The following is a 144179-nucleotide window of genomic DNA, read 5'->3' as shown; positions in this document are numbered from 1 at the left end:
CGTGCGTGTGTGTGCATGTGTCGGGGGGGGAGAGAGAGAGAGAGAAGACATAGGTGTGTACTGTGAATAGCCCACTTTATTGATTCATTCAACAAATACTTATTGGGCATCTCTCAGTATTCACTGGTAAAGGCACTAAATCATCCCAAACCATCATTTTCTGTTACTTCTAACCCTGTACAACCTTTCCCAGAAGACTATGCTCACAATTTGTCTTTGTTTTTAACTTCTATCCTGATGATAAATTTGTAGCCTATATACCATTGTAGGACAAATCCCATAATTTTTCTTTTATCTACTTTACAACTTACAAAGATGCTTTTAGAGCATTTTGATAGTTCTCTCATATTTCCAGCAACCACTGTTGGAAATTCCCTGTCTGGAAATGCCAGGGTGGGGGTGGGTAGGACAAATTGTACTGCCCTAAGCAACATTTAAAGCTCAAGGGTTGTTGCTGGCATCTATGTAGTGTACCCTGGTGGTGGTTGGGGGATTGGGCATGCAGGGGCACTGAGAGAATTTACGAGATTATGATCTCTGTGAATGAACAATGAAATATTCTGGAGTTAGGGTCAGATAGTCCTACTAAAAGAAATTCACAAGAGGTGTCCCATCACTTTGGTCAAGCCAAGTCCACCCCAGCAGGTAGGGCTGGGAAAAGTGACATTGCAGTTTCTCCTGCAATGGCAAACTAGTTCTCCCAGCTACACTCTGTGAGTAGATAATAGGGTTAGTAGGGAGAATAGATTCCCCAACGATGCCGATAAAGATGCCCGGCCAGCGGCAGCATTGATAAGTATCAGAGACATTCAGCTGCTTGGGTCACTTGGGGACCTCAAGCGACATGGTTCTTCATTTGTTCTTGGGTGATGGCCTCTAGCATGCATCAGAATCCTCTGGAGGGCGTGCCAAAACACAGATTGCCCAGCCTCAGATCCAGATTCCTGATTCAGTGAAATCAGGAGCTGAGAGCTTGCATTCCTAACAAATTCCCAGGTGATGCTGGTGCTACTGGCCCTAGGACCCCAATTTGAGAATTGCTGGCATATATTTTCCCTGTCCTCCTCTTATATGTTTCTTTGGTAGTTTCAAAGGGTTAATTTCCTTGTGAGTTGGGAATATAACCAGAAGGATATGACTTTGGTTGGGGGAAGTTTTTGTTTTTTTTAACTATAATTATTTGAAACACAAGAAAATTATAATGAACACCACTGTGCCAACTCCTGTATTTAACAGATGCCAGCAGTGTACCATATCCATAACAATAGCTATTGCTTATCTAGGTGATTTACATGGCCTAACTTATTTACTTCTGACAACTGTGTGAGAGAGGTACTCTTATTGTCCCTATATTACAGAGGAAGAGACTGAGGCCCAGAGAGGTTTAAAGCCACTTGCCCAACGGTCCACAGCTAGCAAGTAAGACCCTAAATTTGAACTCAGGGAGCCTGGCTTCAAGGAATCTGTGCCCTTCACCACCACAGTTAGCTGCCTCCAGAGATTTTAGATCTCTTTCTCTTTCCTTCCTTCCTTCCTTCCTTCCTTCCTTCCTTTCTTTCTTTCTTTCTTTCTTTCTTTCTTTCTTTCTCCTTCCTTCCTTCCTCTCTCTCTCTCTCTTTCTTTCCCATTCCTCTCTCTTCCTTCCTTCCTTCCTTCCTTCCTTCCTTCTTTCTTTCTTTCTTTCTTTCTTTCTTTCTTTCTTTCTTTCTTTCTTTCTTTCTTTCTTTCTTTCCCATTCCTCCCTCCCTCCTCCCTCCTCCCTCCCTTCCTTCCTTTTTTTTTTAACGGTAAAGCATTACAGATTCCATCTAAGTCCTGGCTGTACCCTGTCCCTGATCTCATTTCCACTTATGCAGGTATTAACTCTCCTGGAGTTGGCTGACCTCTGAGGGGAAAGTTTTCTGGGTCTCACTTGGGTCCTTTAAACATGGAACTGCCGTACCATTTCCTATGAGTTTGGTTATTTTTCCCTCTGGCCATGGAGAAAATGGCCAAACTTTTGTTCCAAGGTCGATGCCTTCAACAGCTCCCTTCTCACCCACAGAGACATTCTCAGGTGTCCTAGAGAATGCACAGTCCCCTTCCCCAAGTCTCTGTTTCATTGCCTCTGGTGGTCTCTCCAAGTTCAAATCGCTGCCAGCCATTCCTCCCCACTGGCTGATTCCATTTAACCATCCCAGTCCCAGAGTGCTGACCCCATTGCCTCATCCTTGTATATGGCCTCTGCATTGGTCTCTTCCACTGAGTGCCTCACTCATTCATTTATTTACTCACTGACTAACAAATGTTTATTGAGCACCTACTGAGTGTCAGGTACTTTTCTAGGCACTGGATGCAGCAGTGAGTGAAGAAGACAGACAAAAATCCCTGCCTTTCTGAGTGCTTACATTCCTACATCCCCTAGTACTCTCTCCCTTGCTATTTTCCACAGTTTTCCAAACTCTGTGCTCTGCAATCTAACTACCAGCCTGTTAAACTCCTCCTTTTATCCCTGGTTCTCTTATCCTGGCCTTTACTTCTCCAGAAAGACATTGATTGAGGGTGTAAATTCCTCTTTAGCACGAGGGCAGGCATGAGCCTCAGACATTATATAAACTTGAGGGTTTCAAATTCGATATCTGTTTAATAGAACAACCTTGTCTTGAAACAAAATTGTAGGTGGAAGTCTAAGCTATTAAAGCAGATAAGAGAAGAACTGTTTTGGTACAAGTGAGGCAGGAGAGCTGGGAACCCCTTACCCTTGCCTGCCCATCATTTTCTGTGGCGGTTCCCAAGGCTCTGGCACAGTACCCTGGGGTGCCGCAGAACACAGTTAAGAACCACGTCTGCACAAGTTGCATGCTCACCAAGATGCACTTTGGGTTGGGCTCTGCCTATCGAAATGCCAAAGGATGGGGGAAAACTGGGGATTGCTGCTCACTCCTCCCTGACCCAGGTCGCAGTTTCCCAAGGTCGCTTGCTGAGTCGGCATTTAGGTGTTCATTTTTTCCTCCTGGTGACTGACTTCCCGAGCTGCTCATTGTGTTCTTTTGTTGTTGTTGTTGTACTTGTCAGGACTTATTTTCTTTGAAGAAAAAGGGCTCAACCCACATATTATGAGAAATTGGCTGTGACATGTACTTCTATTCCTTCTCCAATGAAGTTTCCCTTTACATTTTCTCAAAGTGTCATTAAACTCTAATAGGCTTCCCCCAGCAGCTCCCCCACTCCTGGGCCTGACTTAACCAAGCATTTTCTGAAAACAAGGTGACTCTTATTTAAGGATTCTGAATGTATTCCAGTTCTTGGCAGTCTTAAGCACACAGCTGAATGTGTGCTAAGTCTAGCATGGATAATTACACCAGCTGTGACCTTTTAGAAACATGTATTTGGACTAAAGAGGTGTTTAGGCACTTCTGATTGACTTAGGTTTTACTTGGTTTATGTTTGGTAAACTTCGAATATTTGCTTCCATGTAAGCTGGTTAAACTCTGAAAGATGAGTGCCACGTGTGGCCTCCTGTGTGGAAGGGCCTCTCTGTGATGTCTGTGACACAGCAGACCGTGTGTGCTTATGCACATGCCTGCACACACACAAGTGTGCACATGTGATTAGAGGCAGGTGGGTTGGCAGGTGACATTTAGAAGTAATGTAGCATGACACTGCCATGCGTGGGGCATGAAGTCAGAAAGGGCACTGGCTGTCGGGAGACAGACACAAGCTATTACTGCCTTAAAGACAGTTTCCTTGCAGCTGCCAGAGACGCAGGAGAGAGCACTCGGAAACGAGCTGCTCTCCCATGTGTGCTCACCAGCCTAGCGTGATCTCGGACAAGCCTCTTAAACTCTCTGAGCCTCAGTGTTTCCATTTTCAAAATGGAAATGGTGTGACCCCCTCCCCCACCCTTGCTGTTGAAGAATTAGGGACTCTGCATATAACTGCTGGTGGCAACAGCTGGAATGCAGTAACGGTAGAGTACATCCACATTTGAGTTTCTTGCCGTCTGCTAATCCTGCTCACAGACTCTGATTTGGGCACTCCTCTTCTGCTGCATCTCCCCACTCTTGATCGCTTGGTGTAGCAGAAGCGGCCAGAACCCTGCACACATCCCCTTGCCCTTTCCATCTCAGTGGAAGCCCTTCTGACCTCCAGCTGCCAGAACCTGCATTTCTTCTCGTGGTCACCAGAACCTACTCCGCCAGACTGGCAGCCTTGAGGAATTAACATCCTCCCCACCCCTCGTGCCAGGGACAGTCCTTCCCCAATGACTGATGAGAATTGCTGTGTACACCCCAGCTGCCTCGGCCCTCAGGTGGGTTGATGCTGAGGTGCATGTTTTACGATGAATGCCAGAGTTTCCCAATGGAATAGCTTCGGTTGCCCGCACTGGTCGCTGGCTTGAAAACATTCCCTTTATTGCTTCTTGAGTATTTTCACAACATGGAAGCTGGCATTTGGACAATCCAAGAGATAAAGGTGGAAGCAGCAAGGTCTTTTATGACGTGAATCTTTCCTATGGCCACTGTGGCAAATGGCCAAAAATTTGGTGGCTTAAAGCAACACAGATTTATTCCCTTACAGTTCTGTAGATTGGGAGCGCAAAATCAGTTTCACTGGGCTAAAAGCAAGGTTTCCTCCAGAGGCTTGAGGGGCAACTCTATTCCCTTGACTTTTCCAGTTTCTAGAGGTCGTCCTCATTCCTTGGCTCCTGGCCTTATCAAATCTGCTTCTTCCTCGTCAGTAGTCAAATCTTCTCTATCCTCCTCTTATAAGGACCTCACAACTACTTAGGGCCCATCTGGATAACCCAGTATAATCTTCCCATCTCTAGATCCTTAATCACATCTGTAAAGTCCCCTTTATCATTTAAGGTGACATTCACAGGTTCTAGGGATTAGGGCGTGGACATTATTCAGGTGACCACAACCTGCCTTTCCTCCACATTAATTAAAAATGAGTTACTAGGTACAACACACATTCAAAGGAGAAGACTTAGGCCCTCAGTTTGAAGGAAGGACTGTAGACATGTTTTAAAACCTCCAAATAGAGAAACCCTAACTAAGACATCTTGGTACCAGCATACATACACCTCAGTTTCTGATGCTTTCTCTTTCCCAAGTTCAGTTGCTAAGAGACTGAGGTCTTGCACTGGCCATCCTGCTCTTTCTCTGGGTTCAGTGGGTTCCACCCCAACCCTGGGACACTCAGTGCATCTGATTCTCAGCTGCCCTTCCTGTGACAGGTGCTCATAAGGACACCAAAGTAAAAATAACACATGTAATCTTAAACTCCAACTGGCTGTTGCCTCTTTTGCTTTGCAGGGGGTCATAATTCATATGGCTGAAATATAAATTTCTATACAGAGACTAGAGGCAGCAGGAGGAAAAAAGGGCTGGAATTTTATATTATCTGCCACAGTTTACTCCTTTGCTTTAATCAATCAGTATTTATTGAGAGCATACTATGTGCCAGGTGCTGGGACAGCTGGGGCAGAGCAATGAACTTGTGGTCACAGGGCCTGCCCTCCAGGGGCTTCCAGTACTGGTGGCCTCAGACAATGATAAAATGACCCCTCAGATGCATTGTGACCACAAGTGCCCCCTCCTCCTCTCCCCTTCCTTCTTTTTCTTCTTCTTCTTAAAGCATTGGAACTTTCAAAAGTGGCTAGAAAAGGGGCCACTAGAATACCTTTCTCTGTTAGCACTGTCAGGCCAACCCTATTTCCACAAGGCCCTCACAGCCCCAACTCCTGAATAGCAGAGAGATTGAGAAGTTTATGGTAGATGAAGCATAAGGTGACCATGCAACAGGGTCCATTTGGGAAGTTGCATTTAGAGCCACTACGGGAAATGACCTCCTGTCGTCTCAGAACTGACAGAATTCTGGGGCGCCAAGAGAACCATGCAGCTGAGTGCCTCTGAGCCATCGACTTCAGCTTTGTCAGATACCTCAGATTAAGGAGGAAGCCAGTCTGCCCCTGCAGATTTGGCTATCAGCCTTGATGAGGATCCTCAAGTCAGCAACCCCTGGTAGCAAGAGTCACCCCAGACAAACCTTTGTGGCATCCACCATCAGCCTGTGCTTGCCTCTGCTCAGCCTTGATCCTGGCTGAAGTGTTTTATGCTTGCTTGCTTTTTTTTTTTTGGTAACATCTTTATTGAGATATAATCCACATACCATACAATTTACCCATTTTAAGTGTGCAATTCAATGTTTTCTTGTATATTTATAGAATTGTGCAACCATCCCCACAATTTTAGAACATTTTCATCACCCCCTAAAGGAACCTCTTACTCTTAGCTATTACCCTCTAATACTCTCATCCCCCACTCCAGTGCTAGGGAATAACTCATCTACACTCTGCCTCTATAGATTTGCCTATTTGGACATTTTGTGTAAATGGAATCATACAATGTGTGGCCTTTTGTGTTGGCTTCTTTCACTGAGTATAATGTTCTCAAGGTTCATCCATGTTCTAGCATGTGTCAGTACTTCATTTCTTTTTATGGATGAATAATACTCCATTTTATGGATATACCAGGTTTTATCTATCCATTCATTGGCTGATGGACATTTGGGTTGTTTCTACCTTTTGGTTATTATGAATAATGCTGCTATGAATATTCAAGTTTTTGTGTGGACACATGTCTTCATTTCTCTTGGGTGTATACCTAGGAGTGGAATTGCTGGGTCATATGGTAACTCTATGTTACCTTTCTGAGGAACTGGTAGACTGTTTTCCAAAGTGGCTGCACCATTTTACAATCCCATCAAAAAAGTAGGAAAGTTCCAGTTTCTCTGCATCCTTGTCAGCACTTGTTGTTGTCTGTCTTTTTGGTTATAGCCATCTCAGTGGATGTAGATTGGCATCTCGCTGTGACCTTCTTGGAATTTAGCATCTTTTTTTTTTTTTTTTTTTTTTTTTGCGGTACGCGGGCCTCTCACTGTTGTGGCCTCTCCCGTTGCGGAGCACAGGCTCCGGACGCGCAGGCTCAGCGGCCATGGCTCACGGGCTTAGCCGCTCCACAGCATGTGGGATCTTCCCAGACCGGGGCACGAACCCGTGTCCCCTGCATCGGCAGGCGGACTCTCAACCACTGTGCCACCAGGGAAGCCCGGAATTTAGCATCTTTTGAAGTTTGACTTTCCATGGGGCCAGTGCCCATCTCGTTTGGCACCATCTCTCCATATCTTGCCTGGTGCCTAGGTCATGGTAAATTCTCATGCACCGTGTGGGTTAGATGCAAGAGGGTGTTTTTCCATATTTGATGTTCCCAGTCATGCTCCATTTCATCTCCTGCCTCTCAGATAAGACTTTTCACTTTCTATCTTTGATCTCCTTTTACCAACTAAATGTCCACCCTAACCTTTGGCTTTACATTTCTGCCCAGGGATGGCCATTCCTTACTTGACATCCAAGTGAGCTCAGGGTTGCGTAGGAGAGAATCTACTTCAAATGTCCAGAATGCACCACAAATGCCCAATAAAGTAGCTCATGTTAGTCCCTCCAGCCCAGTACCTGACCCACAAGTGTTACCAAGAAATGCTTCCTTCCTTCGTCTCCTAGCCTTGTATATTAGTTTCCTATTGCTGCTGTCACCAATGACCGCAAACTTGGTGGCTTAGAACAACACGCTCTATTACCTTCGTGTTATGTAGGTCAGAAGCCCCGTACAGGTCTCACAGGGCTAAAATCAAGGTGTCGGCAGGGCAGCATTCCTTTTGGAGGCTTCAGGGGAGAGAGTCCACTTCCTTGCTTTTTCCACCTTCTGGAAGACACCCCCATTCCTTGACTCATAACCCCTTCCTCCATCTTCAAAGCCATCTTCTCACATCTCTCAGACCCTGCTTCAGTAGTCGTATCCCCCCTGACTCTCTCTCCTGCCTTCCTCTCCACTTTTAAGGACCCCCTGTGATTACGTTGGGCCCACCTGGTCAATCCAGGATACTGTCCTTATTTTAAGGTCAGCTAGCTGATTAGCAATTTTAATTCCATCTGCAACCTTAATTCTGTTTTGCCATGAAACATAACATGGTTCTGAGGATTTGGATGTGGACATCTTTGGGAGTCATTATTCTTTCTCTCCTTCCCCTCACTCTTTCCCCTTCCTGCCTTCCATTCTCTCTCCCTGTCCTCCTGCCTGCTCCCACCACATTTTAATAGGGCAAGAAATCGAGCAGACTGTCACTTTACCAAGTGTGCTGGCAGGTCAGTGGCAGTTCTGGGGTCATTACTGAAATGCCAAAGGCAGTAAAAGCTGTCTGTCAAAACCGGCCTTGTAACTTGTAGGTCTTTCAGAGTATATTTTTAAATGGAACTTTAACTTCACAAGGTTCATTGTTTCAAGGATATTATGAATTTGCAAATTTTAGAATGCAATTCTTTCATCCTTTAATTAGAACCATTCAAAAGGCAAGTTATTTGGGCATTGTACACAAAGAGGATAAATTGCTTCGTGGCCCAGTTGCATCTTGGTGCTGGGAAGAAAACTGGGAGGGAGGGGCTCATGGCAGAATCCTTCCATCCCGTGACCTTCACTCCAGCCTGTGAGAGAAGGCTGATGGGGTGATGCTTAGGGAAAGGGCAACAGGGCCATAATTAGCTTAAACCTTGAGAAAGATAAACTTGGAGGGTGAATGGGGGAAGGAAAAGAAAGTAATGGAGTCACAAAGCAATCTAGACTTTCTTTTTAAATTTTTCTACGATTGTGTTTGCAAGAAAACAGATGAAAACCATCTTATTCATTCAACAAATCTTCACTTGAGATGTGCAGTTTGCAAAGAGAAATATTATGCAATGTAAGAAGATTATAAGGCAAAGAAACAAAAGGCAATACCCTTGCTTTCATTGAGCTAATACTGACATAGTCACACCCCATGCACCACATGCTGGGAAGGACACACTGATGTTGTCTGTGGTGGATGGTTCTCATTTCCTGGGCGTCTCCCACCCAACTCCTCTCCAGATTGTGTAGTATTGGTGGTAATTATTATCCTGCTTCCTACTGTGGAAGCTACAGCAGGGTGAATCTCTGGAAGCAGAGGATGGACATATGCCCAAGTCTTGGCCAGTCAGGATTGAATGGGGTCAGATAAATGGATAGAATCCCTTGATGGCAGCTGCAGGAGAAGCTAGTAGCATGGTGGTAGAATCTTGTCAGGCACGTTTGCCAAAAGTTGCTGCCTCCTGGACCTCTGAGACTGACTTGGTTCATGCCCATTTTCCAAGTTGGGTCCTTCATCTTCCCATCCACCCAAATTGGGTTCATCCATTGTGAACCCCAGTTTCCTCCTCTAAATTACTTCTCTGCTTAACATATCAAAACTAGTTTCTGTTGCTTGCCACTCAGAACCCTGGTAGATAACACTCTTTAATAGCTAGGAGAAAATAAGCTTAGTGGCTACCAATTGTAGACACACAGGAAGTCTGGGCATTAGGGCTTAGGGACCAACATTTCCCTATGCCAGGAAGGATCTTCCATTGGATCTTTGCATGTCTTGCCCCTCTTGGACATTCAAGTCATTGTTAAATGCTGCCATCTCAGAGATGACTTCCACAACAAGCCTGTCCAAGTCAGCCACCCTGTCCCTCTCTATCAAGGAATTTGCCGCCGTGGCTATACATTGGGGGCTTTAAAAATACTGTTTTCTAGGTCCGACCTACGATGGATTCTGACTTAATTGGTCTGGAGATCATCCTGGGCATCTGGATTAAAAAAAAAAATCAGCCCAGGTGATTCTAATATGCAGCTGAAGTAAAGAATCTCTGATCTATCACACTACCCTATTTTAATACCCTCTAATACCTACATTTTCTATTTTTCTGATTTGAATTCTGGCTCTTTTCCTGCACCCAAATGTCAGCTTAGTGAGAACAAGAGTTTCTTCTTGTTCACATGCTTTTACTAAATAATAGAACAAACAATGAGTGAATGAATGAACGGTGCAAACATTTCTTTCCTTTTCCCAGCTGGTTGCCTTTCAGGATGCTCAGATTTGCTCTGGATCGTGCCTGAGCAACCTGTCTCCATCTTCCCTCCCACCTGATTTTCTTCTCTCTCTCAGCCTGGGATCTGTCCCTGCTATTGCCCATGGACTTGGAGTCTTGGACACTGACATTTGAAATTTCATCTTGGGAGGGCTTTAGATTTCTCACGTGAGGTTGGGCAGGGGAGAGGCTTGGCTTTTCAGATTCTTCAGTGGAGAACTGACAAAACAACATCTCTGTAGATGGAGAGGAGCTAAGAATAGTTGTTTCTTCTGGTCTGAGTATTGGGGTTAATTGGGTGGGCTCGAGCTGAACTACCTGGATTTAAATTCTGGCTCAAGCTGTGTGCCCTTGGGCAAGTTGCCTCACCTTTCTGTGCCTCATTTTTTTCATGGGTAAAGTGGGGGCAATAATAATGAAACTTTTCTTGCAAGGCTGTTTGTATGAAATGAGTTTACTGTTTTTATAGCCCAATTTAAGGGTTGTGGGCTGTGCTAAAAGAGCCACCAGCCCTGAAGTTAAGAAGGAATGTGGGGTAGAGAGGGACAGGCAACATGGTTGTCTGCAGTAACCGTAACAGAACTAGGAGTTAGGCATGGTGCTGAGTGTTTCACAGGGATCCTCTTATTAAATTATCACAACCAGATAAGCCAGGCACTATGATTACCTCCAATTTTGTAGACATATGAGGTGGAATCCAAACCCTAGCAAGTCTGCCTGACTCCAGAGCCCCAGGTGAGATATTGCTGCTAGAGCCTGAACCAAAAGGTATTTATCGCGGTAAATGCATTTCCTGGACTTGGACTGAGCTGGAGGAAGGATGTGAGAAGCTGGGATGAAAGAGTGGGCAGATTTCTTGGAGAAGGCATTGTGAGTGAGAACTTCAGGGAAGCGGAGAGCTAGAGAGAATATCGCAGACACTGATGCGGGGGCCTTCATAGGCAGAGGGGGTGTGAACCAGAAGAGGAAGCTATTGCAGGCACAGCTCTTTACCTGGTGGGGGTGCCCTGCAGGCAGAGTTTATGCAAGACCTCTCCTTCCAGTCTCCATCTTTCCTCCTGGTTTATTCTCTCCATTAGTAATCTCCCTTCCTTTCTCCTCTACTACTTCGCCAGTCTGATGACAGAACAGTTAATGGATTAATCCATTCATTCAATAAATAGTAAAGGTATTGAGAGCCTGCTTTGGGCCAGGCAGTTGTTGGAGGTAAAACAGTGAGCACCCCTTCATCTCAGTCCTCACCAACGCCTCACCTCCTACCAGCTGCAGATGCCTCGGTCACAGAGAGCTCCCTGCAGACCCCTGCCAGTCTCTGTGTGCTCACCTGGCTGAGCCTCTCGGTCTACATCAGAAACCCAGCGGGGGGGGGCCAGGAAAATGCACGAAGAGAAAAATCACAAGCTGTATGTAGACCCAGGCTGGTTTCCCTCTTAAAGCCCCCCTCAGACCCATTAGTAGATGATGCAGTGACCACAGGGAGCCCATGTCTCTAAGTGCTGTCCAATTTCCTCAGACATGTGCTTGGCTGCCCAGGATTAGGTAGGTGGAAATACAGATCAGAAAATGATAGTTTCGCCTGCCTGAAGGAAGCTTCCCACAGTGTGGTTCTCCCAAGAGAAAGCCCTTGCTTTGTGTCCTGAGTGCTTCAGGGCAGGCTCTTTCTGGAAACTACATGCTTTCCTTCATTTTCGCTGTCAGTCCCTGAGTGACCACCGACTTGCATGGATTTTTGCAGTAACCTCCCCAAAAGACCCCTCCCCACATCCCATCAGCCAGAATGTTTCCAAAGTGGGAATACAGTTATGGAATCTTCGTCTCCACTCTGGCAAATGCTTCCCAAGGCTCTTAGAAGGAGTTAAGTCAGCACGTTTCACCTGTAGGGCCTCAGGGTTGGCCTGTGCCTCCCAGTCTGGCCTGATTTACACCTCCCTTTGCTACTAGGAAGTGCTTCCTTCTCCATCCTACAGCCCCTCATTAACTCCTCAGCTCTGCAGTCACATCTCAGCTCAGTTTCCAAAGCTCCCTTTCAATAGGCTCACCTCTAATTCACCCCAGCTGTGATTTCACCTTATTGGTGTGGTTCTTTCATTACCTCTGTCTCCCCGGTGAGCCCACTGAGGACAGGGAGCTCTAGTGTCATTTTTCCTCCTTCCTAGCCAAAACTTTTAGACTTCTAGCTACTTGCCAATATTTATTCATCCCTCCTACTCTGAATTCTCTCAGAGCAGCAATATGCCCAGCTGAAAGACCATATTTCTCAGCTTCTCTTGCAGATAAATGGGGCCAGTTCTGGATATAAAGTATTGTGTAGAAACATGGGAAGGCTGTATGATGGTATACTGCTTCACTGAGAGAAGGCAGTTTTGACCTTTGCATGCTTGCTATGTGGACATGATGGCTGGAGCTTGAGCAGCCATCATTAGACCATGAGGTAAAGCTATAGATTGATGGAGCATCAAGACAGAAGGAGGCTGATGATGGATCATAAATAGACCTGTGGTGGTGATCACTCTAGTATATACAGATGTTGAATTATAATGCCGTACACATGAAACTTATATAATAAAAAATAATACAGAACTAAAATCAAAGAAGGTTGTGTCCCTGATAACCAATTCTGGACTGCCTGACTTCAGAGTTCTTTTTTTGTTTCCTTGAAGAATTATTTTTGTTGATTCTTTCCCTTATGAAATTTATTCAAATTACAACCATTTGAAGTGGGAAGATCACAACTAGAGAACAAGTCATCCTGTAAGAAATCCATTTATAAAACTCTTCATAAAAGCTTTTTTCTCTTTTATATTATGTATTTTCCTTTTTAAAGGAGCATACAATACAAAGTTAACTTATTAATACTTTGCCTATTCCCAATTTTGGGAGAAATACTTATTCAAAATCCTGTAGCCCATAGGAAAAGAAATTCTCAGAACCTGACAACTGCCACCTGACTTTCTCTTTAAAGCTTCTTCCTTCAAGTATCTCCTCTCCTATACATTAGTTGTCACGTACACCCTTAGTTCTGACTTTCTTTTCCCAGAAAGGCAAAGCTTTAGCTACTACAACTTTATGAACAGATCTACAGAAATGAAACAAAAAATGAAAACGGAAATGAAAACAAGAACCACAACAAAACATGAAAACAAAATACCCTCTCAAACAAACATATGGACACCAAGGGGAGAAAATGGCAGGGGGTGGGGTGGTGGTGGGATGAATTGGGAGATTGGGATTGACATGTATACACTGATGTGTATAAAATAGATAACTAATAAGAATGTGCTGTATAAAAAACATAAATAAAATAAAATACCCTGTCAAAAATCACAGACCAGCTAGAAACTATTCTGGTGTTTACAGATTAATTGCTATTTTTGTAGAAAATTGTTAGATGATGAAAATGCGAGTAGAATACATACCAGTGCAAATAAATCCATCTCTCTCCAGAGTCTGTGCAGGTGAACTCACACCTGACATTGTTGGACGGCTCACAGGTTGCTGTTTGCATGGTTTATGTTCACAAGGTCGTTCTCTCATAATTCCCAACTAGTAACTTTTAGTCATTTCATGTGCGAGTTGTAATAGTGGCAACTCAGTGATACAGGAAATGTTTACTTACTTATACTTAAAGTAACACAAATACTAAACTAACTCACTTTGTGTGCTGGTGATATGATAAAAATAAAATGACAAATGCAAGAAGAAAACAGAATGAACATCTAATTAATGGACATTTGTTAAGCCCATTTACTAAAGAACTCTTATGCATGAAGGGACTTTTAAGATGTGTTAGGGGTCTGTTCACTTTCAAATCCATAAATATGGCATCACATTACCAAAACATTTACTAAGAAAGTGAAAACAGAACATACAACAGCCAGGTGAAGTCTTTCATTAGACTTTGGAAAAAGCCTGCTTTGTGCAGCTTAAAAAGAGAATCAAACAAAGCTGGAAGCAGAGGCTGCCAACCAGATGAAATCAATATGGGAGATGGAGAAAAGTTGGATATAAATGTTTCCTACAAAGGAAGAAAAACCCACAGTGCATATCCAGGAGGCACTTAGCCTAAAGCTCCTGTTCTCTCTTGCACCCCAATACTTCACCTGGGAAGACCACATCAATGCTATGTATCAAGTCCAGTGTGTGTGAGAGGAGGAGGACAGGAATGGAGGCTGATGAAGAAAAAGGAAGATAATCTGCGCGTTTGGCTTTCTTCCCAAACATCTGCTCACACGTACCGGCACAAACAATGTAAAGCGCTGGTGCCATTATTTCAACCCCACCGCAACTTTGCCTACAGTGAAAATCGAACTGGGGCAAACCACCGGGGCTGTCTTCTTTCTTTTTCCCCACAAAGGATATTTTCAACCTAATTAAACACATATAATAGAGTGCCCACTATGTGTGTAGCATTGTTTAGACACAGTATTTGAATATAACTGTTTCTCTTGCGTTTCCTTCCTCCCTCCCTCCCTCCCCTCCCTCCCTCCCACCCCCCCTCCCCTCCCTCCCTTCCCCTCCCCTCCCCTCCCTCCCTTCCCCTCCCCTCCCCTCCCCTTCCTCCCTCCCTCCCTTCTTTCCTCTTTCTTATAAATTTATTTTATTTATTTAGTTTTGGCAGTGTTGGGTCTTCGTTACTGCACGTGGGCTTTCTCTAGTTGCAGCGCGTGGGAGCTACTCTTCATTGTGGTGCGCAGGCTTCTCATTGTAGTGGCTTCTCTTGTTGCGGAGCATGGGCTCTAGGCACATGGGCTTCAGTAGTTGTGGCTCACGGGCTCTAGAGCACAGGCTCAGTAGTTTTGGTGCACGGGCTTAGTTGCTCCATGGCATGGGGGATCTTCCCAGACCAGGGCTCGAACCCGTGTCCCCTGCCTTGGCAGGTGGATTCTTAACCACTGGGCCACCAGGGAAGCCCCATTTTCTTTCTTTCTTTCTTTCTTTCTTCCTTCCTTCCTTTCTTTCTTTCTTTCTTTCTTTCTTTCTTTCTTTCTTTCTTTCTTTCTTTCTTTCTTTCTTTCTTTCTTTCTTTCTTTCTCTCTTTCTCTCTCTCTCTCTCCTTCTTCCTCCCTTCCTCCCTTTCTCTCTTTCTCTCTCTCTTTCTTTCTTTCTTTCGTCTCTCTCTCTCTCTCTCTTTCTTTCTTTCATCCTCTCCTTCATACCCACAGCCCTTAGCATCTAGGGGATGGTCTTGAGGTACTAGGGAGCCCAAGCACACATGTTCTCAATGAGCAGTGGTATGGCCATCTCCACCTCCCAACGGAAAAGTCATTCTTGGATGTTACCTGCAGGATTTGTAACTGGCACAAAGCTTCCAAGTTGAATTGCCTTCCTAAAGTGTTAATCAGGAGACACCCTGGCATGACTTTGCTTCATTTTTTATGTGCTGACTTCCCTTGGCCCAACCTACTTGATAGACAAAAGGGAAAGGGCTCTGGCTGGGGCTATTGCAACATTCAACCCAGTCACAGATTCTCTTCCTACCAGCCTCTCATCTGCCCCCATCCTGAGAAGTGTCCCCAGAGTGAAACACAACATAATCCTTTCCCCAGGCCAGGTGCCTGAGACGTTCAAGGATGGAGGAGTCCATACCAGCTATTCCTTGGGACTTCTACATCATCTGACCTGGTTCTCTTTTCTCACAGGCCACTCCGGTCAGTGAGCTTCAGGCTGCCCTTCCAGGGAATGGAGCTAGATGAGACAAGGCCTCTTGCAGAGGCTAAAACTTAGGTCACACAGGGTTAGGTACTCTGACTGCTAGGGGTTCTCTCATCCTTACTGTGGCCTCCGCTTAACTACTTGAATTAGCAAAACTATTCAAAGTAAACAAATAAATTAAAATGGTAATGGGTGCCACAAGAATACTTAAATAGCAGCTGAAAGAAAGAAAGAAAAAGAAAGAAAGAAAGAAAGAAGGAAGGAAGGAAAGGAGAAAGGGAGAAAGAGAGAAAGAGAATGGGAAAGAAAAATTTAAACAATCCACAAAAAATTCCTAAGTAAGCATTTGCTACAAATGTACTGTAAACCTAGAGATACTTTGGGAGCAGGGAGTAGGGTGGTTTATGGAGACACAAAAATCCTCAGCAGGTTAGAGTGACAGATACATTTCTTCTGTATTTGCACAGATATTTGAGAATAGTTTTCTTCATACTAAGGTCTTTGGAGATTCTCCTGACCTCCTAATGTGACCATATGCTGCTTAAACTGAATAATGCGGTAACATGAGAGTAGATTCCCCCTCATTTGCAGATGCTATATTTGTGAATCTGCCTACTTGCTGAAATTTGTTTGTAATTCCCATATCAATACTGTGGCACTTTCTGGTTATTTGCATACACGAGCAAAGTGGTGGAAAATGTAAAGTGTCCTACACTTGTTTCCAGCTGAGGTCGAAGAGGGGACTTTCTGTCTTTTTGTTTCAGCTTTCATACTGCAAACGGTATTGTCCTTTTGCAGTCTATTTAGTGCCCTGTTTTTCACATTTCTGTGCTTTTTCTTGGTGATTTCGCTATTTCAAATGGCCCACAAGTGCAGACATAGTGTCTAGTTTTCCTAAGTGTGAGAAGGCTGTGATGTGCCTTATGTAGAAAATATAAGCTTCCTTCAGGTATGAGTTATAGTGAAGTTGGCCATGCACCGAATGTTAATGAATCAACAATATATATTAAACAAGGTGTCTTTAAATATAACCACACATAAAACAAGTTTGTAAAGTAATTGGTTGACTAAAATTTATGACCAGAGGCTTGCAGGAACCTAACTCTATATTTCCTCTAGGAGCAGTGGCTCAGTATTTACTTATACAGTATTTGTGGTGATTTTGTAAAACGTAAGTACTGTGGATAATGAGAATAGACTTTATTCCTAAGAAGAGTTAAATAAATTCATTTCAGAGTTTTGCTTCAAATTTGTGTTTCCTGCAGTTCCATTCCATATGAGCAGACCACAAAGACATACTTCTATCCAGAGAAAGCAGTGCTGGAATTGCCATTAGGGTGATTTGTGCAATTCTACAGCTCAACTATAGACAAAACAAGCCAGCCCAGGGCCAAGGGAAGGTACATGTGTGAGACATGGAATTGCTCATTTCTCACTTGCTGGGTTATCTATGAGATCTTGGAACCTGGGACAAAGTAAGACTTTCCCAAGGGAGCCTGCAAATGTGCACATGGACAGTTTTTCCTTTTTAAAGAAAACATTCATTAAATGTCAACTTTGTTCTCAAGTTTGTAGTTTACTTCATGATAATGTGTTGGTAGAAGAAGGGACAACACTGCATTAGAGATGTTCTGCTTCCCTGATTTAAAAGTATGTCAGTTTATGAGGAGGATTCACATTAAGCATAATCAAGTGCACACCAAGTCTTCCACTATTCAGAGCATTTCCAGATAATAAGCCCCGAGTCGCAGGAACATGGATGCTCTTTGTTCTCCAGGAACCATCCAAAGGATCTAAATGGGAGCAGAGCTGGAGCAGAGAACAAAGACTTCATTTGGAGATGGCAAATACATCCCATCTTGTGGACCAACTGTTTTTGATTGGTAGTGATTCCAGGGAAAAGTGTGTTGAGAAGGAATCTGAGGCCAAATGCAGGCTCAGTGGTACATGATGACATGATTGACTAGTGATGTCTGCTGTGCATGAGGAGAGGTGTAGCATATGTGCCGTGTATTTGCCATCCATAAGTTAAAGCAACAGAGCTTCAGCAGAAGAATCCCTCTCCCACTAGCTCATAATAGGATTGTGTCAGATTTGGTTTCTCTCAATGCTGTGCTTAGCGATGTTGTCTGATATAGAGTAGAAGCTCAATAAACAGATGCTAAATGTAGGTATGTACTTATATACCAGTGAGTGTGTAAGGGAGGGGAGGGAGGGAAGGCAAGTTTTTCAGGCCTTTGAAGTAGAGTAGAGGCAGCAGTTTGAAGCCATGAAGTCTTCTATTTTAACGTGAAATCCTGCCCCATAGGTGGCAGCCTCCTTTGCCTTCACTTAAGGCCGTTTAAAGATGCAAAATGTTGCAGCAGCACTGACACCACCCTTGAAGAACAGGCTGAGCTGCTGGAGGCCACAGAAACTCAGCAGGACCCAAGCTTGGGAATAGATTTTCTGATTTTTTTTGAGTACTTAAAACTACAGCTACCCATGGAGCATTATGTAGAAAGAGTCACCACATAAAGCCTTCTGTGATTGATTAGTGTCCCTTTCAGGGTCTTGTTTATCAACATAACTGGTTGTTTACTAGGGTACATTAAGCATGTCCAACCCTCTCGAGGCGCCCTGCAGGGCAGAGGGTCACACCTGCAGCTTCTCCTCATGATCTGCGCAGGAGCCACACAGAAGGAGCACATGTCTGAACATCACAGGAACAGGCTCCAGAGGGGTGTCTGTGGAACACAGTGGACTCCAAGGGCCAGTTGCAGGAGGGAGGCCCTTCTCTCCTTGCTTTTCAAATGGAATACAAGCAGTGGTTCCCAGTATGGTACACAAGGGGATCCATAGAATTTTGTTTCAAATTACTTAAAAAATTTTTCGTACTTTTAATGTTGTGTGTATGTTTTAAAATGTCCATGGTACATTACCCTAGAGGTAGAGTGAATATATATATGCAGTTGACCCTTGAACAACACGGGTTTTCACTGTGCATCTCCACTTATACACGGATTTTTTTTCAGTAAATATTACAGTACTACATGATGATCCCAGTTGGTTGAAGCTGCAGATGTGGAGCCATGGATATGGAGGGCAGACTATGGTGTGTGTATATATATATATATATATATATATATATATATATATATACACACACACACATACTCAAACAACCTTTGAACATTATCCATAAAAGAAACATAAGAGGACTCTGAAAGGTGGAGGGGGAAAGTAGACCAGCTAGGAATCTTCAGACCTAAGACATGGCGATGGAGTTCCTTGGGTTTTCTTTTTGTCTCATATATCCTGGACTGGGTTCAGGAGAAGCCAGCAAAGCTGGAAAATTAATAGGTGCAGACCAAAAAAAAAAAAAAAAAAAATCCCTAAGAAAGGCCTACTCTCTCTCTAACCAAAAGGCCAGGAAAGGGGCAGTGTAGCAAGACAGGCCATCCAAACACCATGAAAAAAATCTGTGACCCCTGCCTTACCCCATTAGCAAAGGCCAAGTGGAGAGTCTAAATGTCCACCCTCACCAAGGATGGAGCAGTAAGGAGGTGAGGTGCCTTTCCCTCACCAGCCATGGTGGTACCAGGGGAAGCTTAATGGTGAGCCTGGAGTCCCACCCTCCAGCATTAATGAGGCACCCATCACCCCTAAATGGAGGCTGAGTGTGGAACTTAGACTTCCATCCCCACCTGGCAGTAATGAGGCAGTGTAGAATCAGAGGAGGCCTGCTAGAAAATAATACTTAAATAAGAACCAGTCTCACAATATAATAGAAAAGTGTCCAGCATACAAGTGAAAAATCACCCATTATACCAAGAACTGGAAAATCTCAATGTCAGATGCCAACACCTAGGTAACACAGATGTTGGAATCACCTGACAAGGATTTTAAAGCAGCCAACGTGAAAATGCTTCAGTGGGCAATTTTGAACATGCTTGAAATAAGTGAAAAAAATACAAAGTCTCAGCAAAGAAATAAAATGCTTCAGAAAAGTTTTTAAAAAAGAGAAGTTTTAAAGGAGAACCAAATGGACATTCCAGATCTGAAATATACAATAACTGAACTTAAACCAAAAAGCAAAAACCAAAAACCTCAATGGAGAGGCTCAATAGCAGAATGGAAGTAAGGTTTCTACTAAGAAATCTATACAAAGGGATACACTCAAAAACACTACAGATAAATCAAAGTGAAATTCTAAAAAAATGTTCAGGTAACCCAGATGAAGGCAGGAAAAAGGAAACAGAAATGAAAAACAGAGAGAACACACAGAAAACAAAAATAAAATGTCAGACTTAAACCTTAATGTGTCAGTAAATACATTGGCTGGAATGGTCTAAATGCACCAATTAAAATGCAGAGATTGATAGTGAATTAAAAAAAAACATGATACAACTGCATGAACAAGAGCTTACTGCAACTGTAACATTATAGGTCGGAAAAGTAAAGAGTAAAAGTAAAAGGATGGAAGAACGATATATCAGTAATCAAAAGCAATCAGAGCAGGAGTGGCTATGTTAACATCAGATAAAAGAGACTTCAGAATAAAGAAAATGATCAGGGACAAAGAGAGGCCTTACATGATGATAAAAAGGTTGTCCACCAAGTCCTGAATGTGTATGAAACTAACAATGGAGCTGCAAAACATGCAAAAAAAAAAAATTGATAGAACTGAAAGGCGAAATAGACAAATCCACAATTGTAGGTGAAGACTTGAAGGTCCCTCTCTTCGACAACTTATAGAACAGTTAGAAAATCAGCAAGGATATAGAAGAACTCAGCACCATCAATCAACAGGATCTAATCGACATAGAACACTCTGCCTAACAGCAGCAGAGTACACATGCGTTTCAAGTACCCAGGGGGCATTCACCAAGACAGACCATATCCTGGGCCATAAAACAAACCTCAAGAAATTTAAAAGGATTAACATCACACAGAGGATATCCTCTGACCACTTGGAATCAAACTAGAAATCAATTACAGAAAGATAATGGGAAAATCTCCAAACATGTGGAAACTAAACAATGTAGTTCTAAATAATCCATGAGTCAAAGAGGAAGTCTCAATGGAAATAAAAAAGTGTGTTGAACTGAATGAAAATAAGTAAATAAAGCAGGATAAAAATTTCATGTAAAATTATATTGTAAAATATAGAGAAACGACTAAGAAAGTCATCCCCACAAGTAAACAGTATTTGCTTCTCCAAATAAAACTAATAAACAAATCCCAAAACCAAACACAAAAGATAAAACACTGGCAGGGGGTGACAGAAAATGCTCAATGTCCTAAATCCCAGGTCACATTCCTCTTTCCTGGGCCCACAGAATACCCTGCCTCCCAGCTCTCTTTCCTGGGGGTATCAGTCCTGTTTGCAGCAGGAAACAAAAGATACATTCAAATTAGCATCATCCAAGGAAGTTTAATTAAAGAGCTATTTATAAAGGTGTGGGTGGAGTTTAGGGAAACGGCAAGGGATGTTACAGTGCCTGGTGACAAAGGATAATAGAACTGTTACTAATCTGAGGCTGGAAGGGCCAAATGCAAGCAGGTTCTACAGCTTGGAGACAATGAGGGGTGTAGAGAGAACCACCTAGAGAGAACTGAGGCCTTTTATCAAGTCACTCAGGGGAAGAAGCTGGAAAAGTAAACCTCCCCCTCCTTCTCCCTCCTGGGACCTCCTGCCTTTTGGCCAAACTCAACTGGAAGCCAGAGGCAAGAGGGTCCCTGTGATCTGTAATCCATAGAGATTAGCCTTCCAGGGCAGATAGCAAGGTGGAGAAAGGTAGACCAAGGATTTTGGGGGAGGGGATGTGGCTGGAGGCAAATGGGAAGCTATCAGGGTGGCAAAGGGACCCAGAGATTGGGGGACAATGGCAGCATTACAGGATGGACTACTTGGAGGAGAGTTGCCAAAAGGAGCCACCCAACCCCCAGCTGACTAGAATGCAGGTGAGAAATAAAACTTTATTATATTAAGCCAGTGAGATTTGGGGGTGTTTATTAATGCACCTAATGTTAATTACCCTGACCAATATGCCCAATAAAAGTCTGGATCTCACATTCTGTGTCGAGTCACATATTAAACACACAGTATAGCATTCAGGAATAATTAAAAAGTGATTCCAGTATTTACTTGTGCCTCTTGAAAAACACCAATGGGGATACAATTCATAATTTTAGTAACTCCTCTTAAAATGTATTTTATCACCAATACAGTCCTCTTTTGCCCAGATATTGTTATCTATCAACCCTTGAACTCCCCCACATACCCACCCATCGCAACTCCCAGCCTGTGCAGGATTTGTTCTTATTTATCCCACTTCCCTCCCATCCCTTTATCATGTAGCTCATTTAGCTTCTCTCTGTTGACCCTATTGCTCCTTTAGTCTCTCTCTTACCACAGAAGATCCCTGAGTCTGGTTATCTAATACGGAGGGATGTGTAGGACGTAATAAAATTAAGGTAGGCAAATAGGAGAAAACCAAGGATACAGTTAAACACAGGCCATGTGCTTGTGGCAGGCTGGCTGCCCTTGGAATTGGTCTGTGAGACAGAGTTGACATGTGGTGTGTTTATTAGGGAGCACACTTTGGATCAACACCTGTGGAAGGCAGAGGGAGGAAGTGGATGCACAGAGGGAAAGCTGCGCTGTGACACAGGGACTCCGGAGCCCATACAGCCCGTCAGATTTGTCCTGCTTTGGGCCAAAATGGCTTGGCCTTTATCCCCCTGCCTCCGTCTGACATTGATATGTGACTTTGGGTGAGGCAGTTCCTGAGAGGGCTGACAGCTCAAGGCTGCTTGCTGACAGCTCCCCCGGCAGCTGGAACAGTAAATTCTGCCTTGCAGGGAGACCTGGGCATCTGGTCTCCTGTCCATCACCATGCAGAGGGTCTGTGAGAGGTGGGCTGCAGCCCTGGCTCGGAGCTGTCTGCAGTTTCTGTGGTCATCACCACTGTGTAGAGATTGCTGTCATTCCTTCCGTGCTCTTCGTTCCTTCCATGTAATGCCTTGAGGGCTTTACACCAGGCTACATGTGCCACTTTCCAGAAGAACCACATCAAAATTCTCTTCTTCCAAGAGGCCTTGATGTCTGACCCTCAGCCTCTCCCATCCTCATGACCCAACACTGCTGGGCCTGCTGCATGAGAGCTGCAGCCCCAGAAGGGTCTCCCTGGGCTCTCTGACTTGCAGGGTTATAGAGTGTGTGTTGCTGGTCTTGATGTAACTCACTGATTTCTCATTACTATTAAAGAATGGGGTAATGAGTGTCATCATTGCAAGGACTTATTTACAACTCTGTCCTTCCCGTTTGTTAGCCCCAGATGGCTAAGGGATATCCACTGTCGCTCTGGGGCTGTGGATAACTTGCTGGCCCTCTGAGCTGATTCTTTTTCCTGATTGTGTATACACAATCAGGAAATTAGGGCCTGGAGAGCAAGGGCTTTTTAATTTCTCTTTTCCCAGTGAGCCTGATTTTTCAATTCTTTTGATGGCTCAGACCTGCCTTTTGTAAGCTTGGGAGTAGAGCCCAGGGGAATAAAGGCTATGGGGCCCTAGGGCATGAATCTGCTTGGGTTTGAAACCCAGCTCAGACATGAACTGCCTGTATGAACTTGGGCAAGTTTCTTAATCCCGGTACACTTCAGTTTCCTCACCTGTAAAATATGGATAATGGTACCTGCCAAGTACAGTCGTTGTGAGGAGAAAATCTCATATCATATGCTTAGCACTGTACCTGACACCTGAGCAGTGTCTGTTGTGTGGTTGTCATTATTGCTAGTTCCATTTTTTCCTATGAGAAAAGTGAAGCTTAGGTTGCAATGAATGATTCTGATTGGCTGATGGCAGCTTCTCCATACGTATTCCTTCACCAACTTTCTTTTGGCACCTTCCCTCCACCCCACCCCTAGTTGTGATATCATAGTAAAACCTTTCAACCATTCTACTGAATAATTCCAACACCAAGTGCAATGCCCAACGAGTTCACTGAGTCCTTGGCTCAGTTTGGTGTCCTCACTTCGTGGTGATGCAAACATTCTTTGGCTCTGGCCCTTCTGAGTTCCCCAAGTAACTGATCTTTGGGGAAAACAACCCAGACTCAGGCAAAATGAGTTCAAGGGAGTAGTTTCTAGAAAGTTGCCAATATTTAATGAACGCCCCTCTCCATATCTTCAGCTTTATTTCTTATCACCAAGTTCCTTGAACACTATGCTCCAACTATTGCTTTTCCCTGGACATTCCATGCTCAGAACCTCTGAGCATATGTGGAGGCTGTTTTCTTATGTCTGTAAGTCTCTTTTCTCCATTCCCTTGTCTTCACCTGGCTGATTTCTACAGTCTACCGTACATTCTAGGTTTTCCCTTGATTAACATCCTCCTGAAGATTGCCAGGTCTTCAGATTTCTATGGAAAATAGTCATATCTCATTGCTCCATTCTGTCTCCTTATCCTTGGTCCTGCTGCTTTTTCAGAAATTTTGTTTAACTGCCAACATCACAACTTAGACAGGAGTTATCCAGGACTCATGGGTATGAAGAGGAAAGGGAGTACTGATTATCTGGGACTGAAGGTTTTACAATAGAGACCTCTGTGCTCTGTGGTTTTGTGTATCAACTCTATATGTATTGAACATGAATTCTGTCCATCCACACATCCATCCATTCAACAATAAAATGTTAATTGAGTAATACATCCCCCTGAATCAGGGGAAAGGTGAATCCCTGCCTTTTATGAGCTCACAGACCAATATAGGAGAAGCAGTATATGTACAAAGATTAAAAAGTGAATCAAAATTCAGTCAGTATCATATGATCAAGGTCTTATGGAAAAACAAAACCACTTTTTGATGGAGGTACTAGCGAAATGAATCTTTGGTAGATAATATGATACCTTAGCTTGACCTGGAAGGAAAGATAGGATTTCAACAGGTAGGAGTGGAGATAAATATTTCCAGGAAAAGGAAGGAGCAGGGGCAATGACACCAGTGTACTGTTGAAACATTTCATGCATCCACATGTAGCTTGAAGGAAGTAGTGGGAAGTGAGACTAGATAGCTGGTTATCACAATGAAGGGAAAAGCTAGGTAAGAAGTGTAGACTACATTTGGTAGGAGATACGGCATTATTGAAAGGTCTGATGTCAGAGTGACATCAGCAGGGCTGTGCTATAGGCAGGTTTATTAGGCGATGTTGTGCAGAATTTACTTCAGGGAGAGACCAAAAGTAGATTAGAGACTCTGAGGTGGAGAATGAGATGTCTGGCTGCACCAACCTGTTGGCAGTGGGCTATGTAGGAGAGAAGGCTGTAAGGGTGTTCAAGAAGCCAGATGCATAAAGCTTGGACATCAGGATTGAAGGAGGTCAGGATTGAAGGAGGTTTCAAATGCAGTAAAGAGGGAGGTGATGAGACCCTGACAGAACAGCCAGTTTTGGAGGAAGATGTTGAATGTCACTTTCAAGAAAGGAATTAGAGGTGTCAGCAAGACCATCTAGATGGAGGAGTCTAGCTGCAGTGGGAATTGTGTGGTTAGAGCACAGAGGCATTGGATTAACTGCATTAGGAGCTTGTAGGGAAGAACAGCAGAGAGACAGAAAGCTGATGGTTCTGTTCTTCAGTGTGTAGACTTCTTTATCTTGTGAGGGACCTATTAGCCAACTAATAGCTTTCCTGGCCTGAAGACAAAGTGAAACCAACTGCCTAGATAGAGTGATTGGGACTTCCAGAAACATCCAGTGTGGAATAGTTTCCCTCCACCGTGAGGCTAGAACATGGACACAAGGTATTTGCTTTACTAATCACAGGTTCTTTTGGTCACCCCATTAGTGTATCCAGATGACAGCATCTTTCCTGTCCCTCTCCCCTGAGATGGATGGTGAAGAACCAGAGTGTTATTTAAAATCCCGTCTCTTTCTGGAGTCCCAGAGGGAAACAAACACACCAGAGTTGTGTGACAACCCTGAAGGTAGGAATGCCAGATGAAAGTGAGACCAAGTCTTGAGGTGCATGGGAGTCATAGATCACTCCATTTTCTCTGGAGACTGGCTGAGACCATTGTCCCTGAGTCCTTGAGAGTTTACAGTTTTGTATTAATTCATCAAAAGGAAACACTTGAATTTATTTTATGATGGGCATTGTAAATTACTCTAAGGAAACTTTTTAGTCAGCAGGAATTTATGACAATGATAAATTTGGGCAATGTCTTTTTAAGTGTCTCTATGAATGAACACTTTCAAAATTTCCCCAGGTTCTAGTCAAAGATAGAGGCTATTGGTGATTACTTTTGTACTTTCCACGTCTCAAGTGAATTCTTTTATTACGATTCCCAAGAATAATACTTATGATTTACCCTGATGACATATTAACAGCTAGTCATACCAAATACATTTTTCTTTCTTATGCACCAAAAGTATTTTCTTGCCATCAACCTTTGGGGTACAGTGAATTTCAAAAAGTTGTCTGGTGTTTTTCTTTAACATTGAACGTTTCTTAGCTTTGTAAGTGATCAAAATAGTTAGAGGGTCTGGAGAGAAAAAGGAACAGAAATGAACGTAGAATAGTGTCTCACCGACAAGACATAAGAGAAGATGAAAGTCATCTTGTGGCTTTCATTTACTAAATGATTGAATTGGATCAATATTATGGTGAGTCCCATTAATGGGTAAGAAGTACCACCCCTCCCCAAATTGCAGTCAGCCAAAATCAGTTGGTTCAGCGGCCGCACTTAAATATTGCCAGTATGAAGGAGAGCTCACATTTTGAACTAAGAGTCATTTTCAGGGTAGTCTCGTTTGTAACAGAAACAAAATTATTTGAATTTTGCAGCATCCTTTATCGTTTATCTCGTAGGCTCTGCTTCTTAGATGTGTTTACAGCAGAAAAAGCATCAAATAACTGGCCACTTGAGATTTTCCCTAGAGTAGATGAGTCATTCATGACTCATTAGAGGTGGGAAGCATCTTTCATCTCTTGAAGAAAAAAAAAAAACCACCTTTCTTCTTTCATATAACATGATTTGTCTTCGTTCTCTGATGCAAGCCCTCACATTTGAATTCAGAGGTCTTAAGAGCAAGTTAAAAATATACAACGTGTCCTTTGAGTATTTCATAAGTACCATCTCCACACAACTAGTTAAGAATTTTCATGTCTCTGTCAGATATCACTTTGACCTTGAAATTTTAATTTGGGTCTTTATAAATAGAAGCTAAAAATGTATAAGGACAAAGGGAGAAATAGAGAAACAACAGGAGTTATGAATGTAGGAAGTGGCTCCTTGATGCTTCTGTTCTAAAGAGGATGTTTCCCTGCTTTTTAGGGGTGAAAAAGACATAGTGTAGAAATCCAAAGCTGTGCAATGGACATTGAATTTTCTCTCACGTCTCTTGATGTGCCCAACACTGGACTGTTGGTCTCTGTAGAAGGAACGGCCTGGATTTGTGCGCAGAGAAGAAGTTCTGGCACAAGTTCTTGACATAAAATTGTTACCCTACTGATATTTGTTGACTAAATCAGCTCATCAAAGTAGTTTTGAATGGCTTGGAGTTTATAATTCTGTATTGTATAGAATATATACATGAATAAATAGATGAGGGACTATATGAGCCATTCTTCTGGGACATCAAGGGAGTCACAGACGCTGCCTTGGAAGCTTTTCCAAGGAAACTGGTGGATGCTGTCGAATCTCCAAAGTCTCTGTAGTTGGCTGGACATTCTAGAACTCATTTGAATGAACTAGAACTGGCTTGAAGGCTGTAGAGCTCATCTTGTTTAGCACAATAGTCATTGATTACACATTTATTTATCCTTCATTGCTTAGGTCTACTCATTCAGTAGCTTTGGCACTGAGTTGGTGGTCCTCCAGGATGTTCATTGAATAAGTTCTTCTGTTTTTGCACTTCTAATGTAAGTACACTAAGGGTTCCTTGACCAGTTGCTGCCCAGCTGGTACTGCCCCCTGCACCCACATCCTCTTTCTTCCTCACCACGTATAATGTATGTGACATCTTATCCATTTCAGACCAGTGGTGAGCTAGTGTGGGTACAGCGTGTCCTCGGTAACAATGAGTGGGTGTGGGGCAAAAGCCAAATGCAAATCCAAGGCAGAGGTGGCCTGGGGAAACAAAATAGATAATGGAGCCCAATCCAACTCCAGGCTTATGGTCTCAAATCAGAGCATGAAAGAGGCATCGCATGGTGTCTAAATGGCCTTTGACAATCCTTTGAACTGCTCATAAAGTTCTGCATGTGTCACTCCTTTGAGCACACTGGGGACCAACCTGATGTTTCTCAACAAGCCACCCATGGCCAGTGTTCCTCCAGGGTCTCTCTCCCGCTACTCCCTCCTGACCCCATCCCTCCCTCCCTTCTTCTCTCCCTCCTCCTTGGTCAAGGGCATATATTTGAATTTGTATAAATTGACTCTATGATGCTAGACCCTGGGAGCTGGACTATAAGGTCCAGAAATACTCAGAAAAGTATAAGAAACAGTTCATGAACAGTAGGCCTGCAAAACATGGTTAGGAAGATGGATTGAGTGTTTGACTTGATGTGGCAGAACAAAGAGGGATGGCAGTGTCCTCACCCACAGCCCCACACGGACTGAGCAGCAAGGATGTGGTGAGTACAGGGGCTGGAGGCAGCGTGTAGGGACTTACTGTGCACACTCTCCTGGGACCTCTCTCCCTTGTCTCTGGAAGTGTACACTATTTGCAGGATTTCCGGACTTACGTTTTTATCAGACGGAGCATTGCAAAGGTTTACTACAATTTAAGATTCTTATTTACAATTCTCATTGACACACTCAAACTGAGTAACCCATTGAAAAACAAAAAGCACTTCTAAGACATACCATCTGAGAATGCCAATAGTTTCCTATGTAGATGTTCTGGAGTTAAATTATAATATGATTTAATAATAATAATAGCATAAAATGTTGGAAATGAAAACAAAATGGTACAACTACCATTCTAATATAGCTCTTTTTATTAATACATATTCCCCTTCCTTCCTTCCTTCCTTCCTTCCTTCCTTCCTTCCTTCCTTCCTTCCTCCCTCCCTCCCTCCCTCCCTCCCTCCCTCCCTTCCTTCCTTCCTTCCTTCTTTCCTTCCTTCCTTCTTCCCTCCCTCCCTCCCTTCCTTCCCATATTTATTGTGTCTACTCTTCCTAGGTACTTTTTTAGGCCCTAGAGATACAGCATCACAAAACCAAGATTGCTTACCTCCTGGAGCTTACAGATATTAAACAACAGACATAAAAATAAGTCAATTAAATAGTATATTAGAAGCTTTACATTTTATTGGACAAAATACTCCATCACCCAGAGTAATATGGTGTGAGATTGCCTGGGGGGAAGGGGCAGGTAATGGCATTAAGGAGAGTGATCAGGGCATGTGAGGCAAGGCTTCAAAGAGGGGAGGGAAGTCACTGCATGAATGTGTGAAGGAAGAGCAGAGAGTACCACAACCACTAAAGTCTTGAGGTAGGAGCTTGCCTGGAAAGTTCTGGAATGGTAAAGTGGCCTGTGTAGCTGGAGCAAAATGAATAAGGGGGGAGGATATAGAAAATGAGGTCAGAAAGATGAGATGGGGCCCCATCATGTAGGACCTTGAGGGCTTTGCTCCTCCTCCAAGTGGAGTTGAGCTGAGAAGTTGCATGAACTGACCTACATTTTTAAGGCATCCCTCTGGCTGCTTTGTGGAGAGGAGATAGAGGCAGGACAAGGGTGGCAGCAAGGAGACCAGTTGGGGAGCCCTGTAGCAACAGGGCGAAGGTGGAGCAGTGGTCCATACATACGTGTTCTATGTGGTCCTAAACATAATAGACAGCATTGAAAAATATCAATAGCAGGCCAGAAACCCCAGCAACTTAGCTGTCAGTCTTCCTCTTAGCACTCCTATCAAAGGCCATGTAATTAACAGTGGGATTCAGAGTTTGGGAGGGAGCGTGTCTTGGAGAGTTTTGCTCATCCATTGCCTGAGACTTGTCTGGAAGAGAATATCTATGCATTTATCAAATTTCATCTAATGAACATATTGATGAATCATTAGTTTTATTGTTTGCTCCTTTAAGGATCACATGCGTTGTCCATTTACCTTTGTAGAATCTGGTAAACTGAATGTGTTTGAGATTATGAGAATCTTTTCTGCCTAATTTATTTTATTAACTGCAAATGTAAATTATACAGCTCTCATGTGCAATTTCAGTTAAGAAGGTAATAGCGATGTTGCTGTAATTGACACATTCTAAGTTGGGGGGTGCCTGCAGAACCACTGAATTGGAATGCCATTTCAATTTTTTAAAGATGTTTTTAGTTTTAAAAATAATTTCCAGTGTGTCATTTTTGTAATTTTAATTTCAATTTATAGCCTAAACATTGCAATGAGCTCTGGGTGGTATTTCCGCTTGCTTTGGGTCTTTGTCTGCTAATGTTTCTATTATTGCATGCATAGTGAAACAAGCACATTAAAAAAAACAAACTTCTGACATAAGCATTTGCTAACTGTGTCCTATTATGGAGCACCAAACACTCCAGGGAAGCTTCTTGTTGCTCTTGTTTTGGGGAGTGATGTTGTGGTGGTAGTTTTACATCTTTTCTACTTTTTTTCCATGGCAAGCAGAACAAGATAGGGGTCTGTGGACTCTGACTGTGAAATGCTAGAAATGGAATAGCTCTTAAAGATGACCTAGCCCACACCTTATATTTTTCAGATGGGGAAACTGAGGCTGAGGCTGGTCAAGTAACTTGATGAAGAACCGGTACTTACATTGTATCTTCCTGAGCTTATCAAAATGTGGATTATTATTGCACCCAATGTAGTCTGAGTCTGGCCATGTAAGGTGAGTGGTACCTAGGTTAATGGAATTCTTGTGGGGTTTTATTATGAATTTCTTATTATGAGTTTTATTTTTGCTGCAGTATTCTGTTGAAAGAACAGTTCTTTAGGTTGATGAGACACATACAGCTTGAAAAAGGCAAAACAGATGGGGTTTAAGGCAACTTTTCTCTCCCTATAGTTAGGACACTAGACAAATGATGAGGGAGATGATTTTCTCAAAGAGAAGATGCTCAGCTTTGTCTTCCTAAAGCTGAAGTGAGATGCTGTGTCTTTCTGTGCATTATCATTCTGTAGAGATTAACCGATCCTCCCTGTTAGGAAACCACAGACTTACAATTTACCACTCACGGGAGAGTCACACCGCTCAGTAATAGACAGTAATGACTGTAATAAAATAAGGCTGCAGCTCAGAGAACAGAAAAGTATCACTGTTGGCAACATCCAATTAATGGTCATACCAACAGGCTCAGGCAGCCATGCATAGTGGAATAAACCCAGAGTTGGGGTCCCCAAATGAGGTGCAAATTCTGGTGCTGCGTGCTCCTTAGGTGTTCTTGGACAAGATGTTGGACCTCTGTTTCCTCATTCGTAAAATGAGAATTATAGTGCACACCTTACCAGGTGCAGAGTGAGACAGAAGAGTTCAGTGTGACATCTGGTGGCATCTAAGGGGCCTGCTATGGAAAGTGCTTCCTTGGCCTGACATACCTAAGCCTCTGATAAACAGCGCAGTGAGCTCAGTGTGGGAGCTGAGAACCCTTGCTCAGGCACTGACATGTCTGCGGAAATGAAGGGGTTAAAGGTCTGCTCTTTCAGCCATTATTTTTTAGAAATATTGAGTTTTAACAGCCATAGATCTGGGAGTGTAGCTCTGGTGGCAGCTAAAATGGGAATTCTTGATAAATTCAGTGTTATGGTGTCTCAAGGTGAGCCTGTCCTCATTGTCGATACTGTCCTGTTGATTAGCCTATTAGGCGTGTTCAAAGTGTCCTATGCTTTTCTTTTCTCTTCTTCCCCCCTGGCCCCCTCTGCTCCCCTCCTTTCCTCTTCCCCCCCTTCCCCTCCCCTTCTTTCCCCTTCCCCTCCCCTCTTCCCTCCTTCCCTCCTTTCTCCTTCCCCCCTCCCCCTTTTCACTTCCCTCCGCTCCCCTGCCCTCACCCCCCGCCCCCCCCCCCCCCCCCCCCCCCCGCCTTGAGGACTGTGGGAAGCACTGTAGACACACAGCCCTCAAACATCAGCCTGCTCAGGAGTTGTCTCATCTGAAGAGCTTCACTTTGCCCAGGGCCGGCCACACCCAATGACTGATTACTGTACGAGCTTTAAAGGCCTGGCCTCTCACATTATCTTGGGACAACTCTGAAGAGCCATTGTGGCTTCACAGCTCCCCACAGGGTCATCTGAGGTCTTTGTTGAGAATTTCAGCTCAGCTTCCTCCAATGCCCAATCCTGCTTCCATCCTGTCCCTTGCATGGTGGCAATTCCATAAGCATTACCTGAGCAAACTACTGTGTGCTCTTTTCCACCTCAGAGACTGCTTTCCAGAGACCCTGATCTATGATGACAATGACCATATGTGTATAAAAGTGTGTGTATATGGACGTGCATCAAGAGTGTTTTCAGTGCTGTCTCTGTCAGTCCCTGTTGAGAATGACCACCCCCTTTCATATCCCACCTTGCCCTGTATATTCTCTTCATCCTGTAGTTTCTCATCATTTTCCACCCTTGTCAGCATTTATGGGCCATTGAATTTTATTTTTACATTTTTTTAATTAAAAAATTTATTGAAGTATAGTTGATTTACAATGTTAATTTCTGTTGTACAGCAAAGTGATTCAGTTATATATATAGTATATTCTTTTCCATTATGGTTTATCATAATTGAATATTGAATATAGTTCAATATGAGATATTGAATATAGTTCCTTGTGCTGTACAGTAGGACCTCATTGTTTATCCATTCTGTATATAATAGTTTGCCTCTGCTACTCCCAAACTCCCAGTCCATTCCTCCCCCACCCACCCTCCCCCTTGGCAACCACAAGTCTGTTCTCTATATGTGAGTCTGTTTCTGTTTTGTAGATAAGTTCATTTGTGTCATATTTTAGACTCCACATATAAGTGATAAAATATGCTATTTGTCTCTCTCTTTTTGACTTACTTCACTTAGTATGATAACCTCTAGGTCCATCCACGTTGCTGCAAATGGCACTATTTCATTCTTATTTATGGCTGAATAGTATTCCATTGTGTGTATGTGTGTGTGTATATATATATATATATATATATATATATATACACACACACACACACACACACAAACACACACACACACACACACCACATCTTCTTTATCTGTTCCTTTGTTGATGCACATTTAGGTTGTTTCCACGTCTTGTTTCCACGTCTTGGCTATAAGTAGTGCTGCTGTGAACATAGGGGTGCGTGTATCCTTCTGAATTATAGTTTTGTCTGGGTGCCCAAGAGTGGGATTGCAGGATCATATGGCAAGTCTATTTTCAGTTTTCTGAGGAACTTCTATACTGTTCTCCATAGTGACTGCACCAATTTACATTCCCACCAACAGTGTAGCAGGGTTCCCTTTTCTTTACGCCCTCTCCAGCATTGGTTATTTGTGGACTTTTTAATGATGGCCATTCTGACTGGTGTGAGGTGATACCTCATTGTGGTTTTGATTTGCATTTCTCTAATAATTAGAAATGATGAGCATCTTTTCATGTGCCTATTTGGCCATTGAATTTTACATTCTATCATCTTCTTTAGGGAGTGGTCTGTGTCCAGTTGCAGGGGTGGGGAGTAGGCATTCGGCCTGGTAACCAGACTGGGCATTTCAACAGCCTTTGGGTCAGAACTTTGCAATTCAGATGAACAGTTTCAAAGAATGAAATTTTTTCTTCCCATTTTCATCTTTAACCCCTCTTCAACTTGTAGAGTAGATTTCTAATGATAAAGAATTCCTTTTCAAGTATTCAAGAGCTGACCAAGTCAGAAGTGAATTTTATTTTTCAAAGAATGATCTGAATTTACGTCAGTGTGTTGGATGTATTTTGCTTTGGAAGGTGGAGTTATATAGGTCCTCTTTTTCTGGCTTGCACTGTTTCTATTCTCCCCCCTTCCCAAATTTCTAAATAAAAGGCACATATTATTTTTGTAAATGAAAATAAAAAAGATGTTTTATTAAGAAAACCCCCTCGAGATAGCCTCATCCACCAGAGGGCAGACAGCAGAAGCAAGAAGAACTACAGTCCTGCAGCCTGTGGAACAAAAACCGCATTCACAGGAAGATAGACAAGATGAAAAGGTAGGGGGCTATGTACCAGATGAAGGAACAAGATAAAGCCCCAGAAAAACAACTAAATGAAGTGGAGATAGGCAACCTTCCAGAAAAAGAATTCAGAATAATGATAATGAAGATGATTCAGGACCTCGGTAAAAGAATGGAGGCAAAGATCGAGAAGATGCAAGAAATGTTTAACAAAGACCTATAAGAATTAAAGAACAAACAAACAGAGATGAACAATACAATAACTGAAACGAAAACTACACTAGAAGGAATCAATAGCAGAATAACTGAGGCAGAGGAACGGATAAGTGACCTGGAAGACAGAATGGTGGAATTCACTGCTGCGGAACAAAATAAAGAAAAAAGAATGAAAAGAAATGAAGACAGCCTAAGAGACCTCTGGGACAACATTAAACGCAACAACATTTGCATTATAGGGGTCCCAGAAGGAGAAGAGAGAGAGAAAAGAACCAAGAAAATGTTTGAAGAGATTATAGTCGAAAACTTCCCTAACATGGGAATGGAAATAGCCACCCAAGTCCAGGAAGCGCAGAGAGTCCCATACAGGATAAATCCAAGGAGAAACACGCCGAGACACATAGTAATCAAATTGGCAAAAATTAAAAACAAAGAAAAATTATTGAAAGCAGCAAGGGAAAAACGACAAATAGCATACAAGGGAACTCCCATAAGCTTAACAGCTGATTTCTCAGCAGAAACTCTACAAGCCAGAAGGGAGTGGCATGGTACACTTAAAGTGATGAAAGGGAAGAAACTACAACCAAGATTACTCTACCTGGCAAGGATCTCATTCAGATTTGATAGAGAAATCAAAAGCTTTACAGACAAGCAAAAGCTAAGAGAATTCAGCACCACCAAACCAGCTCTACAACAATGCTAAAGGAACTTCTCTAAGTGGGAAACACAAGAGAAGAAAAGGACCTACAAAAACAAACCCAAAACAATTAAGAAAATGGTCCTAGGAACATACATATCGATAATTACCTTAAATGTGAATGGATTAAATGCTCCAACCAAAAGGCACAGGCTTGCTGAATGGATGCAAAAACAAGACCCATATATATGCTGTCTACAAGAGACCCAGTTCAGACCTAGGGACACATACAGACTGAAAGTGAGGGGATGGAAAAAGATATTCCATGCAAATGGAAATCACAAGAAAGCTGGAGTAGCAATACTCGTATCAGATAAAATAGACTTTAAAATAAAGAATGTTACAAGAGACAAGGAAGGACACTACATAATGATCAAGGGATCAATCCAAGAAGAAGATATAACAATTATAAATATATATGCACCCAACATAGGAGCACCTCAATACATAAGGCAACTGCTAGCAGCTATAAAAGAGGAAATCGACAGTAACTCAATAACAGTGGGGGACTTTAACACCTCACTTACACCAATGGACAGATCATCCAGACCAAAAATTAATAAGGAAACAGAAGCTTTAAATGACACAATAGACCAGACAGATTTAATTGATATTTATAGGACATTCCATCCCAAAACAGCAGATTACACATTCTTCTCAAGTGCTCATGGAATATTCTACAGGATAGATCACATCTTGGGTCACAAATCAAGCCTCAGTAAATTTAAGAAAATTGAAGTCATATCAAGCATCTTTTCTGACCACAACGCTATGATATTAGAAATTAATTACAGGGAATAAAACATAAAAAACACAAACACATGGAGGCTAAACAATACGTTACTAAATAACCAAGAGATCACTGAAGAAATCAAAAAATACTGAGAGACAAATGACAATGAAAACACGACGATCCAAAACCTATGGGCCGCAGCAAAAGCAGTTCTAAGAGGGAAGTTTATAGCTATACAGCCTACCTCAAGAAACAAGAAAAATCTCAAGTAAATAATCTAACCTTCCACCTAAAGGAACTAGAGAAGGAAGAACAAACAAAACCCAAAGTTAGCAGAAGGAAAGAAATCATAAACATCACAGCAGAAATAAATAGAAACAAAGAAAACAATAGCAAAGATCAATAAAACTAAAAGCTGGTTCTTTTAGAAGATAAAATTGATAAACCATTAGCCAAACTCTTCAAGAAAAAGAGGGAGAGGACTCAAATCAATAAAATTAGAAATGAAAAAGGAGAAGGTACAACAGACGCTGCAGAAATACAAAGCATCCTAAGAGACTACTAAAAGCAACTCTGTGCCAATAAAATGGACAACCTGGAAGTAATGGACAAATTCTTAGAAGGATATAACCTTCCAAGACTGAACCAGGAAGAAATAGAAAATATGAACAGACCAATCACAAGTAATGAAATTGAAACTGTGATTTAAAATCTTCTAAGAAACAAAAGTCCAGGACAGATGGCTTCACAGGTGAATTCTATCAAACATTTAGAGAAGAGCTAACCCTCATTCTTCTCAAACTCTTCCAAAGAATTGCAGAGGAAGGAACACTCCCAAATTCATTCTATGAGGCCACCATCACCCTGATACCAAAGCTGGACAAGGATACTACAAAAGAAGAAAATTACAGACCAATGTCACTGATGAATACAGATGCAAAAATCCTCAACAAAATACTAGCAAACAGAATCCAACAACACATTAAAAGGATCGTATACCTTGATCAAGTGGGATTTATCCCAGGGATGCAAGGATTCTTCAATATGCACAAATCAATCAATGTGATACACCATATTAACAGATTGAAGAATAAAAACCATACGATCCTCTCAACAGATGCAGAAAAAGCTTTTGACAAAATTCAACACCCATTTATGATAAAAACTCTCTAGAAAGTGGGCATAGAGGGAACCTACCTCAACATAATAAAGGCCATATATGACAAAACCACAGCAAACATCATTCTCAGTGGTGAAAAACTGAAAGCATTTCCTCTAAGATCAGGAACATGACAAGGATGTCCACTCTCACCACAATTATTCAACATAGTTTTGGAAGTCCTAGCCACGGCAATCAGAGAAGAAAAGGAAATAAAAGGAATACAAATTGGAAAAGAAGAAGTAAAACTGTCACTGTGTGCAGATGACATGATACTATACATAGAGAATCCTAAAGATGCCACCAGAAAACTACTAGAGCTAATCAATGAATTTTGTAAAGTTGTAGGATACAAAATTAATGCACAGAAATCTCTAGCATTCCTATACATAATGATGAAAAATCTGAAAGAGAAATTAAGGAAACACTCCCATTTACCATTGCAACAAAAAGAATAAAATACCTAGGAATAAACCTACCTAGGGAGACCAAAGACCTATATGCAGAAAGCTATAAGACACTGATGAAAGAAATTAAAGATGATACCAACAGATGGAGATATATACCATGTTCTTGGATTAGAAGAATCAATATTGTGAAAATGACTATACTACCCAAAGCAATCTACAGATTCAGTGCAATCCCTATCAAATTACCAATGGCATTTTTTTATGGAACTAGAACAAAAAATCATAAAATTTGTAAGGAGACACAAAAGAGCCCGAATAGCCAAAGAAGTCTTGAGGGAAAAAAACGGAGCTGGAGGAATCAGACTCCCTGACTTCAGACTATACTACAAAGCTACAGTAATCCAGACAATATGGTACTGGCACAAAAACAGAAACATAGATCAATGGAACAACATAGAAAGCATAGAGATAAACCCATGCACTTATGGTCAACTAATCTATGACAAAGGAGACAAGGATATACAATGGAGAAAAGACAGTCTTTTCAATAAGTGGTGCTGGGAAAACTGGACAGCTACATATAAAATAATAAAATTAGAACACTCCCTAACACCATACACAAAAATAAACTCAAAATGGATTAGAGACCTAAATGTAAGACCGGACACTATAAAATTCTTAGAGCAAAACATAGGAAGAGAGCACTCTTTGACATAAATCACAGCAAGATCTTTTTTGATCCACCTCCTAGAGTAATGGAAATAAAAACAAAAATAAACAAATGGACCTAATGAAACTTAAAAGCTTTTTCAAAGCAAAGGAAACCATAAACAAGGTGAAAAGACAACCCTCAGAATGGTAGAAAATATTTGCAAACCTATCAATGGACAAAGGATTAATCTCCAAAATATATAAACAGATCATGCAGCTCAATATTAAAAAAACAAACAACCCAATCCAAAAATGGGCAGAAGACCTAAACAGACATTTCTCCAAGAGGACCTACAGATGGCCAAGAAGCACATGAAAAGCTGCTCAACATCACTAATTATTAGAGAAATGCCAATCAAAACTACAATGAGGTATCACCTCACACCAGTTAGAATGGGCATCATCAGATAATCTGCAAGCAACAATTGCTGGAGAGGGTGTGGAGAAAAGGGAACGCTCTTGCACTGTTGGTGGGAATGTAAATTGATACAGCCACTATGGAGAACAGTATGGTGGTGCCTTAAAAAACTAAAAATAGATTTACCATATGATCCAGCAGTCCAACTACTGGGCATATATCCAGAGAAAACCATAATTCAAAAAGACACATGCACCCCAATGTTCATTGCAGCACTATTTACAATAGCCAGGCCATGGAAGCAACCTAAATGCCCATTGACAGACAAATGGATAAGGAAGGTGTGGTACATATGTACAATGGAATATTACTCAGCCATAAAAAGGAACGAAATTGGGTCATTTGTTGAGACGTGGATGGATCTAGATACTGTCATACAGAGTGAAGTAAGTCAGAAAGAGAAAAACAAATATTGTATATTAACGCATATGTGTGGAACCTAGAAAAATGGTACAGATGAACCGGTTTGCAGGGCAGAAATTGAGACACAGATGTAGGGAACAAACGTATGGACAGCAAGGGGGGAAAGCCGTGGGGGGGGTGGGTGTGGGGGTGTGATGAATTGGGCGATTGGGATTGACATGTATACACTGATGTGTATAAAATTGAAGACTAATAAGAACCTGCTGTATAAAAAAATAAATTAAATAAAATTCAAATGTTAAAAAAAAAAAAAAGAAAACCCCCTCACTATATCCTGTGCATGTCCTTGGTCTCTGAGGTAAGAAAACCCTAAAAACTTTTGACCTCTGTGAAACGAGCACCCTGTTTGAACCTGGAGATGGGACTTGAGGGCTTTTTGGTCAAGGCAGAAAGAATCATTAGAGGATATGGCATATTTCATGCCTCAGCTCGTAATCTCAGAAAATTGACTTTTTCAGCGCAAATTACAGAAAAGCAGATATGAGCATCACAGGCTGGGTTGGGAAATTTCATCTCCCTTTTTACAGATGTTCATTAACATAACAAAACATTAGTGAATGTTTAGCCTGTACCCTTGTTCTAAGCAGAGACTGAATAAAAATATGTCAGAAGTAAGCCAACAAGACTAGGAAGGCATTTTCATCCAGAAAAAAAAATGATGTGAAATATGCAGTCACCAAAGAAGGGCTACCATGTTTTATTTTGTAATTATGAAAATTTGTCTCTTTTGACAAGTGAAATGAATTTAGGCACTCAGGCATGGGAAGAAATTTGAATTGTCTGAAAATTAAATCAAAGTAAAAATGAAAAATATAAATGGGTGTTTCATATTCACCAACATGGGAGTCATCTTTTAGATCTGACATTTTGAAGCACTCCCTGAGAAATTTGATAGCTCATACCTCTGAGTAAATTATGGTCCTGAGCAGTGTGGGAATAATTGAGAATGTTTGTTGTTTTTAAATAAATGCAATAAATCTGAAATGGCATCAGTGGTCTAGAGTATAGAGAGCACCATTTTATACCCTGAGATGTGTGATGTGCTGAGATCTACATCAGAGGGAGACACATATATACAGATGCAATGTGTGCGCATACACCCATGCACATTCATAAAGACAGCTGCATGGAGTTGACCAAAGAGGGAGATGTCCAACAGACAGATCACATCTGGCTCCACCATGACCTTGAGGTGTGGCTTGAGGCAGGTCATTTCCTTTTAAAACAGGGGAATGATGATAAGACTGTGCCTTCTGTGGGTGCTGGGAAGATTGGTAAGCACTCATTCAGTTGTTGCCGTTACGGCAGGTGCAAAAACACCTTTAACCACAGTGCCTGGCATTGAGTCAGTGAGTAGGACCTCAATGAATGGTAGTCAAAACTCCACCTGAGTACTTTTCATAATCTGTGTGTGTGTTTTACTGCATGTGCTTTATGTATATATGTGTACTTTTGTGTGTGTGTGTGTATGTGTGTAATTTGTGTGTGTATGTGTATATGCATACACTGTGTATGTGTACCTTGTGTGTGTATGTATGCACTTTGTGTGTGTGCATATATGTTCATGGAGATAATTTGTGTGTCTGTGTGTGCTCTGTGTACTCTGTGTGTGCATTGTGCATGTGTGTGTGCACTTTGGGCATCTTTGAGGAATGAGGCGCCTTCCAGGACCAGCAGTGAACCATTCTTTGTGGCTCATGGGCCTGCAGCTCCTCTGAGGAGAACTCAAGAAATGGACCCAGTGCTTTGGCATTAAATGAGTGTCTGAACTGACTGCCTCAGTTCCTGTGTATCCTTAAGAACACAAGATACACACACATACACACACACATAGATATAATTATATATATATATGTATGTATATAGTTATATATATATAATTATATATATATAATTTTTTTAAAGTGTGGGTACTTTTTAGCCATAACCCAGTAAAAGTTTGGGTATCTTGCATCATTTAAAAATGGACGAGCTCAAAAAATAGTGTCTTGTGGGCGACTAATGAGGTTAGGAGTCTTGACATTTTTAATTAATTCCATAGCCAAGAGTGATTTATTCAAGGCAAAGAAACCTTTTGACCAAACTTGAGTAAGGGGATTCATGATAAGAAGTTGGTAGTATGAGACTAAAAGGAGAAAACTAGCTGTAAGCTCTTTACATCCCTGTCTGTATCCCTCTTCCCTCCTTCCCTCCCCTTCTCTCTGGGAAAATGTGGTCTGTTGGCTTTGCACATCTGTGCCAACCATCTGACTTATCTGGTTTTGCACTTTGAGCTGGTTCTTTCTGTTTTTTTTTTTCTTTTGGCGCATGGGTGTCCAAATTGCCATTCCACTTGGCCTTCTCTGACACCATTATTTCCTATTCTCATCCCTGTTTTCTTCCTTCCCATCAGTTTCCCTCTTCGTACTACCCACCCCATTTATCTGTGTGTTTATTCTTCTTCCCCACTGGACCCAGGCTTCTTAAGAGCAGGTGCTATATCTGGTTTATTCCTCGTCAGAGCCTCCCATGGTGTCCAGAACACAGGTGTTGCTAAATAAGTACCTGCAAAGTGATGAACAGCAGCCTCAGACCTATACCCTACCTAACTCTTGTGACCGTCTCTCATTTTTACCTAGCCAGCATCCTAGTGCCTTTTTTTCAGCTAGTCCCTCCATTTTCCTTTGGCTCCAGGCCCAGCTAATCAGCATATTTTACCCTCTAACCACAGAAAACAGAGCTGGGCTTGAGACCCAAACTGATCCAATGGGACTTAATTCTAACTTTCACTGGAACTATTAGAAACAGGGTGGCTAACCTGTCCAGCATCTGCTTTGCTGTGCAAGAATGAAGTCAACACAGAGGAAAGCATGCACAAAAGGTAGAGAGAAACCAAGTCCTGATGAAGTTGTTTCAGTCCCTGGATCCAGCCTTACCTGAAGCAGTATGCCTCTGTACTTTTCAGTTGCAAGAGGCAAAACATTCTTCCCTCTTCTCTCTCAGCTTTTTCTTTTCAGTAAGCCCAGCCGATGTGCGGCCCTTATTCTAACTCTCAATCTTTCCCATCTTGAATTCACTTTATGGAAAGGCAAGCACTCGCTGGGGCAGGCATCTGAGAACAAAGTTTTCCTTGGGATGAGCTGGGGTCCAGCCCAAGTCTCTTAGGGTCTTAAGGGCACCCTGTGTGCCAAGTGCCTACTACAGAAAACTGGTGGGGTGAGGTTTATTTTGTTCAAATAATATTACTAAGAAAGTTATAAAAAAATAAGTTTGAGTTGTGCTTATGTTAATTTCAGCCCAGGCATCTTAGCTGCAAATGCCTTCCAGGAACAAGTTAACTCAGAGCGAACTAAGTTGGTCATGATGTATGCCAGTTTTTTGTGAGGCATCCACCCTGGCCCTGGCAGTTGCGGTCAGAGGGTCAGCATCATGTGGCCTATTCCATGCTCAGCAGAAACATGCAGAAGTTTCTTTCAGGAGGTGTGGGATCAAGGAACATAAAGGGCAGCAGAAACAACAGGCTTTTTCTAGGACAACTGACGGCATTAATTTATGAGACTGTGTGGAAGGCTGAGCTGGAGGTGCAGGAAGGGAGTGGTAAAGTCTGTGGATGCATAAAAGGGTTTTGGTTGAGCTTTCCAGGGAGTCCTGGGAGTACCCCTGAGCCTTCCTGGATGTGGAGGCAGGAAAGTGGGAACTGATGGCTGAACTTTCCTCTAACCTCTTGCAGGATAAAATGGAGGTTGTGCATCTTCACACAGCAGAAGACTAGGGCATCTTTTCCTTGTTAAGTCCTGTTTCCTTCTTGGTGTTTCCACGTCTTTGGTGCATTTGACAGTTTCCCCTGTATAACTGCTTGCTTGGGCTCCATACACAGACAGCTCAGCAGAACTAACGCCCCACCGAGGTCCCAATCTTCCCCTTTCCAATTTTACTTATGAAGAAGGACAGTCTCCCTGCAGCATGTGGCTGAGACCTGGGCCTCCCTGGGGTGGGGCTGAGCCCAAGGGTCTGAGGACCCTCAGCAGAGAGGGTCCAGTGGGGAGAACTGTGGGTAGGGGGGTGTGGGGAGAGGTCCCTGGCAGGTCCATGTCTCGACAGGCATAGTCATTGGAGCTTTTGCCCGAGAGAAAGGACTCCTGTGCCAAGGGATCTGAGTACAGGGCTGGCTGGGAGGGACCTCAGCCAATCTGGGGCCCCACTGCCCTTCTAGAGGAGAGCAGAAGGAGGGGACCACCAAACTGTGACAACTGGCAGCCCAGGTAGAGGCCTCGCCCTGCCTCCTCCTACCCCCACTCACTGTGCAGCTGGGGGCATGTCCCCTAATGTCCCTTTGACTCAGTTTCCTTCTCAGTAAAGTGGGGATGAGGAGACTTGCCTGGCAGACCTGCTGTAATTATTAGAGAGACAAAGCATGTAAAGTGTCATATGGGGTTCCTGGCAGATGTGATGGGCTTGGTCAAGGCCGCTGCTCCGTACATGTTTTGCATCAGATGTGTGTACTTGGACCCAACAGTGCCCAGGAAGACCATCTTTCTCAGCGCTGATTTCCAAGCACTAATGGCAGTTGCTCGGTATTTGGGTTCCTTCCTTTATGGGCTCAGTGAATTTCTATTGAACATGTGCTCTGAGCTATGATCTACGTCAGGGATGAGGCAGATGTTGTCCCTACTCTCGTGCTTTGTGTGTTTAGCCAATACCAGGAGCTGCCCCCTGCTCATCCCTGCCGTGGGCCATGTCCTCTTTTTCCTCCGAGGCACACTGTGAAATAGGTGTTATTATCCCTGCTTTACAGAAAGACAGCTGTGACTTAGGATGATGTGAGGTCTTGGGTAGATGAAGATATAAAGCAGAATGGACTCTGGGGTAAGAGAGGGCTTCAGGACTCCTGCTGGTCAACAGAACGTGGGCTAGGGGCTCTCCTGTAGGCCAGAGCAAGCCTGAACTTCCCGTATGGAGGAGAGGGGCTAGGTATGGCTCAGTGAGGTGACTGACATCTCTTTTCCAATTCTAGGGTATGTGTGTGTGTGTTTGTGTGTAAGAGAGACAGAGAAAAAGAGAGAGAGAGAGACAGAGGGACACATGCAGAGACTGCAGGGTTTTTTTTGTTGTTGTTGTTGTTTTTGCGGTACGCGGGCCTCTCACTGTTGTGGCCTCTCCTGTTGCGGAGCACAGGCTCCGGACGCGCAGGCTCAGCGGCCATGGCTCACGGGCCCAGCTGCTCCATGGCATGTGGGATCTTCCCGGACCGGGGCATGAACCTGTGTCCCCTGCATCAGCAGGCGGACTCCCAACCACTGCGCCACCAGGGAAGCCCGAGACTGCAGGGTTTGTACCCTAACTGCTACTTAGTAACTGAGACTTTAGATAATTGACTTCCGGCTTCCTAAGCCTCAGTTTCCCCATCTGAAAAATGAGGATAATGGTTTGACTGCCATCAGAACTAAATGCAGTGGGGCCTGTGACGTGCTTAGCACAGGACCTGGCACAGGGCACGTGCTGCCCAAGTGCTAGCCCTGCCCAAGGCCACTGGGAGTGGGGCAGTGTGATTCCCATCTCACAGCTGGGGAAGCAGAGGCTCAGAGGGCTTTGATAGTTACTGCTCTTCTGGGGGGTCTCGCAGCTGCTGGGGGTACACCAGAATCCAGAGCCTTCTCATCTGACTCCAAAGCCCTCTCTGTGATAGATTATTGGTTTTTCTTCTCTTTTAATAACACTGGCTTCTCGTACACTGTGGCCCAAGAGTTTGCAAGTTAGGGAGTCAGCTGCAGCATGCTGGACTGTTCTTGGGCACTGTCGCGATTTTCTTGGGTTTTGGGGGAGGTCTTTTAGACTCACAGTAATGTCCCCTTCTCCTTCTGATCCCAAGGAGCAGCATTGTCACACACAAAGTGACACTTTAGTTTTATAAAAACATGTTTTAAAATTAAACTAACAAAATCTGCATGTGGTTAAAAAGAAGCAGTACAAGAGGGTACAAAATCAAAAGGGAGTGTCTCTTCAAGTTCAGATTCTTAGGCTCCTCTTCCAGGGACAACCATGGTGTGACAGTTTCATGTTTTTAAAATTTCCAAATTTTCTACCCGTTTGCAAGTATTTATATGTTTGTGTGTGTGCACATGTATGTCTACATATCCCTCATTAATACCAATGGGTGCTTACTACACACACACACACACACACACACACACACGCTCACTATGCCCTTTTGTGCCTCTCAATAACTTAGAGAATATTCTATACCGCCTCTGTTAGATCTAGCTCATTCTTTATTTATCTCATTAAGTGAATTAGGTATAGGCTAAGTGGATTTCTTCTAAGGTAGGTGGTATAAGTCTTGCCTTTTAGACCAGGAGTTGGCAAACATTTCTTAAAGGGCCAGATAGTAATTATTTTAGGCTTTGTGGGTCAGGTGGTCTCTCTCAGAACTACTCAACTCTGCCCTAATAGTGCAAAAAGTAGCCAGAGACCATATGTAAATGAATGAGCCTGTCTATATTTGAATACAATTTTATTTACAAAAACAGTCAATGTGCTGTATTTGTCCTATGGGCTACAGTTTTCAAAACCTTGTTCTATACCTTGCATGAGTGGTTGTCTGGAGAAAGGATTAACACCTCAATTTGCAGGTTCCAAATGGCCTAATTATTGTATATCTGAAACCTTTCAGTTGTAGGCATTAAGATATGCAAAGTAGCTGAAGAAAGAGATAAATACTTATTTATGCAGGTGTTTGGACATTCAGCATATTAGACCTTAGGATCATGTCACCTGGAGAGTGAATGAGGCTGGATGTTCTAAAGTTTCCCCATGTGTGTGTATAAATTACCCTCTTAAATGTTAATATAATATCTCCTTACCCTAATACACATTAACTAACCGAATATGCCCTGCTCTGGCCCCCTTCATGGCATGGACATGGCTAAAACCATAGGCCCCGAGGGAGGCACGTCTTAGCCCCACCAGGGAGTGAGCATTGTTGGCCAAAGACTAAAGCAAGCACTCTTGGTGCCCTGGGATGAGGGTGGCAGAGTGTGGAGGAGAATGGAGGATTCAGAGGAGGCAGAGGCAGCCTCTGAGCAGAGAATGGCAGCCTGGGCAGGAGCCAAGTGGGGCCTTGGGGTTCCCAGGAGAAATCTTAGAAGGAGATTTTGAGTTACATGTGTCACGGGCACATATGATTTTAATAAAAGCACTGATTCATTCGTCTGCTTTGGTCTATGGTACTCCTGTGCCTCCAACAGTGCCTGGAACATAATAGGGTTCAGTTAATGTTTGTTGGATGAATGAGTGAATGGAGGTAATGAGTACCACGAAATGACTTTTTACAGTCAGTGTGACAATTATCTATTTGCATATCAAGTCTTGTGAACAGTGCCTGGCACATAACAAGTACACAGAGTGTGGTGGCTATTAATGTTATCAGCTATTGTCACAGTGGATTTCAAATGCAAATAATGATGATAATAGCGACACGTTTGTTGATGAGTTATACTATGCAAGTTCCAGTTTTAATACTTTAAATGAATTTCTTCATTTAATTTGTACAATAAATTAAACTACGTACTACCATTATTCCATTTCAGAGATGAGAAAAACTGAGTTACAGAAACATTAACTAACTTATGTCAAGCTATATAGCTAGATGTGAAGCAAAAGTATACCTCTGGTGTTTTGTTTGGAGCAGTGGTTCTCTTAACTCCAGTGAGCATCAGACTCCCCTGGAGGGCATATTAAAACACAGATTGCTGGGCCCCACCCCTGAAGCTTTTGGTTCAGTAGGTCTGAGGAAAGGCCTAAGAATTTGCATTTCTAACAAATTCCCCTTTGATGCCCAGGGGCCCCACTTGATAACTGTTGGTTTAGAGACTTTTGACTATCAAAAAAAAAAAAAAAAAAAAGTGATCCCAGTGAAGGCCGATTTAGTTAATTTCTGGCTGTTCTTGGACCCCAAAAGAACCTTTTCAGTCCTATAGTGGTGCTGCCCCATCCTTTTCTCTCACTCCCTACCCCAATTCTAGTGCTGTGGCCAATTCAGCCAGCGTGGTCATGAACTGAACCCCAGGGTAAAGACACAGAGTTGCTTGCAGAAGTGATGTGTTGAGTTCAAGGTCCAGGCTCCATCTCAGAAATGATGCCCAAAGTTTTTCTGCCGGCGCATATAGTGTGCTTTGGTTCTGCCTGAAACACAAACACAACTCTTCTCTGATTTTAGTGTCTTACCCCTCACAAATGCTAAATTACCCCGTAAACAAAATACATCTGGTGTTTGACTCATGGAAAATATTTCTCTACGGTTGAAAGGAAGTGTGTGGACAGTCTGACTCCATTAATTTCCACTGGAGTGACTCCGAACCATCTGTTCAGGCTCTGCTGCAAGGGGAGGGGTGGGGGCTGGCCACTTGGCAGGTGGCCTGGGAAGTGCAACATGGGCTCCACGGGTCTGTGGGTAGGAGTCTTGGTCACTGGTGTCCCTGACAGGCCGGGGAAGGCTTCCTGACATTGCCTTGTGTACTCAGGAGTTTTCTAAGACCCCTCAGACACATGGAGCACTCTGGTCCTGGTGGAGACAGCCTGGACCAAGTGCCTTCTTCTCCCTAGCTGGGGATTTGCTGGGTGGGCTGCTGTGGCCAGGATCCCTGTGATGTCTGTGTGGCCCAGTACACTGGTCACTTCCTGGTCCCTCCAAGCAGCTCTTCTAGGGCAGTTCTGGGCTCTCCCTTCAAGGCTTGCAGGAAGTGAGAAGGGCTCCCTCTGGGGGCCTCTGGGACCCAGCTATCTGCAGAGAGCAAGACCTTGGGGCAGGTGCAACAGGCTTTGCTACAGGGGCCGCTAGGGGAAGTCTGGGCTTCGAAGTGGCACAGACTTGGGTTCAATCCTGACTTCTTCTCGCCATGGTCACAAGTCCTTTGCCAAGTTGTTGTTAACCTCTCTGACCTCTGTATCATTTATCTTTAAAATAAAGATTTTTTTTTTTACATCCAAGGTGACAGTTATCTGGTTGTATATCAAGTCACTTGAAGAGTGCCTGGCATGTAGAAGGTGCTAGAAGGATGATGGCTGTTAATATTATCAGTTATGAATTCTATGATGCCCCACAATGACTGCCCCTCTCCCCCACCTCCAGTGTGCACACCTAGTATAATCCCCTCCCCTTGGGTGAGGGCAGGACCAGTGAATATTTTGGGCTATGACTTTGAGTTAATCCAGAATGAGATTATCTAGCTGGGCCTGAGTTAACTGGTGAGTTTTTAAATGGGACTGAACGCTTCCTGAACCCAAAGAGGTTGGAAATGTGAGAGGATCAATGGAGGGGGCCATGTGGCAAGGGCCTGAGAGCAACTGCTGGTTGCCAAGAGTGGTCCACAGCCAATAGCCAGCAGGGCTATGGAGACCTCAGTCCTACATCCACTAGGAAATGAATTCTGCTTCCAACCCGAGGCAGCTCGGAAGAAATCTTTTCCCAGTCAAACCACCTGATGAGAACACAGTGTAGCTGACATCTTGATTTCGATTGTGTGAGACCCTGAGCAGAGGACACAGTTAAAACCTGCTCGACTTGTAACCCATGGAAACTATGAGATAAAAAATGTGCACTGTTTTAAGCCACTACATTTGCAGTAATAAAAATAGCAATAGAAAATTGGTGCAGAGGTAATAACATCTACCTCCGTGAAAGATTATGAGAAATAAATGTGATAATTTGCATAGAGCATATAAGACAGTTGCATAGTAGGTACCTGATACAGTTGCCCTGGGTTTCTTATCTCCCCAGCTAAGTAGTACAGCTCTTCCTCCCCCATCAGAAACATCTTCTTGCCTCAAACCCCTAGCTGGGATCCTGCTGACCTGCTCATCCTCTTCTTGGGGGTTGGCTTGTGTCTTACCATGGCTGGGTCCACCACTGCCCATGTGAGGCCTAAATATTGTCCACTGTCTGGATTGCTTTTTTCACTCTATGTTTTTGCTAAAAGCATTTTTCCATCCATTCTTACAAGGCTGGCTCATCCTTCGAGTCTCAGCTCAAGTGTCACCACCGCTGAGAAGGTGACACTTAGGTAACGACTTAGGTGAGCTCTTCTTCGCTCACCAGTCTCTGAGTCCCTGTTCATTTCCTTCACAGCACTTTCACAGTCTGTAACTAAAGTTCTGTTTCGTTGTTTAGTTTGTGCGCTTCCCCCTAGTAGCCTCTTGGGCCCATGAGACCAGATGCCATGTTGGTTTTATTTACTGCTGATCCCAGTGCCAGCTTGGTGCAAAGCTCGAGCAGGAGCTTATTCCACATGTGTGCACAGTGCCCAAGTGTGCACGCGTGGATCCATGAGGGACCACCACACCCAGCCCATGTTGACCCCCAGCCCTTCTCTGATTGCCTGAGATTTCTGTTCTGCTCTGGGCACACCGGCTGATTATGAGAAAACTTCTTGTGGGATTGCCCCATATCCAGGCAGCTGGCATTCCTTATCCTCATTGCAGAGAGGGTTCTTGACCCCCGTTCCTCTCCAAGCCACTCCCTTCTCTGTATAGCTGAGCCCTGTTCCCCAGACTTGCATCACTCCTCTCCCCAAATACCATGTTTTAGCCTAAATACAATCAGATACTTATGTGCATTTCATGACTATATGAGTCTAGAGTGAATCCTGGGTTCTCTGTGTGATGAAGAGGAACAAATATAGGCTTTGCTGAGATACAGACAAGCTGTTCAAATCTAAGCTCTGCCATTGACCAGCTTTCTGACATGGGCAGTAAGTCGTTTTCCTGAGCCTTGGTTTCCTCATCTGTAAAATGGGATAATTATATCCACATGAAAGGGTGGTTGTGAGGGTGATATGAAATATATACACAGCATGTAGCCCAGGGCTGGAACTTGGAAGATGTTCCAAGCATAATTACTCTTCTCCCCAACTTCCCCTTTCCAACTCTAAAAGTGTAAACATTCTATAGCAAGAAAAGACCAAATTCAGTGTAGTGTGAGTGACAGATGAAGAAAGAAAACTGTTGGTAGGACCAGGTTGTGAAGATCCCAGTCAATGTCCTGGGAGTTCTGGGTAGTGGGACCGGTCTGGTCCACACTTCTTTGCATTTCCTCAGGCAAGATTCTCCTTCCTGTGGAGCATGTTATCACCAATGGAACCATTTCTGTTTTCATCCAAAGCTCCTGATTAGAGTCTCATGAATATTCAAATACTTGTCTCCCCTTATTTGCCTGACTATTAGCATTCTGTCTCTAGGCCTGTTTTGTGGTTTTTCTCTATTGCACATTTGTTCAGTGATTCATGCTTCATCATCTGATGTGAGCGGTTTTGAGACGATCCCAGCTATTCCCAGCTCTCAGAAAGCCTGGGTTTCCTCTCTGCCCCGGCTGCCACCTTTCCCTTGCTCTTTCTGGTCCCAAAGATGGGTGGGTGGTGGAACAGCCTGCAGAGTGCTACTTTGGGAACTCACTTCTGTGTTTTGAAAATTCATATTAATAACAGTAATTCAGTACATATGTCTATCACTTCAAATTTTACAAAAAGATTTCATATCACCCTGTTTACATTCTAACTTTCTGCACATGCAAAATGCTGACATTCTTTTCTGAGTGGGGCCATGTCTCTTTTCCTTCTGAATATTTAACAATAAGATTTGAACAAAACAGAATCTGTTTTAAAGCCCAGCTGTATAATGATTTCTCACAATGGCACAGCATAGAAGGGGATTTGTCCTTCTGTTTTCCTGTGCTGGTTGGAGTTTTGTTTGAAGTATGTTCAGCTTTGTAGGAGATGCAGAGTGTATTAGTTTCCTTTTGCTGCTGCAACAGATTATCACAGACTTAGGAAAACACAAATTTATTCTCTTACGATTCTGGCCGTCAGAAGTCTGAAATGGGACAGAAGGATTGTGTTCCTTCTGGAGATTCTGGAGGAAACTTCTTTTCCTTGTCTTTTCAGCTTCTAAAGGCTACTTGCGTTCCTCAGCTCATGGCCCCTTTCTCCATCTTCAAAGCTAGCAATGTAGCATCTTCACATCTTCATATCTCTCCCTTACTTCAGTTTCTTTTTTTTTTTAACATCTTTATTGGAGTATAATTGCTTTACAATGGTGTGTTAGTTTCTGCTGTATAACAAAGTGAATCAACTATACATAAACATATATCCGCATATCTCCTCCCTCTTGCATCTCCCTCCCACCCTCCCTATCCGGCCCTTCTAGGTGGTCACAAAGCACCGAGCTGATCTCTCTGTGCTATGCGGCTGCTTCCCACTAGCTATCTATTTTACATTTGGTAGTGTTTATATGTCCATGCCACTCTCTCACTTCGTCCCAGCTTACCTTTCCCCCTACCCATGTCCTCTTGACTTCAGCTTCTTTAATCTCATTTCCTTCTCTGACATTGACCCTCCTGCCTCCCTCTTAAAAGGACCTTGTGATGACATTGGGCCCACTTGGATAATCCAGGATAATCTCCTCATCTCAAGATCCTTAATTTAATAATCTGCAAAGTCCCCTTTGCCATGTAAGATAACATGATCACAGGAGGTTAGGACCTGAATATCTTTGGGTGGCCATTGTACCTGCCACACCATCTTTCTGGTTCAATAAGAAAACTCAGATTCCTTGGGACTGACGCTTGCTTGCTTGTCTAGGATGTGGATCCTCTAGCTCCTTTTCTTCCTCTCTGCAGGGTGGACTCCTAGTAGCTGCCATGAGTTTCTCAGCTGCAGGACCACAGTATCTCCAATGAGTCCATGGAAGGCTTGGTAGGTTTGACAAAAATATCCAACTTCCTAGCCAGATCTGTGTATGCCCACAGCATCTTCCTTAAATGCAGTACCCAATTTTATCCCCACAATCACCTCTGAAACAGGAATTATCACCTTCAATTAAAGCTGAAGTATAGAGAAGTTAAATAATGTGCTGCCTATTTCTTGTGTAATATGGTGCCAGATGGGCCTGGATTCAAATTCAGATCTGACTTTGTGACTTGGTACATGTTATTTCACCTCGCTGTCTGTAAGTACCCATTTCATAATTGTGAGCATTAAATGAGGTAAGGTTTGTAAAGTCCTTAGTATAGAGTCTAGATCAACACATGTTAAATGTTTTGTCATAATTACTGTTACCGTTAGGATTATCATCATTTCTGAGAAATGCACTGTCTGTGCTTGCTGGAAGCACTATTGAAATTTCTGTTATTATTGCTCCTGGGGCATGCACAGAGGTGATTCTCTAAGGTTTTTTGGACCCCGGAAAGTCTGCGTAGATTGGGCATGTCTTATATAACATGTACAGGGCAAAGGGCCTTGGGCACACTATCACACTTGATCCCTAGGAGGTAAGTACAACTATTACCCCATTTTACATACAAAGAAAACAAGGCTGGGGGAAGTGAAGTGATTTATCTATCATATTACTGATGTTAACCAGTGGAATTATAACCCCTGAGTCTGCCAGAGCCTGGACACCTAATCCCAGGCCCTCTGTGCTTTGCTGAGTCAGTCCCTGGTAGACATCCTAGGCTGTGCAGTCCTCCTCCATCTCTGATGGTTAACACACCCTGCATCCTGGAGGCCTGAAAGAGCCTTGGAAAAGCCGAGAGCCAGCTGTCAATTAGAGCTCATTAGGAGACCACTGTCTCAGGAGGCAGAAATGAGTACTTCTGACTTAGTCCCCATCTCACTGGGCTCCTGTCCCACGAAGCAGTGGGAGCAATGGATCCCCTGGGGCATTTCTTCACACCTGCCCAGAGCTATTTTCTTACACACGTCCTTCTTGATCACCATAAGAGTCAACATTTACATCAAGACTGATATGAATGCCGAAACATAGGGAGAAACTGGGGGAGTTTTATTTAGAACAGAAAATGTCCAATTTCCAAAGATCTGGCTTGAGTGCAAATAAGTGTTGACTTCAGTCCTTCTGGGAGCTGCTGCCGTGCATACCAACAAGGTCCCAGAGCTGCACGGAGACAACCAGGCTTCTATTGGAGTGTTTGTCAACAGGAGGCTCTATGTGGTGCTGGTGGAGTTCTTGAATAATGTATAAAATCCACACGTTAAGGTTGATTAAAATCCTAAGCACATTATCCAACTAGAGCAAAAGGCTCTTGAGTCGCTGGTTGTTGAAAGTCATTGATCTTCAAGGACTTTTATCCTCATGCTGTGCTCCAAGGCAGTGAATTCCAGGACCATTCTATCCACAAGGAGACCAGCATGAACAAAGGAACTCATAGAGACATCTCCATGTCAAGTCATACAGGGTGGGAATACTGCGTCATATATTTGATCCTCATAGAGCTAGCAAGGAAGAAAAAAAATTCAGAATTTGTCTCTTTTGCTACTTATTCCCAGACAGAAAGCTAAAAGGAAGGAAGGAGTGAGAATCCAGTTACTAGGGTATCAAGAACAATGTTTGGTGTTTCATCATCTGCCATGTGTTTGATTATCCAGATTTCTTATATCATCAGGACATTAGGGAAGCTTTGACCTCTAATATGACCTGTGGGAAACAGACCTATGAATCTGGATTTCCTTAAAGAGGCTTGATGGTACACAAAGCAGATCCCATCAGGAAACCACTCACCAGAAGGCCCTGATGAAAGCAGATACCAGGATATCCAGACTCTGGAGAGAAAACTTGGTCCTGCCCAGGACACTATGTCTGTCCTATGCCTGTCCTATCATTGTGTTTCAGAAGCTTAAAATAACTCATTGGTTTCGCACATTCACAGATGGAGAGGAAATTTGCTCCAGGATGTATCATACCCCAATACCTGATTTAGATAAGATTTAGATGAGATTTTGGACTTAGAGTTAATTCCAGAGTGGGGGGGCTGCTGGGATGGGGTGAATGTATTTTGCACGTGAGAAGGACATGAATTTGGGGGACCGGAGGGTAGAGTGTTATGGGTTAAATTGTGTCCTCCCTACATTTACAGGTTGAAATCCTAGACCCCAATACCTCAGAAAATGACTTTATTTGGAGATAGGATCTTCCCAGAGGTAATCAAATTAAAGTGAGGTCATAGGGTGGATCCTAATCTGATATGACTGGTGTTCTTATAAAAAGGGGAAATTTGGATACAGAGAAAATGTACATAGGGAGAATGCCAAGCAAAGATAAGTGTAGATATTGGAGTTATGCTCCTATAAGCCAAGAAATGTCAAATATTGCCAAGAAACCAGAAGCTAGGAGAAAGACTTGGAACAGATCCTTCCTCACAGCCCTCAGAAGAAACCAAACCTGCCCACACCTTGATCTTGGACTTCTGGCCTCCAAAACTGTGAGACAGTATATTTCTGCTGTTTAAGCCACTCAGTTTGTGGTATTTGGTTTCAGCAGCCCTTGCAAACTTTGGTATGTTATTGAGGCATTACTTTGTTCAAATGAGATTTGATGAGAAGTCCGTTATGTAAAGTAGACAAAAGCTCTGGGTGAAGTAGAGTTTGACAGCCTGGAGAATCTCACTGAGAATCTCTGTCTGTGTGTTTCTCTCTGAATAAATCTGCTTCTTACCTATCACTTTGTCTCTCACTGAATTCTTTCTGTGATGAGACATCAAGAACCTGAGCTTCATTAAGTTCTGAAACCAGGTGTGTGATCTCAGTTGGAAGACTGTGGGTTTTGGCCGGGTTCAAGTCCAGGCCATGTGGGTTCAAGTCCCAGTCTGGGTTTTGGCCGGCTTTGAGTCCTGGCAGCGTGGGTGTGAGTCCCAATCAGGGTTTTGGCTGGGTTTGAGTCCCAGCTGCGTGGGTTCGAGTCCCAATTTGAGTTTTGGCTGGGTTCAAGTCTCGGCTGTGTGGGTTCAGGTCCCATCAGGGTTTTGGCCAGGATCAAGTCCCGGCACGTGGGTTCAAGTCTCAATCTGAGGTGCACTGTTTCACTACTATATTGTATGCTTGATATTTGCTATGAGAGTAGATCTTAAGTGTCCTTACCACACACACACACAGAAGAACAAAAAGAAAATAATTATGTGAAGTGGTGTATATGTTAATTAGCTTGATTGTAATGATTATTTCACAATGTATACATACGTTAAAACTTCAAGTTTTATACTTTAAAATATATAATTTATATTTGTCAATTATACCTAAATAAATTAAAAAAGAAAAAGGAGAGATGGGGCTGGTAAAATTAGTATTTGGGAAGAGGCATCAGGTAAAGAGGCAGGGAGCAGAGGTCGATGCAGGAGGCTATTGCAGTACCCTGGGGAGAGTCATCCAGACCAGAACAAAAGGAAGACAATGAGAGGGGTAGGTGGCTTGAAGGAAGGAGGTTTTAAGGATATACAGGGGCCTGGGAGCTAGGGGCTGAAGAAAATGGAAGTATTTTGGGGAAAAAAACAACAAAGTTAGGAGGTATGGCTGTAGGGACAGCAAAATGTTGCATTTATTCTGAAGTGTGTTGAGTTTGAGGCTACTGAGGAACATCTAGAAGGAGATGTTATAAGGTAATAAGGTAATAATAATAAAGGTAATAAGTCACTTTCAGTATCATGTGGTAGAAACCCATTACAAATAACAGGTTTAAAGAAGCATATATTGGCTCATATAACTGAAAAGGATTAGGTGCTACCCTCAGGCGTGATTGGATCCAGGGGTTCAATAAAGATGCCAGGGGTCCAATCCTCTCCATCTCCTCAGCAGACAAACATCATGACTTCCAGAAGCCCCAAACTTACATCTTACCACTTTGACAGCTTCGGGGTGGGAGTGGGAGAAAGAGAATGATCTGGTGGTTTCCAGACTCCCAGACTCTGGCAGTCAGTATCCCCCACTGAGGTAGGGGAGTTAGGGTTCTCCGTGCTGTCAGCCTTTCCAGAGTCACATAGAGTGATAGGTTAGCACTTCATTGTCCACTAGGTTGGTGTTTATCATTCATTCCGCAAGAAGCACATCCTAGAAAGGGGATCTTTCAGAAGGTAGGGTCAGAGGAGAAGTTGTGAGTTTATGACTCTTTTTTAAAAAAACACCCTCTGGCTGTTTCTTAAATTCCTTCTTGACTTTCCTGTGAGTCTCTAGGTCATAGGTGCTGCTTGGGAGTAATGAATGCACTTAAGAAGAAGCGCTTATGCCATTAGCACAGGTAACTGAGAGTCAATGCAGCCGCCTTTTTGCAGTTTTATTGCTTGTTTTGTTCACAGTTACCTGCAATATGACAGAGCTGCAGCAGGGGGAGAAACGCCTCCCAAAACACAACTGCTCAATGCCAAAAGCAGTCTTTGCGTTTCCTAATGTGTCGCTTTCTGAATACAAAGAGACAGATGATTATTGTAGTAATGGACAATTGAGCTGTGGTCAGACACTCAAGAGGTACTTTAAACAGTTGGTCATAAACGTAAAATCAGAGTATTAATGATTCACAGGAGAGGAAGATGAAAGCAGACCCTGGTAACGGTGCCTGAGATGGAGCTTAGAGCTGGGATTCAAAGCTGGACAAATGCAGGTCTTTAAAGCAAAAGGAATGATGGTCTGGGCTGGGTTGAACCTGAATTTTCTGAAGATGTGTGATAGACATGCAGATTTCCCCTGGCCCCCCTTCAGGAAGGACTTGTGGCCCCAGCTTTGTGGTCAGCAGACGGTCTTCAGCTGTCAGTCCCCTTTAGGGATTGCTTCAGAGAATGAGTTATCGAGGGGGTATGTGGCAGGCTGAGAAATAGCCCTGTAAGATGTCCACATTCAGAACCTGTGAACCTGTTACATACCTGATGTGGCAAAAGGGACTTTGCAAATGTGATTACGTTAAGGGCCTTAGATGGGGAGATTATGCTGGATTATCCAGGTGGATTCTAAAGGTCACCACAAGGGACCTTGTAAGAGGGAGGCAGGCGGGTCAGAGTTTGGGAAGGAATGACAATGGAAGCAGAGAGAGAGGAATGTGATGACAGGAGCAGAGGTAGAAGTGATGCATTTTGAAGATGGAGGAAGAGCCACAAGCCAAGGAATGCAGGAGGCCTTCAGAAGCTGGAAACAGCAAGGAAGCAGTTTCTTCCCTAGAGCCTCCAGAAGGAAAACAGCTGTGTCAACACCTTGATCTTAGCCCTGTAAGACCCAACTCAGACTTCTGTCCTCCAGAGCTGTACAAGAATAAATTTGTGTTGTTTTAAACTGCTGAGTTTATGGTTATTTGTTACTTTAGCCATCGGAAACTCATACAGGGTATAAAGACACAGTTGTCCTAGCCCAAGACAGGGCAATGTCACAGGCAGACCCTTTTAGCTCCAGAGCACCCTCTAGGGTGAGCCAGGGCTAAGATTGGTCCTGTGTCTGAGTCTGACTTCCCCTCTGCCCATTCCTGCTTCCTTCCCCTGCCTTCCACAGATTTTGATCCCAAGGACATCCCCTAATATACAGGCTGACCTTCAAACACTGTGTCTGAGTCAGCTTCCTGGGGAGCCCATGCTGTGTTTATAGATAGTGTTCCACAGTGATCCAGAACTTGAGCACTGGGTCAGTTTGTCCTGGCTTCCCAACTTGGTAACCTTGGGCATGTTGCCTTTCCTCTTCAAGACTCAGTCTCCTTGACTGTAAAATGAAGATTAAAAACTCCTATACAGAGGCTTGTTGCAGGGATTGACTGAGACCACATGCGTACCATGTGGTACAGAGCCTGCCTTGGGGTAAGTTCTCAATAATATTCATGATGCAATTGATGATGGTGAAATTGACACTGATGGATGTCATTGATGGCGAGAAAGATGGTCAGGGTGAAGACAATGACTTAAGAACTCCAGGGGCCTATGGCCAGGTCTATGGCTTATAGAAGGCAATCTGTAGAAAGTTCATATGTTGCTCAGCTATTAGTACCCAGGAGGGTCAGGGAGAAAAGTACAGAGGAAAGGCCTTTTTCAAGCTGATTTTCCATCCCCTCCTACCCCCCTCGTCTGACTCTAGAGAGAGACTGCTGGGTTCTGGGTCGTATTCTAAACTCCATGCTGGAATCCAGATACACACTGAACATCAGGTTTCACCTCAGCATTGGCCCACCTAGGAGCTGTTTCTGGTGGTCATTCTGGCCTTAATTTCTAAGACTTGGCTTTGCTGATCCAAGGCCTGGGCTCTGGGACTGTCTGTCCAAGGAGACATATGACCTGTGTTGGGGCTGGAGGCATTGCAGATCATGTCCCACCTTCTCCAGGAGGACCTAAAGCCTGAACCTGAGGATGGAAACAAGGGTCATATGAGGACCATTATAAAGAGAGAAGGTGGAAGATAACTTTTAAATGATTATCTGAGTTAAAATGACATCTTTTTGTTTTTAACTTGAAAAGAAGCATAAACTACATTCATGGAATACAACTATAAATCCTCTCCCCTCCCCACAAAAGTTAACCCCATGAAGGGCCAAAAAAATGACTCTCCTGCTTTTGTTCCTCACCTTGGATAGCCTTTCAGGAAAGCACAATTTGCAGGTGAGCTACCGAGGATGCTCCAAACAAGAACTGCCACAAAAGTGCCAGAGGACCCAAACCTGGACCTAACTCATAGCTTGCAAGTCCTCAGTATGGAACTGGCCAAACAATTCCAACTAAATTAAACTCTATAAAGTTGTCCTGGGCTGGGCCTGTGGGTGCTAAGCCCCAGCTGTCAGCCCAGCTTCATGGCTGAAGATAAATCACTGCAGAAAATGGACTATAATGAAAATACTGACAGACCCTTCAAAGTAATGGAGCTTGAGGTTTTCCCTTTTGTCACATTCCGTATATTATGCAATTACTGCCTTGAAAATAGCCTTTTCTTCATTCTGAGAGTTGAGTCCTGGTTTCAGAAGAGGGGCCTTCATGGAAGAGACCCTCATGCTTGGGACTTAGGTGTGTTGGATGCAGCCTGGGCCAGACCTATTGTTGACAATTGCAGCAATTTTCTATTTCACGAAGGCTGGAATTGGCCATTTCTAATCACTAGAGTAACTGCACCAAAGGCTGAACAGTGCAAACAGGTCAGGAATCCCTTCCATCTGCATTTGAGTTGTTCACACCCAAGAAATTGATTTTATGCTGCTTTCCTGTTCTGTAAGAAGAGGTGTACCTGAACAAAGAAAAACTTCTCAAGGATGCTTATTGAGGTGGCCGTGGCCAAGGCCATGGTGGGGTTGGGGTACATTCAGTACCATTAGGGAAAGGGTCCAGGTACAGCAGATATGGGTCAACTCATAGCTGGGATTTTCCTTTCGGACTTGTTAAGTCCTCAAGAAGTTCCTGGCCGTTGCCCCTCTCTGGCCTGCCTCTGGCTTTCGTAAGTACTCCACCCTCTGGAAGCATCTAAATTAACATGAGGGCTTCCTGTTGGCAGCAAGTGAAAATGTGTCCCTGAGGAAGTACTGTATTGGGAATCTTTCAAAAGACAGACCCCCTCAATTTGAGTTAAGTTCAAAGGGGAAATGTATTGGATAATGTGCACGTAAAGTCCACTCAAGGTTTAGGCATGCTTGGATGCGGAAGGCCAGCTGGTGTCCTAGGGAGTCCACTTCCTGCCCCTTTTTTGATGACTTCATGCCCACATGGTAGCCCTGGGTAATTCCAGGCTGACATGCTCTCGATTCCAGGACGAATGGGGTAAAAAAAGATTATGTATTCCCAATAGTTTTAACATGTTTCAAAACTGAGACCCAGTGAACTGACTGGTTCACGGGCACCACCCTGAACGAATCACTGTGGCCAGAGAGATGCAATGTACTGATTGGCTGGGCTTGAGGCCATGCCTGTTTCTGAGCCAATTGCCAATTTCTGAGCTAAGTCTGGGCCACACCTCCTTCTGGAATAAATGGGGGAGTCAGCCCACTTTGGGACATAGATGGGGTTAGGAAGGGCAGTTTGCTCAGAAAATAGTGTACAGTCACTCAAAGAACTGGGGACTGGATGCTAAGCAGGCAGAGGCAAAATTGCCTCCTATAAGTGACACCAGTGTGCAGAAGGAGCTGGATAAATATTTGGATGCTTTCCTCCTCGAGCAGAGTTAGTCACCCTCGGTATTGGACATAATCTTGGCACTTCCCAGATTCCCTAGACTACCTCTCCTTTGCTTAGTCAGCACTTTGCCCATGTTGATGAGCATGAGCTACTGTGGGGCATGGAATATGGATTTCCAGCAGCTGCCAAGGGGCTTTAAGGTGAAAACGGGAAGGGCAGGGAAGTTAGCACCCTAGAAGCTGAACTTTGCTGGGTCGGAAATGAGAGACATTCGGAAGCAGCCATGCAGATATAGTCCTACTCCTTTTCCTTCCCTTCATAAAATCTTTCTAGAAAACTCTTGGGTTCCAAGTGAACACATCTGCTGAGAGACCTGTGCATTAGATTTCTATTGTTGCTGTAACAAATTTTACCACAAACGTAGTGGCTTAAAGCACTGTAAATTTATTCCCTTACAGATCTGGAGGTCGTAAATAGAAAATGAGTTGGCAGGGCTGCATTCCTTCTGGAGGCTCTGGGGAGAATCCATTTCCTGCCTTTTTCAGTTTCTAGAGGCCACCTGCATTCCCTGGCTCATGGCCACATCACTCTGATCTCTGCTTCTGTTGCCGCATTGCCTTCTCTGACTCAGACACTCCTGCCTCTCTTTTATAGCGACTCTTGTGATTCCATCAGGCCCACATAGATACTCCGTGACACTCTCCCCTTCACAAGATCATTAACTTAATCACACTTATAAAATTGCTTTTCCTTTGTTCGATAACATATTCACAGGCCTGGGGACTAGGATGTGGACGTCTTTGGGGACCATTATTCAGCCAACCACAGCCTGTGATGGCTCTTTGAGGTTCACTGTGTAGCCCTGGCCAGTGTAGGCCTGCATTGCCTCACATTACTTTTTTTCTTGCCTCAGTTCCCTTTTCTTCCTCACCCTTACGCCCTGGGCTTGCACATCTCAAAGAATCTTTTACTTTGATCTTTGCTCCAGGCTCTGTTTTCAGAAGGACCAGGGTGAAGGAAGCTTCAGTGGACTCACATGGTCCCCTTATGTCCCTCTCTTGCAGCATGTCACCCTCTGCTTGACCGCTTGTCCATTTACATGTCTGGACAAGGAGCCACATGCAAAAAGGAGCTGTGTCTTTCTCCTCTATATCCTCAGCCTAGGGAGGAAATCCAGTAGGTGCTCCGTGGATCCTCAAATGAGTGAATGATTAATTGGCCTTTTAACTGTCGTGGAATTCTTGGTTTGAAGCTTACTTGCTTTGGAAATGTGTCTATTACACTTCCCCACCAATGCTTGCTATGTGTATACACACATAGTGTGTATACACACTTCATGCTTCAGTGAGTTTTGATTGTGCACATTTGTGCTCAAGGGCAGAATCAAGAAAGAATTAGGTGAATAAATATTTTTAAAGATCTAGAATAAGATCCTGGCTATATGACCTTGGACTAGTCACTTTACTTTTTTGTACCTCAATTTCTTTGTCTGTTGATGAAATGATTAATTTTGATTATATATGAGAAGTACTCAAGGCAATATAACTCTGTAGTTTCCCAAATACCTGATTTCAAGGGCTTCTTATGTATTCATAGAACCTAAATTTCATAAAGACTTTCTTTATGAGTATCCATTTCTTCAGTGATATTTTCCAGATGGACTGCTTGACAGACACTTTTGCTTAGTTGACTGACTGCATCCACAGTCCTTTCTATTATGCCACCTTCTAGCTAGAGGTAGCCATGTGCCAGTGTTTTGAACAACTAGATATGAGCCAAAACTTGTATGGTAGGACTTTCTAGAAAGCTTTTCCATTCTTTATTGAAAGAGGTTGGAAAGGACCATCAGCCTTTGCATCTCTCTTTTCTTCCTGTGTCCTGTAGAGATAATGCCTGGAGGTCCTTCAGCCATTTTGCAACATGAAGAAGAAATGAGCATAAGAAAAAAAAGTAAGAGGACCTCAGAGAATCCTGACCTTGTCTGGTAGTGACCCCTGAACCAACACTGGCAGCCTCCTGCCTCCAGACTTCCTGTTTGTACCTTTTCAAGGATAATACCAGAAATGTGGAGAAAGGGATAGGAAATGTAAACATAGCCAAAGTGAGAAAAAAGGGAAAAAAAATAGTCAGAGAGGTCAGCATCTCACTTTGGATTTTAGAGAATTACAGAAAGGAAGGGGGCTCAGAACCAAAACAAACCTATACTCATTTCCCACAGTGGACCAGAAGCGCCTTGAAAGCAGTGAATGTGTATGCCTGGTGCTTGGTGTCATTTGTACCTGGCATCCTGCCTGGCATAGTAGGTGTCTGTTGAACAAACAAAGGAATCTTTATTTTCACCTGTTTTAAGTTTGGCCAAGTCTATCTGGCCCATCTGAGCAGTTGTGATGACAGTTGTTTGGTAGTTTTCCAAACACTATACTATTTAAGTACAGCACAAAGGCTTAGGGGGCCAGGCAGGCAATTGGACAGCTGAAGCTGGCTGACCAGACCTGTGTTAGCAAAACTCACACATTTCATGTGAATCTTAAAGAGAAAGGATTTTCTAAATACTTGCTCCAATATGTGGTTCTCCTTGGAGGATTTTGAGTGAGGAGCCAAGTTTAAGGCTGTTCGGAGCAGCTCACTCATTAAAGTTGTGTGGCTTCTGTCCCAGGGAGGATGCGACCCAGTGGGAGACATACACATGTCAACAATTTTCAGGATCCTACCTGAGCTTCCATCCTGGACACCAGGAGCAGCTGCCTGCATCTCACCTGCACCACAGAACACCTCCTTACTGTGGCTTCCCAAAAGACAGGGACAGGGTCCTGCGGGCCTCGGGACAGCTCATTCCACAGCACAGACTCAGTACCTCATTCATAACTGGGGTGCACAAACAGTCTGTAAGAGCGAAGATCCATCCTTTGACATTTATTTTCATAATCCCTCATGGAGGAGAAGCAAAGCAAGAGAACGTGTTCGTGAGTAATTTGTTCTGTTCCCTGGCATTGATGAAAGGGATAAAAATAAATCAGTGTTTCTAGTCAACTCATTTGAAGGACCAGCCAAAATCACACCATTAAAAATTAACATCTAAAATAGATTGTACATTACTAGGGATGAGTTCAGACCCAAAGTAGAATAATTGGCCAAATGTATCTACAGAACGTTGGATATGACAAATTCACTCTCATTTCCAGTGGTTAAGAAATAAAAGAAGACAGATTGTCTTCATTTCAGGCAAGGAAGATTTGAAGGAACAGCTCAGCACATCTCATGTGAGTTAAAGGAGGGACTAGGAAAAAGGCTAAGGCTTTTTCCTAGTGGGAAAGATGTGGGGCTTTCTGAGCACCACATTCATCACTGAGCACAATCCACCAGGTCCTGTGCGATTCGTGTCAAAATTACCAGATTGTTCCCATTCTCGGAACCACCTGAATTCTAGGTTGGAAGGTTAAACCATCGTTTTATTTCTGATGGCCTAAATAACTCATTCAATGCCCATTATATACATCTGTTGATACCATCCAGAGATGTGAGATTCATATACCCATCCATCCATCTATACATCTATCCAGCCAGCCAGTACTTAGGGGGCACCTGCCTTTGCTGGGCCCTGTGCTGGGGCAGAAGATACAATGATGGATTAGACAGAAACTTTACTTTCAAAGAAATTAATCCAGTGTCTGGCTTTAGAGCAGGATTTCTCAGTCTCCACACTATTAACATTTTGGGCTGGATAATCCTTTTTTGTGAGGGCTGTTGTGCATTATAAGATACTTAGTAGTGTGCCTAGCCTCTACCCACTAGATTCCAATAGTGCGTGCCCTTCTAGTCATGATTACCAAAAAATGTCTGCAGATATTAACAAATGTCCCCTGTTCAGAGAGGGCAAAATTGCCCCCAGTGGAGAAGCATTGCTTTAGAGTCAGAAACATAGCTTCTATTCCTGCCTTGACCTCTTACTAGTTGTTTATTTAACTAATTGTTTTTTAACTTTTCCTTATGCCCAACACCTAACAGTTTCTGGCTCAGAGTAGGTATGTGATAAATATTTATAGGTTAAATGAATGAATGAATGAATGAATGTCTATATCTGTAAGACCAACCTATTCCTAAGGAGCTGACAGGCTGTTAGGAGGACCTTGAGTCTTGGCCATACACAAAGCCAAGCAAGCAATATATTCAATCAAAATATGCCTCAGCTGAGCAGGGAAAAAGCTGCTTATGGGATGTTTAGCTGTGTAGGCCTGACAGATAATTGAGCGGCTGGATTTTTCAGTTTCAACAGATTGGTTTGCCATTCTGTAGCCACAATAACAGAGCAAAGTAACAATCATGTCTATGTTTAATTTTCTGGAGAGTGTTGCATCGCTGAGGCTCACAGTCTGGCCAATTAAATGTGGCCGATTGGTACTCCCACACAAGTTTGGGGGCATTTAAAATAGCTCTCTGCAAAAGAAAAAAAAATCCGAGCTGCAGAGAAAGTTTTAACTCTCTCAACATTTCATATTTCAGACCAGGCTTGTGATGGTAAAATTGGTCTGGGTGACAGAGAATAGATAAGCCATCCATTTTGAGTGTATTGGTGTCAACCTGAGTGTTGGCTTTGTGGCTGGTGATTATGTCTCTCGGTGGAGTTGGATAATTTTTTATATTCAAGGAAATCATCAAGCCTCCACTCGTTGGGGGGCTTAGGTTATGGGACTCTTGACCATGATGTCAACCATTCAGAGGGAGCCACGAGTGTCACTCATCAAGCTTTCTTTACTACTTAAGCTTCAATGAGGGGTAGCTGATAGAAATGGAGAAAGGCTACCCTACCTTTTTTATTCTTAAGTCTTCCAGACACAATTCATGTAGGTTCTTGTGGAGCAGACTGTTTTTGTTATCTATTGCCACAATAATGCTAAGTAACAAACAACCGTAAAGTATCATTGGCATATGGCAGTAACACTTGTTTAGCCTAGAAATCTGAAGGATTTAGCTCATCTCGGCTGGACTCAGCTGACTCGGGGGTCATGTGTATTTGGGGTCAGTTACAGGTCGGCTAATTGGCTGTGACAATCCTGGCTGGGCATGCTCACCTTCTGGAAGTTGAATGGCTGTTCGTTGATTTAGGATGGTCTTGGCGGGCGTAACTGGGATGACTTTCATTGTCTGGGGGCTAGCTGGGAAATGTGCTTATGGCAGTGGCAGAGGTACAAGAGCTTGCTTTGTGTTTGATAACATTCCATTAGCCAAAGCACATCACATGGCTGAGGCCAGAGTTAAGAAATCAGGCAGAAGACACTGCCCAGAGTAAGAGGGCGCTGCAAAGTTACATGGCCAAGGGTGTGGGTATCAAAGGTGTGACTAATTCAAATCGATTAATACATCGCTGTACTATTGAATACAAAGGCTAGACTCCAGAAAGTGTTGGGGCTACACAATCAAGCTAAATCTGAACAAGAAAGATCCTTACAGAAATGTTCAGAGAAAGATGAAGAGGGAAGAGAGTGATCTATGACTTGGGGGTGGCTCAGCCACCCAGCTGCTATTTGGGTTCTATTTGATCTAGTTAGGAAGAGTGTCTTCACACTGGAAAGGAAAGGGTGGCACAAGTATGAATAAGAGATAATTCAGGTGGGGAGGCAGCTAGCTCCCTGTAGAGTCCAAATTTGTAGTCCCATGGGATTTCCATCCCAGACTGTTGAAGGACTTGACCATAGAACATGCTGACAGTGATTGTTAGGCATCATGGAAAAATGATAGAGGCTTCCACAGAAGGTAGGTTGGTTTTAAATGGTTGACATTTGAAAGAAATGTCTCCCTAAGACATCTGTAAATTTCTTAATTCACAGGTATACTGGAGTATATAATAACCACACCCCCTCCAACAAATGGCTTTAGAATAACTAAAGATGCTGAATATCAAGGGTTTTATATACCTAGGTCTAAAGTAATTTCTCAATTAGTTACAATAAATTCCTCTCAAATTATGTATGTACCTAGTGTCCCATACTTTTTACTTTGTCTTCTCGTAATAGTATTCAACATAGTAATAAACTAATTTATTTGCTCCTTTGTGTCAGGCATTGTGCTAAGCTATTTACATGCATGGTCTCGTTTTGTTCTCATAGCAATCTCAAGACACGGGCACCATCATTACCGTTTTATAGATGGGAGAATGGGAGCTCAGAGAATCAAAGCTTGTACCCGGGTCTGCCTGATGACTTCCTGTGGTCTTAATTCCCTCACGTGGCTGCCTGTTGAAAGAGGTGAGTTGTAACAGGATGAAATAGAAGTGGGATTCCACATTAAAAAAATCAGCCGTGCAAGTAGAAGATTGGGAAACCCTGACTTGCCAGCAATTGATGTCAATAAACACCTTAGAGCTTTTGTTGACCACAAGTTCGATAGGCGTTAACAGAGCAAGGCTGCTGCCGAGAACCCACAAGGAAGCTTTGATTCTTTCCTAGGGATGTGCATGGCTCTGTCCACAGACTGTGCCATTTAGGGAGTCAGATTTCATTCACTAGTGATTATTAGATTGATTAACTGCATCTGTGGCTTTTAAGGTGGCACGTTTTAAGAAGGTCATTGACAGTTTGGAGTGTGTCCACTGAAGGAGAATTAGGAGGGTCAGAGTTTGGTGAAAACATGGTATGTGGGAAAGAATTAAAAAGTGGAGTATGTGTAATCTTCTACCAAGAAGACTTAGAGGTTATATGGATAAATTTCTTCAGCTACTTGAAGGGATTCCATGTGGAAGATGACAATCTCATTTAAGACTGATCCAGAAGTAATAGGGTAATGGTTATATGATCTGTTGGGCTGGTGGTTGCAATCTGGGTTGTGAATTGCTTTGAGAGGTGGTAAGCTCCATGACTCTGACGAGTGCCGACAGAGGTGACTTAGAGGGGGCTGCTGCCCTGAGGAGGTCCTTTTCCCCACGTTGTCTTCCGAAACGATGACTTCATTACTTATGACCAGAGTATTTACTGAGGTTTCCTGCACGCTCAGCCATTACAATACAATGTAGTTGGGAAAGTGGTACACCTGTTCATCAAATAATGCATGAAAATAGTATTTTAAAGGGGGAATGTTTAGTCCTCACTCCTGTTGTTTCCTTTCACTTGGAGGAAACTCCACTAGTGTAACACCCCTGGCTTCTTTCTGCCGCTCTGCTCATTCCACACCATTGAAGGGTGAGAGAGAAGAGACTTATGTGCTATACAGTTTAAGAATAGTAAACTTGACATTCTTGGCTCAGAAACCCCCTCTTCTCTCTTGGGAGTGAGCTGCCCACAGAAAGCATAATTCATCCGTTCTTTTCCAGGCATAAATACCCTGTTCATGTCCTCATATTGGGTGGCTGTCTGAGTTCAGTGTTGCCATTACTATGTGAATAAACCTGTCAAATTTTGAGGTTTAGGATTAAGAATCAGGTTTGCTTTTACCTTAAGTGGCATCTTGAATTTAGGCTTGTTTGGGAGTAAGGGGGCTATGGTAGCTTCCATCTGCAGCTCTCTCGACTCACGTCTCAATTTTTTTGGAACTCAGGGAAAGAAGGGTAATTGGATGTTTATTCTCTGAGCCTTGGGTCTTTACTCACACTATCTCCTCTGAGCATGCCGACTATATCTCTGTTATTACCATCCCCAGTATATAGATGAGAAAGATGAGTCTCGATCAAGTTAGGAAGTGAGAAAGCAAATTTCAACCCATGTCTGCTTGAACTCAAATCAAGGCTTTCATTTGGTGTTCAGTGAAGAGAAAGGTTTTGAGCTACAGAGGATATTGACAGTCACAGAAGGGAAGACTCTCGGGGCCCCTGAGGGAGTGAGAACTATTATGGGCCTTAGATGGTCAAAGTGATTAATGGAGGAAAAGAAAGGAGTGTGGACCTTCCAAGGATATAAGCAAGAAGCAATCTTCCCTCCCAAGAGTGACAGCTGCAGTAATAATGTCATCGTCACTGCCAACTTCTTCATCTTCAGCACCATCTTCATCATAAGAGCCCCCATTTGTTGACCTTTTACTCTATACCAGAGACTGCTCTAAGCACTTTACATCTCTTGTCCCATATAGTTTTTAACTGCTTTACTGAGTTAAAATTGACATTCAGTAAACTGCACATATTTAAATGTATAATTTGATAAATTTTGACATATGAAAACGCCCGTGAAACCATTACCACAAATAGTGAACATATCGATCATCCCAAAAAGTTTCCTTAGGCCCCTTTCTAATCCTTCCCTAATTCTCTTTTCCCCTGGGCCCTAGTTCTGTCCCCACACAACCACCGATAAGCCTTCTGTCACTAAATTTGCATTTTCTAGAATGTTATACAAATGAAATCATACAATATGTACTCTTTTGTTGTTGTTTGGCTTCTTTTACCTAATATAAATACATTGAGATTCATCCATGTTGTGATGTATTGATAGAGTTTATTCCTTTCTGTCGCTGAGTAGTATTCCATTGTATGAATATAACACAACTTGTTTATCCATTCGCGTATTGGTGGCTATTTGGATTGTTTCTAGTGTTTGACTGTTACACATAAAATTGTTTTGAACATCTGTGTACAGGTCTTCATGTGCACAAATGCTTTCATTTCACAGCCCATATTTAAACCTTACAATGAACGAATGGCATAGTACTATTACAATCCCAATTTTATAGATGAGGAAGCTGGGGTCCACCAAGATCAATCACACTGCCTGAGGCCAATGGCTAATTTGAGGCCAGATCTGTCTGACAACCCCATGCTCAAAGTTCCTGTGCAATTCTGCATCCCCATGCTGAGAGGAATACCTTCACTTGGAGAAATAAAGACGTTCATTTTTTTCACTATAAGAATATATTTCTCAGCCTATCTCTACTCCCTGTCACGGTTATCCAGATTGGCTGCTGCACCCAGACTCTCAGAGGGCAAGATGAGCATTCCTGCTGAGTTTTTTAGTTTACCCATCAACAAGAGATAAGAAAATGCTACTAGGGGCCAGGACATTTTCCTGTCAAGAATATGAGATTATATCTTCATTTACAGAGTAACTTTTAGACCCTGAAAATGAGAGTTAAAAAAAGAAAGCAGATAGAAGAAACAAAGAGAGTGTGCAAACATCCTTGTGCATATTCGCAATCCAAGAGCTGAGAATTTTGTGGATAAAATTAATCCATAAAGAGAGCTCAGCTGCAGAATTATAGTCAAAAGTCTTAGGAGGTTCAATTGTGGCTGATACCCTGGGGTTCCAGGGAAGCACTTTGAGGAATCCCTGACCACATTTCTCTGTTTGAATCTGGTCTGGGCCTTTGTCCTGTGCTCCTTCCTCATTCTGATTCTCCAGCTGATTGATTTATTCACATACTGGGCAGGTACTCTGTGCAGGGTGGCAGTGTGAGAGAGAAGACTTGACACAGTCCAAGGAACTTACAGGTTGGTAGGGGAATATTTAGAGGAACCACATGCTTTGCAGGGCAGCGTGACAACTGCTCCTGACAGAGGGGTACTTGAAGGACACTGTGGGAACACTAAGCAGGGAGAAACTGAGAGAACCGGGGAAGGCTTCCCTGAGGAGGTGTCATTTAATTATTTAATGTTTTTCTTTTGTTTATGCTTTTTGTAATGCACATGCTTATTATGATAAGTGATACAACTAGTGGTGTGCTGGTAAATGTTTGACAAATAGTTTTCTGGGAAAAAACAATATGTATATACATAAAACATACATACGTACATATATACAAATACTTATTATAAGAGAGTTATGATATAAGGAATGTATAGTATACAATTTACAAATAACAATAAAATATACAATATTCTTTACTGTAAATTTCATATATATGGCCAATTGATTTTTCACAGAATGGTTTCACTGATTTTTGCCAAACTCTTATATCCTTAGCCAGCCTATGGTTGTAGTTAACAAACAAGTATACTTCTACATGACTGCTGATTAATGTTTTCATTTATGTTAACAAAGAAATAAGGTAATGTTATAATGTTATATAAGACCAAAAGCGAAACAATGGAAACATGTCAGAACTTCACTTGTTCCTCAGTGATGTCAGACACATGTTTGCTGAATCAGATGATAATTTTTGATAACTTGAAGAATAATTTTCTCTATATTTTGTGCTATTCACAATATAACAGCTACAGATACACCCACTTTTGTTACCAAATTGGTGGCCTGGACCCGTGCCAGGGTCCTAGCCCAGCCTTGTCTCAGCCAGGAAGGGTCTTTTTCTGCTCAGATTCACACAGCCCATAACAAAATCAATGCTGAGGTGGAAATAACCGAAGCTTCATTCAATGGCCGAAGAATGGAGAAGCTGGAACTTAGTTCACAAATCAGCTTCTCAACTCAATTTGGACTGACTCACCATACATGTAGGAGGGTCGAGGTAAAAAGGAAGAAATTGGAAAGAGAGGGAGGCATATTCATGAGTTTTCTGAGAATAGGAGTGTGGTTTGAACCCAGAACTGAGGCAACACTCCTTTTCAGTTCTTGTATGGGCTTTTTTGGTTGTTGTTATGGCAGTTGTCAACTGTCATGGCGCTGGTGGGTGTGTCATTTAGCATATGCTAATGTATTGCAGTATGTGTATAATGAGGTTCAAGGTCTACTGGAAGTCACATCTTCTGCCATCTTGGGCCTAGGTGGTTCTAATCAGTTCTTGTTTTTCTGTTTGCAGCTTCCTCCTGAAACTTAGATAAGAGCAGTTGGTTTCCATTCCAGGGAGGGGCAGGGATATGATTCTGGGCCAACAGACTTGGTAGCACTCTGAGGTTTAATCTATGTTATTAACACTTTTCTCCATCAATTTCGTAAATTTAGATAATCATCAGAGCCATAAATTGAGCCCTGGCTTGTAGCGTTTGCCAATTTTTGTGGTGTAAATACTCCCACTGTGGCTGATTTCAAGCTATCAATGTGATGTCACTATACATGGAGCTGGCAAGAAATGTGCAGTCATACCCCATAACATGGTAATTCTATCGTACTGATACTATACGTGGAAATAGCCTCAAGAGCATAGATAATAGTAAAAATAGTAAAATGATTAAGAAATGTTGAGTATTGTCTATTTATCACCTTTTAAAAATATAATTTATTTAATTAAAAGTTTGTATAATTTAATTTTTAATAATGGCTAGGTTTAACAACCATGTTGCAAAATTCCTGAATATTTAACAACGGAAAGTCAGTAGGAACATACAACTAGATACATTTATAAAGGGTAATCATTACCCTCCAGTCAACACTCCCTTCCCTTTGTCCTCCCATCCTGTCCCACTTGAGGTGTATGCTGCCTTCCGTACCCTTCTCTTTATACCAGTAAACAAATACAAACATGTGCATAACATATACAAGACTATAGGGGAGTTGGTTGTCTCTGTGTTGACTGAGTAATATCATACCATAAATGTTACTCCGTCAGGGATGGAGCTCTAAGAAGTAAATTTGATCAAGTGCTAGTTTTTTTATTTTCTAACACACATTTCCCAAAACAGTCATGTCATACATACTGCTTTGTTGATGTCATTAGTGTAGTCTTTTTTCTTCTGGGCTGGCTTTGCTCTGCTATCTCTCTCTCCAACTCTACCTTAGTCAGCGCCACCACTCTACCCTAATGACTCTCCCTCCACATCATAAACCCAGGCTAATAGCCTGTTGCATATTTTTTTATACATGTCTCCATTCTTACATAATTACTTATATCTATACATAGATACACATATACATAGGATTTGTTTTTAAATGTTTTGTTCATTAAAACATGGTATTATATTATGCATACTTACTTGTATCTTGTACTCTACGGTTGTTCTAATTTCAACAATTGTTCTAAATCTCATTTTTCATTTATTTGTCTGCATAGTATAATATTTCATGGTATGATTATACTATAATTTAATACATATTCTGCTACTGATGAACACTTCCTGTTTTTAGTACTTTTCTCCTCTCTGAAGAATGCTGTAATAAATATCCTTGAACATCTATCTTTAGATACTGAAGCTTTTATTTTTGTAGGGCAGAATAGGAGGAATGGGGTTTCTGGGTTGAAGGGTATGTGTATTTTTAATATTAATAGATATATCCGTATGGCTTTCAGAAACACTTCACATTTATACCAGTAATAACTGAGAGAACTTTTCCATCAACCCCACCAGCAATAAGTCTTAACTCTCTTTTTAACTTTTGCCTGGGACAGGAGTATAGAGAAATAACTCATTGGTACTTTAATTTGCATTTCTCTGACTACCAGTGAGCTTGAATATATTTTCTTATGTTTATTGGCAATTTGGGTTTGCTCTTCTGTGAATTACCTCTTCATATCCTTTGTTTATCTTTTCTGTGGAATTGTTTCTCTTTGTCAGTCTTTTTGTATAGCATAGATATTAACCTGTTATTTGTCATCTGAATTGAAAATATTTTTCCAAGTCTTTGGTTTCTCTGTTAACTTGTAATTTGTTACTTTTAGCTATGTTTAGATATTTTATGGCTTATAGTGATATAGTATATAGTTTGTAGTTAATGTTTATATAGAATGAACAAAATGAACATAAATGCTTTGTTTTTCCTTTAAAACATAGGGTTCCCCTTTGGGTATGAAGATCTTCCACCTCTAGACTATAAACAGATATACATTTTCTTGTGATTTTTTTTTTTGTATAAAATTTTATATCTAGACTTTTAAAAATCTACGAAAATTTATTTTTTTATATGGTATGAGATAATAGTCCAACTTCATTCTTTTAATTCAGTAGCCATTTGTGCATGGCCATTTGCTAAATAAGCCATTCTTTCCTCATTGAATGGTTTACTGGGATCTATTTTTTGATCCTCTATTCTTTTCCACTGATTAATTTTTCTATTCTTATGCTAATATTATATTGATTTGTTTAGAGTGGTTTGTAGTGTGTGTTGGTGTCTGGTAAGGCAAATCCTCCATCTTTAGTCTTTATACATGTATATATAAATTTTAGTATTCTCAAGCATTTTTTTCATCTATATGAACTGAAGATTATTTTACCTTCAAGGAAAAGGAAAGTAAAATGCTATTCATGTTTAATAGGAGTATCATTAAATTTTATATATTTATATGTATAATTTTGACACTTTTTTATGACATTAGATCTCCCTAATGAAGGATCTAGTTTCTATTTCCATTTGTTCAAAATCTTTTTTATGTCATCCAATAAGATTTTATAGTTTTATTCATAATAGGTCCTATGGCTCTCTTGTTAATTTTTTCATCTATTATAATTTTTTTTTTTTTTACTGTTTCCATTTTTAGGTATTTATTGCTAGCGTATAGAGGATCTGTTTTCCCCTCAAATTCTTCTTATACTCTTGAATCTTATCAAATACTCTTGTTAATTATAGAATTAAAAAAATAGCTTATGTAGGCATTATAGATATGCAATCAAATCATCAGCCAAAAAAAGAGAGTTTTACCTCTTCTTTTCTGGTTTTAGGTCCATTATTTAATATTCTTATTTTATTGCATTGTTAGAACCATTTAGACAATGCTGACCGATTTATTATTGATGGTAGGCATCTCTATCCAGTGTTCAATTTTTATGGAATTTTTTTCTTATTTTAAAATTTGTTAGTAACTTGTGTTAAAAAGCATTTATCATATTTAAATGTTTCCTTTTGATTCTTATTTTACTTAGAGTATGTATTATAAGTGGCTGCAAGAGTTTATCAAATGTCTTTTCAGCATGTGTTAATATGATCATAGAGTTTTCTCCTTTATTGTTGATGTAATGACTGGTGGGAATAAATTTTCTTATACTACAAATTGAGTCTCTAAGGATGAAGAGGAGTCCCCTTGGAGGGAAGGAGAAGAGCATATTCGACATAGGGGAGAAAACTATTAATTAAGGGAAAACAAGGAAGTTATGGTTAAAGTTAGACATAAAACAAAGCTCTCCAGAGTTTGAAGGCAGGCAGTCTGCCATGCAAAGTGGGTAAATGAGGACACTCAAGTGTGACGGCTGAAGTTCCTGAGAAACATGGTGGCTATTGCATATGTGGTCATGGGGGCGTTTTCTTCTGGAGGCAGGACTGGATGCCATATGTTCAGTAACTGGATAAAGGCTCATGGGTAATGGAGGAGCAGGAAATGCTCCAATGATGAGTTTGAACAAAATATCCAGATATCCGGGGCTTCCCTGGTGGCGCAGTGGTTGAGAGTCTGCCTGCCGATGCAGGGGACACGGGTTCATGACCCGGTCCGGGAGGATCCCACATGCCGCGGAGCGGCTGGGCCCGTGGGCCGTGGCCGCGGGGCCTGCGCGTCCGGAGCCTGTGCTGCGCAACGGGAGAGGCCAGAACAGTGAGAGGCCCACGTACCGCAAAAAAAAAAAAAAAAAAATCCAGATATCCAGTCAGAAAAATACAAGCCCATGGGGAGAGAAAGTGGAGGCTTTTTTGGCCACCAAGGATGGAAAAATGTACCTACTGCTTATTGTCAGATAGATGGGGGATTAGAAACTGGAGATGTAATCAGATGAAAGACTGAAGTTGATTCTTGTGGGTGAACCTTTTTTTTTTTCTTTTATGGCCATGCCACCTGGCTTGTGGGATCTTAGTTCCCCAACCAGAGATGGAACCAGTCCTCCCTGCAGTGGAAGTATGGGGTCCTAACCAATGGACCGCCAGGGAATTCCCGGAATCTTTTAAACTATATGATTTTTATGGGCAGATACTACCTTTTAACTATTTTCAGGGCTCAGCATAGAACATCCTATCCAGAAGTTGCTGAGTAAGTGCTTGATGGAGGCATGTGAGCCCAATTTGGGCAATAGGAAGACGGAAATGAACTAGAAAGAGTAAACCACTGATCACCAAACATTAGAGTTTGAAGAAACTTTGAAAGTGCAGTCATTCATTTATTCATTTATTTATTATTTCATATTTATTTGATACTTACCATGTATCAGCTGCTAGACACTGGAAATACAATGATAAATAGGATAGACAATGTCTCTGCCTTCATGGATCTTACCTTTCAGTTTGGAGTGAGATAAGTGATGACTAAATAAACAGATTAGACAATTACAGGCTTTGAGAAGTGCTTTAAACAGTGCTTCTCAAACTTTCATGTGCGTATGGGTGACAGGGAATCTTGTTAAAATGCAGATTCTAACTCAGCAGGTCTAGGGTGAGGCTGAGACTCTGCATTTCTAACAATTTCCTGGCCAATGCTGCTGCTCCTCATCCAGGGACCACACTTTTAGGATTGGCAAGATCATGAGGATACAGATAGAGAGTGATGGGGAGAGGGGATGCTTTGCAGACACGGTGGTCGGCAGAGGCCTCTCTGGAGAGATGCTTTTGAGCTGAGTTCTACAGGAGCGCTCAGGCCAGGCCAGACACCAGTCCTGCAGACTCCTAGAGAGCGTGTTGTGGGTGTGACTGGTGGAATCCACTGTTGTCCTTGACAGAGGGCCTGAAAACAGAGGAGTGGTGATGAACTGAGGATGATGAGGTTGAGAGGAGATGGGCTTGTTTCTGGGAAGTGATGTGCCCAGGGCCACGGGAGGATGTAAGTGGAGGTGCTTGGAAGGCAAGCCGGGAAGTAACACTCACCAGAGGGAGAAAGAGAAGGAATGGAAAGTTGTGTCTCAGACTCAGATATAGAGGCATTCCAAGGAGAGTGAGAGTCTCATTGGATGAGGCTGAAAGGGTGGGTGGGGGCCAATCCAAGAAGAGGCCCAGTGGCTTCTTAAGACTCTATTTATAATGCTGGTGTCGGTAATGGGGCTGGTGTCCACTTACGGGCTGCCTCTGTTGTCCTCAGCTCTTAGGGCCTGCAACTGGCCACCCTTTGGCAATATGGCCCAACTCATTGGCCATGTCAATCCTTGTTGTTTGGCTACAGCAGAAACCTTGATTACTTGGGTGATATGGAACTTATTTTCCCTGGGGGGCAGAGGGCAAAGTCATCCATAGTTAGCTGTAACCAAGATGCATGTGTCTGCCGGCATCGCTGTTGGGATAGTTTGAAGGGTGGGGTGAGCCAGCCTCTCTGTGACTTCTCCACCTCTGCCATCCCAGCTCTTTCTGCCTGACTCTGAGGGCTCCACCAGCAGGCTGGACCCTGCTCCGAGTTCCTTCTTTCTTGTGAGAATAAAGCCAAATTGTACCACTATCTTTACACAGTTTCTCCTTGGGTGCCACAATGAGGAAGGCTCTGATCCTAAAGCTCACTTTACACCGAAGTGAAACTTGCCCAATAATTAGGGCATCCAACCTTTGTTAAGTATGTATCATGTACCAGGTGCAATGCAGTAAGTAATTTCATCAAGAATTAGTTCCCTTAGGGACTTCCCTGGTGGTACAGTGGTTAAGACTTTGCCTTCCAGTGCAGGAGGTGTGGGTTTGATCCCTGGTCAGGGAGCTAAGATCCTACATGCCTTGTGGCCAAAAAACCAAAACATGAAACAGAAGCCATATTGTAACAAAGTCAATGACCTAGAGGGGTGGGATAGGGAGGGTGGGAGGGAGGCTCAAGAGGGAGGGGATATGGGGACATGCGTGTGCATATGGCCGATTTGCTTTGTTGTGCAACAGAAACTAACACGGTATTGTGAAGCAATTATACTCCAATAAAGATCTATTAAAAAATAAGTGGTCCACATCAAAAAAAATCTTAAAAAAAAAAAGAATTAGCTCCCTTGGACTTCCTGGCAACTCTATGAGATAGAAAAAGGGGAAGAGAAAGGAAGACTCAAAATAAAGATGTGTAGCTTTAGTTAACAAAAAATTAATCCAACAAATTTAGATTGAGCCCCTACCTCATACCAGGTAAAGCTGACAATACTGGGGAGATATCAGTGGACACACAGACAAAAAACCCTGTTGTCACTGGCTTACATTCTATCAATAGTTAGGAGACGGAGGTTATAAATCAAAGAAGGAAGCAAGATATAAGCCATATCAGAAGGTGATGAGTGCCAACCAAGGCAAAGCAGGCAGAGGGAGAGTCGAGGAGGGGGATCGCCTAGACAGAGAAAGGCTCCGTGAGACTGAGAGCTTCTAGCTGAGGTTGGAAGAGGGGAGGGAGGGTGAGCAAAGGCCTGAAACGAGAGCCCCGCGTGTGTCCAGTGATCTGTAAGAAGCAGCGTGTGGCCGGGGGGAGTGAGAGAAGGAGGCAGAGAGTGAAGTCAGAGGGGTAGGGGATACCCTTGGAGGCCTTGGGCGGGGGCTTTGGCTTTACTCTGAGTGAGGGGAAAGCCACTGAGGGTTTTGAGCAGAGGGGTGATGATGCTGGCATCATTTTTAATGCATCTCTGGCTGTCTCATCAGGATGAGGGTATTAAGGGACCAGGGTCGAGAATAACACATTATGGGAAACAGCTAACTTCCACTTTCCTCCACTCTTTTTTTTTTTTTTTTTGCGGTATGCGGGCCTCTCACTGCTGTGGCCTCTCCCGTTGTGGAGCACAGGCTCCGGACGCGCAGGCTCAGCGGCCATGGCTCACGGGCCCAGCCGCTCCGCGGCATGTGGGATCTTCCCGGACCGGGGCACGAACCCGTGTCCCCTGCATCGGCAGGCAGACTCTCAACCACTGCGCCACCAGGGAAGCCCTCCTCCACTCTTAAAATGCGCTTGAGCTTCATCTTCTGGGATTCTCAGGAGCTCGAGAGAGAGCAAGTCCATAAATAAAAATGGGTACCGGATTCAGGGTGGAGCGGTGGGGGCTGCCCCCTCCCCTCCCGGAATGTGCTCCCCTCCCCTTGGGCTCCCAGCGCCTGCACACCTGGGGCATGTTGATAATGCTCTTGATTATCTTTGTTCTCCCAGCCTCCTCTGAGTTTGTAGAGTTTCCTATTTGCATACTTTCCCTGAGCTTTTTATGATTATCTCCCCAACTTTACAGTCTGCCCCATTATTTAAATGAACGTGAGGTAGATGCAGAACTGCCAGCTGGATGAACATGCTGCTTCGGTGCTGTGAGGAAGGTAGCGTGGAGAGCGTGTGGAGCCACGGGCCTTGCTTCTGCCATCTGGGGTCCATGTAGCTACCTGTGTCCCTACATAGCTCCCTACTGCCCCCTGTATAAGCCCTGCGGTCCTGTGTCTTCAAGTTCATGGACGCATGGGGACTTTAATGGGAACGTGAAACAATGACCACAACTGTCCACATGAACTCTGACTGGCAACTAATTTGTAGATGTACTGATTCTTTTTCCATTGGCTTGAAAAGACTCAATGAAATATCTGGGTTTCACTCTCCTCCCTCTTCCTCCAAATTGTTTGTTTTTTAAATGCACGTAGATGATGCATTCGTCAAATGCCTGGTGTGGTACTGGGTACTTTGTTACTGTGTTCCGTCCTCACAACAACTCTAGGGGCAGGAATTATTGTCTTATGTACCAGATGCAAGGAGGCAAAGAGAATCACCATTGCCAAATTTTACAAAGTAGTAAGTGGAGAAGGTGGGATTCAACATGTGGTCTAGCCTGTTCTTGAGCTTGTGGTCTGTTCTGTAGTCCTCCTTCGTGGGTGTGGGGTAGAGGAGGCTGCACATGCACAGGAGGGAGGTGAGGCTGTATCCTGATGCTCCCAACTTGGTCAGCAAGGACAGCGAGGAGGCCAGCAGTGGGAGGGGCTTGCCCACCACCGGCATCTCTGCCTTGAAAACCATGTGGGTAGCAGCTTTATAAAGTTTCTGCAGACAGGCAAAGACAGTGTTATGCTGAATGGCAGAATCAGGATCACGAAGATCTCAGTGGACTAGAATGAGGAGTTGAATCTAGTGCAGTGATATTTAATTAATTTAGTAAATGTAAGATTTGGCCCTGGGGTAAAAATGTTAACCGAAAAAATGTAGGTGCAAGAAAATCCTGCCTTAGCTGGATGGATATCCAACAAATATTTACTGAACACCTGTTCTTTGCCAGACATTAGGGTTACAGCAATAGACAAATCAGGTAGAACCCTTGTCTCAGGAGGCCGATACTCATGTGGGCAGAGAGAAGCAAACCTAAGTCAACAAAAATAGATAGTAAGTCACCAGTGTTGATGAATGCTGGGATGGGATGGGGACATGTATCAGGTGATGTGAGGATGACAAACAGAAGAGGACCATTTAGTTAGTCTTGGGGACTCTGTAATCATGAAGTGCATGTTATTGGCTTCCAAAGCCAGGTCTTCAAAAGGGGGGCTAAGTGCTCCGAAGTTTGCCCCATAGTTAGGGAAGGAGTTGTTCATTCTTTTGTTTCATACATATTTGTGCCCTACATGGCAGGTGCTCTCCTAAACACTCAGGATAGACACTCTTTTAGGGAACCTGGGCAGGGAAGAGCTCTCTGGGGACATAATATTTGAGCAGAGACCTGAATGAAGAGATGGAACAAACGTGAGAATATATGGAGAAGGATATCTTGGCAGCAAGTACAAAGGCCCTGGGGCATGAAATAAGAGTGTTCTAGGTCTAGGACAAAGCTTTGGTCCCTGAAGGGAAGTGCGCAAGACAAAGAAAGTTGGGGAATGAGTCTGGGGAGCAGGCACGGTGGATCCTGTGAGGCCAGTGGGCATGGGAGGAAGTTTGGATTTCTTTATAAATGAGAGGGGAAGGACAGCACCATGGTCTCCTGCAGCTTTAAAGGCCACTCTGCGCTGCAGTGTGGAGCATAGGCTCTAGGGGCGAGGAGACCGGAGTGAGGAGGGAGTGGAAGGGGGCTTGGACGCGGCAGTGGATTAACAGCAGCAGCCCTACAGCCCCACCCCGTACCTCACGTGGCCCAGCAGGCCCTCACTGGCACACTAGCTGCTGCATCAGGCTTCCTGAGGCTCCTGGGGTTAAATGTCACTTGAAGAACAACCTTCTTGGTCAAGAGAGGTCTCAGGCTCTTGGCCATAGTGACTAGTTGGTCTCAGCCCACATAGTGCTGATGATTCATAGCAATGCTTACCTCACATGTAGTTTGGCAATTAGACATACTCAAAACAGGCTTTTCTCCTGATGTTCAAGTCTTTGTGTTTTCTGCTTCGTTGTCATTCCTTCTGTTTTCCCACTGGTACCACCGGGCTCCCTACCCCCTGAGCTCAGAACGAAGATGTCTGCTGACAGATTCCTAATCAATACCTTGAGTATGTCCAGGAGTCCCCAGAGGGCGTTCCACATGGGCCCACATGCAGTCTCATGCTGCTGTGCCCAGAGCTGAACATCCTTGCAACATCCTTGCTTCATACTGAGATCCCGTTTTCTTCTGGGAAACAGAGCTCTGCCCTTGAGGCTGCCTGTGTCCCAGGGTGAAGGGCAAGAACTTCGCGTTCTTTGTACAGCTCCCAAGTCCCTGCTGGTTCAGCCACTGTTCTCCATGCAGGCATGGGGAGACCGCCCTTCCCTTGGAGCCTATACCTTATCCCTTTACTTCTAGTTATGCCCTTGTCTCTTAAGCAGGGACACCGCTGATGCTGAGTCCCAGGCGGAGGTGGGCATCGTGCCATGCCTTTCTCAGCTGCCTGACTCTCCACCACATGTGTCCCTCCTTCACTCAGGAGACCAACAGCCCTCTTGCATGTCAGTCCATAAGAAATGATTCCTGGGGACTGAGGATTGCCCTGCCTCTGTGTCCAGTTTTCACTTAGCTTCATCTGAAACCCCCCAGCTCGGTGTCTCTCTTTGGAATCTCATTTGGAGTTAAACTCAGATGATTCAGTATTATTGATTATGTTTTTATAGGTCCCTAACTGGACTGCAAACACCTAGAGGGCAGGACCTGTGTCTTATCCATCTTAGTATCCCCTAGAGAGATTAATGCATTAAGTGAGTTATTTGTGGTGGGTGTTCAGTAAGTATACACTGACTGACTGGCTGCCGTGCAGGCCCCAGGAGCTCAAGGGCTTCTGGGAGTGTCTGTGCAGGGACTGACCGAGTGTTTGTCTCTCAGCCTATTCAGTTGTAACAATAGATCAAGGCGAGACTTCAATTATCCTTCACTTTCATTCCCAAACTCTCTTCTCTGTTCATTCTGTTGAAAATGCCTGGTGACAGAGAGCAAGACGCTGAGAGAGACAGAATGCTTTCAGAGCCTTAGGAAAGCCATGTAGCAGGAAGGACATATTTAAAATGAAGTTATTTTCCACCAAGGCTAATATTGTGCTTCAATTCTTCAGGCTCTAGTGAGCTTATCAACAATGTTTGCCTTTAATTTTACCATTTGAGCTCAGTCATATGTTACTTGCTATGTTTCTGTCTAGCTTCATTTTATCAAAGGGATCTTAGGGCTTTCATTGTCTTTGAAAAGTTGCTTTAAGATGGACGAGCATGGATATCTATCACGTTTTAACTATCTCCATCACATTCTTCAGTCGTTTCTTAAAGGATAAATTGTTCATATACTCATTAAAAAATGGAACTTTTGTTATTGAATGCAGGAAGGAAATTGCATATTGGGTTGGCGTGTGGGGAACCGTCTGCCTGGTTTCCCTCTGGGAGGACCCTTGGCCTTTCCCTGAAAGAGCACATGGCCAAGGCCCGGGGAGCCTCTTGCTTGCAGGAGAGGAGAACCTGTGTTCTCTCAGAAAGGATTCCATATAGCCTTGTGAGAGGTTCTCAACTCTGGGGTGAGTGTTAGAATCATCTACGGATAGACGCTGGCACCCCACCTACTCTGGCCAGTTAAGTAAAAATCTCTTGTTTGGGGCTTGGAAACTGGCATTGATACAGTTTTAAAAGCTCTCCAGGTGAGTCTCATGTGCAGCCAGAGGGGAAAGCTACTGACCTAGACCAGTGATTCTGGGGCAGTTTTGTCCCTAGCGGACATTTGGCCATATCTGGGATATTTGACTGACATTTTGATCCTTGGGGACTGCTACTGGCATGTAGTGAGTTGTGGCCAGGGATGCTGCTAAACAGCCTACAATGCACAGGGCAGTCCCCCACTGTGCAGCGCAATCCAGTGCAAATTGTCAACAGTGCTGAGGTTGAAAAACCCTTCCCTAGAGTGTTAGCGAAGCAAACACACACACATACACACACACAGCTGTTTGAATGTAGATATTTTTGCAGTTACATTACCTTCTGTTTGTAAATACATTGCGGTTCCCAAAGCAGTTTTAAACACTTCACTGGATTTGATCTTCACTATGACCCTATAAAGGAAATATCGCCATCTTGATTTTACAGATCAGGAAACTGAGGCTGAGGATAGTGAATGACTTCCCTAAGACCACACCACTTCAATTCCTCAGTTAAGACTCCTTTCACTAGCTGAAATGCCAAACGTGTGCACAGACATCTTCCTTGCCCTGTGCCCTTCTCAAGGCAAACAGTGTAACTCCTATAATCAGTCCTCATTCCCACTGAGCCCAAGTGCAGCCTCAGAATCTTTCTCAACACAGCACTCCAGGCAGTCCCAACTGATTGGGGTCGGCATGTGAGACAAAGCTTGTTTGTCACATAGCCTCTCCAACCTAAGCACGGTACCTCCCCCTGAATTAAGATGATCTTGTTGAAAGAGACACGAAGGAGAGTACTTGGGAGTAGGAGGGTCGTTGAGCATCTGCAGGTGTTCAGACAATCTGTTTGGAAATTGCAGTGTTAGCAGCATACGCTCCTACCTGAGCCCATGAGGAAGCAGCAGTCTCCCTAACCCTTATATTTCTTTATAACTTTATTAGCGCGTTTTGCTCTCACCATATGCCGCTAATTGATACACAAAGGAAGTGCACACAGTTGTGTTCTTCATTTGGTATAAACGAAATATTTCGCCTTCGTCTTGAGCTCGCTAAGATCTCCCTTTCAAGCCTTCAACATGATATAATTATGAGAACGTGATGAACTATGATTCATGAAGTGGGCAGGGCAGGAGCCGGTGTGTGCTCAGTTTGCAGAGTGAAGAAGCTAGAGGCGGCAGCCCCTGCCTGCACCCTGGGCACAGTGAATTGTGGCATGCACAATTAAATGCCTAATGCCTGTAGGCGCTCTGCAGTGGGAGGGGTGCAAGCAGAGGAAGAAAAGCCAGCACAGTTAGAGACTAACTTCTCCATCTCCCAGGCAGGCAGGTAATGGAGAAGATGCAGGCCACTCAGTGGATCATTTAGCAGCAACCTTGGCAGGCAGAAGTACAAAACAGGGCACTGAGCAGCTGCTCACTGGGCCGTATGCCACCAGTTTCAAAAAGTTGTATGAGTCTCTTCAGAATCAACAGGCCTCCGGCCTGGCTGTGCCACCCACAGGTATCCATGGACTCAGTCTCCAGCATCAAACATGGAGAGCTCATCTTGTAATTCAGATGAGGAGATGGGTTTGACCTGACTGGTCTTATGTTGTGTCTTTGGCTCTCACCATGGGGCTGCCTGGCATGTGGGTCCAAAGGCCCTCCAGTATGAGGCCACACAGGTGCTCTGCTGTTATGTGCTTCCATCATAGTGGGGAAGAGGAAGGGTCAGGACACCCTCTCCTGTTGGGTATGCAGCCACAATGCAGAGGCAATATTCAGGTGGGTCTTGGTAACAGGACAACTCACAGCCTCACCTTCACCAGGAACATGGCAATAGACTTTCCATGAGTGGCGCCTGCTGTTGCCCTGGAGTTCTGGTGCCCACCCTGGCTGTCCCTTGGAATCACCTAGGGAGCCAGACTCTATAGAAGTTTCTCTCTTGCTCTGCTGGGCTAGAATCTCCTAAGGACAGGGACTTTTGTCTGTTTTGTTGATAGCTCCACCCTCAGATTCTCTATCAGTGCCTGACACTCCATGAATGAAATTTCACCTACTACGTGTCAGACCTTGCTATACCCTTTCAAAGACATCCTCTGCTATCATGGTTCTGTAGTCTATTGTGTATTCATTCTTATTTTTATAGTTGAGAAAATTGAGGCTGAGATAATTAATCTGCAGAATGTTATACAGCTGCTAAGTAGCGGAGCTGAGACTTGTACGAAGTCAAGCTCACAGCAAAATCCAATCTCTTTTGATTCTGGTGCTTCCGCTCTTAAGAGGAATGGATGAGGTAGTGTGAATGAGTTTGTGCACCATTTTCCATTATGGTAGACCAGTCATTTTTAGCAAACTAAGTGGTTAAGAAAAGGCAAAACTCCTCATGATATGGTATTCTTGAAAACAGCATTTCTAAAACTGTTCCAGGAATAGGCATCCTTTGGGTGTTTCATCAAATATCTAAAATATAGTTTTATAAAAAAAAATTAATTTATTTTATTTTTTCATTTTTGGCCACATTGGGTCTTCATTGCTACACGTGGGCTTTCTCTAGTTGCAGTGAGCTGGGGCTACTCTTCATTGTGGTGTGTGGGCTTCTCATTGTGGTGGTTTCTCTTGTTGCGGAGCATGGGCTGTAGGCGCACGGGCTTCAGTAGTTGTGGCACGCGGGCTCAGTAGTGGTGGCTCGCGGGCTCTAGAGCGCAGGCTCAGTAGTTGAGGTGCATGGGCTTATTTTCTCCATGGCATGTGGGATCTTCCCAGACCAGAGCTCGAACCCGTGTTCCCTGCATTGGCAGGCAGATTCTTAACCATCCTAAAAAATAGGGTTTAAGCAACAAAGAATGTGGGGATTACCATCTTTTGAGACCCTCTCCCAGGGGAATCACAATTTCATATTAGCATAACAAAGGCTCTGAGCAATCCTGCAGTGAAGAACTCTCTGCTTAATGCAGTATTTGTAAAATCTGTGTCTTCAGAACCTCTCTTTTTTTCTCAAGGACAACCTACCAGTAGTTCCCAAGGCACTGGTGGCCCATTTACAATATCATGATCTGGAGACAGCCTGGAATGTGCTAGTATGTCAAGCTAATTAAAAAAAAAAGCTCAACAAAATGCAAACATGCTCATATTAGCAAGTAGATGCTCCGGTGACAAATCTGACCTTGATTGATAAGTTGGAATTGATTCAACACTCTTAAAAACAGGGCTAAAAAAGTCTTAGAGATTGAACTAATACAGAATTTTCACCGAAGACTTGAAGAGTGTTGAGAATCCTAATTCATTTCAGGATAAGTAATATTAGCCTCCATTTCACAGAAAGAATCATTTGTTCCACAATGATTTATTGAGTGCTATTAGGTGCCAGGCTCTGCTGGGCATTGGAAAGACAAGATTAAATGAGATAGGCATGGTATTGATTGTCACAGGGTTGGCAGGTTTGGGTCTTTTCCCTTAGGTGGTTCTGAGGGGTAGTGAGGAAACAGCTGCTTTCCTGTCTCTACTCATGTCCAGTTCACATCCCTGCCTTTTATTCAGCCAGCCCTGGTCATTTATCCATTCATTTATTCATCCAAGAGACCTTTGTTTTGAGCACCTACTATATAGCAGGCACAGGTATAGCAGTGAATGGTACAGATCAAAATCCCTCCCCTAGGGAAGCTTTTTCCTATTGGAGCTTATATTCAGATTATTCTATATTTACCTAAAGGGTTGCCATCACCCTGAGATCACACCTGGCATCTCCTTAAATGGAAACTCAGAACCATCTCACTTGTTCAGGGTCTTGGATCTCATCTACTGATCCAAACCTTCCTGGTATGACATCCTGTTATGTCCTTGAGACCCACTGATACCCATTACTTGTGCTCTATTTCCTGGCCCTTCAGGCTTAACTTTACCTTCCTACTACTCCTGGCTGATTCATTTATACCTTTGTGGAAATGTCCTAGGCACTGAGCTCCAGACATTGTACAGGACAGGGTATTAATACTTGTATTAGTCAGGTTTCTCTAGAGAAACAGAGCCAATAGGATATACATGGACATCCACAAAGAGATCTATGATGACGGATTGATTCATGCAATTATGGAGGCTGAGAAGTTCCACAATCTGCCATCTGTAAGCTGGAGCCCCAGGAAAGCCAGTGGTGTAGTTCTGGTCCAAACCCAAAGGCCTGAGAACCAGGAGAGCCAATGACCAAAGGCAGGAGAAGATGACTGTTCGGGCTGAAGAAGGGAGAATAAATTTGCCCTTCCTCTGACTTTTTCTTCTGGTCGGGCCCTCAGTAGATTGGATGATTCCCCCTGCATTGGTGAGGGCAGATCTTCTTTTCTCAGTCTGTGGATTCAAATGCTAATCTCTTCTGGAAACAGCTTCACAGACACACCCAGAAACAAAGCAACTTAGTCTAGTCAAGATGACCTGTAAATTTAACCATCCCAGTTCTCAAGGGACACAGAGTGTGGTGAGGGTGAGAGACACATGAATGATAGGATGAATTTGGTGATGGAAGTGAAAACAGGGAGTGAGCACAGAAGCAGTGTGGGCTTCCCAGAGGAGGTCACACTGTATCTGAACTTGAAGAGTGGGTAGGATGTGAGGTGGAACGACAGCGGGTGGCTTGAGAGGGAAGGGGAAGACCTGATGGGTCGAAGGAGCAGGAAGAGCAGACGCTGGAAGAGGAGAGAGGAACGGAGAGCAGGCAGGGCAAGACCATGGCTTCCCTCCTCCGTTCAGTCGTTCAGTGATGTGTTGGCTGCTACCTTCTGCTCAGCACTGAGCTGAGCTCAACTTCAGGATGAAAATGGTGACTCTAACAGACTGTGTTCCTCCCAGTCAAATGAAGGAGACAGGAACAAACCTAGACTTTGTGATGAGTGGTGTGAAACACATGAACATTATTTAGTGGAAGCACAAAGCAGCCAACTGGGGGCCTACTTAGGGAAGAGGGGATGTTAGAGCTGAGACCTGAAGGGTGAAAAGGAGCTGACAGGGAGAGCAGCGGGACAGGCAATTCAAATAGAGGGAACCCTGAATGGGCACTGAATGGGGAGGGACTGAGGATGCTGTTTAAGAACTGGGAAAGGGTGCCTGAGTGAGAGTGTGGTGGGCAAAGAGGAGCGGGCAGGCAGGGGCCAGTCGTGCTGTGTGTTTTGGCCTCTGTGAGGCGTGTGGACGTGGTCGTGAAGGAGATGGGGTGATGCTGGAGGGATCCAATCATATTTGCAGTTTCAAAGCATAGTAATAATAATAATAATAAAAAAATAATAGCATGGTAGGTGATATTAAAGGAATTACTGATGATTGTTTGGGTGTGATAATGGTGAGGTGGTTAAACAAAAATCCCTTATCACTTAGAGGTTCGTACAGAACTATATGTGGGTGAAATGGTGTGGACTTTGCTTTAATATATTCCAGAAAGATAAGTAGGGGAAGAGATAAAACAGGGTCGGAAAAATGATAATTGCCAAAGTTGGATAAAAGTACATAACGGGTCATAAATTCATTCTATGTTTTAGGTATTTGAAATTTTCTACAATAAAGTCTTTTTAAGTTGAAAAATAATCATATGTGGTAAGTGCTCAATAAGTGGGAAGTTTTTAATAATAACAGTTGCTTTTTATTGAGCATCTACTGCATGGCAGTTTTTGAAATAATGACTTTATTATTATATACATTAGCTCAGGGGTCTCCATGCTTTTTATTTTTTTAATTAAAAACTTTCTTTTAATTTTTAAAAAAAATTTTTTAAATTTAAAATTGTTTTTTGGCTGCGTTGGGTGTTCGTTGCTGCGTGTGGGCTTTCTCTAGTTGTGGCAAGAGGGGGCTACTCTTCGTTGTGGTGCCCGGGCTTCTCATCGCGGTGGCTTCTCTTGTTGCGGAGGACAGGCTCTAGGCGTGCAGGCTTCAGTAGTTGTGGTGTGTGAGCTCAGTAGTTGCAGTGCACAGGCTCTAGGGCCCACAGGCTTCAGTAGTTGTGGCATGCCAGCTTACTAGTTGTGGCTCACGGGCTCAAGATTGCAGGCTCAGTAGTTGTGGTGCATGGGCTTAGTTGCTCCACGGCATGTGAGATCTTCCCAGACCAGGGATCGAACCCGTGTCCCCTGAATTGGCAGGCCGATTCTTAACCACTGCACCACCAGGGAAGTCCCTCCATGCTTTTTAAATTGTACACCCCACCAACAAAAAGGATGTTTAGCACATATCACCAGTATAATTACGCTTGATTAGTTGCTTACACAGTGTCAGATGGTGCTTTTTGAGTACCTTATAAAACAAACACAAAACGAGAAATTCTAAAAGAATGAAACTAACTTGGAATAAATAATATTTAAATGTGTTGCTAATTGTGGTAGCCTTGTACTATTATTAGCTAACGTCTCCAAGCACAAGTTAAATGTAGAGAAAAAAATTGTCATTAATAGTAGTTGTTGTAAATCCATATTAATAAACCATTTTATGATAATTTCCTTTGGATGGGTGAGGGGCGATGTTTTGTCAGCTCAGATGATATTATCATTTTCTTTACCTGTCATGGTATAGCCCATGGGGAAACCTTAGCGAAGTAGAAGAAAGGTGAGTTCTATCATTTTTGGGGTGCTCATTTATACTTACCTTGTTAGCATGTTTTGAAATAGATTCCTAGCAGGACTTTTTAAAAGTCACTTGTCCTTTTTGTGAGTTTGCTTAAAAACTGGTTATTATAATCCTTAAATCCGTTTACCTGGTCTCACATCAATTGCCACACAAGGCAATTTGCTCAAAGCAAATGAATGAATGAATTTGATCAAAGCAAGTGAATGTGTTAGCAGCTAATCTGCGTTGTAGAAGAAAGAAAAGAGCTGACACACAGATTGAATATGGGTGTCAAGCGTCTATTCATACAATAATATGAGTAAAGCTTCATTTCCTTTTTTATTTTGAAGTGAATTAAATAAGCTAGAGATCAAAATTCTGATACCTTCTTCTTGCATCCCACCTCAGAGTGCACACACTCCACTCTGGAGACCTCTGCATTTGTGGAGTTCTCACCACAGCCATGTAAGGCAGACATTACTGTCCTCCACTTGGCACGTGAGGGAACTGAGCCGAGGCAGGTCAAATGATTTGCCTGAGGGACATAGCTTTTTAGAAGCAGAGCAGAATCGTACCTCAGGGATGCCAGACTCAAAGTTCCTTACTTCCTAATAATGGTGCTAGCTGCATAGCTGCCAGCCGTAGCATTGACCATGGGCTAGGCAGTGAGTTGGTTCATCATAATCCTGGTGTTACAGAGGACAGAGGGTCAGCAAAGTAACCTCCTACGATCAGGCTGGTCTGTCTGACTCTAGAGTCTACTCGTCTGCTTATGAATCCTAGTTCACCATCATGCAGCTTGGGCAAATGACTTTCTCCAAGTCTCAGTTTCCTCACCTTAAAATGGGCCAATAGGAACGCCCCCCACATAGAGCTTTTAAAAGATCTGGATGAGACAGTGGATGAAAATGTGACTATTATCTTTAACTTTTTTGTTCTATGTACTCAGGGTGATGTCATAGAATAGACTTAAATGAAAAAGAGCTGGAGTTACTCTCAAATATCAATATATTGAATGAATGAGTGACTGAATGAATGAGCTGCCCCAGTAGTTCCCACATATTCTCAAACAGACTCTATGGCTGGAGTCTGGTCTTGCATTTTACCTGCAGTGAATCTGCCCAGGGCCCCATGTTCTCTTGGGTAGGGGCATGGTGATTTCACTTGCCTTGTTTGAATCTCATCCAACCTTACTCACAGAGGCTGGAGCCCAACCTTTCTCCTCCTGTCACCAGCAATAAAAATCAGGCTCATCCACTCTTACTACTGAGTCAGGAAACCGAGAGACAAAAAGGCCAGCATGGACATTGCTTCCAAATTTATGTGATAGGATGACAAATCATGTCTTGCATTCTGAGAGGAGAGACAGGCCTGGAATTTCTGCAAAGGTTTCCCAACTCACAGCATATTTTAATGCCATATTTGAGCTCTGCAGCAGAATAGCTGTCTCTAGACACTAGAGCATAGCTGTAAAAAAAAAAAAAAAAAAAAAAAAAAGATCTCTTAAGATCCAAGAATGCTGCAAATTAAAAAGGGAGAAAAATTTTCAGGTGGCTCATATGAAGGAAGGGTCATCTGTCCAGAGAACCCAAGGTAACAGCAATGCCCAAAGTGGAACTGTGAGAAGGCTGTAATTTACTGAACATTCACAGCATGCCTCACATCATGCCAAATGTTTCTGTCTATTATCTCATTGAAATCTTACAATAGCCTTAAGAGGTTGTTATTGATATCACCCAGAATCCCAAAAGGAAACAGATCATCAAACTAAAATAACTTGAAAGTGGACTATTTACAAAGATGTGGCAAGGTGCAAAGGAACCTCAAAAGGAAGTGTGGTACCCTGGGGCTGGTATCAGCAGAGCTGTTACCACCCTTAGGCCGAAGAAATGAGCACAGGCAGCAGTTGCTAGATCCCAGAAGGAGAAAAGCCTGCTTTGGGTGGAGCAGGGGCCTATGGGGAGGGACACAGCCAACCCAAGGCAACCCCTTTGAGTTAGAGCAAAGGGAATGACTAGCGTGACTTCACACTCCTCTCTCTCCTGATTTCTGCTAGGGCTCCCCATTGGCCGATGCCAGCCAGGAGCCAGAGGAGCAGAGAACCTATTGGTGTAGCCAAGCGTTTCTCACCCTCTGCACGATTGATATTTGGGATTGGATCATTCTTTGTTGTGAAGAAACCCTCCTGTGCACTGTAGGATGTTTAATAGCATCCCTGGCCTCTACTCACTAGATGATAATAGCAACTTCCTCAGCTGTGATACCCCAAAATGTCTCCATATCTCCAACTGTCCCTTGAGGGGGCAAAACTGTCCCAGTTGAGAACCATTGGTATAGTCCGTATAGGTTGGTCTGCCGTATACGTTGGTTTGGATGTATAGAGAGTGGATCTAGAGAAAATATCCAAGAGAGAACTTACATTAGTCTTAATTCACTGCCAAGGAAACTGTGGCTCAAGCAAAGTAATTAGCTTCCTGAAACACACAGATTGTGAGTGCAGAAGCCAGTCTGGAAACCTAGGTCTGTTTGATCTCAGTGCCAGAACTTATAATCACAAGTTGTATTGCATGTTCACAAATGGGGAATGTATGAGAGGAAGTGAATGGAGATTTGGAAGTGGAGCTCTTGGAAATTCTGGGAGGGTTGGAATGCCGGCATTGTGGGCCCCTTACATTCTGAATCCAGAGTGCTTAATAGCCCATGTTGCAGACCTCTCAGCAAAAGGAGACCATCAGACATGTAAGGACATTGGCATCTTGGAAGCAGTCTTTTAAAACTATTATTGCCCATAAGGGAGGAACAAGAAATATGGAGCCTGGGTAGATCAGATCTCTATCCACTGTTAGTCCAGGAGATCATTCCATCTCAGGTTCCATCACTATGGGGTAGACTGTTAGAGGGTGCCCAGCCACATCACTTTTTTTTTCTTTAAAGCCATCTTAACCATTTTTAAGTATAATTCAGTAGTGTTACCTATATTCCAAGAGATGGAAGCAACCCAAATGTTCATTGAGGAATGAATGGATAAACAAAATATGGCATATATAGACAATGGAATATTACTCAGCCTTAAAAAGGAAGGAAATCCTGTCACCTGCTACAACATGGATGGACCCTGAGGACATTATGCTAACTGATATAAAGCACTCACGAAAACACCGAATACTGTAATTCAAGCCACATCAGAATAGGTCGACATGAGGAGTACTACCACCAGGGCTAGCCATTAAAACTCTCCATGCATGAGCCTCCTTTCTTTCTCCCCCTTCAGCTGCCAGTCAAATGTAGCAGATCCGGAGAAGGATGTTCATGACCCAGGGATTGGTAGAAACACTAAATGGAAGAAGCCTGGGTTCCTTGGTCACTGTGTGCAAGGCTGCCTCCCAAACATCCAACTACATGTTAACTGAATGAGAAAAAACAAAACAAAAACAAACAAACAAACAAAACTTGTAGTTTCCAAGTAATCCATCTTGGTTTTTGCATCTGTTTGTTTTTCACCCTAATACATTCCTGTCCTCTGGAGCTTACAGTCTAATGGAAGGCATAGACATCTGAGCCACACAAATAATTGTAAAGTTGCAGCTGTGGTAAGTAGTACAAGGAGAGATGCAAGGTGTTCTAAAAGTGTAGTGTAATGGGATTCACGCTGGTCAAGGAGGTAAGAGGAAGCAGCTCCAGAGTCCAAGGATCACACCAGTCCCCCCATTGTTATTATCTATCTCATGGCATGCTCTTTCCTACTCTGCCTTTCCACAGAGTGTTCTCTCTAAACTTCTGTGTCCTCCATTTCCATCCCCCTTTCTGCTGTCAATATAAGATAAAATCTTAGTAATCAAGAAACTCTCAGGGCTTCCCTGATGGCGCAGTGGTTGAGAGTCTGCCTGCCAATGCAGGGGATGCGGGTTCATGCCCCGGTCCAGGAAGATCCCACATGCCGCGGAGCAGGTGGGCCCGTGAGCCATGGCCGCTGAGCCTGCGCGTCCACAGCCTGTGCTCCGCAACGGGAGAGGCCACAGCAGTGAGAGGCCCGCGTACCACAAAAAAAAAAAAAGAAAGAAACTCTCACTTGCTAAAAAGTGGAATATTGCAAACAAATTTGTTATACTGAGGGTTATAAGTGTGAACTCACAATTTTAAAATAGCATAGTTCTGTCAGTGCTAAAAATGGCTCATTAATGGCAGTAACTGACTCACCTTTGCCCAGCACCAAGAGGTTAAGTGACCTTTTCAAGGTTACACAGCTGGTGAGTGGGGTACTCCAAAGTTGAAGCCAGGCCATTTGGCTCCAGGGTCTGTGCTCTTATCACAAAACATTCCATTTCCCATGGAACCAAATATCTTTATATTCTTTGATCAAGTATTTGCATGCAAAATAGAAATCTGTACTTGCTTCTCTCAGTGCAATTAAGAAAGAATAAACTAGACAAGTGTACATAAGTCAAGTAATTCCAAAAATAACGAAGTATATTGTGTTCAAAGTGTAGGCAGGACAAATCATACTGATGGTCATGCATAATGGCCAAGTAGAAGGAGGGTTCAAGTCAGTGTTCCAAAATGATTAATTAGCTCAGAGTCCTTGAGAGGCATGCTAAGTACGCAGACCATTGCTCATCTCCTAGGAGATGAAACCTCTAGAAAGCTGTAGAAATTATAATAAAATAGAAACAGAAATTTGTACAGTTTAAATAATGCTAAAAGACAAGATCAGTAAATTAAAGTGACAGCATTAAGAGGCAAAGAGGTGTAATGCTAGCCAAACACGACATTCAGAGTACACAGTTTGCGAGGCTATCCCCGAGTTGCCAAAAAGTAAGCCCTGTGTGAGCGGGTGGATCTAGAAAGTTCTATCTTGAGGATATAGTGAATGGACTTTACTCAGTCTTATGACCAGGCTTGAATTACTTTAGGTGATCTTTAACCTCAAGTGGCCTGAGAAGTTCTCCTTTTACTTGGGTATAGCATAATAACTACAACCAGGAAATATTGTCAAAATATTACAGCAAAAACCCTAGAAGAAATAAAAGCTACATAGGAGTCACCCTAGAAAGTAAGAAGTACAAAGACAAATATAACGAAGCAATGAATGGAATGCTTGGTGGTGTTGCTGTTTTAGAATAAGTTTTAGTACTTTTGTAAGCATTATATGCCTGTATATTTTGCCTGCTTCTTGAAGGTGTCTGAAATTTTCAAGACTCATACAAAGTACATGTAGCAGCTGCTGCTGGTATTTCACCCATGTGCCCTCAGAACCCCATTTCCATGCTCTCCAGCCCAACTCCAGGCAGAGGCAGACTGCACTACATCTTTGTCATTGGGCTGTTTGCAGGCTTCCAGAACCCACCCGCACATGTGCATAGGGTAGACTGGAAGTGCCTTGGAATTAACTACCCCTATCACTATCCTGTGACAGTCCCTACCCAGTGACTGACAGGTATGGGAGTATAGATACCTCAGTTCCCTTGCCCCTTGGCCAGGATAATTTCCAGGTATGACTTTACATCCTTTCCCAGCGCTTCCTCATGAGATTGTTTCAGTCACCAGCTATGGTAGCTGGCTTGACAACATATCCCTTCTGGTCTGACTCTCCTTACCTGGACTGATTCTCCAGTTACTGCCCCCCGCTTCCATCCCTTACCGCTCCCAACCACATTGTGCACACTTGAACCCTGATCAGGGAGTGCTTCTGCAGAAAACCCAACTAAGAGACTACGCTTGTAATTGTAGTTTAATTTCTTTACTGGAGGTTCATAAAATTTGTAAGCAACATTTACATGACCAAAAGAGTTGTTTTGAAAAATTTACCTATGACCTAATGGATGATTTTAGTAAATGGAACATCAAAACAAAGCACGGTATTTGTGGTTGTTTGTAACCAGGCACAAAAGTCTTTCAGACATTAAACAATATATCAGCATCTGATAGTAAAACTCTAATCCACTTTGTAGAAACGGCTCAAATGTTAGGGTTTCATGGAATACTTTAGAGTGAATTAGCTGTTTCATTTTCTCTGCTTTCACACATTCGATTCATATTTCTGAAACAGCATATACCATGCTGTATTGTAATTGATCTGTTTACATAAAATGTATCTGCAAGATTATATTCAGAGTTCCTCAAAGGCGAAGACTAAATCTCATTTACCTTTTTCATCCCCACACCCTGATCTGGCCCTGCCACATTGTTGGCTGCAATATTTAGTTTTTGAAAAAACAAATAAGTGAATGAATGAATAAAGGGATATCTTCCTTGTCTAATAGATTATATTATGTGTCTTTAAGGACTGAGACTTTTATTTATCATCAAAACCACTCCAACACTATGCATAGGGCCTAGTAAGCAGGTGGGGCTTGTTGCTGAAAACTGAAGAAGTGAGTGAATGAATAATAAGTGAAGCATATGGCCGACCCCAGGTCATTTTTGAGCAATTTTTGCCAAACCCAGTTTTCTCCCTTCATTGTGTTGATAGATAGAATGTAGCTTATTTTCATTATCGATGATGTTTTGTTAACCAAAGAACAATATACTTTCAGGCATGAACTTGTATCACATTAATTTTGGCTGGTAGTTTTGGTGTCTCTGCCTAATTTAAAATTTTGACTTTGTCATCCATCATGTTGGATATTTCTCCTAGCTTTGTATCACTCATAAATGTAGTCAGCCTATTCTCATATCATTGCAGTAGAGACTGTTTGCCAGTTCAGTCCGTGGCACACTTAGGATTATAGCCATTCCACCATCTAGGCCGGGGATTAGCAAACTACAACCATGGGCCAGATCCAGCCAGTAGCATTTTTTTGTAAATAAAGTTTTATTGGAACACAGCTACACTTATTTGTTTATATGTTGTTTATGGCTGTCTATTTTTCTCACACTACAATGGCAAAACTGAATAGTTCTGACAGAGACAGTATGGCCAGCAAAATTTGAAATATTCACTGTCTGGCTGTTTACAGAAAAAGTTTATTGATCTTTGGTCCAAGTGATAAATCCAACAACCAGTGAACCTACATTTCACTGTCTTATGCATAAAGTCTAAAAGGGGTCTTGTTACATACTCTGTTGAAATCAGGATACATTGTGCTTGGCCTAAAGCTTTCCTCTATTATCACAGTAACATTATCAAGGAAGGAAATGCACTTATGTAGTACAAATACCTCCTAGTGAACCAACATGATTTCTAGTGATCACCACATTAGGAATTAAAATGTTCACTGAACATACATCTGATGACTGTTTTTGGAATTCTATCCCTGTGCTAGTCTGGGGCTAACCATCCTTCGCTAGAAAAGGCTTGAAAAAGATGGAATATGAATTCCTTTGTCTCTCTTCTAGCCTTCTTCTCTTTATACTGTTCCCACAAATGAAGCCTCTGATGTTAGATCAAACTAACAACTGGTTTTATCTCTATAAATTATATTTTCCTCAACAGCAAGATGTTATTTTTCAGAGTTAACATGAGGATCAAATGAGAAAATTAATTGATATAAAAAGCACTATAATTGCCTACATCTATTGACTATTTTTTGCCAGGCACTATGCTGGGTGTCTTTTGCATGCATCATCTCATTTAATATCCATAAAACACAGTGAACATTGTCCCCATTTTACAGACAAGACAGAGGGATGAAGGAACTTCATTCTTCATTCAATAAGTGTTTATTTTATTAAGCACTACAGTGTGCCAGGTACTATTCTAGGCAGTTGGGATATATTTTTGGACAAAATCAGCAAACACCTTAGCCTTATTGTATGTGGTGGGTTGGGTTGCACAATAAACAATACACTACACATAATAGTAATAAACTTGTTTAGTATGATAAAAGATGATAAGTCCTGTGGAAAGGGAAGGGTAGAACAGGGAAAGTGAGATTAAAAGTCTTGGAGCTGGGGAGAGGAGGGAGAGGATTTAAATAGGATAGTCAGGGTAGCCTCATTGAAAAGGGAATGGTATGAACCAAGACTTGAAGAAAACAGGATGTTAGCTCCATCTGGAAGAAGAGCCTGTCTAAAGTCACTAGGTTAGTCTAAGACACAAGAAGGATTCCAACTCAGCTACATCAGACTCCAGAAGCCAAACTTATAACAATTAAGGTCAATGAATGTTACTTCCATTCTTAGTACTCCCCAGGAAATGTGCTGTGCACCCCTGGTCTTTTTTCTTTGGCTGTTGCCTGCATTAATTCTGGGCTTTCCCCTCCCCAAAGCCTTGCATTCCTCCAGGTCAGTGGGATGTCACAGCTCTGTCTCTCTGATCACGTGCCCTGCCTTTGTTACTGAGCCTTTCAAGACATGATGCCTTCAGAGAGCCAGTGTCGCCTTGCTAACTTCACCCCTTTTCCTTCTCACTGGAGCTATTTGGGATTTCATCTTTACAATCTTTCTTTAGAATCTTCCATCTATTTTCAAGGCATGTAACTATTTAGCCTACAAAACCCTGTGCCCATGTTTTCTCTGTGTAAAATGAACAGCTATACTTTTATCTTCTTTTGAGCTGTTGTTGTTGTTGTTTGCTAAGGTATCCAGAGTTACTTTCTGTCACTCGTAATCACAGAACTGTGATATATAAAGTTAAAAAAAAATCTATTTCTAAGAATTCAGGGTTTGTACCTGCCAGTGCTAGTTTTTCTCTTTCTGGAAGACTAAGATCCTCAGGAAAACACAGTTACTTTCCTATGGCCTTCTGCCACCTCACCATTGCTAACTCATCTTTCTTCCTTAATGCAGGCTAAGCCCTCAGTGGCAGGTCACCTCATTGCTTCATCAACACTGAAAGAATGAAACCGTCCCCAATGTAGCAACTCGCCAGACCCTCTATTTTTAGCCAGATTCCCAGCAGATGTCTGGATAGTACAAGTCTCCCTTAATTACTATAACTTGTCTGGGTGCCATTTTTGAGCTCTGCAAAATAGGAATTGAAAATAGAACCCACCTCATAGGGTTGTTGTGAAAATCAAATGCAAAAAGTGCACACAGAAATAGCACAGCACCTAGTCTGGGCCAAAGTCTTCGCTTGTCAGCTATTAATGTTGGGGGAGGCCTTTCATTTGTGGTGGAGAGAGAAAGAGCATGGGGGCCAGACAGGCCTGCATGTCAGCCTTGCTCCAGTGCTTACCAGCTTTTTGATTCTCAGCGATACCTCACACTCCTTGGGCATCAGTACCTTGCGCTGTAAAGCTGGAATGATACTATCAATTTCAGTATCAAATGAGATAAAAGGTATAAAAATGCGTAAAATTATATGTAGACAAATGCTGAAGTAATATCTATTTGAGTGTTAAATGTACACAATGTATACAGTAATATGTGTAAACATGCTGGAATGATAATATCCATTTAAGTATTGAGTGAGATAAGCTGTATGAAGTAAAAATCCTCTTTAATCAGATCAATTTGAGTATTAAATGAGATGTGTATGAAATTAATATTAATCAGATCAATAAAATTTTAAATGAGATTAATATGTATAAAGGGCTGAGTATAATGTCAGGCACTTAGTAGGTACTTGAAAAATGATATGTACCAATGTTACCATTTTTGTTAATACCATCAGCAGCCTCCTCAGTTTAGGCTGCATTACTCTCAAGGTCATACTTTGCTATAAAATCTTCTCCTCGGTGGTACCGAGTGAGTGTTTAATAGTAACAATTCTGATCATACATCATTATCCCTAGGCATGTATATACCATTTTCAGACTGCCTTTTCTTCCACAGTCTCATGAGCTCTCATTTGAAAGTGGCTCTGAACACAGATTGGCAGTCAAATTGGGATTTAACAGGTTTTATCTCCATCAATATTTTCATACCAGAAGGCTAAATATGATCTTTCAGGAATTCCAGAGTTCTCGAAGGGAATAATTTTGCTCCAGAGAACTTGGTCACATAGAAAGAGAAGGGGAGTGAGCATTATATATCCAGAAGCTACACAGGAAGACAAAAACTTCCTATATGGAAAGACAACACTGGTCATATATAATAGATTGGAGGAGATTATTTGATTCAGAATTAAATGAGAGAAAAATTATATACAAAGGACACCATGAGAGTATCCTGGAGGCTGAATGTAGCCAGCTAGAGGGGAGTAGTTTGCTGAGATAACAGTTATCGATCATCGCTGGGTCATGACTGTGTGCTGACTGTCTTCCATTGTCCCTCCAGGTCTTCTCTGCTTCCTTCTCCTGCTCAGTGCCCTCAGTAGCTCATCTGTCAGTGGGGCTCCTTGGTCCTCTGGACTCTGATTGGGTTGGCCAATGGAGAGCCTTAAGAGGGAATAAAGAGGGTGAAAGTGCCTCAGTCTGGTTGTGTCCCTTGACTAACAACGGTCACGTATCTTGTCAGGGTCACGTTCTCTCCATGACTCTCTCCTTCTGGGCCAGGAGTTTTTGAAATGGAGTTAGACCCTGAGCTCTGTGAGTATAGAAATGACTTTGCTTACCATTATACCCTAACACTATGGCTGGCCCCAAAGAGACATTCAATTAATATATTTTGATTGAATGAATGCACTGGAGAAGGCTCACTCAGTTGCATTCTAAGAAAAACCACCACCTAAACCTGCCTGTGTACTAGCTGTTAAAAGAAGCCACGCTCTCTGAGCAGTGGTTCTTAGAAATAAAAGCTCTTACAATTCCCATCCACAAGCTGTGACTGCATAAGTGTTTTTCACTGGATTGTGCTTGGTGTCCCAGATGTTTGAGTCTTTTATTTGACAGCATTTGCTTTTCTGTGAGATTCCAATTAATTGAATTGGGAAAAGCTGTAAACCCCCATGACAGAGGAACTATCTTTTTGACAAAACCCACATGCTGTAAAGTCTAAGATTCCTCTGTCTCCTGTTTTCTTAGGTTCATAAGGATGAATGAAACAGTTTGATTTCCTGTTTTAATATATTTGGCTGAGTAGCTAGAAATTTTGATATCATTCATAGATAGCCCAGAGTGTCATTTGGGGAAACCCTCTTAGGTGACGTAGCTTTCTAGAGCATCCAGGGATAGGGCGGGAATCCCAGGATACCTGCTCTTACATTCAAGGTTATTTTTTCCTGGAAACTGAAAATTCATTTTCTCTCTGTTACTTTCTTTCCTCAAAGCATCAAGCAACATTGTTTTCAGCAACAACCACTCAATTCCACAGTCCTTATATATTTTCCTCCACGCCCATACCTCTCAAATGCCAGAGATACTGCATCAGGTAGGGCCTCCCCTTCCACTTGTAGCCTGTTTCAGTTTATCCCAGGTAAAAGTCTTTGCAGTTGCGTTGTGCCCACACATGAGAGATGATCTCTAATGATGGAAATCTTCGTTGCCCACCAGCAAATGATTCAACATCAGTTTCATTTTTCCCCAGGACCACTCTTGTTTGCCAGATGCCTTAGGTTTGGTTTCCTGGAGGACAAGTCTGATCAGGGATTCAGGTACATGTGATTTACTGAGGCATTGCTCTTAAGAAAAAAAACCCAAGGGCTTCCCTGGTGGTGCAGTGGTTGGGAGTCCGCCTGCCGATGCAGGGGACACAGGTTCATGCCCCGGTCCGGGAGGATCCCGCATGCCGCGGAGCGGCTGGGCCTGTGAGCCATGGCTGCTGAGCCTGCGCGTCCGCAGCCTGTGCTCCGTGGCAGGAGAGGCCACAACAGCGAGAGGCCCACGTAACGCCAAAAAAAAAAAAGATTAAAAAAAAACCCCAAAAAACCAAAACTGTGAGGGAGTAAGGGCAGCAGAAGAGGGAAGGGAAAAAAGCTGAGCAGGGAAGTGGCCTCTAGTCTTGGCATGACCCATGGAGGCCTCTGGGATATAAAATGTCCCACAAGATTGTCCTCTGAATTGAGGCAGCAGGATTGGTCTATTGTCCACCTATATCGGCCAGTCATCGACTATGGAATGCCCCTGGAGAATGGTGTACCCTTCTGGATGACGGATTTCTGGTCCTCCACGGGCTGTTTTCTGGAAAAACGGAGCAGCTGTGAGCAGTTAGCAGCCAAAGCTCATAGCATTTGAGCTAAAATGTTCCAGAATACTCTAGTATATTCCAGAACAAATGGCTGGTTACTGTGAATCTAACAGGTTTCTAGGGGTTCACCCAGGCCTCTGATTTAGGCCTTCTTTGGTGAAAATCAGTCCAATGTGCTGCAGTAATTTTGAAGCTGTGCTAGGCAGAGATCTATTCTGACTTTAGCTGTATGGCAGGCTTCCATGTAAGATTTACCTGAAACAACAGACTTCATGGCTAAGAAAAGTTTGAAAGCCACTACAGTCATGTAAAGAGGCTTAGGAGACAGAGATGCCTGAGTTCAAATCCTTGTCTTTCCATTAATGTGCTGTGAGATTACAGACAAGTTAACTGATCCTCAGAGCCACAGATTTACCATCTCTAAAGACTGAGATGAAAATACCCACCTCCTAACGTTGTTAGGAAGGTGACAGGAGTCAGTGTGCAAATAGGCTGTCACAGGACCTGATGCTATTAAATAAGGGCTCAAGAAATGATAGATATCTTCATAGTTATCATTGTAATTGTACAATATTCATCAGTAATTTAAAAGACAAGTAATTGTGGGTTACATGAAACTAGAGGAAACATGGAATTTGGCACAATCAGGATTCAGAAGGGTCTTCAAAACGTTGAAATTATGGACTTAGTTTACAAGAGGAAATTTAGTAGGGATAAACATAACACTTCACCTTGGGATCCTGGAATGCAAGTACGTAAGAATAAAATTGGAGATGACGTGGCCTAATGGTGGCATGTCAGAGGATAGTAACTTCACTTTTGTTCAACCCTGTAATAGGGCTATATTCAGAAATGTGTGTGTCCTGCACTTATATGACTTGGCAAACCATGCATGGGTGAACTTTAGGTCTTGCTGTTTTAGGAGTGGCCAAGATGAACTGGAGTTTGCTTCTTTCAGTAAATATTTATTAAGCATATCTTATGGTCCAGGTACTCAGGCTACAATAGCAAACACAAAGAGATTGGCCATTGATTTCTGAGAGCTCACAGTCTAGGGGAGGAGAGAGATATTAAGTAACCACCCAAAACAAACATAAAATTAAAACCGTGATATGTGCCAGGAAGGAGAAGTCCATGATATTCAAAGAAACTTTATTGGGAGAACTTCTATTCAGGGAGACCAGGTAAATTTTCCCTGGGAATAGAAGATAAAGCTAAGACCTGGGAAAAATAAAGGTGAATTGGGAGAAGGAGAGGAGTGGTCCAGGAGAAAGGATCACAGTCGAAAAGGCTGGGATGAGAGGGAATGAGGAACACTGTGCAGAGAGGAAGGCTCTTATTGATGTAGGACAGATACCGGGACATGAAGTTCAGGGGGAGACAGTGGCCAGACCATAGAGGATCATGTAGGCTGTGCTATGATTTAGGTCTTTTTTCTAGAAGCAACTAGAAGTCCCTGAAGGGATTTAGATAAGGAAGTAGCCTGGTCATATTTGCTCTTTGAAAAGATTACTCTGACTGTAGTGTTGAGAATAGATTAGAAGTGGGAGAAAAGTAGATTTCAACATTTGACTTTCAACAATTATTCTCCTGCTATCAGTAAGTAAGAGAACCTGCTTCATTCCACCTCAAAAGCCTAGAGCGTGATCGTTAAAAAGAAAAGTTTTGAAATAAAATTCTATTTTGTTGTTTTGTTTTGCATTTTTCATTGAATGAATTTTGTTTATTTGGACACTTGCTTTTCTTTTGTAATTTGTTTTTTTGTGACTTGAAATTTAAAAAATTTGGCTTAAGAGTTTTTATTACAGACATAAGTATTCTTGAAATATTGAGGCATTATCAATTTGTTTTATTTTTGAAACATTTATTGACGCATAATTGATATATACACAAACACACACACACACGCTTTGTGGGGGTTTTAAAACAATTTTTCCTGTATTTTGTTACTTTTAAAAGTTAAGAAAAGCTTTAATTTTTGTAGGAAAAATATATGTCTTTTTCATTGCTTTGATGCTTGGATATTTTGAGAAAAATCAGCTAATTTTACACTTGTAAAAAACTTTAAAAAGTGTCCTAGATATACATTTAACTCTTTATTCCATCTGGAACTTACTCAATGGACTGGAACTCCTAGAAAAAATTTAAAAATAACTTTGGATATTATGGACTCTTATCTAATTTTCAATTTTAGGAGGAATGTTGCTAGTGTTTCACTATTAAATATAATGACACTCGATTTAACTTAGTGTTCATTTCACATTAAGTCAATTCTCTTTTATTCCTAATATGGTAAATTTTTGCTTTTAATTATGACTAGTTACATTTTATTGATTTATTTTTCAATTTACCTTTAAAATTTACCTATAAATATGATGCATTGTGTTATAGATTTCCTATTATTAAACTACCCTTGCTCTGAAATAGTAAACTATGTTTGGTTGTAGTAAATTTTTCTTCCCCTGATTTATTCATGCATTCATATAATAAATACTCATTAAATGCCTCCTACATGCCCAGCACTCCTTTGGGGGTAGCGGCTCAGCAGTGGGCAGATAAGGACTCTGTCCCCATGGGGTTCCCAGTCTGGGAGGTAGTAAACATATATTAAAAATAAATGTGAAGAAAACCACAACATAGTGAGTAAACAGTGGGCAAATGGGCGAATCTATTTTAGATCATCGGGGGGGGGGGTATCTCCATGGAAGTGACTAAGTGATGAGATAGAGAGAACCGTATAGAAGCAGTCCCAGCTTCCTTGTCCATCTGGGAGTTTCTCAGCTGTCAAAGGCACGTATCTGATTTAATTTCCATGTCGTCCCTTCTGCTCTTCTCTGCCTCCAGTGAGGACCTAGGTTCTGCTATTGAGTATTTGAATTCTCAGTGAGTCAGTAGTGAGCTCTCCGTGTGCTGTCTTTCTCATCCTCTCCACCTGTTTGTCCCTGTGGCTCCTGGCCTGGCTGTGCAAAACTCCATGGTCTGCCCATTCTTAAAGAGCATAATTTCTAGAGACATCTTCTTCTTTTTCCTGAAACCCGTTATCCCTTTTTGTTCATTTTATCATCTCTTCATTTAGTCATTCTTTTATTCATTTGCTCCACACGTCATTTTGTTAGTGTCCTCTTTGCACTGGGTATGATATTGCTGCAATCCTGTTAGCACTTCCTTAGAAGGTTGGGGGTGTCTTGTCAACAGATTGGGCAAACGCCCTTAGTTAGCCCAGCTGGGTGTTGACTCTTCTCTCTGATGAGATCTCAGTGCTGTGTACTTGCACAAGATCATGTCTGCAGGCCTACTGGAGTGAGGGAGGAGCCTTTCTTACCCCATCCTGGTTTCTCAGATGATGTGCACAGTTCTTCCTTGTATAGTGTGGGCACGGGAGACTACATTTTTAGTAACAGGGTATTTTCTTAGGTTGCCAGGCATCTCAGAATCAAAACTAATTATCACCACAGTACATGTCAAATGTTACTGTCTTAGAATGAATGGAGATTAAGAGGAGCCATTGATGGGGAGAGAAGGAATCTCCTATAATCCTAGTTCTGGATCTCTTAGCAGGATGTTCCTGTGGATTGCCTTCCATTTCTTTCCTGGGCACTGTAGAAATAAAGGACATAAAGTGAAATTTAATGGAGTAAGGATATGTGTTACCTATGTTCCTTGGGGGCATTTATGCTGCTATGAATTAAAGGGTAGGATTTATGGCATGTATTCCAAAAATGTGCTCTCCCTTCAGTCCCTGTCATCAATGCAATTAGAGAAAATTCCCCTTGGATTTCTGTCATTTTTTTTTTTTTGCAAGGGCCAGCTGCTGTCTGTTACTTGTATTTTCAAGTGTATTTTAATAAAAATTTGGAAAGAGGCAAGCATAGAAGACATGGGTGTTCTGTCTCTTTGTTCACTAGAAGTATCCTTAAGAAAGGTTTTCTAACAGAATTCTGAAGATGGAATATGCTTTTGTTATGAGAATGTATTACCAGTCTATGGAGGTGTTCAGACATGAGCTGGGTCATTGCTTGGCTGTGATGCTGAATTGGTCATTCCAAAGGTCTTGAGTCAGGAAAATAAATGGGTTTTACCTTGTGGATCCAGTCTGATGGATTGTTACTGGCCATCTGGGCTCAGTTGGAAGAGTGTCATGATCTATTAACAAGGTCTGTCCTGGGCATGGGGAGTGGGGAGGGTAGAGACACACATGCTAAGTATTTGTCATCCCTGGAAAAGGAATTGAATTAGAAAATCTATAATGCACTTCAAACACTGAGAATTCCCAGAAGAACAGCTTTGGTACCCCTGTTAGATTAGTTTATGGGAACACAGTGAGCAATATTAGCTGGAGCAGCCCTTCTAGAAGGATCCAAAAGTTAAGTGTCATAGGAGTTCCAAAGTGGACTATTTTAGAGATGATAAGATTCTGAGTTTACATTGGTGTGTTACCTCTAGAACGTCAACCACCTGTGGAGTCTGTTGGTTTTCTTGATTCCATTTACTTGTCATTGAGTCATTGACTTACGTGGGTTGATTAATGTATATATTCATCACTTAATGAGAACTTACTTTACACCATGCTCTGTGCTAGATCTAGATAGAGATGGACTAAGGGGTGAACAATTCCTAATTTTATGGTTTCCTGAGAAATTGGGTTACCTTGAGGTTTGCTGTTGAGGATAAAACCCTTGGGCTGCATGCAGATTTTCAAGACTTAACCTCTAACAAAGCCATCTACTTTTTAACCCAGGAATTTTGTTGGGTTAAGGTCAGGAGCTTGCTGGTGGAGGAAGAGAGGCTTTTGCAGGGTTTAAGCACACTTATTTTTCACAACTTTTGATGAGGCATAGATATAGCAACACTGAGTTAGCAACATCTCAGTTACTGTTGGTGGCTAAGGAGTTGGTGTTTTCTTCTCACATTATGCAATAGATGCCTGCCACGAGGTATAGCACAGTGGTTATGAGTGTGGGCTTTGGCGTCTGAAGTTGGCTCAGATCCCAGCTCTGTCACTCACTAGTTGGTAACTTGGAGCAATTCATTTGACTCTCTGAGCCTCAGTTTCGTCATCTGTAAAATGGAGATGGCAACAGGACCTACCCACATAGAGGTGAACATTAAATAAGATAATGCATGTAAAGCATTTAGCATCATGAAGCTGGGCTATAGTAATCACTGTATTTTAAATATGTGTGTGTGTGTGTTTCTGCTTCAGATCATAAAATCTTGAAGTTCCATGAAGGAGTCAGTTTCACTCTGTAGCCACTCTTTATTTTAGAATCTTGTTAATCTGTGAGTTTGAGAACAGGAAGCAATAAAGGCTATAACTATAATCCTATGACCTACCCCCGTCCAAATGGCACACTCAAATTTATTGTAAACCTGTTTCTTCAAGTGTGCTGTGCACTTCCTAATGTATTAATAGTGCCCTCTGCTGCCCACAGTGCGACAACTTTATGGGAGCTCCTGGGGCAGACGGGTGGGATGTGGTCTGAGCATCTGGCTCTTCCATCTCTCCCTCTCATCCTCAGACATATGTTCCTCCCAGTACACAGATCCATTTTCTCGCCTGCAATTCCAGCTAAGCTCTGAGTCATCAATTTCAACCTTTAATTCAGGTTTGTGCCTGGACCTCAACCAAAACGTAGATAAATACCCATAAAGGTTGTGCAGATGAGAATATACGGTTCTCTCACTTTGATCCTCAGCAGGCCGAGATAGGTTCCATGGTGGCAGAAACCAAGTCTATTTTCTTGTGCTATAACGCGGGACTTAAGTCATGCCCAGAGCTGGCTGAGTGATCATCTAAATCGGAGCTGTGTGCAAAGTGGCTCGCCATGTTTATCAACTGATTTCATTCTAGTCCCCTTTTCACAGCCAAATGCAGTCATGGTTCCATAGGATGGAGCTCCAAGTCTGCTCACTTTGTCTTTTGTGGTGGTCCGGTGGTGTGGAGAAATTACGATGGAAGCAAGAGTAAGGACTTCTGACAAAGTTAGGCTCCATTTGAACTCCGCCTCATTTAGACCTTTTAGTGTAATTATAACTCCTCTCACAGGAATGCAATGTGGAGACGTTGGTGATAAAATGATCAGTACGCAGAAAATCCTGTATAGTACACCTCATAGTGTGCAGGTTAGACATAGGGAGACGGTGGAGAAATGTGAGGCAATGAATTGCCTTCTGTAATGGAGTGTGTACTTTGAGTAGTGAGGCAAGAGGCTGAGATGTATTTGCCCTGCATCAGTCACTCTCCCTGTACTCCCACTGGTGCCAGTGTCAGTCAGGCAGATGCCTAGGATGGCACAGCCTGAGCCTCCTGGGTGAAAAAGTCTAATTAACTTCTACCACATCAGAAATGGCCATCCTGGTGTCCCCAACTCATGATCCCAAACACTGGACCTAGCCATCCAAGTTAAAGAGAGATGCAGAGTCTACAACACTGTATATAATTTTCACACCCAAAATTTCAATTTGCTTCCACATAGCTATATAATATACCATAGCACAGCAGTTATGAACACAAGCTTTGGAATCATACTGACCTGGGTTTGAATCCCAACCATGCCACTCACTAGCTCTGCAACTTTGGTAGAGTTACCTGTTGATTTCCTTATCCCCCCCACTGCAGGAATACCTAAACTTACCCAACAGAGCTATTGTGAGAATTAAAGTTGGTAGTGCATGCAGGCACTTTGCACAATGCCTGACACAATTAATGTTAGCTGCTGTTTCAGTGATAGTGTCATGCTGGAAAGAAGCTGGTCCAACCCATTTCAAAAAAGGAACCAAGTGATGAGCCCAAGGAAGTGGCAGAGCTGAGTTACCCTCCTCTCTTGCTGCCTCACAAACAGGTTGCTCATCTGGGTATTTCTCATTAGTCTTCAAGGGTTTCCAGATCTCATGCCATTAGGCAAGTATCAGATCTGTAATTCCCAGACATGGAGATTTTATAGATCTATATACTACCTACTTTGCAGAATAGTTTTAAGGACTAAATACAGTACTGTGTGTGAGTTTATATATATATATATATATATATATATATATATATATATATATATGACTCTAGAAAACTTAAATAGGCTCATCAACTTCTTATGCCAAGTAAGGACATTCAAAAACAAATGTACACCACCATCTACTCTCACCACCATTTCATAGAGGAAATTAAAATTATATACAGTGTTGTGGATTTTTCTTTTCTCTTTAACTTGCGTGATTAGTTTCAGTGTTTAGGGTACATGCTTCTGGGACTCCAGGTTGCCCAGTTATGATTTGATAAAAATTAATTAGAGTTTTCAACCCAAGGGACACAGGCTGTAGTATCCGGGGCCCTACCCCTAACCAATACTCATCACAGTGGTCGTAGAGAGAGTGGCTGGAAACCAACAAAGGTCGCCTTTTATATTGAATAAATTTAGCTCTGTGACAAAACTTAAAATGTTGCTCATTTTTCAAGAACAAGTGAAAATTTGATCTCCAGCCAGCTCTTGGGAATCGTTGGCACAGAGGGCAGGAAGTCCTCTCCTTTCAGAATAGCTCAGGGCTCTGCAGTGACCTCTGAGAGGGTGGAAGGGAAGGATGAAGAGAGACCATCAGTGCTGCTCTTCTAAAGGGCACCTCAGGCTGGCAGACATGCTTTCTAAAATGTCTCAAGGATCGGGGAGCATGAGGGGTGGGATAGAGATGCGTGGATTTAAGCCAAGCAATTCAAAGTGATTTGAAGAGATTACTGAGGCTTCTGTGTCCTTCACTGTGGTGAATAAGCAAGTAGTGAACTGTCCCCAGAGACCAGCACCAATTAGTCATCCCACTCCCTAAGGACACCTCAGGCTTGCCAAGGTCTGGTCTGAAGTAGAAAGGACATATAAACTTCTGGAAATAGGTTACCTCTGGGAGGGAAGGGAGGTGAGAAACGCAGCTGTATTTATATCTTAACAGAACAAGATAGAGAGAGGTCCCCCCACTGCCCACAAGAAAGTATGTGCGGAGACTTCCCTGGTGGCACAGTGGTTAAGAATCCACCTGCCAATGCAGCGGACACGGGTTTGAGCCTTGCGTCGGGAAGATCCCACATGCCTTGAAGCAACTAAGCCCGTGCACCACAACTACTGACCTTGCGCTCTAGAGCCCACGTGCCACAACTACTGAGGCCCGCGCACCTAGAGCCCGTGCTCCGCAACAAGAGAAGCCGCTGCAGTGAGAAGCCCACGCACCACAACCAATTGTAGCCCCCACTCACCACAACTAGGGAAAGCCCACGTGTAGCAAAAAAGACCCAAAACAGCCAAAAATAAATAAATAAAATAAATAAATTTAAAGAAAAAAGAATGTATATGCACATTAATGTGACAGCAGCAGTTAGAGAGATGGAGGGCAACCTGCCAGCCTAAAGGGTTGGGTTTCCAGTCCCACTTAGAGCATACTAATCATTCCACGTGGCGACCTAGAGGAAATAAAACTAGGCCCTTGAGCCACTATCTAACTGTTTATGTGACTATCACAAAATCATGGCAGGCTTTGGAGCTAGAGAGGCATGGTTTGAATCCTGGTCATACCACTTCTGAGCCATGTGGGCCGGGACAGACGACTTACCCTCTTTATCTATCTCCATCTTCTTTGTCTGTCACTGCCCTGTTCAGTAGCATAGCCACCAGCCACATGTAAGTTTTGAGTCCTTGAAATGTGGCTGCTGTGACCCAAGATGTGCTGCAGGTGTCAAGTCCCTGCTGGATGACACTGAGTATTAAAAAAATGACTGTAAATATGTGATTAATGATTTTTATACTGGTTGACATGTTGAAATGAAAATATTTTGGATATAGGGTTAGATACAATTTGTTGTTAGAGTTAATTTTACTTGTTTCTTTTTGCCTTTTTTAAAAAAAAATGTGGCCACTAGGAAATTTAGTTATGTCTGTGGCTTACATAATTGGAGGCATCCGTTGTTCTGTTGGACAGTTTTAGTCTATAGAATTAGGAGCAGAAGAAGAGGATGGGGAGAGAGAGAGGGCAGCTACACAGAGAGTCCTACTATGTGCCAGATGCTGTACCCTGACCTTAAACCGCTCAGCAACCCATCGCAGTAGCTACTATATTTACTTCACCATTTTACAGATGAGGCTCCCAGAGACGAAATTCTTTGCTCAGGGACCAACAGTTAATAAGTGCCAGGTGGTGATTAGAACCCAGGTATTTGGACTCAACAGCCCAACATCTCACTATTAATTAATGCCTTGCTGCAGTCAGGGGCACTCAGTAATGTCCACCTTGCAGACAACCGTTATAGGGATTAAATGAAATGCTGTGGGTGAACTCTTAGCTTAGGACCTGACCCTTAGTAAGAGCATCAGAAAATGACAGCTGCTATTAGTGTTAAAATAATAATAGAAAAGAGGAAGAGGAGGAGGGGGATGAGGGAGAAGAAAGAAGGAGAAGGAGAGGAGGGAGAAGAGGAGGAAAGGGTCTTGTGGTCACCACCACCACCAGGTGCCACGTGCTATCTTGGGCACTTTACGTACATTATGTAATTTAACGCTCACAGCAAGCCTGGCCCATGTTCACCCACCCTTTCAGTCTTTAATTTCTGCTGGTACGAGTGTGGGCAAAGTCTGCCTGGCACTTGAGTGCTCACTTTCACTTCATGGGCCTTTCCCGTGATCTGTTGTGGGGTAGGAAGCCTGAGATGGCAAAGGAGGGTGCTGGTGGGGACTGCTCAGCCAGTAAGCACACTGTGGAGCCAGGAGGGTGGACAAGGTGGGGCTTTATAAGAGAAGAGTGGATGCTGTATTTTTAGCATCTGATTCACACAGGGAAATTTGGAGCACTGTCCCCAGCACTCAGAAACTGTGAATACTAAGGAAGGAATGACCAGTTGTTGAAGATGTCAGTGAGGGTGGGGGAAGGAAACAGAAAGAAAGATGATGGAACCTTACTAGTAAGGATCATAATTCTAACCTAGTCCAATGCCAGTAGGAATGGAAGAGTGGCATTTTCCTTTAAGGAATTCTAGAAACTTATTTCACGTAATTGGCCTTGCCCCAAAAGATGAGGCAAGAAAGTGTACTTTAATGGGACTAAATAAAGAATCAAGCTTAAGTGGGTTGGAAGGCAATTGCCTTGAAGTGAGAAAGATGTGAAGGTAATGTGTATTTACCGGGTCCTTGGAAAATTTTGGTAACAGAATCTATACCCAGCCTTGTCCCTGGTCAAGGGACATGGGGCACAGAGTTAATAGGTCAGCCGTTCCTGCTGCTCTTGCTGCCTTTGCCAGCTCAAAGCACATGGCCTCTCGTCATCAAGACAGACTTCCCCCACTTTCCAAAAACTGTGAGTGGACGGCAAGGGGCAGCCTTTGCTCTGTCAGATTCCATGCCAGGCCCAGTTCTAGCTGCACGTTTGCTATATTTACCTCCTTGAATCCTCACTCTAACCCTCTGAGGCATTTATTTTTATCCTTCATTTTACAGGTGAGATTGAATTATTCTGCCAGGCCATTTAATTACAAGTTGGCAGAACCAGAATTCTAAACTAGGTCGATGTGACTCCCAGAGCCTTGATGATTCTGCTATGTCACACAGCCTTTTCTTTTAACCCCACGGTCAGGACCAGACATTTCTCTACCTACACACATTGCATGAAGGAGGTCTTGCTGCTGTGACTTCTCAGAGTAAAGAGCTGGTTCACTTCAACCACATCCAGGGGTAATGCTAGAGAGTCAGGGCGGAAGGGGGAGTAGGGAATTGCTCTTTTGTTAAATGCACCTTGTTTTTGTTTGGAAGTGAGGGAGAGAGAGAGGGTGGGGGGAGATAGGGAAAAGGAAAGAAGAGAAGAAGAAGGTTCTGAAAAAGAATCAGGTTGCTCAATGTATTTTGTAAAATGAAATTAGACAGTTAATAAATTCATACTATACATACATGATCACATACACACGTATATATCTACACACATTTATGTGTATATATACACATGTGTGTGAATAACTAGCTAGCTAGATACTTGTTTGGATAACCAAATTTTTTTAGTGTCTATTTTTTATAAAACCTAACTATTCCTTTATGGCCTTTAAAACAATCCAGAAATTACCCTTCAAAATATAAAATAGTTAATTGGCATTATTATTTGAAATGTTCAAGTGGCAAGAGAATACGTCCTAATCATCAGAAATCAAAACGATTCCACAAATGTGAAACCCCCATTCACTTGTTTCCCTCTGCTTCCAAGCCATCTCTTCTTCCCGGAGGCGACCACTGCCATCAGCTTACTATGAATATTCGTAGCCTTTTTTTCCTAGCATTTTCGTGTATAGGAACATAAAGAAATATATGGTTTCTTTCTTGTATCAAAAATGGGATCCCCTATTTTGTATTATTCTGCAACCTCTGCTTTTACATAATGTGTCTTTCTTTCTTGGTGGCTATGTACTACCCCAGAATACAGAGGTACCAGAATTTATTTAATTTATTTATCCTCTACTGATAGACATTCAGGTGGTTTCTTTTTTTTCACTATTAGGAGGGTAATTCTTTATTCTTTCATTCTGGAGAATTCTTGATGTTTTACAGTCAACATATGGCTAAGTAAATATTTAAAATTTTATGTTGACATTTTGCTGTCAAGTTCAGAAATTTTACTATGCAATTCACCTCTTGAATTATATAATATATATTATCACTTTCTAAGTTTTAATTTACAAGGCTACAGCTATAAATGTTGATTGCCTTTTTCAGACAATCTTCAGTTTCCGTAGCTAAGAGCCAGTAAACAATACTGACACCTGCCTTGGATATTCGAACCATGGTTAGGGATGTATACACGGGACACAATAGAAAAGTGGAGATTTGAGGGTTCTAATCCTACCTCCTTTCTCCCTGTGGAAGAACCAGGTGATTATCAACTGAAACCTTAGATGCGTTAATGAGCATGGCCAGTGGCAAACCCTTAAAATTCAGGGTCTTTGATTAACTGTGCTGGAGAACACAGCTTGGACCTGAGGTCAAAGTGCGTGTTTTTGCAGTTAACTCCTATATCTAGACCTTGGACCTATCTGAAGTGAAGCCGGGTTTTCATTTCCAGCAAGCTCCCAGCCAGCCAAGCATTTCTGGCTGCCCACTTACCCATTATTTGTGGGGGAATAGAGTTATGCTGCCTGCTTATCTATTCTTATCCTTGGTAAGTAAGGGGCCAGAGGATGTCAAACCTCCCACAGTTTCCACAAAAAAGTAGTCTCTGACCTTCCCATAAGAATGAGTAAGTGAGGAGTTGCTAAGGGGGCCAGAACAACTCCAGTCCCACTCTATTCTGGGGAATGGGATAGAAGTGCACTCATGGAAACATGCAAGGAGGTTGAACTGGGTCTCCCCCAACATAGCACGTGAAAAATTACAGATTTTCCAAAAAATGATGATATTAATTTTTGTTTGCAACAGTCATAAACAAAAATTTCATAGGGTTGACTAGTGGCCCCCTATTCCAAATAGGACCATATCCTAATATCTGCTCCCTTGTGAATGTTATCTTATTTGGAAGAAAAGAAAGGTCTTTGCAGATGTAGTTAAGTTAAAGCTCCTGAGATGAAATGATCCTGGATTAGCCAGATGCGTCCTAAATCTAATGACAAGTGTCATGAGAGACAAAGATACAGAGTGTGTGACATTGGAGGCAGAAATTGTAGGGATGTTGCCACAGCTAAGGAACATCTGGAGTCTTGAAGCTGGAAGAGGTGAGAAAGGACACTTCCCTAGAGCCTTCAGAGGGAGTATGGCCCTGCTGACACCTTGACTTCAGACTTCTGGCCTCCGAAACTGTGACGGGATAAATTCCCTTTGTTTCAAGACAGCCAGTTTTTGGTTATTTGTTATAGCAGCTCTAGGAAATGCGCACATTTACTATAAGAATAAAATAAGGAAGTGGTGCTCTAGTCCAAGGTAGAATATCTAGGTAAGGCTGGTTGCCTCTTTAGAGCAGAAGTTGTTTTTCCCCCATTCATGACCCATTTATAATTATTTTTCCACCTAGAGCATTTCACCTGAGTTATTCACGGCTCCTGCCTGCTGATGGCTTGCTCTAACTTGTGCCAGGAAGCAGGCAGACCTCTTGTAAATGGTGCTTACCTCAGCTCTCTTCTGCTTACCAGCTCTTCTAGGGGGATCTGACTTTTCTGTGTCATTGCTTTGGTTGCCCAATAGTCTAACTCCCAGCTTCAACTCTTCATACATCTTGGTTAAAGCAAAGTGAGAAGAAGATAACAAAGGCTCTCTACTGCTGCTGGTAGCCTGAGTCCTCCAAGACAGGCTCCTTATGTTCAGGAGGAATTTACCTGGGAAACTTTTATATGTCAACTAATTCAATTCTCAGTTCACCCACGTTGACCCTTCTGTCATTGTACCAAATAGCTTTACTAAGAGCAAGGTTCTTCAGAATCTTGGTCCTTTGGTCCTTTGTTACCAACTGGTGCTTTCAAAAAGGAATCAGATCCTTCACTTTCTTGGTGGGAAGTATATTGAACAACAAATTGAACAAAACAGAACAGTTTGGGAACAGTTTGTTCAATGTTTAGCTTATCGAACTTGTACCAGGCCACCGGTGAGCCTAACAGTACCGGGAGAGATAACAGGCAGAGAATCCTTTAGGGTAGATCTTCCCAACCAGCGAGGATTCCTTCAGTGGGGATTCTCAGAGTGGCTGGCAGCACCAGCTTCATGAATGTGCCCCTGGTATAGTTACATGGTGCTTACTTTAGCCCTCTGCTGGTACTGTCTTCAAATTCTCAATAGTTTCTGAGTAAGGGGCCCCACATTTTTATTTTGCAGTGGGCCCTGTAAATTACGTAGCTGGTCCTGGTGGCTAGCACTGGCCTGGGGCAGCTGAAGTCCTTCCTACAGCAAGCTACCTCCTCCATTGTCCAGCACACTGTGGGTACATGTTGGTTTTCCTTTTTGCTATATGCTGTGGCCTGAAAGACATCAGGAAGCAGTGCCCTAAGGTAAAGCATATAGGCTTGAGAAGTGGTTCTCAAATGGAGCGATTTTTGTACACCTCCCCACCATTGGAGATACTTGGCAACATCTGGAGACATTTTTGGTTGTCACAACCGGGGAATGCTGTTAGCCTCTGGTGGGTTGAGGCCAGAGATGCTGCTAAACATTTTATAGTGCTCAGGACAACACCCACCACAAAGGATTATCTGGCCCCAAATCTCAACATTGCCAAGGTTGGAAAACCATGTGTTAGAGCCCAGCCACTCAGAAGGTATCTTCTCACTAGCAGCCTCAGAAACACCCAGGAGCCTGTTGGAAATTCAGACTCTCAGGCTATACCCAGACCTACTTGAGTCATAATCAGCCTTTTAACCAGATCCCCAGGTGACTCATACACACATCAAAGTCTGAGAAGCAATGCGCTGGAACAAAACTTACCTGGTTTAGGCTTAAGTGTCTGCAGAGTTTCTGACTGGAGGGCTCTCCTTGGCATTGAAGATCATGAATTTGGATCAAACAGGGAGAGTATGGCCTGAGGGAGGAAAACCTGAAAACCAGCCCAGTATAGAGCAATAGGTTCAAAAGGCAAAGCAGGAAAGGAAATAGGGGAAGAGTCCTCAGGGCGAGCCACCAGTGCTTCCTCAGATCATGAAGACCTAAGGAGGGCTTGAATCCCCCTTGCATGTAGCCCATTGTGTGAGGTGGGTAAGAAGCTTCTAAAGGAACCACAACTGTGAACACACACATTTGTGACCATCAGAGACCACTCTGTCTAGCGGTGTGTCTACTGGATTTGGGATATGGACACGAACAGAGTCTGCCTATATTACTTTGCTAGGATCCATAGCAAAGTGCCACAGGCTGAGTGGCTTAAACAACAGAAATGTATTTTCTCACAGCTCTATAGGTTGGAAGCCCAAGATCAAGGTGTCATCAGGGTTGGTTTCTTCTGAGATTTCTTTCCTTGGCTTGCAGATGGCTGTCTTCTCCCTGTGTCTACACATGGTGTTCCTCTGTGTCTGTGTCCCAGTCTCCTTTTATTACAAGGACACCGTCGTGTTGGATTAGAGACCACTCATATAACCCCATTTCAACTTAACTACCTCTTTAAAGACTTATCTCCAAATACAGTCATGTTCTGAGATACTGGCAGTTAGGACCTCAACATATGAATTTGGGGAGGGGACACAGTTCAACCCACTGTCCTCTCTTCCCACACGCTCCTCAACATCACAGTCTCCCATTCATCTCCACTGGGCTCTCTTAGCCACCAACTTTGGGCCTTTTCCCATATGACCCGCTCCATTGAGAGTTGAAGTTCACTAGCTCCTGGGAAGTCTGGTGCTCTGCTGAATATTAAACATACGGGCTCTAAGCTCTTGAAACACAAAGTGAGTTGTGAACCAAGACTCTGCTCTTCTCTCTAGAAGGCGTTTGGCATTTCCTTCTCTTTGTGGGTACACCACACCATATCCATGACCCTCAGGTTAACTAGGGCAATTATTAATAAATGGTTAGAGTGTGATTGCCTCAAGGTTCTGATAGATAGGTCAAAGGAATATGAATGCAAATGCATTTTTTAAAGCACACTGCAGCTATTGTTGGGTATAATGGAAAGTCATTAAGCACATTAGCTACTGATTCTATAATTAAGTGCTAGCATTTTCTGGATGCTAACCTAAGTAACAGGAGATATTGGCCATTTGCAAAACATGTTTAAACAAAAAAGATTCAGGGACAAGAAGTGCCTCTCATCTTAATTATTTTTTTTTTGCATCGTAAAAACCTCATGAACAATGCTATTGCAAAGCATAATGGATGTGGAGCAGCTGTAGAAAACATCTCACTTCCTTTGTTTGGAAACAACATTTTACATTTGGAAAGAAAAATTCTGTCCAGCTGATGTTACTCCAAGGAGAGGGCGATTCTCTGCTGTCTGAGGAGTATCTATCCATGTCCATCAAATACTGGTAAAACTTTAGAGGGAATGGTTTGAAATTGTGCTTGTTTTCTGTCAATGCTCCTTCTTCAAGGTCTCCAGGTGGCTGCTAAGTCTGCAGGGGAAGGCGGACTGTTGAGCATCACGTCCTGACCTTGATTGCCAAGGAGCAGACTTTCATGCTTTCATGAGTGGAGAGAGCAGTTCTTGTTCTCTTTTTCGGAGCCATTCACAAGCCATCAGCATCAGCCCAGACTTGTTTTTCCAGATGGATAAAACAAAATTACTGATCACATCACATCAGGAGCAGAACGTCCCCAGCGTGTCGGCTGATTGTGCTTAGGCAGGCAGCACATCTTGCCTTTCCAAGTTCTTAGATGTGAATCTGTGGCCAATGAACTCTGTGTCCAGTGTGCCCAGCAATGGCCAACATAACCATGGATCCTCTGAGTCACAGCATTCTCTTCCTCTCTGAGTTGACCCCCTTCAGGGGACAAGCCATCTATCTACTCTATACCGGTTAGCAGTTGCCATGTAACAAACCATCCCAGAATTTAGTGGCTTAAACCACAGCCATATGCTACTTCTCCTGAGTAACTGGTGACTGGGTGGTTCAGCTGATCTGGGTCAGGTGTGGTTGATCTGGACTGGACTTGCTAATAAATCTGTGGGCAGTTAGCAGGTCTACTTGAGGCTAATTAGCCTAGGATGATCTTTGTTGGGATAAGTTAGTTTTTTCCCGAGTGTCTCTCCTCATCCAGGTGAGACTGGGCATGTGCTCATGGTGGTGGCATGGGTCCAAGAGAGGAAACATAATTTCTGAAGTACTTTATCCGGCCTCTGGCACCATTAGCCAAAGCAAGTCACCGTCCAGTGACCATATTGAATTACCCACTTTAATTGAGGTCCAACTGGCCTGAGTCAGACTAACTAGCATCGCTCTGCTCAGCTTCCCTCCTTTTCATGGAGGGATGAGATCTTACCCTTTGTGACCCCCACTCCTGACTGGGGTACTGGCATGAATAGGGTCATAAGACCATGGGCACCTAAGGGGAACAGGTCGAAACTGCATCATGAAACATGGTAGAATATGAATGCATGATACAGTGGAAAAAGACAAATTCTGTATTCCCAAGATACAACTTAAATTCAGTTTTATCATTGCCCAAGGTCTCTCACCAGAAAGGCCCTTGCTCCTCACTCAGTGTGGATACTTGCCTCAATCACACCTGAGTTCTTTTGCCTGCCTTATTTGGTGCTGAAAAACAGCCCTGGGTGAACTGGAGAAAACTGAATTGTCAACCAGCAAGTACCTGAACAGTAGATGTGGCTCAAGATAAGGACTCTTCTGGTAACTTTCCTTGAGGTAAGAGAGTTTTTGGACTTCTTGGTCCACAAATTCAATTTACTCCATTCACCCAGGGAGTATTAGAGCTGAGAAAGCTTGTTAGGTGTTTTGTTTACTTGCTAAATGTATATTTATCCATCAAATTTTTGCCTAAGTGTTCTCTTCTCTATTAAGTCTTCCTTGAACAGGTAGAATTAGCCAATCCCCTGTGTGTGAACCATTGCACTTATGCAATAGACTCTTTATTCTTCTTTCATTCATATGTTCACCAAAAATGTATTGAATGCTTCCTATGTGCCAGGCACTGAGTAAAAACCTTTGAACAAAAGCAAGGTCCCCACCCTCATGGAGCTTACATTTGGAAGGGAGGGTTCCATAATTAATAAGTAACCAAATAAACATATACTATATCAGATGCTAAGAAAAAAAATAAGATTGGGTAAGGAACAGACAATGATGGTGTTTGTGTGTGTGTGTGTGTGTGTGTGTGTGTGTGTTTGGGGTCTGTGTTAGGTGGTCAGGAAGCCCTTTCTAAAAGTTGCATTTGGGCAAAGGTCTGAACCACGTGAGGGAGTGGGCTACGTGGGCATTTAGAGGATAGCTTCCTAGGGAGAAGTTTCAGCACATGGAGCAAGCTTGGCTCTTTTGAAGAACAGCAAGGGAGCTGGTGGGGTTTGATTGAACAAGGAGAGAATGGTAGGGCATGAGATCAGAGAGATAGTAGGGTTCCTGATTGCATGAGGCCTTATAGGCCAGGGAAACAACTTTTAATTTTGTTCTAAGTGGGATCGTAAGTATGGTAGATAGAATAGTGGCCTCCAAATATGACCATGTCCTAATCCTTGGAACCTGTGACTATGTTATCCTTACATGGCAAAAGAGACTTTCCAGATGAGATTAAGCCAAGACTCTTGAGATGATCCTGGGTTATCAGGGTGGGCCCAATGGAATTACTAGGGTCCTTATAGAAGGGAAGCAGGAGGGTCAGATACAGAGAAGGAGATGGGATGACAGAAGCAGAGGCTAAGGTCATGCAGGGCCATGAGCCAAGGAATGGAGACATCCTCTAGAATTTAGAAAAGGCAAGAAATAGTTCCTCTCCTGAAGCCTCTAGAAAGGAACAAAATCTGCTGACACGTTGATTTTAGCCCATTAAGACCCTTTTCAAACTTCTGACCTCCAGAACTGTAAGATAATCAGTTTGTGTCACTTTAGGTCACTAAGTTTGTGGTAATATTTTACAACAGGAAGTCACTGGAGCGTTTTGAAGAGAAATGTCATATAGAATGCCTTACATTTAAGAAAAAAATCACTGACTGATTATGTGGAGGATGCAATGAGGAAGGCCAAGTAGAAGCATTTGCAGGAGTTCAGAGAAGAGATTATGATGCTTGGTCTAAGGCGATGATGGTGGAGAGAAGTGATGGAATCTTCATGTGTTTTGAAAATAGACTCTAGGACTCAGTATGTAAGAAATTGGTTGAAGGGGCTGAAGGAGACAGAGGAGCATGGATGACTCCCAGATTCTCAATTTAAGTCCTAGAAAAGATGAAAATGTTATTTATTGAGTATGGTCAGAGGAAAATCAGTTTTGGAGGTTTGGTGTCTATGTGTGGAGGGAGAGAGTGAACTGAGAATTCCATTTGGATATATTATGTTTAAAATGTCTGTAAACCATCAAATAGGCAGGTTTTTTTTTTTAATGAATTTGGAACTCAGGAGTATTCTGGGCTAGAGGTCTAAATGGAAGAGTTGTCAGTGTAAAATGATGCTTACAGCCATGGGGACAGATGAGATTGAGGTGTAGATTGAGAATAGCACAGGCTGGGGAGGGGAGGTGGCAGCACTCTATGCAGAACTTCCGAATGTTAGCAATACTCACTCTTGTCTGGGACTTAGGCTGGAAAAGAACTCTGCTAGAATGTTGGGGTGGGGAATACACAGCTAAGGAGATTTCTTAGTTACCCATTGCCCTCTACAATGTAGAACATGACTGGACTCAAACTGATATTCCCTAGCACTTATTCATAATGGAAAGATGATACTTTCTTGAATAGATAAATAAAACCACATATTTAAGCAAAGGCAGCCATCATAGCATGTGTACTATGATACCCTTTGGCTGAGTATACCCATGAAAGTGCTTTAATATGGGTTCATCAGATAAATAATGATTGTAAGAAAAGGGTAAATACTTGGGGGAAGCAGAAGGAATAATACTATGTGGAGGGCAACATGGCTTCCCAGATTGATTCATTTGTTCTTGCTGACTATTTCCATGCTATAAATCTCAGTTGAAAGGTCTCGCTGTATCCAAAATGAGGGCCCAGAAACCCCAAACAAGAATACAATAGCTCACCAGGGAAGGCAGTCACCAACCTAAATGCTGCTTTCCTTCCCTGAAGAAATCTCCTCCAACTGTGCCAGAGTCGTCATCTCTGCCTTCCTTGGAAAAGAGGAAATTTGCACTATCAAAAACAGGATTTGTGTGTCCAACCTGACTTCAAAGATATTAAATGATAAACTTTCCAAATCAAGAACAGAATGAACTCAAAGCTCCCACTCCACTTGCTGGGTAAATGAAGATGGAGCCTCAAGCAAAACTCTCTGTGGGAAGGAAAGCAGGTTTCTTGGTATCCTACCCATAGGCAGGCTCTGACAAGAGCTCTATTTCAAAGACCTTGTCCTATATTAGGGCCTCTAAGTAACTCATGATAATTCCTTGGTTATTTTCTATGTAAGTTATCTCCTATTAAAAACTGCTCCTGCTGCTATATTCTTGCTGTATGAAGAGTGTATCAGTTAGATATTGCCACCATAATGCTGCATAACAAGCCATCCCCAAACTCAGTGGCACATAACAGTAGGTATTTATTTATACCCATATATCTGTGGGGCAGCTGAGGTTGGCTCAGGTGGCTCTGCTCCACATATTTTCACTCCTGGGCCCAGGATAAAGGGGTAGCAGTTACCTGGGGGGAGGTCTTGTATGGTAGAGGTTGGAAGCTCTCAAAGGGGTGAGCAGAATGATGTAATATCTCTTAAGGCCTAGGTTCAGAAGTGATACATTTCATTGGCCAGAGCAAGTCATATGACCAAATCCAATATCAGTAGGGCAAGGAATTGTACTCCTCCCATGATGTTTGGGTAAAGGGAGTGAATATTTACCAAATAATAAGCTAATCTATATAGGGAGGAATACTAATATTTCTGGTTTTTAGATGGGAAAACTGAAATACTGAGAGATCAACGCCATGTCTGTGAAATAGTTCTCAGTTGAAACTTAGAGAAATCATTTTGTATTGATTACCAAAATGGTTATTCACTAGGCTATTTTTGCATCTTCATGTACTTAGCCACCAGATATAGTTATTTTCTAGAAGGGACCCGAGTGACTCTCCTGCTATTCATGGAATGCCTGGATGGCAATGACTATGCAGTGACCTGGTCAGGTAGTTGAAAGTTGATCAGAATGACCCTCAGGTAATTTGGATGATGGCGTTGGAGGACAGAGGGAACAAAAAGTGCCCACCAAACTGAGAAGGCATTCTGAGACAGAAAAATGAGGCAGGCAGCTCCATGTAATCAATGGGTCAGTCTATTACAGGGTAACTTACTCACAGGGTGGGGTCTGGATCAGGCCGACAGTGATCTGAAAGAGTTTGTGGCTGCACTCTGCACCGCCGAGGGGCCGCTGGGACAATTTTACGGTTGACCTAGGGCAAGGGGGTAGGTGTTTGGAAACAAGACGTGCATTCCTAAGTTAAAATTTATGAATGGATAACTAGTCTTGTGGGCACCAGGAGCATGTCAGGGAAGGTTTTCATCATTGGGGACTAACAGAGTAGAGTGGCTACCTGGTCCTAACGATCATTAGACAATATCTATTAACTAGAAAGCCCTTGACAACAGAGGAGTGATTCACTGCACCGTACAGTTCTGGGTAGGGTCAGCAAAAGGCCAAGAGAAACTGTAAGGGCCCAACATAGCATCAGTTATACTAACGACAGTCGTACAAATGGCTTATGATCGGATTGCAGGGCATGGTTTTGAATATCTTCTCTTTCCAAAATCAGTGAGCTGTTAGTTAAAATTCTTGTTCCTGGGAGATCAAACCTTGACCATATTATGGCTTGCAGTTATGACAGTGTGGCACACATAATTAATCATTCAAGCATCGATTCATATTTTCCCAGCTGTCAAGATAACTAAGAGCCCAGTAGTGGCATAGTCTCAAAGCCAGTATGGTTTGGTCAGCTTGCCCAAAATAATGGAGGCATGTGTCACCTCATGGCCTCACAGTGAAGACTGAGGATCTTTGTGCCTAAGAGAGTTTCTCAAAGCCTAGTCTTAGACACCAGATCCCTCTTTCTAACTTCATCCTTAAGAAAAACCGAGGTCAGCTTCTCCGACCTCTTTTTGATATCATGTGTTGGCAGTCCGCTACTCTTTCAGGAAAGGACATGTCCCACATTATTTTTCCTGCCATGTGCATGGTGTTGGAATCTAAAGGCATGCCAAAAGAGAAGGAAGAATTGGCGGTCACATGACTGTGAGGAATTCCAGGGCACAGGACTCAGCAGTGCCTTTCCATGCAGAACCGCCCCCCCTCAGAACCTTGAAGACAAGGCTCCAGGAATGAGCCTGGCCTCTTGAGAAGAGGCATTAATTGAAGTTCATTTTTATTCATCGAATGTGTTCACCAAAACTCATTTCCTTTTCCTCCTGAGCAGACAAATAGATAATTCCCAGCCTTCCTTGCAGCTCGATGGAGTCACGTGACTGAGTTCCAGCCAACAGGCTAGTTGTGATCTGCACCACTCCCTGGCCTGCTTGATGCATACCTCCCTCGTGCATTCCCCATGCTCTCTCCCTTTCCTCCAGCTGCTTGTCCTCACGCAGCGCAACTTTGGGGCCACACGTTAAAGATGGCAGAGATGCCTTCCAACCAGAAACACCTACTGTGGCCTGCTACATGAGTGAAAAGTAAACTTCTGTTTTGTTAAGCCACTGGTATTTGGTAGTTTATATGTTAGAAGTTAGTGTTACACTAATTAATTTGTTTTTAAATTTTTTTTAGACTCATAAAAGTCTCTCACTTTCCTTTGTCTCCAAGGCCCTGCTTGGACACAGTGGACCATCTGAAGACCCAAACATGTGCGTCCCATCTCTAAGTCCTAGCAGGTGTCCCTATCATTGAGCCTCACATTCTGTCCATGATGAGGCTGATGACAACTAAAATGTATTGTCAATTTATTATATGCCAGGCATTTTATGGACTTTATCACATTTTAACCTCACAAATCCACTGATATTTATCATGTCCATTTTACTGTTTAGTAAATTTAGGCTCAGGGTGGATAAGTCACGTGTCCAAGACTGCACAACTAGAAAAGTGGGGAAGTCAGGAATGAAGCCCAGGGTAGGGGACTCTAGAGCGCGTGTCCCTAACAGCCGTGCTGAGTTCCCAGCCAAGCAGATTATTAGGTCTGCTGGCAGCCCTTTCTCCAGGCAGCCTCACACTCCCGCTTCTCATGGCCATCCTGGAAACCAGTGACTGCTTTCTCGACACTCCTGAGTGACTGACTAAGCTTTCTGTGCATGGTCCAGCCCTGGTGCATCCCTGACTCTCTTGAGATCTGAGCAGAACTACAGTCGCTGTGCTCCATGCTACAACACCATGTATCTTCAAGCTGCCTCTGTTTAGAAACAGGGCTCCCTGAGCCAGCCCTTTCATTAAAAAACCTCTGCCTGCTCACCCACACTGGGAGGCCATGTCCACAGAAGACTCTCCTATTTGCCCTAATGATGAAGAGAACAATTACCCATCGCCCTGTTTTCCAGATTACTGAAGCCAGTAGCGGTGGGAAAAATACAATCAAGGCTACCGCGTCAGAGCATGGACTTAGCGGAACAATGATGAATGGGCTTAAAGAAGCCTGCGCGGACTCTCGCAGCATAATAAGGTGCTGGCTAGCAGGCTCTCGCCAAGAAGGGAATAGACACTCTCTTGCTGGAATCGGGGCTCCTTTTTCTCTTTCTGGAGGAGGCCTGAGCTCCTGTCACTGTCACTCAACCTTGGTGTCAGTTTCCAGGAAGTAGTCAAAGGCAGCTCAGAGAACTGGGAGGCTCTGGGAGGTGACTTGGGGTGACAGGGCGGCATGGCAGTGAGCATGGAGCAGGGCTCCTGAGCAGCTGAACCTGGACGTCTCAGCATTTCCAAGGTGGCCATGGTCTGAGCCTGGAGCTGATCCTATAGTTATAACTGAGGCAGTGTGTGAAGTAGTGATCAGGAGTCTGTTGGCTTTGCTTGGAATGTTTGCTCCATCACTTCCTTATTGCGAGACCATGAGTTAATTTCTTAACTCCTGCAGGGGTAAGTTTTCTTACGTGTGCGGTGGAGATTTTCGAAATAGTACTGCTCCAAAAGGGGAGGACTTATGCAGTAGGCAGAGAAAGCACTTAGTAGAGTCTCAACTTTTATGAAGTCCATCCTGGCCGCCACATCCTAAGCATAGCTTGCTTGGTCAAAAAGAATTTTCAAGAGAACGTTAGGGCCCTGGAAGAAAATTACAGAGAAATCCATTTGTGTTCCTGTGGTCATACTTCGGGGTTGGGGTTCTGAAGTAGAGGCAGGAATAACCCTTTAAGCTGCCCCCCTTAGTTCTCTCTGCCGGTGAGAGTCTGTCTGGAGCTGAGGGTGAAGAAGTGAGGTTGATACATTTTTCCCAGTAAATGAGCTGTCAGCTGGCCCCGTTCAACCTCAGTGGCATGTGTCCATCGGCTTTCCATCTGGAGGTGGCACCTTACTTCTAAGGTGGGAAGTGTATTACTGTAGATGAGACCGGGGTGGGGGGTGGGGGGCTGACCACCAAAGCAGTGGAGAGATCACCACCATGGCTTAGGTTCTGAGAAGGTGAAGGAGAGCAGAGTCTTCAGTGAAACCAGAGGGACTGACTTTTGCTCTGAGGAAGAACTCTTCTTTCATCGCAAGAACACTTATAGAGCCCTGGTCTAGTCCCATGGCAAGTTTGTATTTTAAAAAGTCTAGTATAGGCTTTCTTCATGTTCTCAAACAATTCAGGGGGTTGTCTTGGTTTGGGTTTCCCCAAAAGCAGGCCCTGAGATTAGGATTAGAGTGCAAGGATTTTATCTGTGAAATGATCCCAGGAGTTCCTGTCGGGGGAGGGGAATAGGGAAGAGACACAGGGTGGTAGATTAAAAAATGGCACCCAGTCGATTTCCCTGTCCTAATCCCTGGAACCTGTGGATGTTAAGTTATGTGGCAAAGTCACTGCAGATGTAATTATTAAAGATCTTGAGATGGGGCAGATGATCCTGGATTATCTGGGTGGGCAATTACATGTATCCTTATAAGGAGGCAGAGGGAGATTGGAAGCACACAGAGAAGGCAATGTGACCACAGAGGCAGAGATTGGGGTGATGTGACTACAAATCAAGGAGTCCCAGCAGCCACCAGAAGCTGTAAGGTTTTCCCCTAGAACCTCTAGAGGGAGCATGACCCTGCTGACACCTTGATCTTGGACTTCCGGCCTCCAGACCAGTGAGGGGATAAAGTTCTTTGTTTTAACCCACCAAGTTAATGATAATTTGTTAGAGCAGACCTAGGAAACTCATACAACAGGGAAGGAAGGATATTTTCAGGGTGTTAATAGACTGGTCTTCCCTCTGGGCAACTGATGTCCAATCCCACTGGGGCTTTCTTGGAGTTTTGCAGCAGTATCTTCCAGTTGCATCCCCTGAGGATCAAAGAAATTGGAGTATTTATTCACTAAATCTTTTAGTCAGTGCTCGGTGGCTACTCATGGGGGCATCAACTCCCTGGCGCCACTGGCTTGCTCTGCGTACCAGAGCTTTCCACACCAGAGAACACTGTCAGGCAGAGCAGCTGTTGCAGTTTTCTATAGTAAGAATTTGCCAGCGTGCTTGGAATGAGGGGATAGGGTCTGCTCTGGAGGTCACAGTGGACTCTACCCATGTACATAATCCAGGTGAACTTGTTTTTTTTCTCCTAGTGTCTGAAACCCTCACAGAGCCAGCAGCCTCTTGCTCTCCTAGCCCAGGACTTCCCCCTCACCAACAGCATCCCTGTTCTGTCATCTTTGATACCTGAAAGCTCTGAATCAGGGAAGGGGAAAGTTGGTGAATCCCTACTGGTGAATAATTTTGGTCCCATCCTAAGTACAGTAAGAGGCAAAAAGAGAAATGGATTTGAACACAGGATTGTAGAAATGAATTTCCTCTAAGACCCCTAATTGTGGGAGAGAGACATCATCTGGACGTTCTGGTGACCTCCCCACACCCCCACCTATGCTTCTCTAGAACATGTTTCTCTGGATTTCAGGTGTGTTTGGGCAATGCACCGCAGACATCCGGAAATTAATTACCTATGTAGGGTGTTTTGTAGGCTACAACTAAGTTTTTTTTTTTTTTTTTAACATCTTTATTGGAGTATAATTGCTTTACAATGGTGTATTAGTTTCTGCTGTATAACAAAATGAATCAGCTATACATTTACATATATCCCCATATCTCCTCCTTCTTGCGTCCCTCTCCCACCCTCCCTATCCCACCCTTCTAGGTGGTCACAAAGCACCGAGCTGATCTCCCTGTGCTATGCAGCTGCTTCCCACTAGCTATCTACTTTACATTTGGTAGTGTATATAAGTCCATGCCACTCTCTTACTTCATCCCAGCTTACCCTTCCCCCTCCCCATGTCCTCAAGTCCATTCTCTATGTCTGCGTCTTTATTCCTGTCCTGCCCCTGAGTTTTTCATAACCATTTTTTTTTTTAGATTCCGTATATATGTGTTAGCATACGGTATTTGTTTTTCTCTTTCTGACTTACTTCACTCTGTATGACAGACTCTAGGTCCATCCACCTCACTAGAAAATAACTCAATTTCGTTTCTTTTTATGGCTGAGTAATATTCCATTGTATATATGTGCCACATCTTCTTTATCCATTCATCTGTCGATGGACACTTAGGTTGCTTCCATGTCCTGGCTATTGTAAATGGAGCTGCAGTGAACACTGTGGTACATGACCCTTTTTGAATTATGGTTTTCTCAGGGTATATGCCCAGTAGTGGGATTGTTGGGTCATATGGTAGTTCTATTTTTAGCTTTTTAAGGAATGTCCATACTGTTCTCCATAGTGGCTGTATCAATTTACATTCCCACCAACAGTGCAACAGGGTTCCCTTTTCTCCACACCCTCTCCAGCCTTTGTTGTTTGTAGATTTTTTGATGATGGCCATTCTAACTGGTGTGAGGTGATACCTCATTGTAGTTTTGATTTGCATTTCTCTAATGATTAGTGATGTTAAGCATTCTTTCATGTGTTTGTTGGCAATCTGTATATCTTCTTTGGAGAAATGTCTATTTAGGTCTTTTGCCCATTTTTGGATTGGGTTGTTTGTTTTTCTTGATATTGAGCTGCATGAGCTGCTTGTAAATTTTGGAGATTAATCCTTTGTCAGTTACTTCATTTGCAACTATTTTCTCCCATTCTGAGGGTTTTCTTTTCATCTTGTTTATGGTTTCCTTTGCTGTGCAAAAGCTTTTAAGTTTCATTAGGTCCCATTTGTTTATTTTTGTTTTTATTTCCATTTCAAATTTATTTTTCTGTATGGTATTAGTGAGTGTTCTAATTTCATTCTTTTACATGTAGCTGTCCAGTTTTCCCAGCACCACTTATTGAAGAGGCTGTCTTGTCTCCATTGTGTATTCTTGCCTCCTTTATCAAAAATAAGGTGACCATATGTGCGTGGGTTTATCTCTGGGCTTTCTGTCCTGTTCCATTGATCTATATTTCTGTTTTTGTGCCAGTACCATACTGTCTTGATTACTGTCGCTTTGTAGTATAGTCTGAAGTCAGGGAGCCTGATTCCTCCAGCTCTGTTTTTCGTTCTCAAGATTGCTCTGGCTATTCGGGGTCTTTTGTGTTTCTATACAAATTGTGCAATTTTTTGTTCTAGTTCTGTGAAAAATGTCACTGGTAGTTTGATAGGGATTCTATTGAATCTGTATATTGCTTTGGGTAGTATAGTCATTTTCACAATGTTGATTCTTCCAATCCAGGAACATGGTGTATCTCTCCATCTGTTTGTATCATCTTTAGTTTCTTTCATCAGTGTCTTATAGTTTTATTGCATGCAGGTCTTTTGTCTCCTTAGGTAGGCTTATTCTTAGGTATTTTATTCTTTTTATTGCAGTGGTAAATGGGAGTGTTTCCTTAATTTCTCTTTCAGATTTTTCATCATTAGTGTATAGGAATGCAAGAGATTTCTGTGCATTAATTTCGTATCCTGCTACTTTACCAAATTAATTGATTAGCTCTAGTAGTTTCCTCGTAGCATCTTTCGGATTCTCTATGTATAGTATCATGTCATCTGCAAACATACAACTCAGTTTTGAAACCACTGTTTTAGTTACTTATGATGATGAGATGGTAAGGATGGTAGTATAATCATATTGACCATTTCTAACCATTAGCCATTATCACCCAAATCCATTTTGAAAACTTAAGCTTATGTCTTTGCTACTCAAAGTGTGGTCTGTGGAGCAGCAGTAGCAGCGACACCTGGGAGCTTGTTAGAAATGCAGAATCTCAGGCTGCTCTTTGGATCCACTGAACTTGCATTTTGCCCAGTTCCCAGGTGGCTCATTAACTTTGAGAATTGCTAACTTATACATCTTAACTGAGACCTGGGCCTCTCCTGTGGCTCTGTCGACCTGCGGTCTTCTTTGCAGGCTTGAAGAGAAGGAATGGGGTGAGCAGAAGTAGACACTCAGGAGGCCTTTTCTGGGGGAATGCCCTAGGGTCTGAGGACCCCGTGATGGAGCAGGCAAGTCTTTGTGACCTTCCCCCCTTCTCTTCCTCCACGTTGGTAGACCAGGCCTTTTTTTGTTTGTTTGTTTTTTACTGCTGACCCCCAGTTGCCTGCCCTCTGCAAGTATTGGCATTGTGGGGGTGGAGAAGGACAAAGCCGCTTCTACTTTTTCCTGGGAAGCCAAGAATTTTGGGTAATTTTCTAAGTTGCTTCCTCTGGCAACCTCCCGTCGCCCTCTTGCCCTCTGTTCTGAGTCTCTGGGGGTAGGGGGCTATGCTTTGCTGTGCTTAAATTTGGAATCCCCTTGTTACCCCTGTCAGCCCCCAGCTCTGATAGTGCCTGTCAGATTCTGCTCCCTAAACCTTCCCAGGCTCCAAATAATCTCCTGTGTCTTTCCTATAAGCTCCTTTGAATTCGCTCACTCATGTAACATCGAGGAGAAGAGCTGCGTTGTTATGCCAAAGCCAGCTTCTCCCATGAGCCTTTGTCGCACAAATAAAATAGATGTTTGCTTTGTTCCTCCTGCTCCACGTTTTTACACTCCCAGGCACAGGCTTTTAACAGAGTTTATTAGGAATGGAAAAGAAAGCCTCTAAAGGCAGCAAAGGGCGTCTGTGCATTCTTCTGATTCTAACTCCTGCCCTTCCTTGTGCCTGTGATTTTGATAATGAATGTCATAGGGGGACGGGGAGATGAATGGAGACTGATGAGTGCAAACCGTTATTGTGTTCAGCTCTGTGGAGCCTGCGAGGGGTGCCACCACCAAGCTCCGTGCTGCGACAGCAGAAAGCACTTTCCTGCCGTCCTCCCGTGTCCTCCACCCCGACCCGAAGGAGGACTTTTTTGTAATGGTGCAGAGGGGGAAAAACACTGGGTGTCCCAATACCCCGGTTACTGGTTCTGGCTTTGCCAGCAACATGCCGGGAAACCGTGGCTGTGTGACTGAAGCTTTCTGGGCTATAAACGGAAACTGAACCTACAAACTTGTTCCTGCTTCATGAGCTTGCACAACTATATATGTTAAAATATTCTTACTTGGATTAAGGAAGAAATATAGGCCGCTCCATGCACCCCGAAGTGCCTACCACTGGTTGCTTTCCTGTGGGGCTCCAGAGACCAAGGCTAGCCTGACGTGATGGGATAATAGACAGATGTGGAAGCACTTGGTAAACTGTAAAGTGCTATGCCTGAGAGCAGTGTTGCCATTGCCATTATCCTTGAGTCTGCTGGGGCAGTGTGGGCCCATTGTGGGGTGCTGAGAGGGAAAAAGTGAAGGAAGCTATGAGGGTTGGGTAGGCCTGGTGAAAGGCTATTGATGGGGGAATCTAAGGTGAGATGAAAGCTGGATAATGTGGGAAGGGAAGACTGAGGGAAGTGATGGATGGTAAGAAAACAGGTCAGACAGTGCACTGGAGATAATGATTGTCTTAGTGCATTGAGGCTGCTGTAACAGACCAAGAGGTCTACAAACAATAGAAATTAATTTCGCACAGCTCTGGAGGCTGGAAGCCCGAGATCGGGGACCAGCATGGTTAGGTGTGGTGTGGACCCTCCTCTGGGTCACAGTGGTGAGGGAGCCCTGTGACACTTTTTTTTTTTTTTTTTTTTGCCTGTAACAGTTATAGTTGCAGTATTGTTGCAAACTCTTTTTTTAAAATATATAAATTTATTTATTTATTTATTTATTTATGTCTGCGTTGGGTCTCCGTTGCTGCAGGCTTTCTCTAGTTGCGGAGAGCAGGGGCTACTCTTCGTTGCAGTTCGCGGGCTTCTCATTGTGGTGGCTTCTCTTGTTGCGGAGCACGGGCTCTAGACGTGTGGGCTTCAGTAGTTGTGGCACGTGGGCCTAGAACGCAGGCTCAGTAGTTGTGGCGCACGGGCTTAGTTGCTCCGCGGCATGGGAGATCTTCCCGGTCCAGGGCTCGAACCTGCGTCCCCCTCATGGGCAGGCGGATTCTTAACCACTGCACCACCAGGGAAGCCCAGATTTCTTTCATAGGAACACTAATCTCATTTGTGAGGGTTCCACTCAAAGGCTCCACCTCCTAATACCATTACCTTGGGCATTAAGATTTAATATATGGATTTTGGTGGGGGAAGCACCAACATTCTGACCATAGCAAAGATTGTAAAATGCTTGGCATATTTATTATGCTTTCAGTTTGGATTTCACCCCTGCTCCCTCATCTCTGCACCTACTTTGGGTTGTCAAAACCCCTTCTGATATGTTACAAGACTTAAGCTCAAATTTCAGTCATCAGTAAGAATGTCACCTCAGTTAAGAAACATACTCTAGAGCTATTAATATAGCACAGAATTGCAATGATCGTTTTTTGGTCTGTTTTTGTCAATCGTGTTTTCCTGCAGACTATCTGAACTTCTTGTCCACCAATGCAGTCCCATCTTTTCTCTCATAGCTGGTGCCAATGTGGCTCTCACTGATTCTCTATTTTATATTTAAGAGAAAATCTTTGCTCTGATAAATAATGACATTTTTAATAATTTTAAATATTGGCAGCTTCAGCAGGCATGATAGGTAAGGGTCCAGCCAGGTGGATAAATCCTTGTATGGACATCCAGGGACTTAAAATAGCATTGGTGAAGTGGTGACCAGAAGCAGAGAGAGGAGGGAAGGGTCAGATGGTAAATGTGGGATCTAGCCTCCTTGATGACCCCCAGTGATCCTGAGCTCTAGGTATTCACACCCTTATGTAATCTCCTCCCACGATGACTCAGAGGGCCAATCAAGTATGGCAGTGGTTACAGTGTGTCACTTCTGAGGCTAGGTCATAAAAGGCACTGCAGCTTCCACCCTGGCCTCTTGGATCTCTCCCTCTGGGGGAAGCCAGTCACCATGACATGAGGAAACTCAAAGGACTAGGTGAAGAAGAGCTGAGGCCTCCTGCCAACAGTGAGCATGAGTTTGCCAGTCACATGAGGGATCCACTTTGAAAGAAGGTTCTCCAACCCCCTTCAGATGACTGTAGTCCTGGTCAATCTCTTGGCTCTAATAGAGTACCTCAAGTTAGAATTTTCCAAGTAAGCTGCTCCTGAATTCCTGACCCATAGAAACTCTGAGTGATAACAAATGTTTACTCTTATTTTCAGCCACTGCGTTTTGGGGCAGCAATAGGTAACTAATACAGGGGTATGAACTTGGTGGCAGGGAGACGCGGTGAAAACTACAGAAGCCAATTTTTGCTTTTAATCTACAGAGTAAAAAAGCAAGGAAACAAAAAGACTGGGATTTTTTTTTTTTTTAAGAAAACTTTGTAGTTTATGAGAATCACACTGTAGGAAGCAAAGAGGAGAATACTCACCATTTGGAGGCCTGGCACTTCCACACCCCAGATCCTTAATACATAAAGTTCCAGGCTTAAAAAGTATCCATGAGTACAACCAAAGGCCCCTGTGGCCGTTGCCTTGTGGTCGTCAGGGGAGGAGGGATCTTGTGACATCTGTGGGGGAAAGATGAAGTCTTGTGATGCTCAGCAGAGGAGAGGAAGCTGGTCCTTGCCATAAGTTAGCAAACTTCAAAAAGGCTTTTGAAAAACATACAGATAACTTATCTTTGAAAGAAGTCACTATATTTGTCCAATAAAACATGCAGGGTCTCTAAATGGGCTCTAGCATTTTTCCAAGAGAGTAAGGCTTTGAAGTTCTATAAAGGGGTCATGGTGGGGGTCGAGCAGAGTAAAACACTCCAGCTGTCTTGTTAGTTGAGATTTTTCAGTTTCAGAATATGTGACATGAAGTTCAGTTAACTGTGGACTGTCATCAGCATGAGGACAGAAATAAAAGCCAGACCATAAGGGTCAGGAGCTGGGCAGAGCTGGGGTGGCCAGGGCCAGGGCCAGGACAGGGGGCCAAGTGAGAAGGACTTTACAGTTGTTACAGACACGGCTGCTCAGATATTTTTAGAGGGACTTAAGCCTCTGTGACTGGGATAAGCAGTTCCCTGCTCTGTCTGGAATTCTCCAATTTACTTTCCAAAATTTTGGGGAAAACTTTAGTGCTTCCCTGCTCCTGGGGTGTATAAAGAAATCCATTGACTAGACCAGGATGAGGCCACAGATGCCAGGCAACGAAGGAGTCTGGCCCTTGCCATGAGAGATCCACCCCATACAGGAAGCATAAGGTGGGGTTTTCACTTTCCTTCAGAGAAGGCAGTTTTCCTCCCCTTTCCATTTATGTGCCTGTGCCATCCAGGTGGTATGTGAAGACTGGATGGAGGGTGCTCATCAAAGCTGATGACACTTAGAATTACTGTTATTTTCAAGACATTAAATCATGTTACCTTTTCATAAGATGGGCCTCTGGATAGTATTTTTTCTGATTTAAAATAAAATGTAACCAATTGAGGAAATACATCACATTAGAGAAATTTTAAAAGGCAATAATATCTTCATCCAGGCACTCAAAAATATGGGTTATTTTATATCTCTTCTGGGAAAATAAAATGACCACAAGAGAGGTATGGCCTAGTCAAGAGTGCTTTGATTATAAGAGCCAAAATCCCAGTTGAAACAAAATAAGCAAACCAAAGCAAAAGCAAAATGAAAAAATGAAAGAAGAAAGAAAGAGAAATTTATTGGACTGTTTCATTGACTTAGCTCCATCTTCCACTTCCTTGGTTCAAATTCTCAAGAGAGAGAATTGGATTGGTAAGAGTGGTTTGGGATCCTTTTTAGGCAGGCAGGTAGCATGGTGATGCGGGCCTACCCTTGTGTGTGGGGTAGGGTCATTATCAGATAAGAGGGCCACGAAGTGCACAGACACTCTGAAATGTCTTCTACAAACTTCTGCCCTCGTTAGCTCACAAACATGCACACCTTGAGGGACTGTAAGAAATACGAGGCTATAAAGTTGCCAGATTAACCAAAAAAAAAAAAGAGAGAGAGAGAGCAAGGGAGAAACGAAAGGAGGAAGGTGGTAGAAAGAGAAGTGGGAGGGAGAGAAAACTATGATTAAGTATGCAATAATTGTTATATACTAAAAAATCATTTTTTATTTATCTGAAATGCAAATTTCCCTAAGCATCCTGCATTTTATCTGGTAATGCTACCCAAGGGCAATCCTTCTCCATTGGAGCTGTCATGGAGGAGGACTAGGGAGAATTTAAACTGAGTCTTAAACTAAATTTTCTGTGCCCTGGGGCTGCTTGTGTCCATGTCCTGTTTTTATTTTCAAGAGAAGCAACCTGGTGTGATGAAAAAGCAGAGAACCTGGCTTTGAGGTCTGGATCTGTCACTTAGGAACTGGGTGATACTGGGCAAACCATTTGGTTTTGAGGTGCCTCTGTTTCCTCATCTAGAAACCAGGGGTAGTCATGCCTATTTCAGCAGACAGCTGTGGGGGAGTAAGTTCAGGCAGGCAAAATTAGCTGGAGGGATACCAGCCATGTAGCCGGTACTCAGCTAACATGTATGCCCCTTTCTTTGTCCATCTTCACTGTATGAATAGAAGTACCAGTATGTATTACTATTTATTGAATTGCTGTAATCATTTACATGCCAGGTACAGGATACTATGCTGTATAAGCATTGCCTCATTTAATTCAAGCAACAATTGAGTGAGAGAGCTACTATTTTCCTTCCCAATTTGCTGATGATGAAACTGGGGCTCAGATTGGCGCAAGAGGACTGACCAGACCTCTTAAAGGACAGAACTTGGGTGTAAACCCGGGCCTATGGGTCTCCAGGATGCATGCGCTCTACTTTCACTCGAATACCTTTCATCGTACTCATAAAGCACACACCCCATGGCATGGCACGTGGAGCACTTGCAGTGTTGGATCCACTCACTGTCCAATCACCCCTTTCACTAATATTTTTTGCATGCTCACGCTGTTGCAGGCTTCCTTCTGGACACTGAGGATGCAGTGACGATCAGGTCAAAGGCCTCCCTCATAGAGTTTCCATTCCAGCTAGGAACAGACAATAAACATGTAAGCAGACACAGGCAAGATATGGCATCATGCTGTGGTATGTGATATGAGGAAGAACAAGAATGAGAGGTGTGACCTGGGGCTAGGGAGTAGGAGAGAGATATTTTAAATAAGGGTGTTCATGGAAAGCTTCTCTGAGCAGGTGACCTGTGAGCCCAGACCTAAAGAAAGTGCGAGAAGAAACGGGCAGAGGGTGTGGCAAATGTAAACACAGACAAGAGCAAGCTGGGGTGATGTAGCACAGCAAGGAAGCCCGTGTGAAGCAGAATGTGTGAAGGAGGGAGGCCGCGGATGAGGTCAGATCCTAGCAAGGAGCTGGGGATTTACTCCTCAGCGATGGAAGGTGATCATTTGCCGGGAGCTGTTGTGCCCGTGACCCGTGGCGCCCACCACAGCTTCAGGAGAAAGGCCCCGTCGCCGAGAAGCGGCTGCGTCGGCACAAGGAAACCAATCATGCCACTTATCGCCCCAGTTCGAAAAGTAATTGCAGACACATGTGTAAAGGGCAGGGCAATCTTTTCTGCCAATTATGTGCCCTGCTATTAGGCGACTAGAAGATGGTAAAGTCACGGTGTGAGGGATTAGCAGCACAGTTCCCTCTCCCGTCACCTTGGCATTTCTGCTTCTCCCAAGGGTGCTTTCTTCCCTCCTCAGGAGCTGGTCTCAGCTTGACCAGGTGCCTGTCCCAAATTATGTCCCCTAAACACACCTGTCCTTGTGTATAAAAGGAAAAAAGCATGCAAGAGACTCCTATAAAACTGCAGTTGAAAAACAGATTAGGTTTGCCTGGCTAGGAGATTGCAAACTTGTATTTACAGCAATACTTGTGAAGACTGTTTTGTTCTGGGTATTTCCAAAGCTGCTTATCAACCAGAGTGTGCTGGTCCTTGCTGCACTTTCATGCACATGCCTTTATTGTTTTATTTGCTTCTCATGCCTGTGCACATCTGCCCATTTCTTTGGGCCTATGTATTCACAAATCCATCTGTCCCTTCATTCTTCAAGCCAGTACTTAATTAAGCATCTATTTTCTGCTTGGCACAGACCTGCTCTTTGAAATTAACAGTAAAGTCTAGTGGATAAGAGCTTCAGGGTCAAATAGCCCTGAATTCAAATCCCAACTCAGCTCCTTTAGTTATTTTTGCAGTCAGTATTTCCATCTGAAAAATGGGGATGGTGGCTGGATGGGATTCTCTGCCACTCTAACCCTCTTCACCCACCTTCATTCCCAGTCCTGGTGGAGAGGGGGCTTCTAGTCTCACACCCCATCCAGTTATGGCCTGACAGCTGCGAGAAGACATTGGTTGGTTTATAGGTGTCCCACTCTAGAGGTGAAGATCCAAGGGCAGGGCAGCACTGCGGGACATGGGTTGGGGAGGAGGGTGGGACTCATGGGACTCCAGTAACTGGATGAACCTGGAAGCCTGAGAGGAAGAAGGAAAGAGGGGCAGAGGAAAGGAAGAAGGGAGCAGAGACAAGAGAGGGGGCCTGCCAAACATGCATCTAAATGAGTCTAGACCAGCTGTCATGTACTGAGGCTGCTGCACACCTTGGTTGGCTGCACACCTCGCTAGGGATCAAGTCCTGGCTCTGCCCCTTGTTGGCTATGGGCCTCTGGGTAAGTAAAGCCTCTAACCTCTCTGTGCCTCATTGTTTCATCTCTAACGAGATCCTAATAATAGGACTTAACCTCCTAGGGTGGCCGGAAGGACTCGATGAGTGCATACGTGTAAAATGCTTAGAATGATGCCCAGCACAGAGTAATCATGAAAAAAAATTAGCAGTTATGGAATTCTAAGTCTCTTCCCATGTGCTCTCTCCTCCTTTCCTGCCTGTATTTCTCCAGAACTCTTGTCACTATTTATCTTATCTCACATTTTTCTCACCACACTAGAATTCAAGTTCCGTGTCTGGGGCTTTTGTCTGCTTTGTTCACGACTGTATTCTAGCTGTATTTCCTGGAACAGTGCTTGGCACAGGAAAGGGACACAATCAATACTTCTTAATGGTTGAGGGAATGAATGGATAAATGAAAGAATGAATGAGTTATTATCCTGTGCACTCTGTGTTCTTGATTAACTCTTAGTAATAATGGGCTACCCACCCAAACTTTCATAAATTGTGAGCATAGTGGTGGTGTTTTGTGATAATGATAGTGATATCAACTTTCTAAGGATTGAGGAGTGGAATATCTGTAAGATACCCAGGGTAAGTGCCTGCTAGTGACATTGTTGCTTTGTATGGTGTACTTTCCTCCAAGACACCTGGGTACCCACCAAGGTTACTGACCATGAGGAATCTAGGATCCTCCCCTGAGAGATGGGGAGGATCCAACCAAGGCTGTGCAATCTGGTTGTCTGGTTCTTTCCATCTTGAGGGCAGTGAAACCATGTGGCCAGGCCCTAGAGCTAGAGCTCTTTGGTGGTGGCTGTTTGGAATCAGTGAGAATTTTACCACCTTGTGACAGGTTACCACTGTTCATGTACACCCAGTCTTAGATGCCACAGAATTGGCTGAGACTGAAATATTTAGAAACTTCAGTTCAGTGGACAGTCCCATAAACTGTACAGGTGCCTAGTTCTGCCCTGGGGGAGGGTGGGCTGATTCCAAACCCTTGATGATCCCTGTCTTCTCCTAAAACTGCTGGGTGGTGTGTGAGGCCCTTAAGTTCTGGTTGATTTCATAGAACATGTGGGTTGGAAGGGATGATCTATGGAACAGCTAGTCCAACCCACTCATAAAAGTGGTCAGTAGGTGTTTTACATGAGTCAAGTCATTTAATTGTACAGCAATCTGTGATGTAGAAACTATTAGCTGCCCCTTTTGCTTAAAAGGCATCTGAGATTTGAGAGGAGTTAGCAGTTGTGCAAGGCAAGAGGCAGGATCTGTCTTTTTATTAACATACAAAGAGAGGAGGCACATGGTGAGCTGGTCAAGAGATTAGGTTCTGGCGCTTCCCTGGTGGCTCAGTGGTTGAGAGTCCACCTGCCGATGCAGGGGACGCGGGTTCGTGCCCCGGTCCGGGAGGATTCCACATGCTGCGGAGCGGCTGGGCCCGTGAGCCATGGCCGCTGAGCCTGCGCGTCCGGAGCCTGTGTTCCGCAACGGGAGAGGCCACAACAGTGAGAGGCCTGCGTACGCAAAGAAAACAAACAAACAAACAAACAAACAAACAAAAAAAGAGATTAGGTTCTGTAGTTGAGGGGTCCAGATTCAAGCCCCGTTGTCCATTACTTGTATGCTTTAGTTTACTCATTTGGATTAAGTAGGAGCTAGAAATAGAACCAGCCTCTTAAGATTGTCATAAATTTTAAATAATCTGACACATAAAGAGTGCTTAGACCAGTAAATTATCACTATTATCGATAAAAGTTAGCTATTAACTATAGTTATAAACAATTAAATAAAAATATATTTCAAATAGATAATAAATAATAAAATAGTAAAATTTTAAATAAAACAATTCTCAATTAATGTTACTCTTATTTCTGTAATTATTCCCACCACATAGCTCAGAACTTGGCAGATGGCAAGAGCTCAATGGTGATGAGTTAAGTAGCTCACCTAAGGCCTGTTCTAGAAAGTGACAGAGTGGAACTTAAACCTTGGGTGTCTGACTCCAAAGGCCATGCTTATTAACAAGCAAGGAAACTGAGGCTTTGAGAATACTGACCTGTTCTCTGCTAAGGCACAAGTAGGCTGTAAAGGCTGGCTTAGGACTCGGATGCTTGGACTCCCAGGTTAGTGCTTTTTCTTCTACCGCCCAGTGCAGGTTTGTCTGTCACTGGTTGCCAGTAAAAGGGGACAATCATACTTCATAAGGAGCTGGCTAGGATTCAGTGAGAAAAACATGAGTGTGAAGTACTTGGAAAAGTGCTTGGCACTTAATAAAGATCACAGCTCTCATGATTATTTATCATATGTGTGTATCAATGCATAGATATTATTTTGAAGTCCTATGTCTGCTTGGCACTGGGCTTATTGAGGATGTCGATGAGAATAAGACTTGGTTTCTTACCTTAAACAGCTGATAGTCCAGAGAGGGACCCCAGTAAATTAATAATGACATGTTCTAAGTGCAGTTAACTCAGCCTGGATGGATCAGGGGTGACTTCCTGGAGGAAGTGGCATGTGAGGTGATTGGTACTTAATGATGAGCTGTGAGATCTAGGCATGCAAAAGAGAAATCCAGGAAAGCAGCATGTTCAGAGCTCCTGTGGAATGAAGAGGCCTTGCATGAGGTGAGGTGAATGCTAGAATGTTCTGTATGGCTGGTGCTTGAGCTTTGTCATGGGAGATAAAGCAGAGCAGCCATGTAGAATCTTTATGTATGACACTGAGTGCCAAGTTAGGGATTTGGAATTAGAGGCAGTGGGGAGCCGCTGAAGGTTTTATATGTATATCAAGAACAGATACAGGAACAAAAGCCAGGAACAAAGTTGCTGTTATTCACTGCTAAGTAAAATAATGCCGAGATTATGGTAGATACTTGATACTTACTGCTCCAATTAAAAATTACTCTGGCAACAGTATGAAAGTCAGACTGGGAAGTTGGAGGAGTCCAGCAATCTAGAGATCAACTACTTAGTTTGATTCCAGAAAAATACTCCTTTTTTTTCTTTTTTTTTACTGTATCTTATTGATTATTATAAAAACAATTGCCGAATGAGTGAATGAACAAAGAAATGAATAAATAGTTGTTTCCTATTCTACTTTCTATGTAAAGAGAGGGATGATTTACGGGCATGGAAGGCAAGTTAGCTGGGAGCAATAAAGTAGGGTAGTCCTAAAATAAATAACCATTTAACCCCCAGAGAATAATAACTGGGTCATGAGCATCTTCTGGGAATATGTCAAGACCTGCCTCTTCACCCTTAAGGCTCCATGACAAGCAGTGAGAATTCTTTGTCTTCTCTCTTGACATTCTGTGGTCTTCAGAGTCTCCTGGGGACAACAAGTGAATCGATAGATTCATTACATGAACAAGAACCTGGCACTTTGAAAAGGCTTTAGATGAATTCCTGAACTGTCAAGTAAGAGAAAATAGTGTTGAAAATACTCTACCACATCTTCCTCAGGTGTGTCCCTGCCCCCTCAGCCTCTCCTGATTCACCTTGGGAAAACTGGGTCCTTAGTTCACCTAGGGTATGCCCCGGAGTCCATATGAGCTTGGTCTTGGCAAAGAAAATAGACAGTAGTTTACTTGGCTCACTCACAGGGCCCCCAGACCCTTGATCTCGTGTTTTATATAACATAAGGCTTTGAGGTGTGCACACTTAATCCTGACCACATTTTTGCACAGTGGTTCTCTGGCAGTGTTCTGCAGTCATCAGCCATTGGACCATTACTTGGTATTCCTAACAAGATGAATGCATCTAGAGATCCACTGGTCCATCTACTCTCATTGGCCATAATACCATCTGTTCATTCATTACTTCAAAAAAAGAAAAGAAAAGAAAAGGAAAAGATTATTGAGTGCCTGTCATGGACCAGGCCTGGTTCTAGGTCCTGGAGTACAATGATCAATAAACAGATATTTAGTTGCCATCATGAAACTCATACTCTAGTGAGGGAAACAAATATAGAAAGAGGCAAACAATAAATAAAATAATGACAAAGGATGGCAAATGCCATGAAGGAAAAAAATAAGGAAATGAGCTAAATAAAGAGTGAACTGGTGAGGGACAGCTTCTCCTCTGAGGAGGTGACATATAAACAGATTCTGGGAGGATGAATGACCTGGAAGTAGAGGAAAGAACATTCCAGACAGAGTGACTAGAATATGCAAAGGCCCAAGTGTAGGGAAAAGCTTGGCATGCTTGACGATTGAGAGAAGAACAGAGCACAGTGAGCAAGGGGAAAGTGGAAATGGAATGAATTTGGAGAGGGAGGCAGACTCTCCATCATTTGCAAGGCCTTGGGGGCTGTGGCCAATTTCCCTTTTCTGTCATGTGTTAGGAGAGAACTTTATAATTCAAGACATACTCCCTTTTGAGTTTTATGCAATAGAAACAGTAGACAAAATTTCCATGTGGAGTGTTGGGACTGAATTGGGGACACACAGTGGGACAACAGTTTCAGAACCACTGCTCTAGGAGATGGATGCTGATAATAGAGCTGTATTGTTTGATAGTTTGTTTGCTGCAGTAATTATAGGTATGACAAACAGCAGATGTGTAAGGCTAAACAGGACCTCTCTATGGTCCTGCACTGTTTTATTGACGCATCCCTCTCATGTCTACTGAATGTCAACTCAGAGCCATACAGTGTGTGGCCAAGGGGTATTCAAGGGAGAGAAAGACAGATGTCATCCCTGACATCATGGAAATGACACACTGGCCATTTTAACTCCATAAAAGCTCAGCTTAAGAAACAGAAGAGTCTTGGATTTGCCCTTTCTGGTTCTCATTTGGTTAAATTCTGGCAGCTGTCACACATTTAGAATCATTAAACTGTAGTTTTCTGTGCTTAACTTGCTTCCACAGATTAACTTTCCTCAGCTCATTATGGTGGCCTTGACCTTGGTCTATTCATAAAAGGCCACAGAAACCATTAACCAGGTGTGTTGCTTTTTATAGGAGCAGCACAATTTTATCTACTAGAGGTACTGGCAGATGTGGATTACATTGTAAATAAATTTATCCCCTACAAACATTCAGGGATCTGCCTTGCATTGTAAATAAATTTCCCAAGTAATTATTAAGTGATGGCCTCACAATTATGCTGGCATAAGAAAAACAACCAGAGACAGATTCAGTTGCTTTGCAGTAAATATTCAGACAGGAACCTAGTGTTTTGCAAGGAGACAGCCGACTTGGATTAGGTGAGTGGAAGGAGAGGACTATTTGATAAGTCGAGAGATTATTAAGGGCTTGGATTTGTGGTAAGCATTAAACATTGGTCATACCATGTAAATGTCTATGCTCTATTTAAGTATTCACCCTTTATCCCATTTCCTGAGCTGTACATAGTCCCAAATGGAGGGTTCATTTATGTATCAGTCAGCTATTGCTGGATAACAAACAACCACATACTGTGGCATGCAGTAGTAAGCATTGATTCCTTTGGATCCATAGGTTGGTTGGGGTTTGGCTAATCTAAGCTAGACTCTAGTTCTCCCTACAGATCTGTGGATGGGTGGAGGTGGCTCAACTTCACCTGTTTCTCATCCTCCTTGGATCAGTTGGATAGCCAGGGAGTGTTCTTTTCATGGAGATGGCAGAGGTGTAAGAGAGCAAGCAGAAACACAGGAGAGCTCTTAAGACCTAGGCTCAGAACTGCACACTGCCACCATCACCTCATTCTGTTAGCCAAAGCAAGCCATGTGGTCAAGCTCAAAGTCAAAGATGAGGAAGTTCACTCTGCCATTAATGAGGCATGGATTAGATGCAGGGAAGGGTGAGGAATTGGAGCTCAAAGGAATCTCCTGTAATTTAATAAGTATGTTTCATTCATCTATTATTGTATAAGTTTCTTTTATGTGCTGGACACTGCTAGGCAGCAGGAGAGATTGCCATGTAATATCCCTATACCACTCACTGGTTAGAAAACTAAGAAAAAGAGTTCTGGCTTTTATCTTTTATATGGTATGTACAATAGTTTTCTAAGAAATCTCTCCTCCTTAGTTATGGCCTTTATGCAGTCCATCCTCCAGTGTGGCCAAAGTGAACTTCCTAAAACGTAAATGAGATATTGAATCTTCCCTTTAAGCAGTTTGGATGATTTCCCTTTGCCAGTAGGATAAAGCTCATCCTCCAGATGTTGACATTTAAACTGATCCTAATCTGGACCCTCAAACTGCCCACACTTGTCTTCTGCCATCCCTCTGGTCATTAGCCCCTCCCCCAAGCATCCCCTCTTAGTTATTTCCCTTTTGCTCTAGCTCAGCAGTTCCCTGCTTGAGACCACAGACAGGTGGTGGGTGGGGACGTGGAGGGCGTGGCATCATTGGAAGGCATCTTACTGAATGCACAGTAAGCATTACCTGTCCACTCTAAATAATGCTCACCCTGCCCCACCCCACACCCCACACCCCACACAGACACTGCCATTTGCAATTTTATCTAGATGAGATTTTGAAGAATAAACTGCAAATTAAGTTAGAGGGAGGTGTTGAATTTGAGCTGCCTTTTGCTATTATTTAGTTGCTCATCAACAGATGCAAAAAATACAACTTCTGTCAAGTAGAGATCTATAATGGTTTTGACAAACAGTGGAAACGGACGACAGTGGAGCCTTTGCCTCTTCTTAAAGATGTCCTCAGCCCCCCATATAGCTCTGGCTATTTTGACTCTCTCGAAACCTCCTGCAGCACGTTGTAATAGAATGATGTCTTTCTCTCTAGGAGTCATATTTTCTGAAGCACACAAACCATGCTTTTTTATTTCTTTCCCTGTTACCCAGCTCAGTGGCTAATATGCAGTAGGCGCTTTATGATATTTCTTGAATGAACGAATGAATCTATGTAGGTGAGTGCCGGAGAATTCTTTAGAGGAGTGGTTCTCAAACTATGCATATGAAAAGCTTGTAAAACAGAGATTTCTGGACTCTGACCCCAAGTGTTTGAATCAGAAGTTCTGGGGTGAGGCCTGAGAATTTTCATTTCTAACAAGTTTCCAGGTGGTGACGATGCTGCCAGTCTAGGGGCCACACTTTGAAAACCACTGCTTTACCATATTGATGCTGAGATGATTCTCTGCGTAGAAATAACCCCACTCACTAATTTTGGGTAAGGGAGACACCTAGAGGGGGGTTTTAACAGCTTCCAGTTCACAGGATAAAATTGGTGTCTGAATGCCCAATTTTGCTACCAAGGGGGGACTGGAGTCCTAAAGACAGTTAGGCCAGTTGAATTGAGATGGCCTAAAAGTCACTCCCTGTTTTCTCTCTGTGCTAGTGTGGAAGTCATGATTGTATTAAAATGAATTCAGAGGACACTATATTAGTGCAGTACCTCAAAAGCCAAAGGGGTATCTTCTGTCCAATTTTTAGATGTCTGGGCTCTTCATACATCGAGGAAATTCAGAAGGATGTCTCACCCCAAGTGTCGTTCACCAAAGATCCCCAAGCACCTACCTGTTCACACTAGTCTCTGTGGAATGTTCCTTATTTTGTCTAGTACTGGTCTAGACTATCATAAGAAGAACTTGCCTTGTCATAGGCTGAATTAGATGGCCACGTGGCAGTGGAGACTGTCAAGGTCATAGGATGCTTTCCACTTGGGAGGACTGAACTGTCACCATCAGAAAGTATTTCTGATAGGGCAGTACATGTAGCGGGGTTTCATATCAGCATCACTATTTTCAGTACAGAAGCCATTTAATACATCTTCTCAACAAAAATCATTTGAGCACCTACTATGTGTCAGACACTGTTCTAGAAGCTGAGCACACAGCAGCAAAAGACAGATGTGGGACTTATATTCCAGAGGAATAGACAGACAACAAACAAGCCAATGTAATTATTGGTTAGCTATTGCTGTATAACAAACCATCCCCCGATTTAGAGCAATTATTTCTTTTTAGTTCCTATAACTGTAGGCCAGTTGATCTGGGTGGGGCTCTGCTAGGCTTGCTCAAGCGTTTCTGGGTCCATGGGGATGCTCATCTCTCCTCCTCTGACCAGTGAGCTAGTCTATGAATGTGCCTTTGAAGGCATTCATTGGCAGAGGCCCTAGCAAGAGCCAGGTGAAATGCACAGGGCCTCTTGGGGCCTTGGCTTATAACTGGGTTTGTGTGGCCAAACCCAAAGTCAAGGTGTAAAGGATATAGGTACAAGTTGGAGTGAATAATTGAGACAGTAATGCAAGTGACCATGTATAGTATAAGGTCAAGTAACATAAAGGGCTTTGAAGAAGATAAAACAGGTTCATGGCTCAAGAGCAATCAGGGATCCTTTTTGGTGGCCAGGTGTTGTGAGATGGTGTATTGTCATCATCCTGGGTATCTTTAGCAGGCTATCCCACTGGGAGAGGTATAGCTTCAGCTTCAGCCTGTTACAAGGCTGTATAGGATGGGCTTCCTTCCCCATTGTCCCAGTATATCCCAGTTACCAAGGGCTCCTGGCATACCTGATAAGTGTTACATCTCGTAAGGGCATCTATTTGGTTTATTACTGTCTATTCAAATGCCTCATCACAGCAGCACAATCAGAGGTACCAAAATTTGAACAAATTATCTCTGCTGGATGATACACCAGTTGCCCCCTTTTCATGTACACACGCCCATGCACTTGTACACATAACACACAAGCACTGCACTCACCCAATGGCCACCTCCACACACTCAGAAATGAGGTCTTCATCATGTCAGTCAATGAGAGGAAACAGTCTCAATCCCTGGCACCTCAGGAGACAGCTGCTGACTGTTGGATGATTCCATCAGCTCCAAAGCCAGAATGATGTGCCCAGAAAAGGAGTGTGAACCTGGAATGTGTCTGAATGCAGACACAGCTTCTGGGGAGCCCACAGCTGCAAGCTGCAAAAGCAGTCAGGGGTTGGTGTGGGCTGGGGTAGGAGGAGATAGAGTCAGGGTAGGTAGGGGGTGGTTTTCAGCTTC

The 144179-nt window shown here is 43.1% G+C and overlaps 1 long non-coding RNA gene across 1 annotated transcript; it reads left to right on the top strand.

The window, feature by feature from the left end:
• Nucleotides 1-25314: 25314 nt before the first annotated feature.
• On the top strand, nucleotides 25315-105452 carry LOC125962764 (uncharacterized). The gene is made up of 4 exons (XR_007474480.1): nucleotides 25315-25397; nucleotides 30324-30452; nucleotides 65478-65615; nucleotides 105428-105452. It is a non-coding gene; the product is annotated as an uncharacterized LOC125962764 (long non-coding RNA).
• Nucleotides 105453-144179: the final 38727 nt, after the last annotated feature.

Source organism: Orcinus orca, chromosome 20 (assembly GCF_937001465.1).
Source record: "Orcinus orca chromosome 20, mOrcOrc1.1, whole genome shotgun sequence".
NCBI classification, from domain to species: domain Eukaryota; kingdom Metazoa; phylum Chordata; class Mammalia; order Artiodactyla; family Delphinidae; genus Orcinus; species Orcinus orca.
This window is presented reverse-complemented; position numbering and strand designations above follow the sequence as displayed.